Raw genomic sequence first — 144,179 nt, forward strand, 5'->3', positions numbered from 1 at the left:
GTTGTTCAGTTGCCCAGTCATGTCCAACTCTTTCAACCCCATGGACTGCAGCACAGCAGGTCCCTCACCATCTCCCAAAGTTTGCCCAAGTTCATGTCCATTGTTTCAGTGATGCCATCCAGCCACCTCATCATCTGACACCATCTTGTCCTTCTGCCCTCAATCTTTCCCAGCATCAGGGACTTTTTCAATGAGTCAGCTGTTCGCATCAGATAACCAAAATACTGGAATTTCAACTTCAGCATCAGTCTTTTCAACAAGTATTCAGGGTTGATTTCCCTTAAGATTGACTGGTTTGATCTCCTTGCCATTCAAGGGACTCTCAGGAGTCTTCTCCAGCACCATCGTTTGAAGGCATCAATTCTTCAGTGCTCCACCTTCTTGATGGTCCAGCTCTCACAACCATACATGACCACTGGGAAGACTATAGCCTTGACTGTGCCGACTTTTGTCGGCAGAGTAATGTCTCTGCTTTTCAACACACTAACTAGGTTTGCCATAGCTTTCTTGTGAAGAAGCAAACGTCTTCTAATTTTCTTGTTGCAGTCACCATCTGCAGTGATTTTAGAGCCCCCAAAGAGGAAATCTGTCACTGCTTCCACCTTTTCCCCCTCTATTTGCCATGAAGTAGTGGGGCCGGATGTGGAGAAGGCAATGGCAACCCACTCCAGTACTCTCGCCTGGAAAATCCCATGGGCAGAAGCCTGGTAGGCTGCAGTCCATGGGGTCGCTAAGAGTCAGACACGACTGAGTGACTTCACTTTCACTTTTCACTTTCATGATTGGAGAAGGAAATGGCAACCCATTCCAGTGCTCTTGTCTGGAGAATCCCAGGGACAGAGGAGCCTGTTGGGCTGCTGTCTATGGGGTCGCACAGAGTCGGACACAACTGATGCGACTTAGCAGCAGCAGCAGCAGCAGCAGCAGCAGCAGCAATGGGGCCGGATGACATGATTTTAGTTTCATTAATATTTAGTTTTAAACTAGCTCTTTCACCTTCCTCCTTCATCCTCATCAAGAGGCTCTTTAGCTTCTCTTTGCTTTCTGCCATTAGAGTGGTACATTGTGACCACACTGACATTCAAATACAAAACTTGCATCTTCTACCTGGGTCCAATATTTGTGGTAAAGATAATCATGCACCCCAGGCACGGCTGCACCCAATGCATCAGCAAATATGGCTTAGAGACTGTCAGCAAAAGTCTCAGCTCATTTCAGTCTCAGCTGAGTAAGCTTCAAGAGGTACATTTGGAAAAAATGCACCAAGAAATGCCAATGTACCAAAAATGCCCAGAAAGCAGACTATACCAAAGCCAGCACCTTGAATTGCACCTGGGAGTAAACTGTGGAACTAGAGGACAAAAACAATGTCCTCCCTGTGGTTTATCACGCCTCTCTCATTTTCTAAGTTGCATTTTCCAAAGCTGTTCCAGGTAGACACTGCAGCAATCTAAACTCAAGGAAGTCTGCCCAGAAAATATACGTTGCTATTGTTTAGTAAATGATCTATATAATTCCACATGGCTTCAGTCTACCTGACTTAAGCGAGAATACCCAAATTGTAAATTATTATCTGTCACTAAACTTGAGACCTTTTCTTCTTCTGTCAGCTGAAATGTATGCAGTTTCAAATAACAGATAAATCTTGATGAAATATTTAAAATAATAAATATTCCTGATACTAAACTATAAGCCAGCAGTGCTGATAAAGCAAACTGCTTAATACTATAAGAGCCTGAGAGCTCTTAGTCAAAACTGTGGAGTAAGTAACCTTCAGTGACCCATCTCTATTGGAGCTTCACTCCTGTAAGCACCCCATCATCCAAGACCTGCATCCTTCAAGTTCAGCACAATATTTCTACCTTACAAAATATATCCTTCCTGGATGTGTCTGTCCTCTCCCAGGTCCAGTCATTAGCAGAAGCAGTAAGATCATATTGTGGGAATAAGTAATACACGAGAATTATTTAAACAATGAAATATACAGAAGGAGAAAATGGATTATGTGTTTATGAACATTAGTATGTGACACGCTTAAGAACTAACAGAATACGAAAGAGCCTGCTGGGTCTTTAAGTGAATAGTAGTTCTGTAAATTTCTTTAGAGTCATAAACAGTGCCAGTGAAGAATGAGGAAGTGCTGGGGAGGGATATTCTGAAAAGCATAGTTCAGAGAAGAGGGATGCCCTCACTCCTATTTTCTAAAGAAAACTTATAACACATTAAAATTCTTACTAAAGTTTACACAGGTAAAAATCCAAAATTCATTTTCTAGTCCTAAAACTGCTTAGTTTCTACATCCTCCACATTTTTAAGAGTTAATCAAGCCTCTTAACTCTAAGTTATACATTGTTTCAATGTACTCTAAGATTAAATTCCCTCAACAAATTATATTGTTTCACTGAATGCTTCCAGCCACATGTATGATTATTTGTAAGTACAAAATATAATGAGTTCAGACTTTAACACTTTGGTTTAATCATGCAGTAACAGAGCATATAATAAAGGAAGGGGAAAATTTAGCTTTTTATAATACTGTGCTTACTCTGATGGGACCAACTGCCAAGTGACAAATGAATCATACAATTGACTGTGCACTACATTTGTATTGATTTGCTGAATGTGTTGCTGAATAGTTAATGGTATGTCAGCTATTCATTTACAAATACATATTTCTTGAGATGGCATGCCAAGATATAAAACATTTTCTATGAGCTAGTAGGAAACTTAGCTCAAGTCCTTATTCTTTAAAAAATAAATTTAAGTACACAATTGTTTTGATGAACTATATAAAGGAATCCACATTAATGCTATTAATACAGAAATGCATATTTAAACAGTAAGAATTTGTTTTGGTAAATTATATGCTTTACAATGCAACACAAGTTATCTGGGCTGGGCTTGTATGTGTAAAGTATTTGACAAAAGGACACCTAAATAGCTGCCATGTGGTAAGTCAATTATAAGTACACTGAACCAAACGGAACTATAAAGATGTACTAACCCAGAACAATACCATAAGTTATGGGTTCCCAGGAAACTAGGACTTTGGTTCACCATTCAGGAAGTCATCAGAAACCACAGAGCTTCTTTGAACCTATGACACTAGAGAGATTGAGACTAAAATGCCTAAATAAAAGAGCACCAGAAATTTGTGGTGATTAAAAAAGGAACCACTTCCACAGCTACACAGAGCTTGTAGTATGGAAAACTCTCCCACTCCAGCCAGGCAAGTATGGAGAAGCAGATGATCTCTAGGAGAAAGGTAAGGAGGGACAGAGATAGACATAGAGATAGCAATGGGCATGGACATTGTGCAAACCACTTAAATTTTTATAAATGGTCTTTTAAAAAGAGCCATTTTAGTCTAAGCTGCCAGGTATCTTAGATCTTGTGGTTGGTTGGACTTTTCCATGTTATAATTCTATACAACTCAGTGTGATCATATTCATTTATAAAGTCCTTAGATATAGACCCCTCAGTGTCTAAAATCAGGTGCTGTGGCACCAGAGTGTCTGTGTTCGAATCCTGCCTCTGTTACTTCCTGAGTAAATAAACAGAAATTAACCTTTCCATACTGCGCAAGAGGGACAATAATAGTAACCACCTTGTAGAGTTGTACAGCGGATTCATCTCTACTACCTAACAAGCATCTCAAACTCAAAATGTCCAAAACTGAATTTCTGACCTCCCCTTCCAAATCTATTCTTCCCACAGTCTTCACATATCCATCAAGAATTTCCTCTTTCAGACACATGTACCCCAATGTTCATCGCAGCACTGTTTATAATAGCCAGGACATGGAAACAACCTAGATGTCCATCAGCAGATGAATGGATAAGAAAGCTGTGGTACATATACACAATGGAGTATTACTTAGCCATTAAAAAGAATACATTTGAATCAGTTCTGATGAGATGGATGAAACTGGAGCCGATTATACAGAGTGAAGTAAGCCAGAAAGAAAAACACCAATACAGTATACTAACACATATATATGGAATTTAGAAAGATGGCAATGACGACCCTGTATGCAAGACAGCAAAAAAGACACACAGGTGTATAACGGACTTTTGGACTCGGAGGGAGAGGGAGAGGGTGGGATGATTCGGGAGAATGGCATTGAAACATGTATACTATCATGTAAGAATCGAATCACCATTCTATGTCCGACGCAGGATACAGCATGCTTGGGGCTGGTGCATGGAGATGACCCAGAGAGATGTTATGGGGAGGGAGGTGGGAGGGGGGTTCATGTTTGGGAACGCATGTACACCTGTGGTGGATTCATGTCAATGTATGGGAAAACCAATACAGTATTGTAAAGTAAAATAAAGTAAAAATAAAAATAAAAAAATTTCCTCTTTCCATCGTTCAGGGCAAAAGCTTTGAATCATATTAATTCTTCTCCTCCTCTACCTATTGGCTCTACCTTCCAAACACAAACCAAATCCAACCACTTCTCACTACACTCTACCAGTACACAACCCTGCTCCAAGAACCATAGTCTGTGCTTTGACCATTCCAACAGCTTCCCAATTGATCTCCTCTTCCAGTCCTTGCCCAGCACAGTCTATTCTCAGCACAGCAGTTCAAGGAATCCCATTAGAATGTAAGTCATATGGTGTCACTTCTCTACTCAAAATCTTCATTGGCTTTGCACCGTCCTTAGAATAAAAGCCTAGGTCTACATGATCAGATCCCTCATCTCCTTGACCTCATCTTCTCGCTGCTGCTGCTGCTGCTGCTGCTAAGTCGCTTCAGTTGTATCCAACTCTGTGCGACCCCACAGACAGCAGCCCATCAGGCTCCCCGTCCCTGGGATTCTCCAGACAAGAACACTGGAATGGGTTGCCATTTCCTTCTCCAATGCATGAAAGTGAAAAGTGAAAGTGAAGTCGCTCAGTTGTATCCAACTCTTTGCGACCCCATGGACTGCAGCCTACCAGGCTCCTCCGTCCCTGGGATTTTCCAGGCAGGAGTACTGGAGTGGGGTGCCATCACCTTCTCCTGCTACTCTCCTCCTAACTCACTGGATCCTGCTGCATGGGCTTCTCTGCTGCACCAGGAATGAATGTGTGAAATGTCTTCCACCTTGGGGCCTTGGCACGTATTGCTTCTTTCCGGGCCTTTCTTTTTCCAGATGTCCAGGTGTCTTTAAAACCTACTTCAGGTCTTTGCTCCAATGTCACAGTCTTCCCTCCCCACTCACCACACCAAGGGGCATGTGGGATATCTCAGTTCCCTGACCAGGGATCAAACCCACATCCCCTGCATAGGAAGCCTGGAGTCTTAACCATTGGATCCCCACATGCACTCACACACCCTTCCTCTCTTTACTCCTTTACTTCATCATAAAATTGACTACCATAAAACACACTATGTTTTGCTCATTAATATTGATTATTGTGGGTCTTCTCCACTGGAATATAAATTCCCTGAGGGCAAAGGTTTTTTTCTGTTTATTATTCAGTTATATAGACACATCAGTGAGGAGGTACACAGTAAGTATTTGTTAAGTAACTGAATTCAATAAGTTAATAAGTATAAAACATTTTTAAATGTGTCTGACACATACTAAGTGTACTATAAGAATTAGCTATTGCTTATTCAGGGTATTAGTTTATGTAATCATTTCTAGTTTTTTAAGTCTTCTCAATATATACTTTAATGATGGATTATATTAGCTTTAAAATAGTCCATTGTTTTGTAATGTTTTGCTTTTGTTTTGTGTTCAATATGCAATCAGACATTAAAAACTCAAGATCATAAAGCTCCAAAGACATTCTCAACAGGATGATCCATTACAAACTAGTTTTTAATAGCTTTTAAATACATACTTTTATAGTCTTTAAACAGTCCCTAAATACATTTTCCCTATGTGCATTTTAAGTGAGAATTGTAAAAATTTCTAGTGACATATAATTTGTATATATTTATTCATTTTCTACAGTTTCTTAAAGGTTGTAAGCTAAATGAGTTTAAACAATCAATAAAGACCATTTTAGTCAAGCTTGTAATTAATTGCTGAGATGGAAAAGAAAAACTCTAGCATACTATGAGGATCCTCTATCATTTTCTTCACCTCTTTTTAAATTCCATACATAATAGGTTCATAAGAATACAAACAGTACTCAGGTGGCTCCCTAAATCCGACATAACTAGGGCTCTCTTAATTAGCACTTCCCTAAATCTATGGCACAATGGTAACAAATGTTTATAGTAATTATTCTGACTCACTATTAAAAAGCTTTGATTATTTTACATGTTTTTAGTGTTACAAGCATTTTATTGTATTAAAATCTTTGCTAAATCATTTTTAATGTATATATGATAATCTTCAATTAACACAAATATTTTCTTTACCAAATGCTTCATTCTTCTACTGAGGCATATTATACCACACCTGTTTCTGTACAGTACTTTAGGTTTCCAAGATTAAAAAAAAAATCAGCCATGTTGCCAAATTTCAGCATTTAAAATATAAAAATATTAGCATACAAAATCTATCATATGAACTAAAATAGTACATATTATTATAAATATTCTAACTGATAAAAGTAATATTGATTAAAAACTTGGACCTTTGGGCTTAGAATGCTCATTTTAAACCAAAAAACTAAAATACACAGTTTAATTTCTTGAAGGCAGGGGTTTTGGTCAGGAAATGAAATGGACTCTGAATTATGATAATTAATATACCAGGAAAAAGAGTTGCTTGCAATCCGGAAAGTGTTACATTTAGATGACTACTGAAGACAAATCAGAGTAAAGTGAAAGCCTTCAATCATCATCTGGATTTGGCCAAATACATAAATTTAAGTTAGAGACTATAGAATAACAATAAATTCTAGGTCACTAAGCAAATGTTTTAAAAGACTCTCCTTCACTCTCTTCCCTACACTAATATATTCCTCTTCATTATGAATTCTAAATAGACACCCTTTTTTCATTGACCCAATGCATCTAAGAGATGTCATTTCTACTAATTATACTTCTTGGCAAGAGTCATGCAGAGGGTTAAGACCTAGGAATACTTTTGAAATCACAAGATAAAAATACTTTCTCAATAGATAGGGCTTGGAGAAGGCAGAATATATGAGAACAAATCTGAAATGACTCTATAGACTTTCCTTTAACAAAGAGAGAAGTTTTTGAAAAGCCCAAATTCAATTATCTACACACACACACACACACACACACACACAGAGTAGTCAACCTATCTCAATCTGCCAACGAAGAAGCAGGGGAATCGAGAGGAATTTAGGGAGATGACACAAAAGGCTAGCTTTTAAGATTTCAGGACAAGCTTTTGTATGTTTTAATATTTCACTTTGTAAGGAGGGAGTATAGCATGTATATTTTTGCATATTTGTCTTTTCTGGTTGACCTACAATGTAAAAGAATCTGAAAAAGAATATATATCTAAGAATAATATTCAATTATATATATATAACTGCATTACTTTGCTATACACCTGGAACAATGTAAATCAACTATACTTCAATTAAAAATAGAACATGAACAATACTCTAGCACTGAACATAGCCAGGTAAAGCATATTTCCCAAAATCTTTGCTTTTCTTATATTACCAGTGAATTTTAGAATAAACATTAAAAAATTTTAAATGCAAAAAAAAATTTTTATTGGTTGAAAATTGGAAACAGTCTAGTGAGAACATTTCTATGCCTGTACTCACATTATATAAGTTCACATTCTATTAGTAAAATAATAAAAGCAGGGACTCTCTTATTTAGACACTTCACAAAACAAAATCATCTATACCATAAAGTAAAAAGATAATAGTTCTAGGGTCAAAAAATGCAACTCTATGTCTCAGCTATAAGACTAGTATTAAAAGAAGCAAAAAATAAAATAAAAAGGCAAAATCCTAAGTTAAATTTTAAAGAATACTTATGGACAGTTATGGGCTCTCTGAACCTATGCAGTAAGAAGCAAAATTTGCAGCATCCTGAATAGTGAATTGCCACCCTCTAAAACAAAGAGGGTGAGCTTCTCTTATGACTAGCCCTCAAACTTGTGATTTCAGGGTCATATGCAAATATTTGTGTTTTCTTATCTTGTCTCAGCCACACAGTGCATAGTCCTTTGTTCATGAAAAAGAAATAGACTAAGTTCTAGATAAGCAGACTTATTATCCGGAGGGGCTATGACCCTCTAAAGTTAATTTCTGCTGAAGGGTTTGTAGGACTTAGAGAGAATAGTGAGTTAGGACCAGTACACTTGCACAGAGAATTTTGTTTAAAACCAAAACCTACTAGATAGGATTAGCGTCTGTGAAGAAGAAAGAATCTTTCTCAGATACCTACTATCCATGCTGTCCTGCTACGTGTATTGTGCGTGTGTGCCCACGCACTCAGTTGTGTTTGACTCTTTGTGACCCCATTTAGCCCACCAGGGTACTCTGCCCATGGGATTCTCCAGGCAAGAATACTGGGGTGGTCACTCCAGTTCAACCCATTGTTCCTCCTCCAAAGGATCTTCCCAACCTAGGGATCGAACCTGCATCTCTTGCGTCTCCCGCATTGGCAGGAGGATTCTTTACAACTGCGCCACCTGGGAAGTATTGATAATTGTCACAAAGTTGGAAATAGCCTAAGGCACTGAAAGTTTCTTCAACAAATGGCATTATTCAAATCTGCCCATTTAAAACTCATGAAAACAGCCAACTCCAGTGATATTTCTTTCATTACCTAAAAAGAGTCAAGGACCATTAGCATTAAATAGGCAAAGGCTTTTCCAAAAATGGTGAGAGGACCTAGATGGGCAGGATGAGGCGGCAGTGGAAGGAGAACTTAAGGAGGGAATATATGTATACTTATAGCTGATTCATGGTGTCGTATGGTAGAAACTAACAGCACTGTAAAGCAATTACATGCCATTTTTTGAAATTAGCTTTTAAAGATGGTGGGCGAAATCACTTTGCTGTACACCTGAAATTAACACAACATTGTAAATCAACTATACGCAAATATAAGATTTTTTTAATTAAATAAATAAACAGAAATGGCAGGAGATCTAGCATTTATATTATAATATATAATTGAGCTTTTAACAAAACCAAAGCTTTTGAAATTTGTGGTCTTAAAATTGTTCCAAGCTGTATCTTGGCTTTAAAGAAATGATGTAGCTAGCTAACTGAACTGGCCTACATTCAAAAGGCTTGGTCTATTGGCATAAAATAATAAAAATGCAGCAAGTTAATACCACTATTAGGACCAATGATTTAAAAGCTGCATTGTCAGCAGTGAAGAATGCAATTTCAGGATTATAATGAAACTCTTCTATAATAAACGTATAAAAATGATATATATGAGATACAGTAGTGTGGGAAAGGTAGACAGTATTCCAAAAATAATCTTTGAGCCCTAGTTATGCACAAAAGCATACTGAGAGCTGACAAATTATTCTCGTCCACAACTTACTAAAAGGTCACATACACACAAACACCCCAAAACGGTATAGATTTTTGAAGTTTGAAAGTATCATAAAAATTATCTAATTTAGCCTCTCAGTCAAAAAAGCATTGCTGTAGTTTTCTAAATTGTTTAAAATTCAGAAAGCAGAATCTGCTTCTATCTTTTTCTTTTCCCTACTATTTATCTGTTAAAGAAACAGTGGCCTTCATTATTCATTACCACATGAACTGGACTCAGTAACAATCAGGAAAGAGCCTCATTTTTCTCCTATCACTGCATGAAACATTCTGTCAGGTCTCCCCTCCTCTATCCTTGACAGTATCTCTTTCAGATTTCTTTTCACAACAGTTTTGCCATCAGGTATTGAAAAGTTAAGTCTCATCTAAATCGAAGCATTAATCTTACATTTGATTTAGAGCTTCTCCCCTCACGCCACCTCAGGAATGACTCCTGGTGTGTGGGAAGAAGAGAAGCAGTGAGAAGACAAGGAGGAAGGCTCCACTTTGTTCTTTTATGCTTCTTCCTTCCCTCCCCACCCCCATATTTGTCCTTTGCATTTCTGGATCCTAGGAAATGGCAGGGATCAAAATATATATATAAGTCTTGTTTATAATTCTTCCAAATACTAGATCTCACAAGACATCTCTGTGAGGAGATGGGAGGAGACCTTCAGTAAGGTCCTATCATCTGTATGTTTCCTACAATTGACAGAGAACTCTTCAAGCCACCATTATAATTATCACCATTGGCTCTCAGGTTTCCTCTAGTAGACAGCCCTCTTGGATAGGGTCCCCGTGGTTCCAAGGAATTACAATGAAAGCACAGTCTGACAAACTGCTGACCCCTCCCTTCCTTGCTCTGCAGTCAAAAGCACTTCTACTTAGCTGGTTTTTTTTTTTTTTTTTTTTTTTTTTCGGTCAGTTTCCCCCAGAGGAGCAGCAGAGATGGGTTATTATCACACTTTGCTCGAAATTAGGGGGGTGAGCCCATCAGGTTCTCTCAAGAAAATGCTCATATTGGGCTTGGGCAGAGGCATGGAAAAAGACCACTAGATTCTAAAAATTTTGCAAGCAACTGGCCATGGGCTGAGATGCCAATTTTCCATTTCATAGACAACTCTAACTTTTATAAGCAGTACTTGTGAGCTCCCCAAGACTTGATTTGAGGGAAAGGGGAGCACCTCTCTTCCCTTCCTGTAAAAGATAACAAAGAAAAGACACACTGTTTTCTACTCCTATGAACTTCCTTCAAAAAATCTTAATTGAATCTCTTCTAAATAGACGAAAAGCAGATGACAGCACTGGTGATCTGACCGACCTACAGTAAAAGAGTGGAGCTATGTCTAGCACCTCTCTTTGAAGCATGGACGTAATTGTCACCCAATGTCCTAAGCTTTGAGGTCTCAAGTTTTAAGACAAGACATCCTTGATTCCATATACTGTTATAGACGTAACATGACTTTTGAATTAAGCTATTTTAATGAGAATTTGTCTTTCTGAATTGTCATCCAACTACCCTAAAGGAGAAATCCAAAATAAAGAGCTGAAGCCCCTTACCCTAATGGCTCTGTCTCTTTAGAATGAAACTGTCATTTTATTGAGCTTTGCCTGTGGTCCAGCCTAGATGGAAAGGGCATAAGCAAAGGTAATTAAAAGGGTTATGACGGCCAGAGCAGCACATTATGCTAAGTGCATTCTTCCTGGTGCAAATAAATCCCTCTGCTTCAGTCGCCCATAACTAGTTGCTGGTTTAACTAGCAAACTAGTCCAGGTATAATATCACACCAGAATATAAATCCTGTATCATAATACTATTGGTCAATGTATTCTCAATTAGGAATGAATTAGGCAACTACCAGTATATTTATTACTTAATAGAAAAGCTAGAGTCCTCATTTCTATAAGACAGATCATTTGTTGACTCTTTAAGACTTAAGAAAATAAAATGCAACCATAGATACTATGAGAGTTTTATTTTTTCACAATTTCTAAATAAATTTAATTATTAGGAAGATAATTAATCCTGCTACCTTTATTATTCTAATTCTGTTCATAAATATACAGTTAACTGTAACTATACAGTTAATATAAGTCATGGGGAAAAGCTAAGACCAGAGTCAGAAAACCTAGATTCACACTCTTGGCCCTAGGTATCGCCGGCTAAGTAATTTTTGGCAAATCAGTTAATCTTACTTATCCCTGGTTTTCAAATTTGTAAAATAGCAATGATAATAACATAGCGAAGTTGTCGTTCTTTGTAAAGGGACTATAAATCACTTTGCAAATATTAGCTTTCTCTCACTTTAAAAAAGCATTTTTTTCTGATAGCTCCCATAAATAGAATTCACCTAAATGATTAGGAACACAGTCCTTGAAGTCAGACAGCCTCAGTAATCATTCAGTGTCAATAACTATTTGCCGAGCAAATAATGAAATATTTGTTCAGCCTCTTTCTATGTGAGAACTCCTAGTCATGTATGTAAAATATACAAATATCTACCTGAAGTGATTCTTGATCACAGTACATATTAGAAACACTGTGGTTTCTGATTCACTAGGTAATTAAGCTTCATTAAATGTTTTTTTTGCCTCAATCCTTAGAGTTGCACTTAAGCTTCACAGGTATTTGGAAGCTAACCCAGGACTGAGAACCACTAAGATACCTCTTAGGGATTAAATGAGATCATGTACACAGATAGTGAGAACATGCTTAATTCAAATAGGTATGTAGATTATCCAAAGCTATGGTATTTCCAGTAGTCATGTAAAGATGTGAGAGTTGGGCCACAAAGAAGGCTGAGTGGTGAAGAAATGATGTTTTCAAATTGTGGTGCTGGAGAAGACTCTTGAGAATCCCTTGGACTGCAAGGATATCAAACCAGTCAATCCTAAAGGAAATCAGTCCTGAATATTCACTGAAAGACTGATGCTGAAGCTGAAGCTCCAATACTTTGGCCACCTGATATGAAGAAGCCCACTCACTGGAAAAGACCCTGATGCTCGGAAAGATTGAGGACAAGAGGAGAAGGGGATAACAGAGGATGAGATGCTTGGATGGCATCACTGACCAGATTTGAGCAACTTTGGGGGATAGTTGAGGACAGAGAAGCCTGGTGTGCTACAGTCCATGGAGTCACAAAGAGTCAGACACGATCTAGCCACTGAATAACAAAATGCAGATTATATTCTCCTTTTTAAATATTATATATATTTATGAAAATTATTTCATAAGGACCATTTAAGAAATACTGTAATCAATTAATTATTAAAGTGGTGGTTCTCAAACTTCAGCATGATTTTAATGAGGGGTTGGAAAAATTGTAAAAACAAATTGCTGGGCCCTATCCCCAGGATTATAATTAGGCTGCATCATCGAAAGAGCAAGAGAATTCCAGAAAAACATCTATTTAAGCTTTATTGACTGTGCCAAAGCCTTTGACTGTGTGAATCTCAATAAACTGCGGAAAAATCTGAAAGAGATGGGAATACCAGACCCCTTGATCTGCCTCTTGAGAAACCTATATGCAGGTCAAAAAGCAACAGTTAGAGCTGGACATGGAACAACAGACTGGTTCCAAATAGGAAAAGGAGTACGTCAAGGCTGTATATTGTCACCCTGCTTATTAAACTTCTATGCAGAGTACATCATGAGAAACACTGGGCTGGAAGAGGCACAAGCTGGAATCAAGATTGCCACGAGAAATATCAATAACCTCAGATATGCAGATGACACCAACTTTATGGCAGAAAGTGAAGAGGAACTAAAAAGCCTCTTGAGGAAAGTGAAAGAGGAGAGTGAAAAAGTTGGCTTGAAGCTCAACATTCAGAAAACTAAGATTATGGCATCTGGTCCCATCACTTCATGGGAAATATATGAGGAAACAGTGGAAACAGTGTCAGACTTCATTTGGGAGGGGCTCCAAAATCACTGCAGATGGTGATTGCAGCCAGGAATTTAAAAGACCCTACTTCTTGGAGGAAAGTTATGACCAACCTAGATTGCACATTAAAAAGCAGAGACATTACTTTGCCAAAAAAGGTCTGTCTAGTCAAGGCTATGGTTTTTCCAGTGGTCATGTATGGATGTGAGAGTTGGACTGTGAAGGAAGCTGAGCACTGAAGAATTGATGCTTTTGAACTGTGGTGTTGAGAAGACTTTTGAGAGTCCCTTGGACTGCAAGGAGGTCCAACCAGTCCATACTAAAGGAGATCAGTCCTGGGTGTTCATTGGAAGGACTGATGCTGAAGCTGAAACTCCAGTACTTTGGCCACCTCATGCAGAGAGTTGACTCATTGGAAAAGACCCTGATGCTGGGAGGGTTTGGGGGCAGGAGGAGAAGGGCACGACAGAGGATGAGATGGCTGGATGGCATCACCGACTCAATGGACATGAGTTTGGGTAAACTCCGGGAGTTGGTGATGGACAGGGAGACCTGGTGTTCTGTGATTCATGGGGTTGCAAAGAGTTGGACACGACTGAGTGACTGAACTGAATTGAAGGTCTGAAATAGAGACTAAGAATTTGTATTTCTAACAAGTTCTCAGGTAATGCACTGCTGCTGCTCCAAGGATAAAACCACTGGATTAGAGAAATACTGTGTATGTTTGATAATCAGTCACTCAGTTGTATCCAACTGTTTATAACTCCAAGGACTGTAACCTGCCAAATTCCTCTGTCCATACAATTATCCAGGCAAGAATACTGGAGTGGGTCGCCATTTCCTTCTCCAGGGCATCTTCCGACCCAGGGATTAAACCCCCATCTCTTGTGTCTCCTGCACTGGCAAGTGAATACTAATGATATTTTTTTAATTATATATATATATATGAGCAAAAAATAGGCAGAAAATACAGTACTAAAATTTTAGAGTTTAGATATCAGTAAGATCAATATTGTTGGATGACTTTAAATACAGTTTCATATGGTACTCAATGAAGCCTTAACTGATAACGTTCCCCTGAGAGAAGCAGGGATGGGAATGTGTACTCCCATTATACCTTATATTGACTTGAGATGTATCACTGCACTTAACAGCCTTGTATGGAAATGAACTGTTAAGGCATTACTTCCTCCCTTTAATAGAAAGCAAGCACCGAGAACTTTCAGATGTTCAAGCTGGATTTCAAAAAGGCAGAGAAACCAGAGATCAAATTGCCAACATCTGTTGGATCATCAAAAGAGCAAGAAAGTTCCAGAAAAACATCTACTTCTGCTATATTGACTATGCCAAAGCCTTTGACTGTGTGGATCACAACAAAATGTGGAAAATTCTTCAAGAGAGAGGAATACCAGACCACCTGACCTGCTTCCTGAGAAATATGTATGCAGGTCAAGAAGCAACAGCAAGAACTGGAGCAACAGACTGGTTCCAAATAGGGAAAGGAGTACGTCAAGGCTGTATATTGTCACTCTGCCTATTTAACTTCTATGCAGAGTACATCATGAGAAATGCTGGACCGGAAGAAGCACAAGATGGAATCAAGATTGCAGGGAGAAATAGCCTCAGATATGCAGATGACACCACACTTATGGCAGAAACTGAAGAAGAACTAAAGTGCTTCTTGATGAAAGTGAAAGAGGAGAGTGAAAAAGTTGGCTTAAAGCTCAACATTCAGAAAACTAAGATCATGGCATCTGGTCCCGTCACTCAATGGGAAATAGATGGGAAAATAGTGGAAACAGTGACAGACTTTATTTTGGGGGGCTCCAAAATCACTGCAGATGGTGACTGCAGCCATGAAATTAAATGACGCTTGCTCCTTGGAAGAAAAGTTATGACCAACCTAGACAGCTTATTAAAAAGCAAAGACATTACTTTGCCAACAAACGTCCATTTAGTCAAAGTTATGGCTTTTCTGGTAGTCATGTATGGATGTGAGAGTTGGACTATAAAGATAGCTGAAGAATTGATGCTTTTGAACTGTGGTGTTGGAGAAGTCTCTTGAAAGTCCCTTGGACTGCAAGGAGATCCAACCAGTCCATCCTAAAGGAAATCAGTTCTGAATATTCATTGGAAGGACTGATGCTGAAACTGAAACTCCAATACATTGGCCACCTGATGCGAAGAACTGACTCATTGGAAAAGTCTCTGATGCTGGGAAAGATTGAAAGAGGGAGGAGAAGGGGACGACAGAGGATGGGAAAGCTGGATAGCATCACCAACTCAACATGTTTTGAGTAAACTCTGGGAGTTGGTGATGAACAGGGAGGCCTGGCATGCTGCAGTCCATGGGGTCAGAAAGAGTGGGACACAACTGAGCGACTGAACTGAATTAAACTGAAGCACCCTGAATGTAAGAGATCAAGTCATACTTATCTACATACCCACAGAGCCTAGCACAGTGCTGGTAAGCATTCAACAAAGCAATTAGTGAATGACTGAAACCTCAGTTTGGACAGAGTAAATTTTGTTATGTGCTTCCCTGATGGCTCAGTGTTAAAGAATACACCAGACAGTGCAGGAGAGGCAAGTTTGATCCCCAGGTGGGAAGATCCCCTAAAAAAGGAAATGGGCAACCCCCTCCACTATTCTTGCCTGGGAAATCTCATGGACAGAGGAGCCTCGCGGGCTATAGTCCATGAGGTTGCAAAGTGTTGGGCATGACTTCGCAACTAAACAACAGCGAAAAAAAAAAAAAAAAAAATACCACTTTTGTTATTTTCTCTGACTCTCATGGCAACTCCAGGGACTTTCATGGGAAAGTCTAAAGGTATAGAGACAACCATCTCCCTTTCATCTCTCCATCAGAACCGTGGTTCTCAAAAGCAGGGAGGAAGTATGTCCAGAAGACATCTGGCTATGTAGGAGACATTTTTGTCTGTCACAACTGGAGACGGTCCTACTAAGCATTTACTGGGGATGCTGCTAAACATCCTACAATGCCCAGGACAGTCTCCATAACAAAGAAATATCCAGTCCAAAATGTCAAGTGACTACGTTGAGAAACTCAGCATTAGAGGAACCCAAGTGAGCTAATCGAGTATGGGTCCTAAATTCATCCACCAGCCTCCTAAATAAAAGTTTGACCTAAAACCAAAGAAAAAATATCAACTGCCAACAATTTATAAGTATATAACTATTTTACAGATAGCATTCTGCAACCTGGGGCTGCGGGTCACATAGCTAGTTAGTTGAGAAATAAAATAGTCTCACTCTGAACCATTCTTGAAGACTTTCTTAATTCTGGGCCAGCTGATCCATTAATCTAATCTGAACCTGACCAGTAGCTATTCAACCACTAATTGCTCATGATAGCTCACTTTCTGTGCCTCAGCAGGACTGCTGTGGCAGGAGAACCCTTTCTTTCAGATGTTGTTTTGATAATGATTTAACTCATCTTTATCATTTCCCTTCATTCAGTTACATGGCTCAGCTCTTCTTTGTCAAACTAGGCCTGTTTAAATATTAATTTTAATCTTGGTTAGAAGCATTTTGCAACATAACCTGATGGGAAGATAATGAAACAGCATCCTTAACAGTCAGGAGCAAGAAAAATAAACAACCGTGACCTTCAGCCTTCTTTTTAAATAAGCCCTGAATGTCATTCCAAAGACTCTGCTCCTAGAACCCTCTGCAACCAGCACATTCTTGTTTTTACTACCTTGGGTACTTCCAGATTTCCCAGTGCACAACCACTCTTTTTTCCGCTGCCTTGTACAGAACACATGTTACCCATCAGGCATACCGCAGAAGAATAACTGGAGTTCAGGCAAGCCAATGGGGGAAACAGAAGGTAAACTTTGTCAACTATAGATATGAATGTGGCAGAGAAAAAGAAGTATGAGAAAACAGAGGCTGATCTGGAGGCAAGCTTGAGGGTGAGGATAATTTATGGGGTAGAGCACGTTTGCTATAATAAAAAGCTAGCTTCGACCATGCTTCTAATTGTCTATAGTTCTCATTTCCAGAAAAGACAAAGGAGGACAAAAGGAAGCAAGGAACGAGGGGACGAAGGAAGGGGAAAGTGAAGAAGGAAAAGAGAAAGGAGACTGAAATAAGCATTTATTCAATACCTACTACACACAGGATGCTATATATTGATACTTTGTCATTTGTTATGTTATTTAACCCTCACAATAGTCCTGCAAGGTACTCACTTTTATATGTATCATAAGATACTGTCTCTGATTCTCAGATAAGGAAAGTGAAGTTCAGAAAGGTTAAGTAACTTGCCCAGGATCACAGAGCTGGGATTCTCAAACCAAGCAGGACTCTGTGGGGCTCCCAGGTACAGAGGCCTTTCTGTTCCCCATTTCTGGTAGGCAAGACTCCAGCCTCCAAACCTTCCCCTGAGTTCCAGAAGGCAGATTCAAATAACTGCTAATCAAAGGAGAAGCAACCAAAACCTGAGGCAAGATTACAGGGACCAGAGAAACTCGTCAAGATTAGACCAACCACCTGAGTCAGATTAAGGGCTGCAAACCCTGCTCACACCTTAGTCTTGTTAGAGACCCCAACTCTCTGCTTCATTGTTATAAAACCCCTCATCAAATCCTCTGAGTTGGAACACTTAGTTTTTGGAAGCAGGAGCCAGCTGCATTCCCCCTTTCCCTGACAAAGTAATAAAACTATCCTTTTCTACTTCACCCAAAACTGTCTCTGAGATTTGATTCAGCATTGGTGTACAGAGAGGCAGAGTTCTCAGTAATAACTGAACACAGATATCTGGTCTCAAAGTCCAGGAATAAAAGGGGGTAGCCTCTGGAAAGATAACTTTAAAAATGTTAAGAAAATTCATTCTGTGAACATGTGATCAGGCATGATAGGAAACTGAACTGACATGTGAGGCTACATGTTCCACAATAAGATACCCAATCCCTATACCTACTCCATAATGTATTCCTTTCTGAAGTTATGTAATAATTATTCCTTTACTTTCTCAAGAGATAATTGTGGAACACTAAGTGTGAGTGAGGCACTGTGCTAATTGCCATCAAAGGTACACCTATGAACAACACATGCTATTTACAGTCTAGCAGGAAAGAAAGCAGCAGGGAAGAAAGGGGCTTCCCAGGTGGCTCAGTGGTAAAGAATTTGCTAGCCAATGCAGGAGACATGGGTTCGATTTCTGGGTCAGGAAGATCCCCTAGAGAAGGGAATGGCTATTCACTCCAGTATTCTTGCCTGTGAAGTCCCTCAAACAGAGCAGCCTGGAGGGCTACAGTCCATGGGGTTGCAAAAGAGTAAAACATGAGTTAATGGCTAAAAAACAACAGGGAAGAAAGACAAGTATAATGCAATTAAAGTACAATTTGACAAGTGCTATAGCAAGTAAAACCCCAAAGAGGTATAAGAACACGGAAGTATTGACAAGGAGGTCTGTCAGGCACAGTTTCAAGTTGAGACTTCAGGCATGAGTAAGAAAAGTCCATAACATCGTGCAGGAGGAAGTGATCAAGGCCATTCCCGAGAAAAAGAAATGCAAAAGGGCAAAATGGTTGTACGAGGAGGCCTTACAAACAGCTATGAAAAGAACAGCAGCAAAAGGCAAAGGAGAAAAGGAAAGATATACCCATCTGAATGCAGAGTCCCAAAGAATAGCAAGGAGAGAAAAGAAAGCCTTCATCAGTGATCAATGCAAAGAAACAGAGGAAAACAATAAAATGGGAAAGACTAGAGATCTCTTCAAGAAAATTAGAGATACGAAGGGAAATTTTCATGCAAAGATGGACTCAATAAAGGACAGAAATGGTATGGAACTAAAAGAAGCAGAAGATATTAAGAAGAGGTGGCAAGAATACACAGAACTATACAAAAAAGATCTTCATGACCCAGATAATCATGATGGTGGGATCACTCACCTAGAGCCAGACATCCAGGAATGCTAAGTCAAGTGGGCCTTAGGAAGCATCATTACAAACAAAGCTAGTGGAGGTGATGGAATTCCAGTTGAGCTACTTCAAATCCTAAAAGATGATGCTGTGAAAGTGCTGCACTCAATATATTAACAAATTTCTAAACTCAGCCATGGCCACAGGACTGGAAGAGGTCAGTTTTCGTTCCAATCCCAAAGAAAGGCAATGCCAAAGAATGCTCAAACTACAGCACAATGCACTCATCTCACACACTGGCAAAGAAATGCTTAAAATTCTCCAAGCCAGGCTTCAGCAATACGTGAGCCGTGAACTTGCAGATGTTCAAGCCGGTTTTAGAAAAGGCAGATAAACCAGAGATCAAATTGCCAACATCCGTTGGGTCACTGAAAAGGCAAGAGAGTTCCAGAAAAGCATCTATTTCTGCTTTATTGACTATGCCAAAGCCTTTGACTGTGTGGATCAAAACAAACTGTGGAAAATTCTTCAAGAGATGGGAATACCAGACCACCTGACCTGCCTCCTGAGAAATCTGTATACAGGTCAAGAAGCAACAGTTAGAACTGGACATGGAACAACAGACTGGTTCCAAATAGGAAAAGGAGTACGTCAAGGCTGTACATTGTCACCCTGCTTGTTTAACTTCTATGCAGAGTACATCATGAGAAACGCTGGACTGGAAGAAACACAAGCTGGAATCAAGATTGCTGGGAGAAATATCACTAACCTCAGATATGCAGATGACACCACACTTATGGCAGAAACTGAAGAAGAACTAAAGAGCTTCCTGATGAAAGTGAAAGAGGAGAGTGAAAAAGTTGGCTTAAAGCTCAACACTCAGAAAACTAAGATCATGGCATCTGGTCCCATCACTTCATGGCAAATAGATGGGGAAACAGTGACAGACTTTATTTGGGGGGACTCCAAAATCACTGCAGATGGCAATTGCAGCCTTGAAATTAAAAGATGCCTACTCCTTGGAAGAAAAGTTATGACCAACCTAGACAGCTTATTAAAAAGCAGAGACATTACCTTTCCAACAAAGGTCCATCTAGTAAAAGCTATTGTTTTTCCAGTAGTCATGTATGGATATATAGTTGGACTATAAAGAAAGCACAGAAGAATTGATGTTTTTGAATTGTGGTGTTGAAGAAGACTCTTGAGAGTCCCTTGGACTGCAAGGAGATCCAACCAGTCCATCCTAAAGAAGATCAATCCTAAATATTCATTGGAAGGACTGATGCTGAAGCTGAAACTCCAATACTTTGTCTACTTGATGCAAAGAACTGACTCATTAGAAAAGACCCTGATGTTGGGAGAGACTGAAGGCAGGAGGAGAAGGGGACAACATAGGATGAGACGGTTGGATAGCATCACTGACTCAATGGACATGAGTTTGAGTAAACTCCGGGAGTTGGTGATGGACAGGGAGGCCTGTCATGCTAAAGTCCATGGGGTCACAAAGAGTTGAACACCACTGAGCAACTGAACTAAACTGAATTGAAAATAAGTGAAAGCACCTTTCTTCTGTTAACACTGAGTTTGAAGGAATTGCACATGTGTGTGCATACTCTGACTCAAAATAATACTCTAATTCCAGGTCATAATTGGAAGACCTCTGTTGCTCCATCTGCCACATCATCCATTGAGAATACAGCCAATTTCAGAGCATGTAGTAAAAAGCCACATTGGACTGAGTTGGATCTGAATTTCAATCCAAGCTTGCCCAAGTTCTGACTGTGTAACTTTGGAAAAGTAATTTTAACCTCCCTGAGCCTAAATTTGCTGCTGCTGTTGCTGCTGCTATTTAGTCGCTAAGTCGTGTTCAACTCTTTGTAACAACATGGACGGTAGCCCACCAGGCCTCTGTCCATGGGGATTCTTCAGGCAAGAAACTGGAGTGGGTTGCCATTTCCTTCTCCAGGGGATCTTCCCGACCCAGGGATGGAACCCAATTCTCCTGTTTGGCAGGTGGATTCTTTACCTCTGAGCCTGGCAAGCCCAAGCCTAGGTTTACTCATCTTCAAAAAGAATTAAGTTAAATCATTTCTAAAATCTTCCCCACTTTTAGCATAGATAATCTAGGGTTTTAACTCATAGTTTTAACTCTAATGACTTCTAAATACATACCACCGCTTGCTACTCAGAAGTTGGTTGGAAACTATCCGTATTTTAGACTTTTATATTGATGATTATTTCAAGTTACACTAAAAAAAAAACTGAACTCATCACATGGTTTTTACAATCAATAGTAAAATAAAAATTGACATCATACATGGAAATAGATCAGCTTTGGAAAAATTGAAATGAAGAGGTAAAGTTCCAAAAGGAAAAAAAAAAAAAAAAAAGAACATGTTTAAACATAGCAGTAGAGTCTTCTAAGCCAGATCCAAAGGTCATTACAGTCTCCAAATGAAATGTTAAAAGATAGAAAATTTCCTGACCTTAGCATAATATCCAACTGCCTACAAAAATAATAATAAGACCAACAGAAAAGCTGAATTCCAATCTTAATAATATTTCATTATTATTGTAAAAGTTGTACAAAAGATTTTACATTATTATTGAAAAACCTGTATAAGTTGACAGGTCAACTTTTTTAAAGTGTTCATAAGGCAAATGTAAAATGACATTCAAAATTACAATGAAATCCAAATTCCCTGGTAGTCAAGTAGTTAGAATTTGGCGCTTTCACTGCCCTGGTCCAGGTTCAATCTCTGGACAGGGAACTGAAATCCCACAAGCTGCGCAGCACTGCCAAAAAGTTATAATGTAACGATAGAGTGATGCGTAATTTGACAGTAAGAAACAAAAACTCCATGCTGCCTTGATTTTAGAAATGGGAAAAATTACAGCTGCAGATCTTCCCTACCCCGTGAAGATTACTGAGTTAACAATTATAAAGGTGCTATACCTTGGAAGAAAATTAGCAATGTAACAGAAACAGGGAAAGAGGCTATGGTACCGTTTTCTTTTAAATTATTTTAGTAAAAAAGATTATTAAACTCACAATTTTAATAACAATATAAGAATCAACTTGGGTTTTCAACGTATAATATTGTGCCCCAAATTTCAAAGTGAGACATATAAAGTTAACACAAATATATAAATTCATTTGTCAACTCTTAAAATTAATTTGATATTACATATCTGCAGTTTTTAATGAAATAATTTTTAATAAATTCCTTTTTGTTCAACAAGACTGACCCAAAATTAGAAAATACTTATAACAAAAGAAGGGAGGGAGGTATCTGGAAAGGTATTTTCTCTTTCCTCCCTCCACTATTTTGAGGGAGATAGTTAGAAGCTCCAATACTTTGGCCACCTGACGTGAAGAATTGACTCACTGGAAAAGACGGTGATGCTGGGAAAGACTGAGGGCAGGAGGAGACAGGGATGACAAAGGATGAGATGGTTGGATGGTGTCACCAACTCAATGGACATGAGTTTGAGCAAGCTCTAGGATGGACAGGGAAGCCGGGCGTGCTACAGTCCATGGGGTCGCAAAGAGTCAAACGCAACTGAGTGACCAAGCTGAACTGAACTGGACTTGTAGCCTGCCAGGCTCCTCTGTCCATAGATTTCTGTACTATATCCAGGATTATACTAGACATTTTAGATTAAAGGAGAAGTGTCACACAATCAGGACTCTCAAAGTGTTCATAGTCTAGTAGTAGGTATTTACGAAGAAACCTACAGGAAAGAACAACAACAGGCACATGGCAACCCTTTGGTGCAATCCCATAAAACTCAAGACCAACTCCAGACAGGTGACAACTTACAGAGAGCCAGGTTTGATTCAGGAAAATTAATCCAAGACACAGGAAGATTGGAAGCAGCCCTAGGAAAGAACAGTTTCTAGCAGACTTACTTGGGCATCGGGCACTGTTCTCTCATGCCTGAAACACACACTTCCCTAATAATATTACCAGGATAATGGGAGGCGGGGTAAGCTACAGTGACACTTTGACCCTGGGATGTTAAGCCAGTGACAGATTTCCTGTCAGGCTTTTGGTTCCTTTTGCTTCAGGGCAAAGGTTAAGACTGAAGACCCCCTGGAGAACTGAGAAGGCAGATGGACAAATAAACTCTACACTTTACATCTTAAATCAATATAGGAGGACAAATAGACCTAAGTGGAAGATGTAATGGGGGAAGCAAAGACGAAAAGTTTAACTGTTTTTGTAGGGAGTGTCAAAGGGGAAGATGGGGATGAAAGTTTAACATAGTAGTGACATTGTGCTGAAGTTTGAAGGATAAATAGGAATTTTCAGCAGTATACACACACATATGCACACACATACAACATCACAAAGGCAGAGAAAGCAGAAAAGAATGTGTGTGGTCCCCAGTATTAGAACGGTGGGTCATTAAGTTTAGGATGGGTGTGGAAAAGATGAAACAGGAAAGGTTCTGATGGGTCAGATTCTAGAGAGTCTGATATACCTCGGTGTGGAATTTCGACTTTTGTCCTGGGTAGAGGTGATGGAGGGCCATTACTTTAGGACTGTGAAATGATCAAACATGCATGTTGGTAGTAGCATATCTGCAATACTGTGAAAAATTAGAGATGATTTAGGCCTTATGCAAAGAGACCTTTTAGTGTACAGGTAGCTCTAATCCTTACTAGAAATGAGGAGTGCTGAATGATATCTGTGACAGTGGAAGTAAAGGAAAGTAGATACTATCAGGATCAATAGTAATGACCAACTTCATTTGCTTGAGCAGAGGCCTGTGAAAGAGTGTCAAGGATGACTCCAGATTCTCTGCTTGTGCAGCCAAGTGGAGAAAGGTGATGATAAATAAAACCTCAACTATAGAAAATTATATATGAACAAAACTAGTGTAACCTGCAAATGAAATGTTGGATTAGGACAATGAGATCCTTGTTCTATTATATGCAAAAAAAAAAAAATTTTTGATTGAGGCTACATCTAGGTTTAAATGCACATTATTTACTAGTTAATAACTTTGGATAGATTATTTAATTTCTATAAACTTAGTCTTCAGTTCAGTTCAGTTGTCACTCAGTGGTGTCCAACTCTTTGCGACCCCATGAATCACAGCACGCCAGGCCTCCCTGTCCATCACCAACTCCCGGAGTTCACTCAGACTCTCGTCCATTGAGTCAGTGATGCCATCCAGCCATCTCATCTTCTGTCATCCCCTTCTCTTCCTAACCCCAATCCCTCCCAGCATCAGAATCTTTTCCAATGAGTCAACTCTTTTCATGAGGTGGCCAAAGTACTGGAGTTTCAGCTTTAGCATCATTCCTTCCAAAGAAATCCCAGGGCTGATCTCCTTCAGAATGGACTGGTTGGATCTCCTTGCAGTCCAAGGGACTCTCAGGAGTCTTCTCCAACACCACAGTTCAAAAGCATCAATTCTTCGGTGCTCAGCCTTCTTCACATCCATACATGACTACTGGAAAAACCATATCCTTGACTAGACGGACCTTAGGCGGCAAAGTAATGTCTCTGCTTTTGAATATGCTGTCTAGGTTGGTCATTACTTTTCTTCCAAGGAGTAAGCGTCTTTTAATTTCATGGCTGCAGTCATCATCTGCAGGGATTTTGGAGCCCCAAAAAATAAAGTCTGACACTGTTTCCACTTAGCCAACATTAATTTGTTTATAATTCTTCTTGTTTCAAAGAAGATTTAGTTTATAAAACTCTGTACATTTCAACAAAACAAAGTGTATATAGAAAGATGATGACAGGAAAGAAGAATAAAGATAAGAAAAACAAAATTAATTCACAAATGCATAATTTATGATTCCATAGTCTTATGTAAGAAGTGGGCTCATTCTTAGTTTTGAGCTTCCAAGCTACCCTACCCAGCTTAAAAAACTAAGATTATGGCATCCATTCCCTTTACTTCATGGCAAATAAAAGGGGAATAGGTGGAAGTAGTGACAGATTTCCTCTTCTTGGGCTCTACAGATGGTAACCATAGCCATGAGCTTAGAAAATGACAGCTTCTTGGTAGGAAAGCTGAGACAAAACTAGACTGTGCATTAAAAAGCAAAGACAGCACTTGGCCAACAAAGGTCCATATGGTCAAGGCTAAGGTCTTTCCAGGAATCATGTATGGATGTGAGAGCTGGACAGTAAAGAAAGCAGAACGCCGAAGAACTGATGTATTCAAACTGTGGTGCTGGAGAATACTCTTGCGGGTCCCTTGGAAAGCAAGGAAATCAAACCAGTCAATCTTAGAGGAAATCAACCCTGAAACACCAAGGTATATCAGAAGGACAGATACTGAAACTGAAGCGCCAATACTTTGGTCACCTGATGCAAACAGCTAACTCATTGGAAAAGACCCTGATGCAGGAAAGATTGAAGGAAGAAACAGAAGAGGCAACAGATGATGAGATGGTTGGATAGTATTACCGATTCAATGTACATGAACTTGGGCAAATTCCAGGAGATGGTGAGGGACAGGGAAGCCTGGAGTGCTTTAGTCTGTGGGGTCACAAAGAGTTAGTCATGAGTTGGTAACTGAACAATAACAAGCTATCTACCCATATGGGAAACTCAATGAGTTTCATGACTTACTATTGTTAGCTAGTGACTGTTGGGACCTGACCTGAGCCATGACAGGCTCGACGGGCCACACTGGGCCTAGGCCTCAGGTTCTTGTAAGCATGAGTCATAATTCTAGGAAGCCCCACCAAGGTCCCCAATGACACCAAGGTCCCCAATGACGCCAAGGTTAAGTCAATCACCACGATGACCCAAGGTTGAGTCAATCACCACACGCCAACTACACTATTGCTGAGACAAAAGACCACCTGTATATAACCAGCTGTGATTCAGAGCTCGAGGCTCTCGTCAAGACTCCACTGCGCTGGATGAGACTTGAGCCCTAGCTCGAGCTAGCAATAAACCCCTTTATGCTTTTGCTTTGCTGTGGACGTCTTATTCTCTCAGTTTTGGGGACTTGGACACTGGGCATAACATTTGGGGGCTAGTCCAGGATTCCTTTTAAATGAGGGGAATAACACCCTCCCGACAGAAGGGGTTCCTTAGCCTGAAAGAGGTCGACCTAGCCGGCATAAGGCCGAGGCCCGGCATCGTGCTGGGAAGGTGGCTGGCTCTGTAAGGGGATTAAACATAGCCGGCATAAGGCCGAGGCCCAGCATCATGCTGGGAAGGCAGCTGCTTCTGTAAGGGGATTAAACCTGGCTGGCTTAAGGCCAAGGCCCAGCATCTTGCTGGGAAGGCGGCTGGCTCTGTGGACACCTTGTTGGTAAGATAACCTCAAGGGAAAGGAAGTTTCGGGGCGAGGGGGTACAAGAAGACCTAGTGCTATGTCTCGGCCAATGTATATTTGTTATCTGTTTGTCGTGTCTGTGTGAGTGCCAGCATTGTCTCTGCTCTTTGTGTGTTCTTTTTGTCTCCTGTGTTCTTCTCTGTAATCATGGGGCAAGCAACTTCTACTCCTTTGTCCCTTATGACTGGCCACTTTTCTGATTTTAAGAAGAACAAACTAATGATTTCTTGTTCCGCCGAGTGGCCTGCCTTAATATCGGCTGGCCGCGAGAGGGAACCTTCAACCCGCCAATATTTAAGCACTTAGAGAGAAAGAGCTCACTCCTGGCCCGTCTGGACACCCAGACCAAACTCCCTATATTTTGGTCAGGCAGGATTTGGTAGAAAATCCACTGGCCTGGCTGAGACCTTTTATTCCCCAGCCCTTTACTTCCCCTTCCCCCACTTTGTCTATCCCACAGGTACTTGTTACGCAAACATCCAAAGAGGAAGAACACAAAGAGTGCAACGAGTATTCCAGGAATCCTCACTATATCCTAACCTAACTGACCTAGAAACCGACCTCTCCCCACCCCGCTATGCGCATCCACCTTTGCCCCCTCAGGTACCTCAGATTTCATTCGGAGGAACGCGAAGGGATACTGAACCTTCGGCCCCAACACAGGAAGGGGGCCCCGCCCAGGGAACTTGAGGAAGAACAAGGGGAATCCCCAATATGGCGGACGAAGATAACCTGGAAGCCCCCACCTCCACGGTCCGGGCACTTCCTGTTCTAGAGGGGCCAGCCCACTCGGACGGGGAACGAATGTACCAATATTGGCCCCTTTCCACTAGTGATTTATATAATTGGAAAACTCAGACCCCTTTGTTCTTGGAAAAGCCTCAGGGCCTCATTGACCTTTTAGAATCCATTCTTTTCACCCATAACCCCACTTGGGATGATTGTCAGCAGCTATTACAAGTGCTTTCCACCACAGAGGAACGAGAGCGGATATTGTCAGAGGCACAGAAAAATGTTCCAGGGGTAGATGGGAGACCTAGAACGTAACCCAATCTGATTGATGAGGGATACCCCCTGACGTGGCCCCGATGGGACTTCGAGCGTGCTGAAGGTAGGGAGCGTCTCTGAGTGTACCGCCAGACTCTTATGGCTGGTCTCCGAGCAGCCACCAGGAAACCAACAAATTTGGCTAAGGTAAATCTGGTTAGACAGGAGCCAAATGAGAGTCTGGCAGCCTTCCTTGAGAGATTAATGGAAGTTTTTAGGCAGTATACCCCCATGGACCCACAGGCCGATGAGTCACACGTGGCAGTTATGCTAGCATTTGTGAATCAGGCAGCCCCAGATATCAGGAGGAAACTGCAGAAAATAGAGAGGTTAGGGGAACAATCCATACAAGACCTGGTGAGGGCAGCAGAGAAGGTTTTTAACCATAGGGAAACTCCAGAAGAAAGAAAAGAACGTGTTAGACGGGAAGAGAGAGAATTCAGGGCCGAGGAAAACCGCAGGAATCAAAAAGAATTAGCCCAGATATTCTTTGCGGTGGTAAGACAGGGAGCTAATTCTCAGGGAACTAGTGAAGTCAGGCTGAGAGAAGGAAAGCAAGTTGGACAGAGACTAAGAAAGGACCAATGTGCATATTGTCAGGAGCAAAGACACTGGAGAAGAGAGTGCCCTAAAAGAAAACTGGGGGAAAAACCCACCAGGGAAGAAGCACCTTCCCCGGGGGCCCACGTCTTATATGCAGGAGATGATAGGGATTGGGGGGGTCAAGGCTCAACCCCCCTCCCCGAGTCCTGGGTAACTATACCTGTGGAGGGAAAACCAGTCGGCTTCATGGTGGACACGGGGGCCAAGTACTCAGTCATTACTCCTCATTAAGTGAGAGAATTTCTTGGGACTGTTGGGTATTGCAGGCTGTGGATCTTGGGGTTTGCTGAAAAGGCCCGGCCATTGTATGAAGGGAGCAAAGAAAGTAAAAACTGGACTTGGACTGAGCCAATGAGACAGGCATTTCAAGAACTTTGGCAGGCTCTGCTGAAAGCCCCGGCCCTTGCTCTCCCTAACCCATCTAAGCCCTTCCAACTGTTTGTGGATGAAAAACAGGGAGTAGGAAAGGGAGTCTTGATGCAGCAATGGGGGCCTTGGAAGCGACCTGTAGCCTACCTCTCTAAAAGACTGGACCCAGTGGCCGTGGGGTAGCCACCCTGCCTCCGAATCATCGCAGCCACTGCTCTCCTGGTCCATGATGCCGACAAGTTAACATATGGACAACAGCTCCTGGTCTACCCTCCCCATGCCATTGAAGGGATTCTCAAGCAGCCACCAGGTAAGTGGATCTCCAATGCCCACTTAACCCATTACCAGGCCTTGCTGCTGGATACCCCCCAGATACACTTTCAGACGCCCTGTTTCCTGAACCCGGCAACTCTCCTGCCCGCCCTGAAGAAAGACAGCCCCCTCCATGATTGTGGTGAGATGTTGGCCGACGTGATGGCCATATGGAAAGACCTAAAAGATGTGCCCTTAAAAGGCAGTGAACTGGTATGGTTTACAGATGGAAGTAGTTTTGTAAAAGATGGACAAAGAAAGGCAGGAGCAGCCATTGTAGATGACTCTGGAAGGGTCATCTGGGCTAAAGCTCTGCCCCCTGGGACGTCCGCCCAGAAAGCAGAATTAATAGCCTTGATACAGGCACTGGAAAGGGCAGAAGGAAAAAAGATCACCATTTATACCGACAGCTGGTATGCATTTGGAACAGTGCATATTCAAGGCCCAATATAAAGAGAGTGGGGGTTTACGACAGCAGAGGGAAAAGAAGTTAAAAATCTACTTGAGATCCGCAGACTCCTAGCAGCAGTCCACCAACCCTGAGCCATGTCCGTAGTACATGTCCCAGGACACCAAAAAGGAGAAGATATCAAGGCTTGGGGCAACCATGCTGCCGATGTGGTGGCCCGGGAAGCAGCCCTCGGAGACTACAAAACCCCCATATTGACTGTGGGATTGCCACCCCCGGGAATGGGAACCCTGCCCCCAACCCTCGAGTATTCCTCTTCCGATCTAAGTTGGATTCAAGAGAATGCCAACTGTCCGGAGGGCAAGGACGGATGGTATCGAGACCAAAATGACAACTTGTTGCTTCCGGCTAACTTGGGTCGACACCTTTGCACACACCTACATCAGACCACCCATCTGGGAGAGAAAAAGACTCTAGCACTCTTACAGACGGTGCGTCTGTGGTTTCCCCAACAAAAGGCAACTATACAGGACATAGTCCATGCCTATAAGGCATGCCAAATGATGAGACCAGGAAAGGACAGCACATGGGTATAAGGCACCGGGAAGAAAGGCCAGGACAACACTGGGAGATAGATTTTACAGAGGTAAGGCCAGGCAAGTATGGGTACCGTTATCTGTTAGTTCTGGTCGATACTTTCTCTGGGTGGATGGAAGCATATCCCACTAAGAGGGAAACAGCAACAATGGTAGCTAAAAAACTCCTAGAAGAGATAGTGCCTAGGTTTGGGCTGCCGGTAACCATTGGCTCTGATAATGGACCTGCTTTTGTGAGTCAAATTGTTCAGGGACTGGCCTTAGCTCTGGGGACCAAATGAAAACTACATTGCAAATACAATCCCCAGAGCTCAGGACAGGTAGAAAGAATGAATCGGACTCTAAAAGAAACTTTGGCAAAACTGGCAATAGAGACTGGTGGAGACTGGGTGACTCTCCTTCCCTTCGCTCTCTTCCGAGCACATAATACCCCCTACAAGTTGAACCTGACCCCCTTTAAAATTGTTTATGGGGGGGCCCCTCCAGTGTGTCCTATCTTCGAGGGAAGAATCCAGCCACCTCCTTCATTGCGGCAGTTCCAAAAAGCTCTATTGGCCTTAAGCAAGGTGCATGCACACATCTGGACTTTACTCAAAGAAATCCATAAAGGCCAAGAGAAGGGAACAATTCCTTCACACAACATTGGTCCGGGGGACTGGGTTTGAGTCAAACGGCATCAAGTCAAGACATTAGAGCCCAGATGGAAGGGCCCTTATGTTGTTCTTCTTACTACCCCTACTGCCCTGAAGGTCGACGGCATTGGACCTTGGGTGCACTGTAACCACGTGTGCTGTGCCATTCCGGAAGAACAAAAAAAGGCCCAGAGAAAATAAAAGGTGACACCACATCCCTCCAACCCTTTAAAGATGAAGCTCACCTGTCGACAGGACCCAGACGAATCACCCTGGACCCTCAGATAGAGAAAGATTCCTCTATATAATCAAAAGACAGGGGGGAATGTTGGGACCTGACCTGAGCCATGACAGGCTCGACGGGCCACACTGGGCCTAGGCCTCAGGTTCTTGTAAGCATGAGTCATAATTCTAGGAAGCCCCACCAAAGTCCCCGATGACACCAAGGTTAAGTCAATCACCACGATGACCCAAGGTTGAGTCAATCACCACACGCCAACTACACTATTACTGAGACAAAAGACCACCTGTATATAAGCAGCTGTGATTCAGAGCTTGAGGCTCTCGTCAAGACTCCACTGTGCTGGATGAGACTTGAGCCCTGGCTCGAGCTAGCAATAAACCCCTTTATGCTTTTGCATTGCTGTGGACGTCTTATTCTCTCAGTTTTGGGGACTCGGACACTGGGCATAACAGTGACACTCAGAAAAACTTCTTCAACAGGTACTCATAATGCAGATACTTCATAAAATAGTGATCAGCATGAGACATACATCTTTGAACCTCATACGACTTCATATGTCAAGTTTTTCAATGCCAGTCAGCACTACAATAACTAAACAGAAATCAGCAAAAGTACGTCTATGTGGGGTCAAAATAAAAAGCTGGACAAAGAGCTATCTCAGGGTCTGGGATGATTCCAAGAAAAACATTTTAGCATATCTATAGGAATGAAAAGACTGCATGCTAATTCCTCCCTACATGAGGAAATTTCTCATAAAGAGACCTAACCTCAAGTTATTCAAGGATACCATCGAGCCGACTTCCCATCCCAGAGGGATTCTTGATGGTTGACTGGACCTCTGGTCTGTCAGCAGCCATTCTCAAGGTTCTTCAACCTTCAGTTCAGTTCAGTTCAGTCGCTCAGTCGTGTCTGACTCTTTGTGACCCCACGAATTGCCAGGCCTCCCTGTCCATCACCAACTCCCGGAGTTCACTCAAACTCATGTTCATCGAGTCGGTGGTGCCATCCAACATCTCATCCTCTGTCGTCCCCTTCTCCTCCTGCCCCCAATCCCTCCCTGCATCAGGGTCTTAGTACATACAAATACCCAGTTTTCAGAAATACAAGATCAAAGATGCAGCATAAAACCACACTAAATAGGACCAACTGGAGGAAAGCCTAGACTCATGAAAGTTCTCAATATTCAAAAGATATTCCATTCCTTTAACATAACATAAACAGTTAGCTAAAACTATTACCATTCAGTTCAGTCACTCAGTTGTGTCCGACTCTTTGCGACCCCATGAATCGCAGCACGCCAGGCCTCCCTGTCCATCACCAACTCCCGGAGTTCACTCAGACTCATGTCCATCAAGTCAGTGATGCCATCCAGCCATCTCATCCTCTGTCGTCCCCTTTTCCTCCTGCCCCCAATCCCTTCCAGCATCAGAGTCTTTTCCAATGAGTCAACTCTTCGCATGAGGTGGCCAAAGTACTGGAGTTTCAGCTTTAGCATCATTCCTTCCAAAGAACTCCCAGGGCTGATCTTTAGAATGGACTGGTTGATCTCCTTGCAGTCCAAGGGACTCTCAAGAGTCTTTTCCAACACCACAGTTCAAAAGCATCAATTCTTCAGTGTTCAGCTTTCCTCACAGTCCAACTCTCACATCCATACATGACCACTGGAAAAACCATAGCCTTGACTAGACGGACCTTTGTTGGCAAAGTAATATCTCTGCTTTTCAATATGCTATCTAGGTTGGTCATAACTTTTCTTCCAAGGAGTAAGCATCTTATAATTTCATGGCTGCAGTCATGATCTGCACTGATATTACCATTAGAATTCTTCAAAGGTTTGTTTTAGTAAGTTATTTCTAATTAATATACTTTTCTACCATTTAATGCTGCCAAAACTTAAAAGTGGCTTTTTGCCAAATGGTTTAAATAAGTTATATGCCTCTCTTGATCCATATAAACTTATGTATAGTCAAATAATTTGCTTATCCATTCATACTTAAGGCATTGATTCAGAATCAGGTAAAGAGAATTTACAGAGATTAAAGCATAACCAGTCTTGACCTTAGAATTTGCCATGTGAACCACATGTCCTGTTGTCTTTGGGTTGTGTCTACAGATTACTAAATAAAGTTTGTGTGTCAGAAGTATGATAATATTTCAATGCAGAATTTCTATTGTATGTATTTTAATGTAAGTCTTTCTTAAGGACTAAGAAAGGCAAGAGAAGGGGTGAATTCCAGCGTTATTCGTTTTTTTATTTAAATTTATTTTTAATTGGAGGAAAATTACTTTACAATACTGTATTGGTTTCAGCCATATATCAACATGAATCAGCCATAGGCATATGCAACAATATTCTTTATAACTTCAAGTATGTCCTACCCTTACACAACTAAGATATCCCTGGACAGGTTTATTTATGAACAAAGATCTTTTTTAAATAACATAATGCTTCTTTTTTAGTCATAGATATTACTACAGTAAAGGTGTTAAATCAGCAGAATCAAAGTCATTATCTTGGAAAAAGAATGTGATAACATTTTTGTGCAGCCAAACAAAGTAAGTATGAATAAGCGTGCAAGAACAGTAGATAAAAAAAATGAACTTAATTCAAAGTGAAAAATACTGTTAATACCAGAACTTGTGAAGTATGAATGTTCATTAAGTAGCTTTTGTAGTTTTTTCTAATTTTATGATTTATGATATTCTCTAATGCTAACAAAATGTATATATAGGCTAACTTCAAAATGACTTTTGAATTTTTTGTAGGGCAAGCCTTGAGTGATAATACACTTTTAATAAACTTTTAATGTCAATTTAAAAACCTTACTTTTATCTCTGGATTTGGACACTCAAACACAATCCAATGAACTGCAAACTGTACATAAAAAGAACCTGTCCTTCAAATTTTTTAAATGCATAAATCTTAAGCTGCTTCTTATAAAACTGGATGTAAAATTTCTCATCACTCAACAAGCACTTAGGACAGTCCTGACTTAGTTCAGAGTCTTCCTTGTCAGAAAATGGACACATTGACAGTAGGACTATTAAGGGTGCAGCTTTCCCCCGAATTCCAAATGGCCAAAAGAGGCCACAGAAAAAATGGCTGAGAGGCCACCTAGCCTTTCTCATTAAAGAGCTAGAGCTTAACAGACCATCCTGTTCTTGATTATTTCTTTAAAAAAAAACTGTCAGACAGATGCAGAATAGGAATCAGCATATAAAATTGTGGTTCCTCAACTGAATAAAGGATTTTCTTTTACCATAATTTTAATGTCCCTCTAATGGTCATGTATGGATGTGAGAGTTGGAATGTGAAGAAAGCTGAACACCGAAGAATTGATGCTTTTGAACTGTGGTGTTGGAGAAGACTCTTGAGAGTCCCTTGGACTGCAAGGAGATCCAACCAGTCAATTCTGAAGGAGATCAGCCCTGGGAGTTCTTTGGAAGGAATGATGCTAAAGCTGAAACTCCAGTACTTTGGCCACCTCATGAGAAGAGCTGACTCATTGGAAAAGACTCTGATGCTGGGAGGGATTGGGGACAGGAGGAGAAGGGGATGACAGAGGATGAGATGGCTGGATGGCATCACTGACTCAATGGACGCGAGTCTGAGTGAACTCCGGGAGTTGGTGATGGACAGGGAGGCCTGGCGTGCTGCGATTCATGGGGTCAAAGAGTCGGATACGACTGAGCGACTGAACTGAACTGAATGTCATGGGCCCAGTGGGAAACAGCGCAAGTTTATAAAAATAGTAAAATACAAGAGGAACCAACAGAAAGCAGGACAAGGAGGTGGGGAGAGAAAGCAAAGACAAAAAGACAAAAACCTGTCTTTATTTGAATTTAATTTTTAAACAGCTGTGCCTCATCTAAACGTAGAACAATGGGATAGGTTAAACAGACTCTTTCAGAAGGAGCTTGCTAGCTCCTCTCTGAAAGAACGAAAACATGCTGAGGCTATCCCAGGATTTCTTGACCTCAGGACTGTTGACAATTTGAACCAGATAATTCTTTGTTGTGAGGGCTGTCCTGGGCATTACAGAATGTTTCACATCATCCCTGGTCTCTACCTACCAGAAACCAATAGCATCACCCCAGTAATGACAATCAAAAATGTCTTCAAGACACTCCAAATTTCCTCTGGTCAAGAATGACCAGGCTTGCCCCTACACAAAATATTTTTAAACTTGCCCTTAGTTCCTTCTGAGCTTTCCAGCTGACAGAATGGACTGCTACAGTCAGCAACATGAGGACTGGCACACTTTCCTCGCATGGCGACTTTCTCCTACCGTGGTATATTTTATTAAATATTTCACCAGAAAATCCATTTCTGTTTCTCTTCTCACACTATATTTAATATTTTTAAAGATAATCTGTTTACAGAAATAAAAGACAAAAAAGAAACATCCTTATAACTAAGTAATAGAAAACCATTGTACATTAATTCCCTCCTTATCTCCCCAAGAAACTGTCCTGGAAAGCAGCCAAAATTTAAAATAGTGAAAGAAAGGACATCCCTGGTGGTCCAGCGGTTAAGAATGTGCCTGCCAACGCAGGGGACACGGTTCGATCCCTGCTCCGGGAAGATCCCACATGCAATGGGGGAACTAAACTCACGCATCCTAAAGCGCATGCTCCGCAGCGAGAGGAGCCGCCGCGATGGGAAGCCTAAGCACCGCAACTAGGGAGCAGGCCCCTCGCCGCAGTTAGAGAAAAGCCCAAGCGCGACGGCGAAGACCCAGTGCAGCCAAAAATAAACAAATCCACTAAAAAAAAAAAATATATATATATATATATATATATATATATATATATATACAGTTCAATTGTTTAAAAAAACAGTGAAAGAGAAGTGAAAGACCACCTCACAAAGCAAATGGAACAAGCAAGGAATGAAACCTGCCATCATTTCTCCCATCTTAAAAAAGTTTTCTTTTTTCTTGATGATTACTACTCCCAGCCACAGCACCATTACTTTGCTCCCTTTGCCACAAAAGCCCTCAAAAGAGTTGGCTCTGATGTCTCCAATTCTTCTCCTCCAGTGCTCTCTCAACCTATTCCAACTGCCCTTGTCAAGGTCTTCAGTAACCCTCACAGCAATAAATGCCACGGTCACTTTTCAACCCTCATGTTACTTCATCAGCAGCATTTGACACAGTCAATTATTCTTTTCCACTCTGATACACTTCCTCCCTTGGCTCTGGGACCCCTCACACTCTTGACTTTCCCCTTACTCACCAGTTGCTCTTTCTGAATCTCCTTTACCAGTTTTCACTCCATCTCCCTTCCTAATAATGCAGTAACCTTGGGCTTAGATCATGTCTCTCAGCCTACACTCACTTGCCAGGAAGTTATTCAGCCTAAGGTTTTACCACCTAGGTGCCAATGTCTCCCAAACTCACATCATCAGCCCAGCCTCTCCCACAGACTCCAGATTCATGTGTTTGACCTCCTACTTGTCATCTCCACTTGATTATCAAATGAACACTTCAACTCATATGTGTCCAAAACTGATCTCCTAAAAAAACAAACAAACAAAAAAATAACTGAACTCCTTTCTCACTAAACTTGCCCCATCCACAATCTTCCAATACCAGCTGATAATGACTCCATCCTATTAGTAGTCACAAACTATGGAATCATCCATGACTCATATCTCTCTCACACAGCCTGTTATTTCCGGAAACCGTATTAGCTCCACCCTCAAAATATATTCCATGTCTTTCCATTTCTCAGGCCCTCCACTGCTACCGCACTGATAGTTGCCACCATCATTTCTCAACTGAAATATTGCAAGACTCTTTACTGGTCTTCTAGCTTCTCTCCTGCCCTGAGAAGATATTTTCAATGTGGTAGCCACAGCAATTCTTTTCAAATTCAGTCATAGCCTATTAGTCCTTTCAAAACCTTCAATGATGCCCCATTTCACTGAAGATTAAAGTCAAAGTCTTTAAAATTGCCTACAGGGCTGGATGTGATCTAGTCCTCCCTCACTGTTCTGCCCCCCTTTCCTATTTCTATTTTCTTTACTAATTTCATTTACTCTCCTTTCTGTTTATCAAACATGCCAGTATACTCTTACCAGGGGGTCTTTGCACTGGCTTTTCTCTCTTTCTGAAAGATACTTCCTCCTCCATAAAAACTACTTTGTCTCATTCAATATTATGTTTCCAATCAAGTCTACCTAACCATCCTATTCGGAGAAGGCAATGGCACCCCACTCCAGTACTCTTGCCTGGAAAATCCCATGGGTGGAGGAGCCTGGTAGGCTGCAGTCCATGGGGTCACGAAGAGTCAGACACGACTGAGCAACTTCACTTTCACTTTTCACTTTCATGCATTGGAGAAGGAAATGGCAACCCACTCCTTGCCTGGAGAATCCCAGGGACAGGGGAGCCTGGTGGGCTGCCGTCTATGGGGTCGCACAGAGTCGGACACGACTGAAGCGACTTAGCAGCAGCAGCAGCAGCAACCATCCTATTAATAGCTCACCCTCCCTCATCAGGCCATCACCAGCCCTCCAAATCCCCCAGATCATGCTCTATTTTTTTCTTCATAGTACATTTCCATTTTTAATCTCAACAGTTTATTCATGGTCTGTGTTCCCTACCTAAAGGCTCCATTTTGATTCCCAAATACACTTCTAGCACAGAGTAAGTCTTCAATTAATATTTGTCAAGTGAATGAAGAAATGAGTGAGGGGCTGAAATAAAGCAGACTACTATTCTACACTGAAGTAGAAGAATCACAGCCTTCTTCATGTTTACTTTATCCTCTTTCTCACTCTCCTTGTCATACATCAAGGGACTAGTTGGGCTGGGAGGGGGCAGGGACTCCCTGGTAGGGAGAAGTAGATAAATATAGCTGGAGAAGGGTTTATTGGGAGATTTTAGGTTTAGGGGACTTTTTGTCTTTTCGGTTTGGAGGTCTGTTGGGGCATTTGTTGTCCATCACTCTCATTTTTTCATTTGGTGGGGCTTTTATTTGGAAGGTATCTGCCAAACCAAGTGAATTATAGAGGGCAGAAATGAGGACCAATCAAAGAAGTGGAGGAGAAGGAATCAAGCTACTAAAAGGAACTCAAGGGAAACAGGGAAAAGAGGACTTCAGGTTTTCAGCCCAGCTCTCTGAAGTAATAAAGAGAACCAAGATTCATGGCCAATGCCAAGACTAGTAATGAAGATTGTGAATTCAGTGTTTTATTTATTCCCAGGAGCCTGGAAGTAGCAGCTAGCTTAGGGGAAATCCTGGAGTAATTATATAAATAAAATTAATCAGTTATATATAAAAGATATGTAAATTAAAGATTAATAATGATATATTAATCCTTTACATATAAAAATTATATAAATAAGTAAATTATTGTAGTGGAAGGTTTTAAAACTATATATGTTTTTTCACACATACACAGTCTCACCAACTATTTACACACCATAAGAGGGTCCCTACCTCCCAAGATAAAGGTACAAAAGTAATGAACCACAGATATATTCATTTTCCAATGTTGTGTAACAAACTTTAGTGGCTCAGCACAACAGTACCCGTTTATCATCTCTCACTGTTTCTGCAATATTGGAATCCAAAAATAGGCTGGTTGGGTAGACCTAGGTAAGGATTTCTCATGACGTTCAGTTAGATGTTGGCTAAGGCTATAGACACCAGAAGGCTTAACTGGGCTAGAGGGTCTGTTTCTAAGGTAGGTCGTGCACAAGGTGGGCAAGCTGAAGCTGGCTCTTACCAAGAGGCCTCAGTTCTTTCTCACGTGGGCGTCTCCACCAGAATGCCTGAGTGCCTTCACAACTTGGCAGCTGGTCTTCCCCAAAGTAAGCAATATAAGAGAGCACCAGATATACAAGAGCGAGACAGAAGCCGCCATGTCTTTATGTACAACATAGCCTTCCACCACACGCTACAGGCCACATATAGCCCCAGTTCAGTGTGGGACAGGAGTATGTAAAGGTGTGAACACCAGGAGGCAAAAAACACTGATGCCATCTTAAAGACTAGCTACCACAGCAGTTAAATGGCTTTCCACGTGAATGGCAAAATGACTGGAATCTACTTCAGAGGGGACACACATGCATCTTTTCCAACTTATATCACTTCAAAAAATGAGAATATTTGTTCACTTTGTCTGGCCTCCCTATCTCTAGAGAGGCCCTAAAACCTCTGTACAATATCACCTTAGCATTTGTGAGCAGTTAGCCTACTTTGTTAGCAATGTATTTTTAATTTTAAAAGTGGATCACAAACAATAAAGTTGTGATACTTCTGAGGAAAGTGTATCATCCTCTTGATTCAGCATGAAAAAGCAAAATTGATCTCCCTTTCTATGTTAGACTTGAGAGATCTTGAGGAAAGCGAACAGGTAGTAAAACAGTGATTATAACTCAGCTAAAAAGAATGCATTTGAATCAGTTCTAATGAGATGGATGAAACTGGAGCCTATTATACAGAGTGAAGTAAGTCAGAAAGGAAAACACCAAAACAGTATAATAACGTATATATATGAAATTAAGAAAGATGGTAATGATGACCCTATATGCAAGACAGCAAAAGAGACAGATAGAAAGAACAGACTTTTGGACTCTGTGGAAGAAGGCAAGGGTGGGATGATTTGGAAGAATAGCATTGAAATATGTGTATTATCATATGTGAAACAGATCACTAGTCCAAGTTTGATGTATGAGACAGGGCACTCAAAGCCGATGCACTGGGACACCCCTGAGGGATGATGGGATGGGGAAGGCTGTGGGAGGGGGGTTCAGGAGGAGGAACACATGTACACCCATGGCTGATTCATAGCAGTGTATGGCGAAAACCCCTACAACATTGTAAAGTAATTAGCCTCCAATTAAAATTAATTAATTAATTTTAAAAAACACTGAACATAGTCAAAGGAGAGTGTGTCATACGGCTTGGTTATGCTTTTATCCACAGTACAAAATTTATTCTTAGACCCCAAGAAAGTACCTAATATGTTTTTGTCTCAGCTTCCTTATACGTAAAATGCAGACATGATCACACTCGCATGTACAGAGTAAAATCTGAATTTACATTGGGAACTGAGCTCTAGTTTAAATACATATCAAGATATGCCTATATACATCTCTCTCTCTAGATATAGAGAGACATATCCTGACTTATACATAATATGCAATTACAAATAATACACTTGACCAAATTCCTTATATAGACTATTCATATTTGACAGCATTACTCACCTCTTACTATAGCATTCCTCCACTAACTATCAACACTGAGCCTTTCTTTTAACTCTAACCTACTATGACTCTCAATGCTATGAAAAAAATCTGATGTCATAAACACATTGTGTTACGGTACCAGTAAGGACCAAAACCATTCTTAGTTACATAATCCCTGAGTACTAGCAGCCCTGCGAGCCTCAAGAGTCCATCGGACCACAAAGAAAACAGGGAGAGGGGACTAAACAATGTCCTGAAGCTACAAAAATTCTTCACATAGTTTTCATTATTAATTGCTGGCAAAAAATGCAGACAGGTGAAGGTGGGAGAGGCAGTGGAGGGCTTTAAAATTATGATTTACACGTCTTCTAAATATCATGGCACCTTCTAGGAATAAATGCCTATGGGGCAGAAAATCATCCAACAGCCCCAATGTCCTGCCCCGTTCCCCACTGCCAACATCTCCACAGCAAGATAGAGACCCAGGAGTATGATTTCCTTGCTAATTAGATGTCAAGCAGATACCTCCAACAAATAGCAGTTTTTATCACTACTTTTTTTATGCTGTTTTCATCTGTGAGGTTTATAATCCATAAGAGCTACCTAATAATAAGTAAAATCAAAGAGCTTTTTTAAAAGCCTGTGTGCTTTTATTGTTATAAATGCTTCACAAGTAAAAAGCAGTCAAAAGCATAAAGATACCCTGATTTGAACTTCTTTTGTGCTTGAATTAGAGTGTTTCTCTTGGCACACTCTCACATCAGGCTTCTGCTTCTCTTGGCAAAATCATAAACTGGCTGATGTTGTCTCTGAGGCTTTCTCATGTCCCCTTTCCAAGCATCACTCTTCTTTCACGGACCCCTTTCCGTTACCTAGGAGCCTCTTGTCCTGCCTTCCACATTCCACCTACTGCACAATAATGTTCTAGGCGCTTTGTACTCCTCCCTTCTACCATTAAAATATGCTTTTCCTAAGATTTACTTGCTTTGAAAGAATTGTTGGGGGCTGGGGAATGGGGATGATGACTAACCTTTACCAAAATGTTGAATTATTAATAGTCCTCATTCTCTTTAGAATTGTTTCCTTAAGCAGAGATTCCTAGAAATGCTATCAACATCTCAGCCCCAAATATGGCAGGTAAGAGGGCTCTCAGCAGGAGGCCTCAGTTCCTTGATTATAACTAGACCTTTTAGAAAAGTGAAGTTCATTGGGTTGGGACTTGGCCTAGGGTGTTGACGTAGGAAAGCTGCTCTCCCTGAAACCATCCTCAAGGATGAGAATGAAGCCTTATATGTCCAGTGACCATCCAATAGGCTTCTCACTGCACTTAAACTAAAATCTAACTCTTATTTAGGGTCCAAAAAGTCTGGCCTCTCCCTACCAGTCTCTACCTAACATTCTGCACTCCAGCCAAACTGGCAGTTCTTCTGTATTTGAACGTCCCAAGCCACAATCTCATTCCTGCCTTAAGGCTTGCAGTGCCATGTTCCAGCTCTTGGCAGGTAAATTACTCATCATTTGGTTTCCAGCTCAAATGTCACAATCTAAAGTAACCTCACACACACACACACACAAATAAAGTAACCCCACAATCACTTTCCAGAATATGTCCTATTTTATTTTCATGATATTAATCATTGTAAAATTTTCTTATTCATGTATTTGTTTACCTAGTCTTTCCAAGCCTCCCTCTTAATATACCCTTCATTGGGTATCATGTTTATCAATGCATCCCTAATTGTGCACAGAACCTAGTACATATCCAGTAGTCAATAAAATTGCTGAATGAATGCATAAATAGATGAATCCAAGCATAACTTAACCTTTAAATGTGAATGAGAATCCTTGTTGTACTAATAATACTGGGGGAGGAGGGTTAGTATCACTATAATCGATATAACTAACCTATGCTTATAAGACTTTTATTGAAATGGACTACAGCATATCTTTTCATTGCTGCTAAGTTGCTTCAGTCGTGTCCGACTCTGTGCGACCCCATAGACGGCAGCCCACCAGGCTCCCCCATCCCTGGGATTCTCCAGGCAAGAACACTGGAGTGGGTTGCCATTTCCTTCTCCAATGCATGAAAGTGAAAAGTGAAAGTGAAGTTGCTCAGTCGTGTCTGACTTGTAGCGACCCCATGGACTGCAGCCCACCAGGCTCCTCTGTCGATGGGATTTTCCAGGCAAGAGTACTGGAGTGGGCTGCCATTGCCTTCTCTATCTTTTCATTAAAATATTATAAATATTGGATTGACAAATATTCTTTTATAAAAGTCATTTTCTAAATGTCTTTTAATGAGTGCCACAAATGAAAGCTAGTATCTTCTGTCAGTTTTAAAAGACTATTTCCCTTTGGCCAATTTCTAGCTTTCTAGGTGTGTAGTGTCTGTTGCAAGGACTACAGGAGCCAATGAGCAACTTGCCTGTCACATGCTCTAACAAATCATCTAAGCAGAGAAAACAGCTCTGGATAGAGGATAACCAACACAGGCAGGATGCTGCTAAATGTATAGTTTATTGTTCACAAAGTTTGCCCCAGCCTGCCAAAAAAACTAAACTGGCAAACAAAAATGCCCTCGCATTTAGCAGTTTGGTTTTCTACCAGGCAGTCCCAGTTTAAGTTGGTTGTAGCTTAGAAGCAGATGTCTGGGAGCAGTTCAGCAAGCCAGCAGTCAGATGCTTTTGTAAAGTGCTCCTCTTAAAAGGCAACATTGAGGCAAATAAATGGATTCCAACTCCCTGGGCTTGCCTTTGAACTATCGCAATTAACTGTGCTTTGCTAAAGGGAAACTCCAAGAATTTTCTCAAAGGTTTCTTTCCTTTTAAGAAAGAAATGGCAATCCGATTTAAAGAAAAAGAAACTCGGCATTAGTAGAGAGAGAAAAAAAACACACAAATCAGTAAGAGTTAAATAACATAACTTTTAAAGAAAACATGTAGCATGAGAAAATCTTATTTTTAAAGAACTACAATAAACTTTCTTGAGATATTTCCTAGGAAAGCCTAGTTATTAATTCCTCCAAAACAACAACAAAAAAACTCTTAACATTTAAATGACAAAACTCTATTAATTGCTGCTCTTCAATTAGTTCACTATCTAGTTAAATTTAAGAAAATACAATCCTATCTTGGCTTACAAATCAAAAACTTCTTTGTGTTTGGGGTGGGTAGTAATGAGATATGTTTCATCAAACTGTTATACTAGGTCACTTATTAATTTGGCCTCAATTGTATCTTTTTGCATGTCTACCAAGATTAATTTCAGGGTAAGATTGTCTCCAGCTAGCATGTATTGTAAAACTGGAAAAATTTTTCCACTCTTCATGGATCATTTACAATCTGCCAGGTTTGGGGTGGATATGAAATGTATTTCTGCCAATGGATAGCCGTTCAGCAGTGCTGAAAACCAATCCTCTGTTTCATTCATGGTGCGATATGGTTGCATAAAAAGGAGTGGACCAAAAGTACAGCTAATGCACCCTGTCAATCTGGGTTTATACTAATTCTTTGAGATTGTCATAAGAAAATTGTTTGTAGATGAATATATGAATATATTCTCTCATTCTTTCTTTAGTCGTCTACCACTGTAAACATGTACTAAGTCATTGCGAGAGAAAAAATCAAGGCTAAGGCCTTTTCTATTTTACAGGAGCTGTATTATTTTTAAGGAAATGCATTGCACTAAAATTATATATCTATTATAGTTTAGAGCAGAAAAGAGAAAATCCTCGGTATTTCGTAACAACATCTTCTAAAAGATTAAGAAGCATGGTTTGAAACCCTTTCCAATAAGTGATTTGAGTACTCAGCGGCAATTAAAAGGCAAGCTGAAGCACCAAGATAAAGTTGTGTCCCCCTAGTGACCTCTAGAGTAGAGCTAAGCTCCCACAAGCAAGACTTGGGGGAAAAAAAGGAAGCAGCAAGCCAAAGCCTGGCGCGCTGCTGCAAACCAAACCTATATTTTCAAGAGTACATCCCTTCGCATCTCAGTGTGGTCCCGTTTTATTAAACCCCAAAGTGCGATAAATGTCCGCCTCCCGGGCTATTAGGCCCATTGGGTTGAAATCCAACTTCAAACGCCACTGCTTCCTCCTTCCCACCAAGCTCCGGTGCAGTTCCCCGGCACAGGCTTCCTCACCGCGCATGGTGCCCAGCTGGTTTCCACCTCTCTGCAGTGCTGCAAGACCACCTCTCCGCCACCGCTAGCTCCCCAGCGCGAGAGTCGAAGCGCGAGTCCGCCGGCCAGCGGCCACCTCTGCTAGTCCGCGCTGCGGTCGCGGGCGGCGAGTGCACCCGCTCCCGGCGCGCAGCTCGGCGCCGGGCGAGTCCTGGATACCCAGCTCCTGCTGGACGCCGCCTACGAGGATTCCTCCAGAGTTCAGCTCTCGACCACGACGCGATGCCTGAAGTCACCCCGGCAACAAGCTCATCCTTATCGTCCCTGCCAGAGCTTCTCCCCCTCTGAACTTTCCAACTTTAGAAGCCCTGGTTCCAAAGGAGCAACAGGGGCCCGCCTCAACAAGGGGAGTCACTGCCCGCCTCAGCAGGTCGGGAAGACGGGAAAAGCCTGCAGGGACCCGACCCGTAGCAAATCCCCTTGACCATGGGGGGAAAAGAGAGCCAGACAGTTCCTATCTCCTCTTGAGGCTGGAGGGTGGGAAAATGGATGCAGAACTTGTCACCCTGGGATGAAGGGATGGAGGGAGGAGGGAGGTTGGGAGGAGAGAGTAGTAGAGAGACACCTCGAAAAACTCTGTCTGTCTGTCTGTCTGCCTGTCTCTCTCTCTCTCTCTCTCTCTCTCTCTCTCTCTCTCTCTCTCTCTCTCTCTCTCTCACACACACACACACACACACACACCCACACACACACACGCACGCACACACAGCCTGATTCCGAAAAGGTTAAGACCCGAGGAGCCGAGTCGCTTCTCTCCCCACTGCCCTGAGAGGGTAAGGCGCAACAGATACCCAAGCTCTTGGAGTGGGAAAGGAGTGGGGGTGAGAACAAGAGTCTCCAGGTTTCCCCGGGTTACAAAAAGGGGACAAACTCCTATCGGAGTCTCCTTGGAGGTAAAGGAAGGTGCAGCAGTTCTCCCCCACTCCCAGAGAAGGAAAACTCTTCCCCAGCAGGCAGCCTTCCACTTGGCCAAGCCCGGATGTAAACAGGCTAGCCACAGGGGCGGTCGGCGGATGGGAGGTGGGATGGAGCGAGGTGAGAATGGAGCGTTAACTCACCCTTGATGCTGGGGGGCTTTCTCTTCTTGGCCATCTCCTGTCCCCTCTCCTCCCCCAGACCCCCGGAGCGTTTCCTCCTGCTGTCACCCAGCTCCTGGAGCGGGCACCGTGGAGGGCTTCCAGGCGAGCTCTCGCCGCGGCTCTCAGCTCAGCGAGCTCTTTGTTGCTGTGATGGCATCTACGAGACGGCGGCGGCGGCGGCCCGGCTGCGCGCTCGGCTCCGCTCGGCTCGGCTGGGGCGGGCGCCGCCGCCCCTCTGCTCTCCGCCGGGCGGAGCTGGTGAAGCTCGCGCTCGCTCTGCTGCGGCCGCTCAGACTGCGGCGGCGGCTGTGGATGCTGCTGTGCTGCTGTTGCTGGAGGGGGCAGCGCCGGGTCCCCCGAGTGCCCGCCCAGCACTGACCTCCCCCTTTCGCACACCCTCCCTTCCCTACTCCCCCACCCCAGGGTGTCCCGTCTGAGCCGCCGACTCCAATCCGACCAGTGACGGCGCTGTCTTCCAGCCGCCGCTGCTGGGGAAGGCGATGGTGGCGGCGGCAGGGGACTGCTGGAGGAAGTGGGGGTCCCGCGGCCATCTGCGACTCGGGAGGAGAAAGCCAGACGGTCCAACTCTGATAGAGCTCGCATCCTGCCTGCCTCGGCGCCTCGGAAGCTAACAGCCCCACCCCAGGTGGCAGGGCGCGACGTCGGCGGCGGGGTAGGCCCGCGAAAGGCACCAGTCTCCGTACGCCAAGAACTCCGGCCAACTGCAGGAGTATTGGCACCTGCACTTGCGGCCGGGCCGCTCCGCAAAAAGCTGGTCTCGGGCACCGAGCCCGAATTCCGAGCGGGCGATGAGCCCCGGGACGCGCGGATGCCTCTGCCCCTGCGGAACAGAGAAGGGAAGAGAGCCACTGGATAGTGAGTGGTAGAGAGGCGAGAAATTAAGTTCCAGAGGCCGCCCAGGGACAGACGACTGGAAGAATGACCTAGTTCAGGCCCTAAACTTCTTATAGTGAAAACTCAGGACAGGTCCCTTAGGGCTGCGGAAAAAGAGGAAAGAAAGCACGCTCTCGGAAACTGGAGAAATTAGGAGGCGGAGGAGTGATTTCTTGACCTCCAGGAGAAACTGTTCCAGTGGTCGAGTTCTTCCTCGCTCTGATTGTGAATTTGAAGTTTTCATTACCCGGAAGGAGCTGTCCTCCTCTAGCGTGCTGATCAGAAAGGGAGTCTCACCAGTGTGTTGGGGCAGCAAGGTCATGCAAAAGTCTGACTGATGTGAGAATGTAAAGGTAACCAAGTTATTGTTGTTCAATTGCTCAATCGTGTCTGATCCTCTGCGACCCCTTGGCCTGCAGTACACCAGGCTTCCCTGTCCTTCACTGTCTTCCAGAGTTTGCTCAAACTTATGTCCATTGAGTCGCTGATGCTATCTAACTATCTCATCCTTTGCCTCCCTCTTTTCATTTTGCCTTCAATCCTGCCCAGCATCAGGGTCTTTTCCAATGAGTTGTCCAAAGTGTTGAAGGTGGCCAAAGTATCGGAGCTTCAGCATCAGCCCTTCCAATGAACATTCGGGGTTGATTTCCTTTAGGATTGGTAGCCTAGCTTTAAAGGAATGATGGCAGCAGTAGAGTAGGGAGGAGATTGCCATATGCAGGTGGGAAGATGCCAATTCCTTTCTTTCTTTGCAGGAACTGGGATTTCCTCAAAACCCACATTCTAATTCACAGAGATCTTATCAGCAGTTCCCTCTTACCTGTATCCCCAACCTAATCTGATTATCTAAACATCCAGTGATTCACTTCAGGACCACTAGTCAGAAGTTGCCCTGGCATTGATGTGTTGCCCCTGTATGAACACTGGAGTCCAATATACACACTGCTATATTTTAAATGGATAACCAACAAGTACCTACTGTAGAGCACATGGAACTCTGCTCATTGTCATGAGGCAGCCTGGATGGAAGAGGGGTTGGGAGAGAATGGATACATGTATATGGATGGCTGGTTTCCTCCACTGTTCACCTGAAAATATCAAAACATTGACAATTGGCTCTATCTCAATATAAAATAAAAAGTTTGAAGAAGAAGAAAAAAAAAAGAACACTGGAGTCCAAGTCTCTGGTCTTGAATTCTAACCCTGCAACATCATAGCTTTGAGAATTTGCACAAGTCATTTAATCCTGCTGTGCTGCTTCCTGATTTATAAAATATTATCTCAAAGATTCCTTCCAGTTCTAATAAATGTCCTGAGATTTTTTAGTTACAAAATAGTCAGATTTTTTTGCACTCTTTCTAAATTTAACTTTATACAATGTTTTATATTGAGGTAAGTAGTTTGAACAAAATATGAAATACCCAATTCTTCTCACAACAAAGATGTTCAATGGAATTAAAAAACAAAAAAGCAAGCTTATTTTAATTAGCAACATAGGCCCATTCTCTGTTGTATAGCTAGAAATGAGACTTAATCAAAACTTTCTCTTCCAAAAAGCCATCTTTGATTTAATTCTAAACTACTTTTCAGACTCTTAAAATGTGTAAATATTAGACGTGGAAACATTCTTTATGTGTTCATACTTTATCACTAAGTACTAATTATTGCCTATATTAAGACAATGTCTGACAGTTCATTCATTACTTTCACATACTTTATTTCATTTGATGCTGACCACAAACTTGGGAATTCAGAGGGCAGGCCCTGTCTTCCATGTTTTATACATGAGGACATGAGGTTCCTGGAGGTACAATTATTTGTTCACAGCTTCCAGGACTTCTGTGAAGCTCTTCTAACTTAACATCAGCCTCATGGCACCCCAATCCAGTACTCTTGCCTGGAAAATCCCATGGATGGAGGAGCCTGGTGGGCTGCAGTCCATGGGGTCGCTAAGGGTCAGACACGACTGAGCGACTTCACTTTCACTTTTCACTTTCATACACTGGAGAAGGAAATGGCAACCCACTCCAGTGTTCTTGCCTGGAGAATCCCAGGGACGAGGGAGCCTGGTGGGCTGCCGTCTATGGGGTCACATAGAGTCAGACACAACTGAAGTGGCGTAGCAGTAGCAGTAGCATTCCATGACACCAGCTGCCTATGAAATAGAATAGCTCTGTTTCAGGCCAGGAGTTGTTTCCTTCTATTTATTGCTTCCATGATGCCATTACTATTAGCAGAGGGAACTCAAGATTTTAGTTGACAAACTGTCTATTTTGTGTACATGGCTTCCCTGGTGGCTCAGATAGCAAGGAATTTGCCTGCAATGTAGGAGAGCTAGGTTCAATTCCTGATTCAGGAAGATCCTCTGGAGAAGGGAATGGCAACACACTTCAGTATTCTTGCCCCCAAAATTCCATAGATGGGCAGGCTACAGTCCATTGAGTCACAGAGTTGGACACCACTGAGAGACTCACAGTTTCACTTTCATGATTAACTTGTAGAACTTCAAAGTATTTTTGTGTGCATTTTCTTAATTGAAGGTCACAACTATCACAGAAGTCTATGAAAAGAGGTGTGTTGAGCCCAACCAAACAGATGAGTGAACAGACCCAGAGACATTACAGTCATAGCTACTCAGGCCCTGGGTAGCTCACAGTGCATGCTTTTGTTTAAGGATTATAAATAGAATATTTGTAGGGATCAAAAAACAAGAGAGATCCAGAAAAACATACTCCAGCTTTATTGACTATTACAAAGTCTTTGACTGTGTGGACTGCCAAGGTCCAGCCTCAGCAGAGTCCAGGGATATCCTCAGGATGGACAACATTGGTGAATGAAGATAGACAGATAAAGAGATAAAGAAAGAGACACGGGGTGACCAAGCTTCTTCAAGCGAGGCCCATTTACTTTATTCTTCTCAGGGCTTTTATACCCTGAGTTATACATACAGCAGGGTGAAAAATGCAGAGTCAACTCAACATTCCATCAGTAATAACTTGTATCGATATCAGGTTCCTTCCAAAAGTCTTATTTTCTGTACATCATCTTCTATTCTGGAGGCCTGTTGATATTCCATGATCTCTTTTTGATAAAGGTTGGTCAGCCAGAACACCAGAACAATGATTTTCCCTTGAAGTGTTTCCTCTTAAATTCTTAGCCTGCATCACTCTTAAAGTACAGAGTTACATTTTTATGGAGCAAAGATTCAGCGGGTTACAGCAAAGAAAGAACTTATTAACTCAAAGTCTAATGTTGCTAATGCTAAGGCCATTACTTGTTTCTTTTACATCCTGACCTTATGCACTCCTAGGAACACAATGGATAAGGGATGTGAGAACTTGGCAGTAAGCATAGGCTCAACAATGTTACAGGAGTCTGGATAAACCTGCCAAGTAAGCTAGAATGCTAACAGAGGGTTTGAAACACTCCTTTCATGCCCAGGAGACTTATCAACTAGAGCCCTAAGTTAACTCTTTTGGTCAGGGACAGGCCCTTGCTAATGTCAGAAGAGCTGGTGAAAGACATAAAATAATAAGACAGACAGATTCTGGTTTGGGGGTAGATGCTCGAGCAGGTCCAGGGGGTCTGTCGAGTCCTGAGGCTTTGCTCATCAGGACTCTTCCACATGACCTTGTCATGGGTCAGATGGCCCAGGGATTCCCTTGAGTCCTGCATGACCTTGTCATGGGTGGGATCTCCCATGCTGGCTCCTGGCATCTCCCCCTTTTTTATTTTTTAAGACAGCCAGAATGTAATTTAGTCGTGAGCTTTTGAGTGCTCTGTCGAAGAGTTTTAACAATATAAGGCAGAATAATTATGAGAAGCAGAATTAGAGTGGCCACAGCAGCATAGCTAAGAATAGTAGACAGAATGTTTTTTTCTGAAATAAAGTTAGAAAGTGTATGGAAGAAATCACTTGCTATTCCTGCAGCAGTAAAATCTAATCGGGAGTGCTCCATGGTCTTTATCTGACTATGAAGTTTTTCCAAATCCAAACCAATGTTGGAACTGTTCTATAACCCCAAAATGTGATTCCCAATTCCCTCCTAGCCACAATCCGTCTCATTTACCTTCAGGGATGCCACACAAATCCACCAGTAGTCAGCATGACAAGACAACGCCAACTCCACTTTCAAAGCCTACAATTTAGTCCCAATATGCATCATCACCTCCTCCAGGGCATCTACCCCCACCTCTCGCTTTCCATCTACAACTTCTTGTGTTGCCAACACCAAAGAAACATTTCCGGACATAGTATCAACATACTCGGTGGTATGCACTTTTGAGCCAAGGACATCGCTGCCACAGCAACAGTAACAGTAATAGTAACAGTAGTAATTGAAGTAACAGAAGTAATTGCTGTTACTAAAGCTGAATTTTTTAAGATTAGGGAGGATTACAGTCTTTTATGTAAAGCCATGACATCTGCTTAGTGGGTGGTCTTTTTTGGATCTCTGCTGCTGGTTGTCTTAGAGTCTGCTGGATTCTCCAGGTGGGCGGCAGAGGCAGGGGCAGAGGAGTGCCATTTTTCTTTTGTGGTCGAGGAGATGGGGGAACCGAGTGCTCTGGAGACTGTGACATGGTGAGTCAGTCTGTCTGGGATCCAAACAGGAGAAGTGGAATCCTGTAGAAATACACAAGCATACCCTCTCCCACAAGTTAGGAACACGCCTGGCCCTTTTTACTCTCTGGCAAGGAGGTCTTTTTACTTGATCAGGGGCCAATTCTGGTCTGCAAAAAAGGATTGTACTGCCTGTTGATAAGAACTTCCTTTTATGGCTGCAGCTATGCCAATGCCCTTCATCGTTGCTGGCCCTATATCTGCACACTGTTTGGTATAATCTCCTATCTCCCCTGAGGTTCTTATAGGGCGAAATATGGCCTGGCAGGTAGAGTTTGCATTTTCAAATTTTAGCTGTTTTATTAAGATCTCAGCTGCTCCTTCACTAGGAATGATTTTGTGGACTCCCTCAATGAGTCGTGACACAAAATCTTCATAGGGCTCTTTTGGTTTTTGTTTAATATTTGATAGAGAGGCAGTTGATTTTCTTCCCTGAGGTAATGATCGCCAAGCTTCAAGAGCACAAGCTGTTACCTGTTCTAAGGCTCTCCTGTCTAGATTCATCTGGTCTCTAACTGACTCAAGTTCGTTAATCCTTGCCAGCACATCTTGTACAATTTGTCTTGGACCACGTCTGCAGTTAGTATCAGCCTGCTTTTGAGCAACGTCCTCAACTTCAGTTCTCCAAAGTAAATATTGTCCTCCAGACAGACAAGCCTTTGCAACTGTCCTCCAGTCATGGGGCGTCATCCACCTTGTTGACAATGCTCCTAACAATGTCAAGGTATATGGAGCTGTAGCCCCATATAAAGAGCAGGCTTGTTTAAGTTCCTTAATCATTTTCATTGGGTGGGCTCCCATGTGGGGTTCAGGTCTTCACCCTCATATAACATGGGAAAACAAGCCTCAAGGTGGGGATCAAATTCATCCTCGGGGCTTTAAAAGACCCTTCTTTGAGCAAATCCTAACGGAGGCCCTTTATCCCCATGCTGAGGGGGAGACATGGTGGGGGGTGGGGTGGTGGAAGTGTCTCATGTTTTTCTTTTCTTGTTTTGAAGATTTAACGGTTTGATGTCTGGATCTTATGGGTAATCTGATTGGGGATGTTTTTCTTAAGCTCTTAGGAGCATTTTTAGCTAAAATAGAGCAATCTTCATCAGAATGGTATTGAGCTGCTGCCTCCTCTAAATCCTCTTCATCTTGGGGCGAAAGCTGTTCCTTCTTTTCAGATACTCTTTTAGATTTATGGACAGGATCTAAAGCATCTCTAATCATATTTCACAAAGAGAAAGCATCAGTGGGTACCCTTTTTGGACCATGTTGAGTGTAATAAGTTTTTAACTGTTTCCCTACCTTTTCCCAAGTTTTTAAGTTAACAGTGCCTTCTCCCGGGAACCAAGGACATTGCTCTTGTACAAATGTAAAAAAGGATTGAACACTAGCTTTCTTAACTTTAATTCCTCTTTTGTTTAACAGTTGCAAAATTACTTTTATGAAGAGTTGTCCTTCTTTAGACTTGCTGTTACCCATGTCAGAAAATTAAGATTTGTATAGATCAGGAATAAAATTCCCCCTTGTCAAGGTTTCTACCCTTGGCAAGGGGGGTCTCTTTCAACCCGTAAAAACGTCTGCCTTGTCAAGGTTTTTGCCCTTGACAAGGCGAGTTTTATTTAACCCGTAAGAAAGTCTGCCTTGCCAAGGTTTCTTCACTTGACAAGGGGGGTCTCTTTCGACCTGTCACTTCCCACCCATCTTTCCCTACCTGTCTTCTGTAGGTGGGTCTGCAGCACCCTGAGTGGGGTCCTAGTCTTCCCGAAAATGGGGCTTACCTTTGGGTCCCTGTTCGGGTGCCACTTGCCAATGTCCAGCCTCAGCAGAGTCCAGGGATATCCTCAGGATGGATGACGTCGGCAAGTGAAGAAAGATAGATAAAGAGATAAAGAAAGAGACACGGGGTGACCAAGCTTCTTCAAGCGAGGCCCATTTACTTTATTCTTCTCGGGGCTTTTATACCCTGAGTTATACATACAGCAGGGTGAAAAATGCAGAGTCAACTCAACATTCCATCAGTAATAACTTGTATCGATATCAGGTTCCTTCCTGCAAAAGTCTTATTTTCTGTACATCATCTTCTATTCCGGAGGCCTGTTGATATTCCATGATCTCTTTTTGATAAAGGTTGGTCAGCCAGAACACCAGAACAATGATTTTCCCTTGAAGTGTTTCCTCTTAAATTCTTAGCCTGCATCACTCTTAAAGTACAGAGTTACATTTTTATGGAGCAAAGATTCAGCGGGTTACAGCAAAGAAAGAACTTATTAACTCAAAGTCTAATGTTGCTAATGCTACAGCTATTACTTGTTTCTTTTACATCCTGACCTTATGCACTCCTAGGAACACAATGGATAAGGGATGTGAGAACTTGGCAGTAAGCATAGGCTCAACAATGTTGCAAGAGTCTGGATAAACCTGCCAAGTAAGCTAGAATGCTAACAGAGGGTTTGAAACACTCCTTTCATGCCCAGGAGACTTATCAACTAGAGCCCTAAGTTAACTCTTTTGGTCAGGGACAGGCCCTTGCTAATGTCAGAAGAGCTGGTGAAAGACATAAAATAATAAGACAGACAGATTCTGGTTTGGGGGTAGATGCTTGAGCAGGTCCAGGGGGTCCATCGAGTCCTGAGGCTTTTCTCATCAGGACTCTTCCGCATGACCTTGTCATGGGTCAGATGGCCCAGGGATTCCCTCGAGTCCTGCATGACCTTGTCATGGGTGGGATCTCCCATGCTGGCTCCTGGCAGTGTACCACAACAAACTCTGGAAATTGAAAGAGATGGGAATACCAGACCACCTGACCTGCCTCTTGAGAAATCTGTATGCAGGTCAAGAAGCAACCATTAGAACTGGACATGGAACAACAAACTGGTTCCAAATAGGGAAAGGAGTACATCAAGGCTGTATACTGTCACCCTGCTTATTTAATTCATATGCAGAGTATATTATGAGAAATGCTGGGCTGGATGAAGCACAAGCTGGAATCAAGATTGCCGGGAGAAATATCAATCACCTCAGATATGCAGATGACACCACCCTCATGGCAAAAAGTGAAGAGGAACTAAAAAGCCTCTTGATGAAAGCGAACGAGGTGAGTGAAAAAGTTGGCTTAAAGCTTAACATTCAGAAAACGAAGATCATGGCATCTGATCCAGTCACTCCATGGCAAATATATGAGGAAACAGTGAAAACAGTGTCAGACTTTATTTGTTGGGGCTCCAAAATCACTGCAGATGGTGACTGCAGCCATGAAATTAAAAGACGCTTGCTCCTTGAAAGAAAAGTTATGACCAACCTAGACAATATATTAAAAAGCAGAGACATTACTTTGCCAACAAAGGTCTGTCTAGTCAAAGCGATGGTTTTTCCAGTAGTCAGGTATGGATGTGAGAGTTGGGCTATAAAGAAAGCTGAGTGCCGAAGAATTGATGCTTTTGAACTGTGGTGTTGGAGAAGACTCTTGAGGGTCCCTTGGACTGCAAGGAGATCCAACCAGTCCATCCTAAAGGAAATCAGTTCTGAATATTCATTGGAAGGACTGATGCTGAAGCTGAATCTCTAATACATTGGCCACCTGATATGAAGAACTAACTCATTTGAAAGACCCTGAGCTGGGGAAGATTTAAGGCAGGAGAAGAAGAGGACAATAAAGGATGAGATGGTTGGATGGCATCACCTACTCAATGGACATGAGTCTGAATAAACTCAGGGAGTTGGTGATGGACAGGGAGGGCTGGTTGCTGCAGCCCATGGAGTCACAAAGAGTCAGACATGACTGAGTGACTGAACTGAACTGAGGGATCAGTAAAGCAAAGTACATGACACAAACAGTATACATATGTAAAAAAGTGTTAGTCACCAGAGGCCAGATTCTTTGAAGACCCCATGGACTGTAGCCCACTAGTCCTCTGTCCATGAAATTCTCCAGGCAGGAATACTAGAATGTGTTACCATTTCCTTCTCCAGGGGATCTTCCTGACCCAGGGGTCAAACCCAAGCCTGCACTTCAGGCAGGTTCTTTGCCATCTAAGCCACCAGGGAAGCCCCATACATATGCAGGCTACACTTAAGTGAGAGGTAACGACTTCAGAAAGTTGAGACACGTTTACCACTAAACAGCTGCAAGTTGGCTTGTGGGGATTGAAACCTTGGATATGAGGATTCTCATTTTTCAAGAGGATTCAGGAATCTGGATTCCCAGATAAAATATTCTTTTCATGTTGGTTAACATGAAACAAAGCAAAACAAGGCAGGCTAAACAGAACACAACTGTCAGTAATATACAGCTTATGGGCTGTGTATATCTGTATCCATTTTCACATCCCATCAAGTTTTGTTTTTTTTTGTTTTTTTTTGGCTGTACTGGGTCTTCATTGCTGTGTGTGATTTTCTCTATTTGTGACCAGTGTGGGCTACTCTCTAGTTGCTATACATGGGCTTCTCTTGTTGCCAAGGATGGGCTCTAGTGCGTGTGGGCTTCAGCAGTTGCAGCTCCCAGGCTCTAGGGCACAGGCTCAATAGTTGTGGTGCATGGGCTTAGATGCTCTGTGGCATGTGGGATCTTCCCCAACCTGGGATCCAGCCTGGGTCTCCTGCGCTGGTAAGTGGATTCTTTACTACTGAGCCACTAGGGAAGCCCTCAATTGAGTTTTATCACCAAAGAGTAAGTACTGAACCAAATCCTTGGAACTAATCTAATTCTGTTGGTGTCTCTATACCCTTAGAATTAGAGGTTATCAAGGCTTTAGGTCCATTTAATCATGATTTCTAAAGATAGATTGCAGAGATTGGCGTTTTTAAATTTCTGGCTGTTCTTAGAGCCATCAGTGAGAATGGCCACAGTAAATCAAAAATGTTAAGTCATATGTACTTCTGCTGGGCATGAGGAAATCTCTACATTTTCTTTGATGATGATAATGAAGTATTGATGGTGACAAGGACAAAACTGACCCAATATATATTTCCCTTTATAGGAAGGTTCTGAATGGACCCCTTCAAAGAGTAGTCACTGTGCTACAGTGGTAACTTTAGTTATATGTAGTGTAATAATTCTATTTAGATTATTCCAGCCCTGTCAAGACTACCTATCAAGTAAAATATAATCAGAATGGTGGAAAGGAATACATGTTCAACGTGTGGAAGTATCAAGTGAGCCCAACAGGGAAAATGAACATGTCATACAAATTATACTTAAGACCAAAGTTAAAATATCATTCATACGACAAAAAACATGATTGTCATTAATTGTATGTTACTGCCACTGCAGTAAAAAGGTTGAAAATATAACCTTCAGAAGATTATTTTTGGCTGAAATATTTTATACTGAATATCTATCCATAAATTGGACTTCCCAGGTGGCTCAGTAGTAAAGCATTTGCCTGTTAATACAGGAGACGCAGGTTGATCTCTGTGTAGTGCACTAAAAATAATTCCCTGGAGAAGGAAATGGCTACCCACTTCACTATTCTTGCCTGGATAATCCCAGGGACAGAGGAACTTGAGGGCTAAGCCCATAGGGTCGCACAGAGTCAGACACAACTGAAGCAACTTAGCACGCAATTTAGGGAAAGTGAAAAGGAGGAACAAAGCCCCAATGATTTTAATCATTTTAATACCAAAGACTATCAAAAGAATCCAAACTTGCCGCACTGGTATTTTTAAATTTTACATACAAAAAAAAAGCATAATACTCACTTCAGCTGAGGTTTTAAGGGAAACTGCAATTATGTGACTACAGGTAAAAAAGGTAAAAAGAGAAAAGATGGCAGGAAGAGAGAGAGAGAGTCCAACTAGTGCACTTAAAAGAATTCCCATAGCACTTATATACTCAAAATCATCCTATGAAGGAGTGGAGAAACGGAGGCTGGCTTCCTACCCCATCTCACACAACATTATGGATACGTGAGACCTTAAGTTATACATCTTCCCTTTCTCTCTGATCATTATAATAGATACACAGATATTCATTACAATAACATTTCACCTGAATTTAGTTGGAGGGTCCTGGAATGAGAGTTTATAGAATCTTACCTCATTCTAGTTCTTCCATTGATGACCCTGACCTTAAGAAATGTGATTTCACTTAAGCATGTCTGAATTGCACAGAAAGACATGAAATTCAGAGACAGCATTTAGGGACTTAAATGTCAGCTCTAGGTTTCTGAGGTGGAACCCTCTCAAGAAGATTCCTTAACACTTTACTACTTTCAGAGCAAAACTCTTCTGCAGAGATACCTGCCTAGCCGTGATACAGCCATCACTACTAGCAATTGAATCTATGAGAAAGAAAATTTAATTTTCCTAAGTTCAATTTCCCAGTTGTCATCTAACTCTAGGACTATGTCCTTCTAAAATGGAGTTAATTAACATGGAACCCTATTGTACCCACAATGATGTGCATGCTTAAGAGAGGTCAACTCCACAGAAACCCACAGGAAACAAGAGAGGGCATTTGGAAAGGCCAAGAAATCCTCAAACTAGGTCTCTGCTCAAATTATTCAGAAGTTCCTCTGGGGGAAATAGCACAGACCTGGCATGAGTAAAGTAGTGTATAGGTGGAAGGGTAGTCAGACATTATATAGAGATAGTCTGCTATGTATGATCTATAGGTAAACTCACAAGGTTTTATGGAATATATATATAAACAACTAAAGTTGTTTTCCTTAATACTCCAGCTGACCCGCTCAAGGACAGAATATTCAATCTGACCTCTGCTAGCTTCCAAGTAATCACTTTACCCTAAAAATGTTCTCGTGTCTGCAATAACCCCCTCCATTATAATTCTGTTCATAATTTTGTTCCTTTACTCAGTCTACCAATCAACCAACTGACCTCTCCATGTAAGAGTGAGCAATTTGCATGCAAAATAAAGAAACATTTTAGAGATTTTTTTGATAATGGACCAAATTGTAATTTCCATTCTTTTCTCTTTCTATTTATTCACTCTGACATGTGTATATGTATTGAGTAATACTATATGCCAGTCATGTTCTAGGTGATTGGGCATACAATGGAGAAATAAAACAACATGATCTGTGCATGCATGGTATTTACAGTTTCATAGAGGAGATAGAATTAACCTTAAATTCCTCATGAAAATAGCACATCCAAAGACTCCAGGAGGAAATTTAGGATTAGAACAGTGGTTTCCAAATTCCAAATTGATAGGCATCCCATCAATTAAAAAGAAAATTGCTAGCCCAACTCCAGCCATATTTATTTGGTTGTATTTACATGAGTGTACTATTGTACTAATATATGTATACATAATAAGAATGAAGTGAAGTGAAGTGAAGTCGCTCAGCCGTGTCCAACTCTTTGCGACCCCGTGGACTATAGCCTACCAGGCTCCTCCGTCTATGGGATTCTCCAGGCAAGAATCCTGGAGTGGGTTGCCATTTCCTTCTCCAGGGGATCTTCCTGACCCAGGGATCGAAACCAGGTCTTCTACGTTGCAGGCAGATGCTTTAACCTCTGAGCCACCAGTGATGGTCCATTTTCAAAAACCTTACCAGTTAAAAATGCAAATTTTTGTATTTTTAAAAGGTAAGGTTTTTGAAAATGGACCATCTTGGTCACCGCCAGACACTATTGCATTGGATGAACTAAAGAAAGATCAATGTGGCTGAAGTTTACTGTGCTATGCTGTGCTTAGTCTCTCAGTCATGTCCGATTCTTTGTGACCCTATGGACCGCAGCCTGCCAGGCTCCTCTGTCCATGGGGTTTCTCCAGGCAAGAATACTGGAGTGGGTTGCCATGCCCGCCTCCAGGGGATCTTCCCGACCCAGAGATCAAACCCAGGTCTCCTGCATTGCAGCCTGATTCTTTACCATCTGAGCCACCAGGGAAGCCTAAGAATACTGGTGTGGGTAACCCATCCCTTCTCCAGGGGATCTTCCTACACAGGAATCGAACCAGGGTCTCCTGCATTGCAGGCAAATTCTTTATCAGCTGAGCTATCAGGGAAGCCCTGAGGTTTACTACATGGGGATGATTTTGAGAAGAGGAAGACATGACTTGATTTACCTTTAATAATAAAACTCTGATTCCTTGACTCCTGTATGGGTAACTGGAATAAGTCTAATAAGCTAATTATATGGCTGTTGGGTTGGACGAGAGTTAAAGTTTCACACTAACACTCAGATGTGTTCTGGAGCCCCTTATTGGGCCTAGAAGCAGTGTTGCTCTATACTAATGAACACAACTGGCAGTCAAATCTTGGTTTCTAAATACCACTGTCCACAAGACACAGAGAGGGATCTTTGGAGAAATGACTCCAGGTCTGTAGCAGACGAAGTAGTAGGTGAACTAAGAACATCTTGATGTGCCAGAAAGCAAGGAAGTCCTCAAAGACCAATGAGCTCAGGACAAAAGGACAAATGAGCCAGCTTGAAGTAGTTGTCTACTGGTCAAAATTATGAAGACTTGAGTTTAAAAAGATATATATACAAAATAATGATAATGGATTATAATACATTGAATAAAATAAAATTCATGAATCCAGGGGCATGTGAAGTTTCTTCAGTCATGTCCGACTCTTTGCAACCCTGTAGACTGTAGCCCACCTGGCTCTTCTGTCCATGGGATTCTCTAAGTAAGAATCCTGGAGTCGATTGCCATGCCCTCCTCCAGGGATCTTCCTGACCCAGGGATCCAACACATGTCTAACATCTCCTGCATTGGCAGGTGGGTTCTTTACCACTAGCATCACCTGGGAAGCCCTATGAATCATAGAGGTATCCAAAAGAGAGAATTTTAGTTTTAGTTTTTTTTTTTTTTTAAGAAGAATTGAGCTAGTAAGTGTAGAAGATAAAATTAGAAAATCATCATTTGGCAAACTTCCCATATAACATCTAAGGATCATCAATGGATGCTAAAGCCTTTGGATAAAAGTTTGTTGAGAACATGATATTCTTATATATTATCCTGTATAGTAGTTGTTGACTGAAAAGGGAAGATTATATCTTTAATGGAGAGTTGGTGTGGTCACCACCTTAATCAATAATCAAACTTAGCATCATCAATAGCTGAACTAAGTGTCATGTGCCTCCTGATGGGAATCAATAATAAATACACATCACCTATGTAGTTTACTTATAAAAAATGTTTAACCTAAATCTAATCATGATGAAACGAGTCAGATAAAATCAAAATGTGCAATTCTATAAGACACTGTCCTGGATTTTTATTTGTTTAAATATAAAAGTCAGCATCATGAAAAAAACAGAGGGACTAAAGAGGAATAAATATTAAATGCAACTGGATCCTGGATCAGGGTGGAGAAAGTAGACCACATATAACAGACATTTTGGACAATTAAAAAGTTAAATATGGACTGTACGTTAGATATTATTCAATTAATGTAATTTTCTTACGTATGTTAGTAGTATTGGTATATAGGAGAATGTCCTTATCCTTAGGAGATGCATACTGTTATTGTTATATAGGAGATTGGCCTATATAGTATTGTTATATAGTGATAGCTTATGGTGGATGATGTCAAATTTGTGATCTCTGAAGGGACCAGGGACCAGGCTTGATAACTCAAGAGTTTTTGTGTATCAGAGTTTTATTAAAGTGAAAAAGGGACAGAGGAAGCTTCTGGCATAGACATCAGAAGGGGGGCGGAGAGTACCCCCCTCACTAGTCTTAGCAAGGGAGTTATATACTTTTTAAATTGGTTATTACAGTAAATCAAAAGCATGTCTCGATCGTGAAAGGTCTTACCAGACTCACTCCCATAATATACATATTAAGATGATAGGATTAGTCAGAAGTTTCGCAAGAAGGAGAAACATATCCTCGAGCAGGAAATATTATTGTTATATAGTCATTGGTACAGAGTTTAACGAAAAACTTGAGCAACTCATCCTTGAGCAAGCCTTTTGTTGTGCAAGCATCAGCTCTGGACTTAAAACGTTTGTCCTTTCCTCCTCCTTGAGAACTCCAGACCCCTATCTCCTCCTCAAGAGCCCCAGACCCCTTTGTCCTCTTCTGGGGCCCCGGACTTCTTATCAACTTGCCTAGGAATTGACTCTCTCAATAGGAGTATTGTTATATAGGAGAATGTCATTAGTATTTTTATAAAGGAGAATGCCCTTATTCTTAGGCGATGCATACTGAAGTATTAAGTTGAGAAAACAAAAATGACTATTTATTAGCAATTTCATAAGGTTAAACTTAATATTTAGAAGCAAATGCCATGATGTCTGCAACTTGCTTTCAAATGCTTCAGCAGAAACATTAATACATGATAGATAAGTAGGTAGGTAGGCAGACAGATCAACTGAGTAAGACAAAACATTAAAAACTGATGAATGCTGGTGAAGAAATAAGAATACCCACTGTAAAAAGTCTTTCAACCTTTGTTGGCTTGAGATTTTTCAAAATACAAAATAGAAAAATGAGGGAAGTGAAACATTCAGCTTTGCCCAGTTAATGGTAAAACAGTTTAAGATAAACCTCGTCTCTTGGGAGATTAATGCTTAGCTTTTCAAGGTTCTTCTCCTCTTACTCTTTCTCTTCCCCTCTCATCTGTTGAAATCTGAACACAGAAGTTCATTTCACATCTTAACAATAGCACAGTGGGCTGGCTTCTGGTCTACACATTGTGCTTCTTCCCTGGCATCCAAATATGTATGGGTGACGCATAGCTTGCCTCACTGAGCTCTGGGCACTGGTTCATATATGTTTGCTGCAATAACTGCTAAAGTGGGTGGGTTTTGTCAGATCTCCTGGCATAGGCAATGCAGGATGATGGCTCTCAAGAAGCTCAGCCATCTCCTCCTGCTGATCAGGCTACTTTCATTGATTTTCACTGATGCTGCAAATCCTCCGAGACTTGGCAAAATCCTCCATCTGGATCTCATCTTGGAGTTACCTACTCACAGCTACCACTATTATGTTCTTTGAACAGAGACCTCTACTGAGACCTCCTCTGCTGTGACTTCCTGGCAAGCATATTAATGTTTATTTCTAAACTGCCCTTTATTTAGGACTTCCCTGGTGGCTCAGAAGGTAAAGTGTCTGCCTACAATGCGGGAGACCTGGGTTCAATCCCTGGGTTGGGAAGGTCTCCTGGAGAAGCAAATGGCAACCCACTCCAGTATTCTTGCCTAGAAAATCCTATGGATTGAGGAGCCTGGTGGGCTACAGTCCATGGGGTCGCAAAGAGTCAGACACGACTGAGTTGACTTCACTTTCATGTCTCACTTTCACCCTTTATGTATCTTCAGAGTTTCCCAGGAACCTCTCTCTCTCCTGCCATATGCACCAGCTCCTATTCTGCCTAAAACACCATGACACAAATTTTATGCTTCTGTGGCCATCCTCTGTTGATACAGGGTTTTCTCAAAGGCTTTCAAACTTGGAGAAGCTTTCCAAGTTTCTCCAAAACTTTCAACCCTCACAATTGTACTATGAGCAAAGGAAACAGTCTCATCTCTGACGCACTTGTCTCTCACACACACCCCTTAACTCTTTCCCCAGCACTTCCTACTTTTCATACAATGGGACTTTTGTTGGATCATAGCCTCCATTCTTTCTCCATGATGATTCCTTTTTAAAAATAGAGTATTAGCTTTATTTTCAAATAACTAAAAATTTCCCTTGGTTAATAGAACACTTTCGAAATCTGGATGGCTTCTTTTCCTTTCAAAAGGCCTGAATTTCAAGACAAATGTCTGACGAGGGACTAGAGAAAGTTCACTATGAGATTTCAAACTTAGCAAAGGTCATTTTCTCCAGGCGGATTATGCCTTCCTGGAAGCAATGATTGCCACCAACTCAGTGTGCAAGGAGCCACAGGGAAATGGTTTATGAGGAATTAAATACTCACTGCCAGAGTAAGTACTCAGTGTGCAAGGAGCCACAGGGAAATGGTTTATGAGGAATTAAATACTCACTGGCCAGATGAGCCAGAAACATTATCCTCATTAAGGTTGTCTAAGCATATTAAATCAGGAAATCTGAGGACTAGTCACAACTTGTCTACTGACACTCTTTGTGACTTAGGACTAATTCCATGATAAGAAAAATACTGAATACTGAGTTCCTCTTATGCTGGCCAGTGATGCTTTAACTTTTTATACTCTGTTCCAGCCTCCCAGTTATTATACTTATTCCTTGTCAATACCCTCTAGTCTTTGGCCCCAAGCATTTTATGTGAGAAAATACAAATTCTTACATACAGATGGCCAAAAAAAGCATATGAAAAGATGCTCAGCATCAAGATGCTCTAATTAATATGCTTTGATGAGCATCAAAGATGCTCTAATTAATAGAGCAATGCAAATCAAAACTACAATGAGACATCACCTAACACCAGTCAGAATGGCCATCATCCAAAAATCTACAAATAATAAATGCTGGGGAGGGTGTGGAGAAATGGAAGCTTCCTACACTGTTGATGGGAACATAAATTGGTACAACCATTATGGAGAATAGTGTGGAGGTTCCTAAAAAACTAAAAATAGAGTTATCATATGATCCTGCAATACCACTCCTGCATACACCTAGAGGAAACCATAATTCAAAAAGATACATGCATCCCAATGTTCACTGCAGCACTGTTTACACCAACCAAGATATGGAAGCAATCTAAATGTCCATCGACAGAGAAATGGATAAAGAAGATGTGGTACAAGTATACAATGAAATATTACTCAGCCATTAAAAAGAACAAAATAAAGTCATTTGCAGCAACATGGATGGAGCTAGAGATTGAGTAAAGTAGTCAGAAAGAGAAAAAGAAATATCATATATTGCTTACATGTGGAATCTTTAAAAATGGAATAAATTGTATTTATTTACAAAATAGAAATAGTCACATATGTAGAAAACAGCTTATGATTACTAGTGGGAATGGAGAGGAGGGATAAATTAGTATTGAGTAGATAACGAATAAGGACCTGCTGTATAGCACAGGGAACCCTTTCCAGTGCTCTATAATAACCTAAATGGGAAAAGAATGTTTAAAAGAGTAGATATATGTATATGCATAACTGATTCACTTTGCTGTGCAGTAGAAAGTAACACAGAATTTTAAACCAACTTTAACATTTTTCTTTAAAAACTTTTAGAGAAACTTTACTTTTTTAAAATTTATTTAATTGGAGGCTAATTACTTTACAATATTATAGTGGTTTTCCCCATACATTGACATGAATCAGCCATGGGTGTACATGTGTTCCCCATCCTGAACCCCTCACCCACCTCCCTCCCCATCCCATCTCTCTGGGTCATCCCAGTGCACCAGCCCTGAGCACCCTGTCTCATGCAAGAAACTTTTCTTTAGAAAAAGAAATTTAAAAAGAAAGAAAACATAATCTCTTATAATTTAAACTGCTATTGTGCTTTTTGATATTTGCAGTCAACTTTTTTTTCTTCTTCTTTTTTTTTTTTTTTAGTTCTACAAGTTTATCGCTACCAACCCATCTCTCTCCACCTTCATGCATGCGTGTGCTCAGTCATAGAGCCCCATGGACTGCAGATCACCAGGCTCCTCTGTCCATGGACTTTCCCAGGCAAGAATACTTGAGTGAGTTGCCATTTCCTTCTCCAGGTGCAGTCACTTTTAAAACTGATACAAGTGGATGTAAGTGCAGGTAAGTTTGCAGATATTGGTGGCAGGATGTTGAGAAACTTTCTAACAGTGTCTACAGGAGATAAGATAAGGCTTAGTTTGAGGGAGTAAATTGTGGGGAAGAACATCTGAGAAAAATAGAACAATTTGACCTTCCTATTGTGGAGACTAAGGGAAAGAGACAACAAGAGATGCTGAAAGAATTCTGAGCATTGTTATGGCAAGACAGTGTTGAAGACAATGTATGTATAGGAGAATCGAGCTGGGAATTATTTTATTTTACTCAGTCAATGCATAAGACCAGAGAAGGCAGGCAATTAAATTGATCTTTAGTGTATGCTTTGTAGGAAGGATTTGTGAAGATAAGACGTTGAAGAGAAAATAATGTATTATGGATTCCAGCCAGAATAAGGATGGATAGGATGAAGGGAGGAAACCGATCAGCTCATTCTACTACTAAAAATCCTTGCGATGGGCTTCCACTTCTTATAGAACATCCAAATCCTCAACATGCCAACATGGGAATGATCTGACCCATGACTGTTTTTAGCCTCCTCTGGTGTCACTCTTCCTTTTGTGCTCTTCACTGAAGCCATGTACAAAGTGGGCCAGAAGAAAAGAAGCTAAGTATATAGATTTTGATAAATTTTATTTCATTCCTTTCCCATGTACATCCCCCCAGGCTGGCTTTATAGTCAAATCTTTTTGGCTTCTGCAAGGTCATTTTCCAGTAGCCTGGCCCCTTTTCTCTGTTATTAGCAACACCCAGTGTTAATTTTTTCATCTTTTCTTCTCCTTGAAGTTTAATCGGTCTCTCTGCCTCCATTCTCTTATCTCCTTAATTCATCTTCACATTCACAAATGCCTTGGTTATGTTACTGTTACACAAAGCAAAGCATATTATTCTTCTATTCTGAAAGCTTATTTAACAAAGTACAAGCTCTCCATGTCACGTAAAGTTGTCTACTGTCTGGCCTCAGTTTACCTTTCCAGCTCCCTCTCTCTCTACTCTGCCCTCAGCACTTAATGTTCTAATCAAACTGCGCTTTTCACAATTCCTTAAATACATCATATATGTTCATATTTGTTGTTCACATTGTTTTCTCTGTATTGAATACTCTACTTTCCATCTTCACCTTAAGGGATAGAGTCTTATTTATCCCTTAAGGCCTACCCTATATGGTATTCACTCCAATCTCCTGCTGACAAATAATTGCTCCTTTTTGTGCATTACATAGCATGACTTCTGTGCTTTATCATTAATATTTATTTTATTATTTATTAAATATTTTAATATTTAATTCATATCTTGGTAAACTGTGTGGATGTCTATATCCCTACTAAACTAGATGGTCCATTAGGGTGGAGACTTTGTTCTTAACCACTGTAATGAGAGTTTAGCTCATTGTTTGTTGATGAACAACTCCTTGGCTAGAGTGGTAAAGTGAAAAGTGAAAGTGTTAGTCACTCAGCTGTGTCCAACTCTTTTCGACCCTAGGGACTGTAGCCCACCAGGCTTCTCTGTCCATGGAATTCTCCAGGCAAAAGTACTGGAGTGGGTAGCTATTCCCTTCTGCAGAGCAGTAAAAGATAGGCCTGAGGCATGGGGCACCTTGGGATTAGGTTAGGGAGTCCCTGAAGTCTCTTGTAGGCAGCATATATTTGGGTCTTGAGCTTTTTTGGCATCCAGCTGCTCTGTGCTTTTTGATTATTGAGTTCAATCCATTTACTTTTAGGGTAATTATTGATATTTACCTGCCTCCTGAGAAATCTGTATGCAGGTCAAGAAACAACAGTAAGAACCAGACATGGAAAAATGGACTGGTTCCTAATTGGAAAAGGAGTACATCAGGGCTGTATAGTGTCACCTTGCTTGTTTAACTTATATTCAGAGTACATCATGTGAAATGCAGGGCTGGATGAAGCACAGTTGGAATCAAAATTGCAGGAAGAAGTATCAATAACTTCAGATATGCAGATGACACCACCCTTATGGCAGAAGGCGAAAAGGAACTTAAGATCCTCTTGATGAAACTGAAAGAGGAGAGTGGAAAAGCTGGCTTCAAACTCAACATTCAGAAAACTAAGATCATGGCTTCTGGTCCCATCACTTCATGGCAAATAGATGGGGAAATAATGGAAACAGTGGCAGACTTTATTTGGGAGGGCTCAAAAATGACTGCAGAGGTAAAAAAAAAAAAAAACACTGCAGAAATTAAAAGACCCTTGCACCTTGGAAGAAAAGTTATGACAAACCTAGACAGAATATTACAGAGCAGAGACATGACTTTACTGACAAAGGTCCGTATAGTCAAAGCTGTGGTTTTTCCAGTAGTCATGTATGGATGTGAGAATTGGACCATAAAGAAAGCTGAGCGCCAAAGAATTGATGTTTTTGAACTGTGGTGTTGGAGAAGACTCTTGAGAGTCCTTTGGACAGCAAGGAGATCCAATCAGTCAATCCTAAAGGAAATCATAGCTGAATATTCACTGGAAGGATTGATGCTGAAGCTGAAGCTATAATACTTTGGCCACCTGATGCGAAGAACTAACTCATTGGAAAAGACCCTGATGCTGGGAAAGATTGAATGTCAGAGGAGAAGGGGACAACAGAGGATGACATGGTTGGATGGCATCACTGACTTGATGGACATGAGTTTGAACATGTTGTTGATGGTCAGGGAAGCCTGGCGTGGTGCAGTCCATGGGGGTTGCAAAGAGTCGGACACGACTGAGTGACTGAACTGAAGTAAACTGATTAATGTTTAAGGACTCTATAATGATGTCTTACCAATTGCTTTCTGACTAGTTGGTATTTCCACTATTTTTTTTCTCCTTCCAACCTTTGCGAATTGGTGATTTTCCATGGTGGTATGTCTAATTTTTCTCTCTTTATGTTGTATAAATCTATTATAGGTTTTTGTGTTATGGTTACCATGTTATTACACGTGCATGCTTGTCTCTTCCTTTATTTCCCACTCTTTGCAACGCTATGGACTGTAGTCTGCCAGGCTCTTCTGTACATGGGATTCTCCAGGCAAGGATATTGAACTGGGTTGCCATACCCTCCTCCAGGGAACTTTCTCCACCCAGGGATCGAACATGAGTCTCCTGCATTGCAGGCAGATTCTTTACCACTGAGCCGCTGGGGAAGCCCGTGGTTACTATGAGACTTACCCAAAACATAGATAAAATAATCTATTTTATCCTGATAGAAACTTAACTTCAATTGCATATAAAAACTTCACTTTTTTCTTCCTTCCTTTTATGACTTTGATGTCACAATTTATCTCTTTTTATACTGTGTATTTGTTAAGTTACAGTGGCTATAGTTATTTTAAAACTTGTGTTTAACCTTTGTACTATAGTCAAATGGTTAACATACCCTCATGTTACAGAATTAGTCTTTTTTGAGTTTTTAAAAAAATGTTTACTTATTTATTTTTGGCTGTGCTAGATCTTCGTTGCTATGCAGGCTTTTCTCTAGTTGTGGAGAGCAGGGGCTACTCTCTAGTTGCAGTGCACGAGCTTCTCATTGCAGTGGCTTCTCTTGTTGTGGAGCATGGACTATAGGGCACATGGGCTTCAGTAGTTGCAGTTCCCAGGCTCTGAAGCACAGGCTCAATAGTTGTGGCCCATGGGCTTAGCTGCTTTGCAGCATGCAGGATCAAACCCATGTCTTCTGCATTGGCAGACGGCTTCTTTACTACTAAGCCACGAAGAAGCCCAGAATTAGCCTTCTAAATCTGACTATATATTTATCTTTACCAGTATGCTATGCATTTTCATATGTTTTCATGTCTAATTAGAATCTTTTCATTTCTGCTTGAAGAATTCCTTTCAGCATTTCTTGCAAGGTAGGATAAACTCTCTCAGAAAGTTTTTGTCTGGAAAAGTCCTTTTTCTCCTTCATATCTGAAGGATATTCTTGTTGGATAAAGTATTCCTGACTGGTATGTTTTTCTTTTAAAACTTTGACTGTATCAGTCCACTTTCTCCTGGCCTATAGGGTTTCTGCTGAGAAATTTACTGATAGCCTAATGGAGGTTCTTTTGGAGTTTACAACCTTTTTTCTTTTGCTGGTTTTAAGATTATACTTGTCTTTGATTTTTGACAGTTTCATTATAATGTACCTTGGAGAAGGTCTTTTTGCACTGAGATAATGGAGTAATCTATTCGCTGTGAACTTGTATGTCTAAGTCTCTCCCCAGGCTTGGGAAATTCTCAACAACTTTTTTTTTCTTTAAATAGCCTTTCTGCCCCTTTCTCCCCTCTTCTCCATCTGGAACTTCAATTATTCTAATATTTGTCCATGACGTCCCATAGATTATGCAGGCTTTCTTCTCTCTTTTTCATTCGTTTTACTTTGTTCTCCTTTGGCTGGATTATTTCAAAGTTTCCATCCTTAAAGATCCTTGATTCATTCTATCTTTAGTCTGTTCTGCTGTGGACACCCTCTATTGCATTTTTCATTACCTTCATTGGCTTCTTTAGCTCTGGACTTTCTGTTTGGTTCTTTTCAATTATTTCCATTTTCACTAAAAGTCTCATTTTGTTCAGGTATTGTTTTTCAGATTTCATTGAATCGTACTTTTTGGTCACTCATTGAGTTTCCTCAAACAGCCACCTTGAATTCTTTATCAGATATATGGCAAAATTCCATTTCTTTGAATTTGCATGCTGGAGGATTATTGTGATCTTTTGATAATAACGAGTTTCCTTGATTGTTCATGTTCCTGGGTGGGGGGTTGCCTTTCTGTTCTTGCCTTTGAGGTGGCAGATACCTCCTCAAAACTTTACTTACTGACTTCCGGTGGCAGGTTTTTCTGTTGGTCCAGCTTATGTGAGCTGCTTTTTCCAGCCATGTATGGACATACCTGCTTCACTCTTCTTGCTCCCTCTTGTGGCAGAATTCTTAAATTTTATGTCTTTTCTGGTTCTTACAACTCACTAGTTGGCTGTTGACAACCTTCCTTTTGTTTTCCAGAAGGTGACACTAAAACTCAAGTTTGTGGGTTCTCTCTTGCCCACAGACCCTGGCCAGTTTTCTGAAGGGACTCCCTGTTCAGGTGAGCTTGCTTTCTCTACTGCACTGAGGAACAGGCACCAAGAGTCAGCTGCAGAGTGTGAGGAAGTGCTGGTTTAGCTCTCAGGGCCTTGAGGGTGCCCATGGGCCAGGTTGGGTTAGCCTTGGATGAGGTTTTTCTAGCGTCTCACAAGTAAGCTTCCTGCTGGAGTCCTGATAGTAGTCAGCAGGAATCTCACTCCTTTAATTAGTCCTTTGATATTCCCTTCTGCCTCCTTCTTGATCTTCTCCCTCCCTCAAGTCATGGGGGTCCAACCTCAATGCTCTGGGTGCCACAGAACAGTAACCAGCTTTTCCAGCAGTGTTCCACATAGCTGAGGTAGCCAGGCACTCACCCACCATTCTCCTATTTCCTCCATGGGATAGGTCACCACTGGCTAGTTCAGCTTCACAGCTGTGCTGCTTTGGAGGCCAGGCAAAGCTCTTCTTCTCTGTGATACATCAAAACTTATATTCTTTTTTGTTCAAATGAAGAGCTGTAATCTCTCTTTGGGAAGGCTGGATTTTTATTAAGTCTATCTTGGTGTTCCTCCACCAGAATCATGACGGACTATGGCTACTTCATAAGCTCCTGTTCCACTGCTGGCACCAAGGTATGTCTGCCTATTACCCAATGCACAGACTCCTCCTCAGCCCCTTGAAGTATTGTGTTGAATCCCACAGAGGTACTTTTGTTCATAGATAGATGCCTAATTAAATTGTTTAAAAGGAAGGGGAAAAAAGTGGGTTGTCTTACGATGCTGAGATCATTCTCTTGCTTCTGTCTACTATGAACTGGAAGGGAAATTATAGTCCATCTAATTAAACTTCTCCAGTTTAAACATAAGGAAACTGAAACATAATAACTTGAAACAGTTTGGTGTATATGCAGGTGAAAGTGAATTGCTCAGTTCAGTTCAGTTCAGTCACTGAGTCGTGTCTGACTCTTCACGACCCCATGAATCGCAGCACGCCAGGCCTCGCTGTCCATCACTAACTCCTGGAGTTCACTCAGACTCATGTCCATCGAGTCAGTGATGCCATCCAGCCACCTCATCCTCTGTCGTCCCCTTCTCCTACTGCCCCCAATCCCTCCCAGCATCAGAGTCTTTTCCAGAGTCAACTCTTCACATGAGGTGGCCAAAGTACTGGAGTTTCAGCTTTAGCATCAGTCCTTCCAAAGAACACCCAGGACTGATCTCCTTCAGAATGGACTGGTTGGATCTCCTTGCACTCCAAGGGACTCTCAACAGTCTTCTCCAACACCACAGTTCAAAAGCATCAATTCTTCAGCGCTCAGCTTTCTTCACAGTCCCACTCTCACATCCATACATGACTACTGGAAAAACCATAGCCTTGACTAGATGGACCTTTGTTGGCAAAGTAATGTCTCTGCTTTTGAATATGCTATCTAGGTTGGTCATAACTTTTCTTTCAAGGAGTAAGCATCTTTTAATTTCATGGCTGCAGTCACCATCTGCAATGATTTTGGAGCCCCCCCAAAATAAAGTCTGACATTGTTTCCACTATTTCCCCATCTATTTGCCATGAAGTGATGGGACCGGATGCCATGATCTTCGTTTTCTGAATATCGAGCTTTAAGCCAACTTTTTCGCTCTCCTCTTTTACTTTCATCAAGAGGCTTTTTAGTTCCTCTTCACTTTCTGCCACAAGGGTGGTGTCATCTGCATATCTGAGGTGATTGATATTTCTCCCGGCAGTCTTGATTCCAACTTATTCTTCTTCCAGCTCAGTGTTTCTCATGATGTACTCTGCATATAAGTTAAATAAGGAGGGTGACAATATACACCCTTGATGTACTCCTTTTCCTATTTGAAACCAGTCTGTTGTTCCATATCCAGTTCTAACTTCTGGTCTAACTTCCTGACCTGCATATAGGTTTCTCAAGAGGCAGGTCAGGTGGTCTGGTATTCCCATCTCTTGAAGAATTTTCCAGTTTATTGTGATCCACACAGTCAAAGGCTTTGGCATAGTCAATAAAGTAGAAATAGATGTTTTTTCTGGAACTCTCTTGCTTTTTCCATGATCTAGCGGATGTTGGCAATTTGATCTCTGGTTCCTCTGCCTTTTCTAAAACCAGCTTGAACATCAGGGAGTTCATGGTTCATGTATTGCTGAAACCTGGCTTGCAGAATTTTGAGCATTACTTTACTAGCATGTGAGATGAGTGCAACTGTGCAGTAGTTTGAGCATTCTTTGGCATTGCCTTTCTTTGGGATTGGAATGAAAACTCAGCCATGTCCAGTTCTTTTCCACTCGGTGGACTGTAACCCATTAGGCTCCTCTGTCCATGGGATTCTCCAGGCAAGAACACTGGAGTGGGTTGCCATTTTCTTCTCCAGGAAATCTTCCTGACCCAGGGATCAAACTCAGGTCTCCCGCATTGCAGGCAAATTCTTTACTGAGTCACCAGGAAATCCCAGGTAAGTAGTTTAAAAAAAAAAAAAAAAAAGCCTACAAGAGATTCCTTCCATTGCTACCTAATCCAAAGTTTCCCAAGTTTAATACAAAATTTTTACACATTTGAGTGTGTGAGACAAAATTGATGGCATTCTGGAACCTATAAGGAGCAATACCCTGATGACCAAAATCAAAACTCTAAAATATGAAGGAATTCCTTTGCAGCCCAGTGACTGGGACTCTGAGCTTTCACTGCCAATGGTTCAATCCCTGGTTGGGGATCTGAGGCCCCACAGGCTGTGAGACAAAAAAAAAAAAAAGGTTCCCCTTCAATTCAGGCCTTCATTGCTTTATATCTGATTTTATAAAAACCTTCTTTCCTAGCTTGTTTCCTTGCTTTCATAGTTTCCTCTCTATAAATTCATCTCATAGATCTCTAAGATCATGTGCCATCTCCCTAACCTAAAATGAATGTCTCATTTCATCCGTCACTTAATTTAAAACTCCTGACTATCCTTCATTGGCTTCCAGAATAGAATAATGATTAAAGGATAAGAGACAGGTCTAGATTCAAATCATGGCTCTTCCCTGTCATTTTCTTTGATATTGCAAGCTGTGTTTCAAGTAACTCACTTAAACACTATGGTCTTTGATTTATATAACTGATGAATGGGGATGAGAATTTAAGATTTAGATTCTAGAGTTCAGTTAAATTTAAAAATCTCCCTTCCACATAGCTTAATTACTTGAATAGTTAATGGGAAAGAGCAACTTTTTAAAGCAGCAAAAACATATCAACAGCCACCAAACAAGGGGAAAGGTCATGTCATAACCTTCAAAAATTGGGGACTATCAAAGAAAAATACACAAGTTTCCAAAAATGTACAGAACAAAGCTCAGAGCAGTATGGCAAGCCTTTTAACATCAACCTCCAAACTATGTAGGGAAGATAAATGAACAAGATCCTGAAAACTTTAAACCACCCTCCCAACCTGCCCTGAAACCTGGGAAAGAGAGATTCAGATGAGACATGAAGACAAAGAACTTTGCAAAGGTGCCAAAGTTTTACCCTAACTACCTTTTTGTCCTGCCAGAAAAGGGAACCTTTTGACTCTCTTTCAGCTGGGGAAAAATGGAGAGGATAGCAGAACAATCATAAACAGCCAGAGTTGATTATTTCCAACAATAAATGGGGATTTAGCAGAAAGGAAGGAAAAAAAAGGGGGGAATAATTAGGACAAGAGTCTCTGAGGGAGGCAAAGTAGAGAAGAGGCATTCTTAATGCCTGAAGGGAAGTAACCTACACATGTGTTACTGATACAAGACAAAACTCTCCTTTTCGACTCATGTTTTCCTCGGAGGAAGACAGAGTGGGGGTTGGGAGGAAGAGAAATTGCTGATTGGAAGAAATGGGTGCTTGTGGAAAGGAAAAATTGATAGCATTGAAGTAGACTCCAGTAAAAAAAAAAAAACCCTAAACTAAACAAAGCAAAATTTTAGATTACCTTTACTAAAGGAAACAAAGAAGTCAGGGCTCCAAGATGACCAGAAGGAATAATCCAAAGCCCATTGATATTCTTAGAGTGATAGAAATAAACCCCAGTGGCCGGACAGAGTTTAGCATAGGAAATATTTTACGAAATCCCAGGAGGGCAGAGTGCAGGTATCCCAACAAAGGCTGTACACAGCCACAGCTGAGCTCTTCCCTCCTCTCTGAACCTAAGGTAATAGGTGCTGCTGCTGCTAAGTCGCTTCAGTCATGTCCGACTCTGTGTGACCCCATAGACGGCAGCCCACCAGGCTCCCCCGTCCCTGGGATTCTCCAGGCAAGAACACTGGAGTGGGTTGCCATTTCCTTCTCCAAAGCATGAAAGTGCAAAGTGAAAGTGAAGTCACTCAGTCGTGTCCAACCCTCAGCGACCCCATGAACTGCAGCCTTTCAGGCTCCTCAGTCCATGGGATTTGCCAGGCAAGAGTACTGGAGTGGGTTGCCATTGCCTTCTCCAAAGGTAATAGTTAAACAAGTGGAATTCATCTGCACTATAGCAAAGCAAATAGAAGCTGTTCATATGCCATATAAAAAAGATGAAAAGAAAGGGCACAATAACTTTGCAAACACATATTGGCAAAAATAAATAAATATGGGAAAGGAGAACACAGATGAAGAAAGCATTCTGGAAGTTAGCAGAGCCCCAAAAAGAAAATATTCTTCCTCATACAGACATTAATGAGAACATAAAATTAATTTTTAAACGTAAGGGGTAAAGCAGTATTAAAGATTAAAAGGGAGAATGCAAATCTCAGAAAAACTGAGAACCATGTAATACTGTATTAGCACTACAAAAGCTAGAAATCACAGAGATAGCTCTATTGAGTGTAATTTCAAACTCCAAACCCATTCTAATTTAAATTTCTTCTAGCCACTAAGCCACAGAGAAAAATCCACCCACCAAGCAGAAGATGCAGGTTCAATCCCTGGGTCAGGAAGATTCCTTGAAGAAGGAAATGGCAACACACTCCAGTATTCTTCCCTGGGAAATCTCCTGGACAGAGGAGCCTGGCAGGCTACAGTCTATGGAGGTGCAAGAGTCAGACACTCAGCGACTAAACAACAACATCCTCTAACCCATGTGGAATAGCAGGTCAAAATTAGCTTGTCTTCTGGCTCCATCTCATCAATTTTCTAGTCGCTGTTTCTAATATCTGGTGGGTGGGAGGGTAAGTAATGGGTGTGTGTGTGTGTGTGTGTGTGTGTGTGTGTGTGTGTGTGTGTTAGTTGCTCAGTGGTGTCCAACACTGGGACCCCGTGGACTGTAGCCCGCCAGGCTGCTCTGTCCATGGAGTTCTCCAGGCAAGAATACTGGAGTCGGTAGCCGTTTCATTCTCCAGGGGATCTTCCCGACCCAAAGATCAAACCAGGGTCTCCTTCATTGGAAACAGATTCTTTCCTGTCTGAGTTACTAGGGAAGCCCCGCTGGGGTCATGGGGCACAGTTTTTGTGGAGGTGTGGTTGTAATCTACCGACAGGACCCTCTAGGTGGCAGTAGTCAATTGCTTACTATGGGGTACTTTTGTCAGTTCTTTATCAATTCCATGGTTGCCTGGTCTGCCCTTCTTTCTCTCTGGCTCCTGGATTTCTGGAACCTATTCTCCGTTCCTGCTCCTCAGGTAGCACACATGGTTAGTATCATTTCCACAGAGTCCTTACCAAACCTCAAAAACATATACCTTTATCCCGCTTTGGGAGGAAGGACAGTCCAGTCTCAACATAACCACCTGTGTGTTCAGCTACCAGGTGGGGCCATTCCAGCCACAGCATCTCACCTTTAGAATAATCATTGATAAGACCCTTACATTCCTAGAGATGTGCATAAAACTCACCAAGTAGACTCCTAAAAAAAAAAAATTCTCCTTGACTTGAAAAGAGGAGGCATCTATCATATTCTGTACCTTTTAGTAACGGTATTAGCAGTAGCAATCATACAGGGCGGTTTGTCAGGTCTAACTTTGAGAATAGGTAAAAGGACAGCTTGGCTTCCGTTCAAGTTTTCTTTGTTTTTGTTATTCAAGGTTTCTTTTACTTCTGTTTACTCCCAAAGCAGTAAATACATTGCTGTTGATAAAAACAAAATAAAAAAGAGGTCAGAGAATGCAGCTCCCCATGCTTTAAATGCATTCCACAGAAGTTCATTCAAAGTTCATTGGAACTGGCAGCCTGCCAGTTTTCCAGGTTGGAAAAGAATGTGGACCTCATAACAGCCAGATCAAAAACCAGAAACAACCTAGAACACCAATGTGAAGGGTACTAAGTCGCTTCAGTCATGTCTGACTCTGTCTGACCCCACGGACTAGCTTGCCAGGCTCCTCGGTCCATGGGTTCTCCAGGCAAGAATACTGGAGTGGGTTGCAATGCCCTCCTCTAAGGGATCATCCTGACGCAGGGAATAAACCAGTATCTCTTATGTCTCCTATTTTGGCAGGTGGGTTCTATACCACTAGTGCTACCTCAGAATCCCAACAGAAGGCAATAATTCTGTTATGCAGAGAGCCACATTCTCCAAGGCTCTGAAATTCTTGTCATACTGGCACCTAGCAAATGCCTCTTCTCTGAGCAAGTTCTGAGTGCATAGAAGTTTCTATTTGTGTCTGTTGATAGCATATTGAAAAGCAGAGACATTACTTTGCCACCTAAGGTCCATCTAGTCAAGGCTATGGTTTTTCCAGTAGTCATGTATGGATGTGAGAGTTGGACTGTGAAGAAGGCTGAGTGCTGAAGAATTGATGCTTTTGAAGTGTGGTGTTAGAGACGGCTCTTGAGAGTCCCTTGGACTGCAAGGAGATCCAACCAGTCCATTCTGAAGGTGATCAGTCCTGGGTGTTCTTTGGAAGGACTGATGCTAAAGCTGAAACTCCAGTACTTTGGCCACCTCATGCAAAGAGTTGACTCATTGGAAAAGACTCTGATGCTGGGAGGGATTGGGGGCAGGAGGAGAAGGGGACGACAGAGGATGAGATGGCTGGATGGCATCACTGACTCGATGGACTTGAGTCTGAGTGAACTCCGGGAGCTTGTGATGGACAGGGAGGCCTGGTGTGCTGTGATTCATGGGGTGGCAGAGTTGGACATGACTGAATGACTGAACTGAACTGAAGTTATAAAGAAAAACAAGAGAGAGGGGATGGAAGAGAGGAAGGTACAAGAAAATGAAAACACTGAGAAAAGCAAGAGCTGCTATTGGTAGTTTTCTGCACAATAAGGAATAAAGGAAGGGATAGAGAGACATTTAGATGTGGTTTCAGAATGGAAGATAATAAATCAATAGAAGAGAAGGGGATTTAAGAGATCATAACCATGGATTATAAAGAATGTCTACAATTTCCTTGGAGAGATATAAGTAAAAGAGTACAATTCCTCTTATTTAATACTTTCATTTTTATACTATGCGCACATAACTCTGTAGAGACTGGGCTATGTGAGGCCTAACCCTTTATTAACATTATAAAAGAGGTTTGTACAAGGCTGGTATATTTAAAATGGATAACAAACACAGACCTATTACATAGCACTTAGACCTTTGCTCAATGTTATATGGCAGCCTGCATGGGAGTGGGGTTTGGGGTAGAATGGATACATGTCTATGTATGGCTGAATCCCTTTGCCATTCACTTGAAACTATCACAACATTGTTAATCGGTTATACCCCAATACAAAGTTAAAAGTTAAAAAAAAACAAGGTTTGTACAAAGAGCATACAGGAGAAATTATTTTATTTGATAGATAGCTCTGGGAATTTCACCAAAGGTGACATTTGAGCTGCCTTTCCTTAGGATAAATAAACATCAGACGGAGATCCAAGAGGCAGGGTATTATGTACAGAGGGATTAGTTCATGCAAAAACATGTTAGAGAAGAAGGAGAAATAGGAGGTGCAGCAATCAGATGGGCTAGAAATTAAAAGTTCTTTCCTGTTAGACAATTAGGTTTCAACTCTATCCTACAAATAACAAGACAGGGAAGATGATAAAATTAGCAACCATCAGATTGTGATTTTAGAAAGATAAACAAAGCCTTTATGATGCCTAGATAATTCTCTTTGTACCTAGTTTTTTGAGAGATTTTATTTTAAAAAACGTGTTTATTTACTTAGGCTGTATTGGGTCTTCAAAATTTAGGGGTGAGTGATGAGGGCCTAAATTAGGATGAAAGTTGAAAGTGTTGAAAATGTTAATCCTTCAGCCATGTCCTACTTCTGGAGACCCCATTGACTGTAGCCATGTCAGGCTCCTCTGTCCACAGAATTCTCCAGGCAAGACTACCAGAGTGGGGAGCCATTCCCTTCTCCAGAGGATCTTTCCAATCCAGGGATCCAACCCTAGGGCTCTTCCACTGCAGGCAGACTCTTTACCATCTAAGCCATCAGGGAAGCCCCCTCAATTAGGATGGGGCCAACAAAAATGAAAAGTACTAGGAACCCTGGGAAGCATTCATACCCTCGACTCGCACTGGGCTTTTATTAGCTTTCACAAATACACAGCTTTACAAATTGCCGGGCATTGTAACACCATGGTTCTCTCAGTGAAAGTGAAGTCGCTCAGTTGTATCTGACTCTTTGCGACCCCATAGACTGAGTCAGACACGACTGAAGTGACTTAGCAGCAGCAGCAGCTGCTGACTGGAGCCTAAGGCTCCTCTGTCCATGGGATTTTCCAGGCAATAATACTGGAATGGATTGCCATTTCCTTCTCCAGGGGATCTTCCCAACCCAGGGATCCAACCCAGGGCTAGCGCATTTGTAGACAGACGCTTAACGTCTGAGGCACCAGGGAAGTCATAGTAATAAATAGCCTTGGGAAGATTCAGAAATATTGTGATCTCTCAAGTAATTACATTCCTCTTTGATTTAAATCACAAACACCCTTCTGCTTTGGGTCCCGTGTTTCAGAGAAAAGTACCCTTTGACCCCTCGAAGCAGAAACGATTTGAGTCTGATAGGTGTCTCCGGATAAAAGTCAAGATCGAAAACCAACAGACGCCTTTCTGCCAAACTCCTCGCCAAGCCCTCTCACCTAGATGCTCAGCCTGCTATGTGACCCTTGAATCTCGGGGCTGGGCGTCTGCAGTCCGCCCAGTCCCCGCCTCCGCCACCGTTCGCCCTCCGGGTGGTCTCCGCACGGCTGTCAGCCCCGGTCTTCACCCAACAGGGCTCGTCGACTGAATTCAAAGGATTGACGGGAAGATTTGCTTTTTCAGGGAAACTCATTGCGTCCCCTCAGGCACCTAGAGCACATTAAACCTCCCTCCAAGATGGCGGCGGCCGCAGAGAGGGGCCGTTGCCGGTTGAGCATGCGTTCAACTAAGCCCCGCAGGCTGCCGCCTCCTCCGTCTTTCGTTTTCCTTTCTGTTCCTTCCAACTGAGGCCCCGCCCACAACTTTTGAGGGTGGGCGGGGACATAATATAGGCAGGGACAGATGAGTGCCTAGCCAGGCGCGTCCGTGGAGTTGTCACAACCGGGTTAGAGACTGCATAACCGGACCGGCAGACACCATGATCACGCTGTTTAGGCGAAGCTGCGGGGTGAGAGGAAGAGCAGGGCTCGGCGCGGGTGGGAAGTGGAGGCTGTGGTGTTCGGGAGGAGGCCGGGCGGGGTGGGGAGTTGCTGTGAGGAAGGAGCCCAATCATTAGGCGCCTTGGCACCCGCTTACCCCGCTCCTGGTAGGAACCAGGATTCCGGACCCTCGCCTGGCTTTCGCGCCCACCCATTCCTCGCACTGTGGGACGGAACGCTGTCTGGGTTTTCAGTTTCCTGTATCTCCTTGGCAATTGCCCCGTATATAGATTGCGTGCCCTTTTCAGAATATCTCTTTTCTATCTCTGGCCCGAGAACCTTCCAAAGATTTCCCGGAGGAGTCTTGTTTTATCCTGAAGTAAACCCGTCTTTTAATTGTCCAGGGCCTAAAAATTACAACCGTGTCTTTGCTGAACTAGTTTATTTTCTCTTGGAGGACACTCTCTTGGCTCTCAGTCCCTACACTAAGAAGGAAGTCTTCTGTGATGAATATACTACAAAGTGCAGAATTCAGATAGTCTTTCCCTTGGGTGCCTGCCAAGTAACGAGGAAAAGGAAAATGGAGCAGGTACTCCTTAGGATAGTTAATATATTTTAATACCCAGTTGGTTTTACAGTATGGAGGGAGGTGCCTCCAGGTTGTGTACGTAAATGAGAAAAGAAAATCCCAGAGCAGAATTTTCTGTGAAGCTCGTGTGTTTATTCTAGTCTCTCACAGATTTTAAATTGTCTCAGCTACTAGATACAGTTGGCTATCTTAAATATTATTGCCATTTATATGTTATTTATAATTGAGAAAGTTATGTCTTGTACCAAAATAGTGTTGGGTTTAGAGTAATTCTAATGGATTCTTGCCCAGTATTTGTCATTGCTATACAAGTTAATGGGTGCTGAAGGCAGAAATTGAGGGATTTTGAAAATGATTTTAAATGCTGATACCAGGAAAAAAGACCTGGATTTCTCAATCTCGGGGCGGGGGCGGGGGCGGGGGCGGGGGCGGGGGGCGGAGGGTTGTTGCGGGGACGAAATAGATACAGAAAAACCTGATCCAGAAAATTTACGCCACTTTGACACTCCCATAAAACTCAGACTGTTAATTCCTAAGAAATATGCAAAAGTTTTCAGTTATAGCTGTGCTGTTATTGAAAAGTTAATGCTTGATTAAAGTTGCTACCCTTGGAGGTTTTGAATTCCGTATTTCTGGCGGAGAACCCAGAGTTAATAACATTTATAGACGGTTTTGCTTCCAAGACATTAATCTACTTTGATCATCTCGACAGTTACCCAGTAAGGTTAACCTCATTTTCCAGGTTTGGAAAGAAGTTAATAAACAAGTTTGTGGACATTGTTCCCTGGCTGTAACTACCTTTATACTTTGTTTTATGTAACAGATTTTCCTGTAGGGTCATATGTAAACTCTTTGTAAATTATTTTAAATACACTGATAATTCCCTATTTAAAATCTCAACAAACCATTTACCTATATTGAGAGGTCTGATTTTATACCATGCTGTCTAAACACACATTTAGAAGAGGTTTTTAGTTTGATTTTCGTACAATTTTTTTTCTTTATAGAATCTAATAGCAAATTAGGATACTTGAATTGAAAGAGCAGTATAGCAAGGTGATTGATGGCACGAATTCTTCATCATAAATGTTAAGGTAATAATCCTGGTTCCTAATAGAGTGACCTTGGCCAATTTTACTCGACCTTTCTGAGCCCCAGTTTCTTCATATACAAAATAGGAATAAAAATAATTCCTTAGTCTCAGGATTGACTCAGATTCAGGTGCATTAATACATGGAATGTGACTGAACAAGAATAGGTTTGGTGGAGAATGAGTACCTGAGAAACCATGTTTTAACTCCGAAATAAAATTAATGAAAATTACAAAGAAAATGTGAATTTTTCTATTCTGTAATTAAAAAAGTGTAGTATAAAATGTATTATTGAAAGGGTTATTTAATACATTTGATAGTCTGTGTTGTCACTTTACATGCAGGTAATTCTGTTTACAAGTTGAAGTTGTTATCTACAAAGTGGACAGTTTCTTTTCACAGATGTTGAAAAACATAAGCAAGTTCAGTCCTTCATCTTTTAGTAGATTGTTAAATTTCTCTTTTCTTTCAGTGTCTAGCTTAGTAAAATTTAGTTCTGTCAAATTCCTTGAACTGTAAATTGTGTAATTTTGGCTCTCCTTAAACATTTACTCAAGAGTTCCAGTATGGTTTCCAGTTTGATAACTTTAATAAATGCAAGTGGTTACTTATTGTGTATACTGAACTGTTATGAGTATAAAAATAGATTGCAAAGGAACAATATCTGATTATATCCTTTCTTTCTATGAATATAAAAATAGGTTGCAAAATAACATCTGATTATATTTTTATATATCTTTTTGAAGAAATATGAGTAGATTTCAGAAATTAAGACAAATAGTTGAGTAATGGTTTAAAATAGGGTTAGGAAACTTTTTTGTAAAGAGACAGTAAATATTTTTGGCTTTGTGGACCATGTGGTTTCCCAGCTCTGCTGTGATAGCAGCAATAGACAATGTGATCTGACTGTGTTCCAACAGAATTTTATTTACAAAACTGGGGGGTACCATAGTGTGCTGACCCTTGGCTCAGAACATTCTAAGAATACTTACAGACAACAGCAGAAAATATATAACATGCTTTCAGGCTAATTTGTTTTGTTCAAGTGAGATGTCTTAGAAAATGGAGTTCTTCAAGGGGAAGATTCCCAGAGACATTCTTGGGAGTCTACCAGGGACAGGGAACCAAAGTTGATAAATGAGGCAACTCTTGAATGTAGAGTGATACTATTTCATTTTTGCCCCCCCCCATTGCAATTCCCCAGTTACAAGGTGTTCTGGTGCTGGAAGGTGAGATTTCTGGAACAGTGGTTCTAAGTCTACTACTATCCCCGACTCTTACTTGTCTTGGAAATATTCCATTTTAGTAGTACAAAGCTACTGATTAGTTTTATTTGCATTGCATTTTTTACAAAAAAAATTTCCTTTATGATAGGTCTTAAAACGTCTGATAATTGACTTAATACAAAAACCAATTATGGTTGAAGGCATTTAAGTAATGAGTTAAACTGTGTTCCTGAATATGGTCAAACAAGTTGCCCTGTTTACTTGTAAATACTTATCAGTATTCTACTTGACTGATGTTTAAATTCCCAAATTTGTTGTAATAAAATTATTCTTTACAGGTACTGAGAAGTCTTTCTCGTTTTGACTGGAGATCACAACATACAAAAACTGTCGTACAACGTGAGCCAGGATCAGGATTTAGTTTTGGTATATATTTTGTTTTGTGTTTTGACTTTAAACTTGTATTTGTTATATATATATGAAACTTTTTAAAAAAGACTTTCTATTTCATTATTTATTTATTATTGGCTGCCACATGGCATATGGGACCTTAGTTCCCTTACCAAGGATTACACCTGTATTCCCTGCAGTAGAAGCTGGAGTCTTAACTATTGGATCAACAGAGAAGTCCATATATGCGACTTTTTATATGTAATTATCTGGAATATGTTTGTAAACAAACTTACTTATGTCTGTCATCATCTGGAGATTGTTCACTGTTAGTCACACCCATCCTTTCTGATCTTGTTTTCTTCTTCAGCTGTAGTACCCTATACATACATCTGTCTTAGCAGCGTGTATATATATTCCTGCCATTTTTAAGTATATCAGTTCAGTTCAGTCGCGTCCAACTCTTTGCGACCTCATGAATCGCAGTACGCCAGGCCTCCCTGTCCATCACCAACTCCTGGAATTCACTCAAACTCATGTCCATCGAGTCGGTGATGCCATCCAGCCATCTCTTCCTATGCCATCCCCTTCTCCTCCTGCCCCCAATCCCTCCCAGGATCAGGGTCTTTTCCAGTGAGTCAACTCTTCGCATGAGGTGGTCAAAGTATCAGAGTTTCAGCTTCAGTATCAGTCCTTCCAATGAACACCCAGGACTGATCTCCTTCAGAATGGACTGGTTGGATCTCCTTGCAATCCAAGGGACTTTCAACAGTCTTCTCCAACACCACAGTTCAAAAGCATCAATTCTTCGGCGCTCAGCTTTCTTCACAGTCCAACTCTCATATCCACACATGATCACTGGAAAAACCATAGCCTTGACTAGACAGACCTTTGTTGGCAAAGCAATATCTCTGCTTTTCAATATGCTATCTAGGTTGGTTATAACCTTCCTTCCAAGGAGTGTCTTTTAATTTCATGGCTGCAATCACCATCTGCAGTGAATTTGGAGCCCCCCAAAATTAAGTCTGACACTGTTTCCACTGTTTCCCCATCTATCTGCTATGAAGTGATGGGGCCAAATGCCATGATCTTAGTTTTCTGAATGTTGAGCTTTAAGCCAACATTTTCAGTCTCTTTCACTTTCATCAAGAGGCTTTTTAGTTCCTCTTCACTTTCTGCCATTAGGGTGGTGTCATCTGCATATCTGAGGTTATTGATATTTCTCCCGGCATTCTTGCTTCCAGCTTGTGCTTCTTCCAGCCTAGCGTTGCCCAGCGTTTCTCATGATGTACTCTGCATATAAGTTAAATAAGCAGAGTGACAATATACAGCCTTGACGTACTCCTTTTCCTATTTGAAACCAGTCTGTTGTTCGATGTCCAGTTCTAACTGTTGCTTCCTGACCTGTATATAGGTTTCTCAAGATGCAGATATGGGGTCTGGTATTCCCATCTCTTTCAGAATTTTCCACAGTTTATTGTGATCCACACAGTCACAGGCTTTGGCATAGTCAATAAAGCAGAAATAGATGCTTTTCTGAAACTCTCTTGCTTTTTCAATGATCCAGCGGATGTTGGCAATTTGATCTCTCGTTCCTCTGTCTTTTCTAAAACCAGTGTGAACATGTGGAAGTTCACGGTTCACGTACTGCTGAAGCCTGGCTTGCAGAATTTTGAGCATTACTTTACTGGTGTGTGAGATGAGTGCAATTGTGCAGTAGTTTGAGCATTCTTTGGCATTGCCTTTCTTTGGGGTTGGAATGAAAACTGACCTTTTCCAGTCCTGTGGCCACTGCTGAGTTTTCCCAATTTGCTGGCATATTGAGTGCACCACTTTCACAGCATCATCTTTCAGGATTTGAAATAGCTCGACTGAAATTCCATCATCTCCACTAGCTTTGTTCGTAGTGATGCTTTCCAAGGCCCACTTGACTTCACATTCCAGGCTGTCTGGCTCTAGGTGAGTGATCATACCATGGTGATTATCTTGGTCGTGAAGATCTTTTTTGTACAGTTCTTCGGTGTATTCTTGCCACCTCTTCTTAATATCTTCATAAATAACAAATCAACTGTTTCATGGGAATAGTTTCATGTTTCATCTTCAACTTAGAAAAGAATGCAACAAGTACTTCTTAAACACTATTAGATACACATTGCTAAGTTTCTACTAATAAGCCAGAGTCTAGTTTGGCCATCATATATGGAACAGCAGTTTGGTGCTAAATGTGGTTCTTAGTCTTGGGATTGGGGAGCCATGTGCTGTTGGGGGAAAACAGAATAACATTTGCCTTCCCCTTTTCTTTCGAAAATGAAGACCAGGCAAAGAATTTGAAATAATAACACCTTTATTCAGCATCCTTTGCCCCCTACAGTGCTTATTGCTTCAGAAATATTACTGTTTTTCTAGTTTAAAAACCCATTTTCTCAATTCACTTGGTTTCAGAAAAAAGTTAAAAGGCAGCTGAGATAATGAAGTCATACCCTGAAAGAAATAACAAACTCAAAACTCCCTAGGGTTAACATTTTCAGTTTTTATTTTTTAAGATTGTCAGCATCCATATAAAGTTTTTTGAACAGATTTAAGTGAAAATTTCACATCAGTGTGAGGATAGCAGTTTGGGACACTGTATCTTCTTATTTTCTTATTGAGATATTAACATAGGTTTGGTATCATTGCTATTTAGTTTCAGTTTGTCACATACAGATTCATACCCAATAGTAAGAGACTAGTAGTAGAAATCTGTGGCGATTTGGTGGGTGACAGAGGAGGAGATAGATATAAGTGTTTCAGAGGGAGATTGTGGAGATCAAGTAAAGGAATAGTGATAACACCTGTGACCAGTTGCACCTATCTGTAAGACAAGGTTTATTTGAAGATTAAATTATATGACATAGGTGAAATCCTAGCATATAGTGATGGGATCAAAGTACGTTCTCAAACAATACATAATAGATCCTAGCCTTCCCTACCCCTTTGCCACTCACAATTTTGATATGTTGTTGTTGTGCAGTCGCTAAGTTGTGTCTGACTGTTTTTGACCCTATGGACTGCAGGACGCCAGGCTTCCCTGTCCTTCACTGTCTCCCAGAGTTTGCTCAAATTCCTGTGCATTGAGTTGGTAATGCTATCTAACCATTTCATCCTCTGCTGTACTCTCTTTTGCCTTCAATCTCTCCCAACATCCAGGTCTTTCCCAATGAGTCAGCTCTTTGTATCAAGTGGCCAAAGTACTGAATCTTCAGCATCAGTACATCCATGAACATTCAGGGCTGATTTCCTTTAGGACTGACTGGCTTGATCTCCTTGCTCTCCAAGGGACTCTTCAAGAATTTTCTCCAGGACGATTCAAAAGCACCAATTCTCCAGCACTCAGCCTTCTGTATGGTCCAACTCTCACATCAATACATGACTACTGGAAAAACCATAGCTTTGACTAGATGGACCTTTGTTGGGCAAAGTAGTGTCTTTGCTTTTTAATATGCTGCCTAGGTTTGTCATAGCTTTCCTTCCAAGGAGCAGAAAGAAAGAAAGTTAAGTCGCGCAGTCGTGTCTTTGCGACCCCATAGACTGTAGCCTGCCAGACTCCTCCACCCATGGGATTTTCCAGGCAAGAGTACTGGAATGGGTTGCCATTTCTTTCTCCAGAGGATCTTCCTGACCCAGGGATCAAACCTGGGTCTCCCACATTGTAGGCAGAGGCTTTACCATCTGAGCCACCAGGGAAGCCTTGCTCCAAGGAGCAAGCATCTTTTAATTTCTTGGCTATAGTCACCATCAGCAGTGGAATCCAAGGGAAAAAAAAAATCTCTTACTGCTTCTACTTTTCATCCTTCTATTTGCCACTAAGTGATGGGACTGGATGCCATGATCTTCATTTTTTGAATTCTGAATTTTAAACTAGCTTTTTCACTGTCCTCTTTCACCCTCATCAAGAGACTGTTTAGTTCCTCTTCACTTTCTGCCATTAGAGTGGTATCATTTACATATCTGTGGTTGTTGATATTTCTCCCGGTGATCTTGATTACAATTTAGGATTCATCCAGCCAGTATTTCAGTCCAGTATTCCACATGATGTACCCTGCATATAAGTGAAATAAACACAGTGACAATATATAGCCTTGATGTACTTACTCCTTTCTCAATTTGGAACCAGTTCATTGTTCCATGTAAGGTTTTAACTATTGCTTCTTGACCTGCATACAGGTTTCTCAGGAGACAGGTAAGGTAGTCTGGTATTCCTGTCTCTTTAAGAATTTTCCACAGTGTGTTGTGATCTACACAGTCAAAGATGTTTGTGTAGTCAATGAAGCAGAAGTAGATATTTTTTGGCATTCCCTTGCTTTCTCTATGATCCAACAAATGTTGGCACTTTGATCTCTGGTTCCTCTGCTTTTTCTAAATCCAGCTTGAATATCTGGAAGTTTTCAGTTCTTGTACTGCTGAAGCCTAGCTTGAAGGATTTTGAGCATAACCTTACTAGGATGCAGAATGAATGCAATTGTACGGTAGTTTGAACATTGCCCTTCTTTGGGATTGGAATGAAAACTGACCTTTTCCAGTCCTGTGGCCACTGCTGAATTTTCCAAATGTTGTTGACACACTGAGTGCAGCACTTTAACAGCATCATTTTTTAGAATTTGAATTAGCTCAGCTGGAATTCCATCACCTCAACTAGCTTTGTTGGTGGTAATGCTTCCTAAGGCCTGCTTGACTTCACACTCCAGGATATCTGACTCTAGGTAAGTGACCACCCCATTGTGGTTATATGGGTCATTAAGACCTTTTTGGTATAGTTCTTCCGTGTATTCTCACCTTCTGTTAGGTCTTTACCATTTTTGTCCTTTATCATGCTCATCCTTGCATGAGATGTTCCCTTGATATATCCAGTTTTCTTGAAGAGATCTCTAGTCTTTCCTATTTTATTGTTTTTCTCTACTTTTCATTATTCATTTAAGAAGGCTTTCTTTTCTCTTCTTGATATTCTCTGGAACTCTGGATTTTATCTGTAAAATGAGAGATTTGATTTTAGGCTATTGAATACCAAATTTCTAATGTCTTTTATATTTTATTTCACACATCCCTATACAAATTATTGCTATAGTCCTAAACATTCTTATTTTTCATTCTTACCTTTCTGTCTTTTCTTTCATTCTTCTTGCCCAAAACATCATATATCGCTCTTAAATTTTACCTATCCTTTAATATTGGATGCAACTATAATAAAACTGCATGTTAGTGCGGAATTGAAAAAAATCAGTAGTAATTGGCTTCTGTGCTTGGTCCAGCCACCCTATTTCTTTTATTAATTTAAGAAGCCTTTCCACCACTTTTGTCATTTGCTTTGGGCTCCTTTGTAAACTTAAGTTATCTGAGTTTAAAGGAGGAGTAAAATTGAAGTTATGGTATTCTTATGATATTTTGTACAAGTTTAATTGGTGTATGGTCACTTGTCATGTCTTACCTCCCTAATAGATTGATTCTTGAGGTCAGGATATGTCTTACATATTAGTTTCATTTCAGTATTAGTAAACATATGATGATTCTGCTTCAGAGTTAAGAATAAGAAAAATTGTTTTTACTTTAATACTGGGAAGAGAAAAACTTGTTTGTATCTGTTACTCATTTGTAAAAGCGAGAAATCTTACCTACCTTTTTGGTATTAATATTGACATAGATTTAATTATATGGTACAGTGAAATCTTGAGTAGTCTGAAAGCACATTGCACTGTAACTTTCTGGCTATCAAAGGTGAATGTCTCCATTATAACTATCTACATACTGACTCAGAGAAGGCAATGGCACCCCACTCCTATACTCTTGCCTGGAAAATCCCATGGATGGAGGAGCCTGGTAGGCTGCAGTCCATGGGGTCGCTAAGGGTCGGACAGGACTGAGCGACTTCACTTTCACTTTGTACTTTCATGCATTGGAGAAGGAAATGGCAACCCACTCCAGTGTTCTTGCTTGGAGAATCCCAGGGACGGGGGAGCCTGGTGGGCTGCCATCTATGGGGTTGCACAGAGTCGGACACCATTGAAGTGACTTAGCAGCAGCAGCACATACTGACTTCATATTCTCAACTCATTGTCCTATTTAAATATTTTAAAAATAACTTTCCCTTAGAATTCACTGAACAACAGAAAGAATTTCAAGCTACTGCTCGTAAATTTGCCAGGGAGGAAATAATTCCAGTTGCTGCAGAATATGATAAAACCGGCGAGGTAGGTATATGCACTTTTAGGAGTGAAAGTCTTTGACAAATTTTACAAGATTTTAAATATAAGTAGATTTTAAATATAACTTTTTTTCTCTATTATTATTATATTTCTTTCAGTACCCTGTCCCATTAATTAAAAGAGCCTGGGAGCTTGGTTTAATGAATACACACATTCCAGAAAGTTGTGGTAAGCTTTCTTTTCATTTTTAATCGTAGCATGCATATGAATAAGAAAACTCTAAAACTCTATTCAGTCATTCTTTCAAATATTTGTCACCATTAAATGGTTTTGTACCTATGTGCCCCTGTATAGTGGAGAAGGCAATGGTGACCCACTCCAGTACTCTTGCCTGGAAAATCCTGTGGACAGAGGAGCCAGATAGGCTGCAGTCCATGGGGTTGCGAAGAGTTGGACACGACTGAGCAACTTCACTTTCACTTTTCACTTTCATGCATTGGAGAAGGAAATGGCAACCCATTCCAGTGTTGTTGCCTGGAGAACCCAGGGACGGGGGAGCCTGGTGGGCTGCCTTCTACGGGGTCACACAGAGTCGGACATGACTGAAGCGACTTAGCAGCAGCAGCCCCTGTATAGACTTCAATGTTTGCCAGCTTTTAGAAGCTTTGTTCTCAACAATCAGAGGCATTCTTCCTTCTTTATAACTGGTTCCAAAGTGGGGTTTCCCTGGTAGCTCAGATGGTGAAGAATCTGCCTGCAATGCTGGAGACTCAGGTTCAATCCCTGGGTCAGGAACATCCCTGGAGAAGGAAATGCAACCCACTCGAATATTCTTGCCTGGAAAATGCCATGGACAGAGGAACCTGGCAGGCTACACCCCATGGGGTTGTAAGAATCCCAGTGGACCTAGTGATTAAATCACAATGTTAACTTAATCCTTGTTAATTCTCTGTCTAGGTTGGTTGAGTTGTTGCTTTTAAATTCTACTTTCAATTTTACATTTAATTGAGACTTCCTTTCACTCCTTTCCTCAAAGGGTCAATCTTTTAGCAAAGTTGAATCAAATTTTTACAAAATCAAGGTGAAGCAGGAAGACAGGTCCACATTACAAATAGTAAGAGAGCTTTTTGAAATTTTAAAACTAATTTTAGCTTTATATAACAAAGTATACTTTGTTACTGTACTGGCCCAAAATATTTTAATTTCTTGTGTTATAGATATTATATTTGTAAATTTGCTTTTAAGATTAAGTTAACCTAATTGTTATATTGCAAGCTATTTAAATAATTTGCCTTTATTTCTGTTGAGATATGCTATGTATTACAATGGGCTCTTAAAACATTTTGATATTGTAGGAGGTCTTGGACTTGGAACTTTTGATAGCTGTTTAATTAGTGAAGAATTGGCTTATGGATGTACAGGGGTTCAGACTGCTATTGAAGCAAATTCTCTAGGGGTAAGTTATTTAGAAAATTAATTGGGTAACCGAGCTGTGGTTAATGAAAACATTCTGCTGGTTAGATTAATAGGCAGAATACAGTTTTCTTCTTAAAAAAAAAAAAAAAAAAACAAGGTTCTGCAGTGAAGCCTGGATTTTTACTCCATGAGTTGATTGTTCTGACCCTTTTGTGGTTAGTACTTGGAGTCCTGCCTGTCCTTGTGGGTAAACTGTACACTTGGCTGTGGCTTCAGTGGCAATTCTTAGATAAGGTCACTCAGGAGAAGGATTGGGATGACTTGCTGCCACTGCTGGCAATGCTGAAGTTTAGTGAATAAGTCTTAGGAGACCTGATCATATGTACCATGTCATTTATTATAAATTTAATTATTTATCTGTGCATTTTACTACAGTAGAGGTTTACATATTACATTACGAACAAGTCCTATATAACTTAGTTGTATGTGCATACTTGGATTAACAGATTTATATCCTTTATTTATAACCCTTGTGGTGTTAGCTCTCTGACTTAGAGGCAGAATAAAGGCCATTTCTTTGGGCTTACACTTGGGGAAAAATATTGTCTTGTTTTGAATTATAGTGTTATATTTGAATTTACTAGGAATTCCCTGGAAGTCCAGTGGTTTCAACTCTGAGTTTTCACTGCTCCGAGGGCCTGGGTTCAGTCCCTAGTTGGGAAACTAAAACCCCACAAGCTGTGCAGCGAGGCCAGAAATAAAGAAAGAATTGACATACCTAATTTTAAAATATCTTGATTTTTAATGTCACTTCCCTTTGATTGACAGCAAATGCCTGTTATTATTGCTGGAAATGATCAACAAAAAAAGAAATATTTGGGGAGAATGACTGAGGAGCCATTAATGTGTGTGAGTATATGCAGCAGCTACCTTATTTCACATTTAAGAAAGGAATAAAAATAGAAGAAGAAAGGAATAAGCGTGCTCTTTTTCCTTTTCAGTCTGTATATATACATTGGGCTATATAACATGTTAAACAAAAGCAACATATTTAGGTACAGTAGTGTTTCTGGGATGCCAAAAAGTTTCATAAAATTATTCTCTTGCCTGTTTCCAGAAAAAGAAACCTACTTATGATGTTTCTAGGATGCCAGAAAAGTATCATAAGAATCCTCTAACTTATTTCCAGGCAAGAAGTATCTACTTAATGGAGCCCTCTGGAGCTCTCGAACTGAGTAGTTGTGTGTCAGGAAGTTCAGATCAAATATATAATTCTAGATGTTTGAACTAATAGTTTATTGAACTAATAAGAAATTAATATGACTGACAAGATAACTGTTGAATGACTGAGTGACTTCAGGAGGAGAGTTATAGATTTTATTTAATTTTCTGAGAGTTACTCAACTAATTTTTAAATTGGATTTTTAAAAAAAAAGATATTTTCATACATTTTACACACATGCATACTGAGTTTTTATTTTGAAAGTGACTTTAATAAGGATTTTTTCTTTCTTTTGGGTATTAGTCAAACAGATTTCAGTCTAGGGTCTGATTGTGATACTGAAACATAGTAAATGGTTATTAGTTTTGAGCTACTTGTGAGAATCAGTCTGAAAGAATAGAAAGTAATATTTGAAAACATTTTAAGTTTATTTCAGGACCTAAATTTCAGGCAAACTAATAAAAGACATTTATATGTATTTCCTACTTAATTGTCAATTTGTTTCAACAAATGAAAGTTTCTAAGAAAGCTAAATTTCAGTATTATCTAAGAATTGTGTGAAACATCCAGGTTCTTTTCTTGTAATGTATAAAATGTTAGAAACAAGCTAAAAAATTGTAGCATAGAGAGATGGTTAGAAGAACTTAATATAAGAGTATTTGTAATTATCTTATTAGTTATAAATAGGTATTTCTAAAATAGTAAAGTCTTATAAAAGTAGTTTAAATATTTTAAACATTCCTTTGACAGTTTTGTTATTCATATCTTTAATATATGTAAAAATATATTCATTCTAGTCCCTAAAGTATTCTGATCTCTGAATTAATAACGATTTGCTGTACATTTTCCCTCTTGTAGCTCATAATACATACTCACATATGTATCTACTGCAATTGATATACTCAAATATGAAGCCAGTGGTGAAAATGAAAATAATCAATAGGTATATTAATTCAAAGTATTGCTTAATTTATCCTGTTTCAGTTAATGCCCAATAATATTTATAAAATTATAGTACTATTATATTTTTTAAAACTTTCTAGAAATTAGTATTTAAAAATTTTTTCTGATTATAAAAATGACATAGAAGATTTAGAAAGATATGAAAAGAACAAAAATGTCTGTAATCCCTCAGATATGAAGTTAACTGGTATAACTGTCTTACTGTATTACTGTATATTCTACTTGATTTTTTAATACATACAGATGTATTTTTCATGGTTATGGTCATATGTGCAGTTTTATATCCTTTTTAATATAATAAGCATTTTATGCTCTACTTTTTAAATACTGTGATATTTTTTACTACATAATATGCTATCTCATTGATGTACTATAAATTATTTCACTAGTCCATATTATTGAATATTTAAATTCCTTAGATTGTTGCTTTTAAAAATAATGTCATGGTAAAAATTTATACAGAAAAAGATAAGTCTTTGGGCTTAACTTTACAGGGTTAGTACATATTTGTAAGACTTAATCTCTTGCCAGATCGTGTGATCAGTTATACTCTTTTTGAGGATATGAGAACAGAAATAAATAAGGGTAACACTGTAATTATTTTTTTTATTGGAGTATAATTGCTTTAGAGTATTGAGTTAGCTTCTGCTGTATAATGAAGTGTATCAGCTATATGTACTCAACACATATATCCCCTCCTCTTAGACCTTCCTCCTACTCCCTCCATCCCACCCCTCTAGGTTATCACAGAGCAAAGAGCTGTATAATTATTTTTCAATACCACTTAGTACAGAAAAATTTTCCAAAAATCAAAACTAATTGTATTATTGTATATGTGTATATATATATATATTAAAATAATAAGAAACCTATTTCTTTTTTAAAAATTGGGTGAAATTTTTTAAACAGCATATACCTAAAATATATACAGTATTAGATGACTAGAAACAAGTATTAGACTGTTGGAACAAGCTTGTCATAGGCAAGACCTTCAGTAAACTTATTTGTCCAAACATGGTCTAAGAACTTTGAAGTGTCTGAAAAAACCTAACAGTGGTAAAGAAAACTCTTGTCATAAAAGCATGCATTTCCAGTGGAACTGGGAAGTATTAATAGCTGAAATGTAACTGAAACAATGCTAAAGTTGAGGTCCCAAGACCTATCTTCAAGCAATGTAGTAGCAGTAGGATCTTATATAGTTACTTAGCTTCAAAATCTCTTCTGAAAATAGGGCATATAGCAGCTTAGAAGCATACAGTAAAATAAAGTACTTATGTTTTTATAAGAATATCTTCACATAGTGTCCCTTTTGCAATATAATAGAGAAATTTCTTTCATAGCTAATACCAGGGGAAACTTTGTTTCTCTTTAACTGCCATTCATTCATCCATCCATTCACTTAATATCTGAATTCCTTGCTATATGCCAGTTTACACTTACAGGTAGAATTTTTTTGTTTTGGTAAGTAGGAAGCATAGAGCCAGTTTTATAGTCCTCTGTTAGTAATTATCTGAACCTCAAAGCATGTGTTATAGTATATTATTCTTCTAGTTTACTTTTACTTCACTGTGATTTAAAAAAAAAAAAAAAAAACATGTAATATATAAACTGCCTCCAGTCCCTTTACAGTGTAAGATCAAACAAGTTAGTAATTTAATAGAGAACAATGCAAAATTCCTTAGTAAAATCTACAAAAATAAGGTGGTAGCATCATCACTAATAAGTTTATAATGTTATTCTCATTCTTCTAAATTTATGAATACTGTGTACCAGGTGGACTTAGAATAAAACAGCGAATAAAACTAGGCTCCTGCTACTAAAGACTGGTAGACCCTCAGATCCTTACCCAAATTGTATTATTATATTTGTATTATTGTATCATAGGATTTATACAATTATGCAAAATAAATTCTTCATAAATAAATAATTATGAATAAAAGAATATTATCATAATACATTCTCTTACTATTTAAGAATATTAATATCTTTAAGAATACTAAATTAATATCTTTAAAGACAATCTTTTAATATTATTATTTTAAGAATGTTATTTAAATATATTTATATAAAAATAAATACTAATTTTCTTGAAATACAGTGTGGTAATGAAGATATTTTCTTGGCAAAACTCTATTAGTCTTTGCCCTGCTTCATTCGGCATTTCAAGTCCAAATCTGTCTGTTACTCCAGGTGTTTCTTGACTTCCTACTTTTGCATTCCAGTCCCCTATAATGAAAAGGACATCTTTTTGGGGTGTTAGTTATAAAAGGTCTTGTAGCTCCTCATAGGACCGTTCAACTTCAGCTTCTTCAGCATTACTAGTTGGGGCATAGACTTGGATTACTGTTATATTGAATGGTTTGCCTTGGAAATGAACAGAGATCATTCTGTTGTTTTTGAGACTGCATCCAAGTACTGCATTTTGGACTCTCTTTGTTGACCATGATGTCTACTCCATTTGTTCTGAGGGATTCCTGCCTGCAGTAGTAGATATAATGGTCATCTGAGTTAAATTCACCCATTCCAGTCCATTTTAGTTCACTGATTCCTAGAATGTCACTGTTCACTCTTGCTGTCTCTTGTTTGACCACTTCCAATTTGCCTTGATTCATGGACTTGACATTCCAGGTTCCTATGCAATATTGCTCTTTACAGCATCGGACCTTGCTTCTATCACCAGTCACATCCACAACTGGGTATTGATTTTGCTTTGGCTCCAAACACCCTCTTCCAACAACACAAGAGAAGACTCTACACATGGACATCACCAGATGGTCAACACCAAAATCAGATTGATGATATTATTTGCAGCCAAAGATGGAGAAGCTCTATATAATCAACAAAAACAAGACCAGGAGCTGACTGTGGCTCAGATCATGAACTCCTTATTACCAAATTCAGACTAAATTGAAGAAAGTAGGGTAAACCTCTAGACCATTCAGGTATGACCTAAATCAAATCCCTTATAATTATACAGTGGCAGTGAGAAATAGGTTTAAGGGCCTAGATCTCATAGATAGAGTGCCTGATGAACTATGGAATGAGGTTTGTGACACTGTACAAGAGACAGGGATCAAGACCATCCCCATGGAAAAGAAAAGCAAAAAAGCAAAATGGCTGTCTGAGGAGGCCTTACAAGTAGCTGTGAAAAGAAGAGAGGCAAAAAGCAAAGGAGAAAAGGAAAGATATAAGCATCTGAATGCAGAGTTCCAAAGAATAGCAATAAGAGATAAGAAAGCCTTCTTTAGCGATCAATGCAAAGAAATAGATGAAAACAACAGAATGAGAAAGACTAGAGATCTCTTCAAGAAAATTAGAGATACCAAGGGAACGTTTCATGCAAAGATGGACTTGATAAAGGACAGAAATGGTCTGGACTTAACAGAAGCAGAAGATATTAAGAAGAGGTGGCAAGAATACACAGAAGAACTGTACAAAAAAGATCTTCACGACCCAGATAATCACGATGGTGTGATCACTCATCTAGAACCAGATATCCTGGAATGTGAAGTCAAGTGGGCCTTAACGCATCACTACAAACAAAGCTAGTGGAGGTGATGGAATTCCTATTGAGCTATTTCAAATCCTGAAAGATGATGCTGTGAAAGTGCTGCACTCAATATGCCAGCAAATTTGGATAACTCAGCAGTGGCCACAGGACTGGAAAAGGTCAGTTTTCATTCCAATCTCAAAGAAAGGCAATGCTCAAACTACCTCACAGTTGCACTCATCTCACATGCTAGTAAAGTAATGCTCAAAACTCTCCAAGCCAGGCTTCAGCAATACATGAACCGTGAAATTCCAGATGTTCACGCTGGTTTTCGAAAAGGCAGAGGAACCAGAGATCAAATTGCCAACATCCGCTGGATCATGGAAAAAGCAAGAGAGTTCCAGAAAAACATGTATGTCTGCTTTATTGACTATGCCAAAGCCTTTGACTGTGTGGATCACCATAAACTGTGGAAAATTCTGAAAGAAATGGGAATACCAGACCACCTGACCTGCCTCTTGAGAAATCTGTATGCAGGTCAGGAAGCAACAGTTAGAACTGGACATCGAACAACAAACTGGTTTCAAATAGGAGAAGGAGTGCATCAAGGCTGTATATTGTCACCCTGGTTATTTAACTTCTATGCAGAGTACATCATGAGAAACGCTGGACTGGAAGAAACACAAGCCGGAATCAAGATTGCCAGGAGAAATATCAGTCAGCTCATGTTTTCCTGTCTGGGAGTCACAGGCTCCTGAAGCAGCTGCATTTGGGAGTATCTCTGACCATTAGAACGCTTTCCTAGATTATGTGCTCCTGAGGAAAAGGATTGTGTCATTTCTTTTTATCATTTCACCGCCTGATACCATAATAGGTGTTCAGTAAGTTTGAATAATTTCATAGTAGTTTTCTTCTATCAAGTCAAATTCTTTCCCTTGCCTATATAACCCTTCAGCTATTTCATTATGGCTATCATATGAATCTTATCTTTTCTAAGCTAATTAGAGCCAGTTTTCCTCATCTTTTTTTCACAATAAAGTCCCATCACCTTTTTAAAGTTGACCCAAAATATCATAGAGTTAAATATAGTACTCTAACATGGTATGATAAGTACAGAGTAGAATGGTTTCGTCACTCTCATTTTAGATACCATGGTCAGTCACATCTGACTTTTTGTGACCCCATACATTATAGCCTCGGAAAAGGCAATGGCATCCCACTCCAGTACTCTTGCCTGGACGATCCCATGGACGGAGGAGCCTGGTAGGCTGCAGTCCATGGGGTCACTAAGAGTCGGACACGACTGTGCGACTTCACTTTCACTTTTCACTTTCATGCATTGGAGAAGGAAATGGCAACCCAATCCAGTGTTCTTGCCTGGAGAATCCTAGGGACGGGGGAGCCTGGTGGGCTTCCGTCTATGGGGTCACACAGAGTTGGACACAACTGAAGCAGCTTAGCAGCAGCAGCAGATTATGGCCTCCAGGCTCCTCTGTCCATGGGATTTTCCAAGCAAGAATACTGGAGTGAGTTGCCATTCCCTACTCCAGGGGATCTTCCCAACCCAGGGATTGAACCCACATCTTTAGCATCTCTTGCATTGGCCAGTGAATTCTTTACCACTAGTGCCACTTTTAGGTAATCTAGACGAGAAGTAGTTCTGAAGAATGGACAGAAAATAATTTTGTTTGGGATGCATTTTGCTTAAGGTATTTATTACCAAGAAGAATGTCTAATAGATAAATCCATGTAAGAGGGTAAAGGTCAGGGGAGAGGTAAAGCCCAGAACTGGAGACTTAATAGGCTATTCAGTGAGTATACCAAACCTTAACACCAGTGGGGAGACTGATTTGGCAATTTAAGTCAAGAGTAAGTTTTATATAAATCAACAGTGCTAATGCTATGATCTGTATGATTTATGTACCAAACCTTAACACCAATGGGGAGACTGATTTGGCAGTTTAAGTCAAGAGTAAGTTTTATATAAATCAACAGTGCTAATGCTATGATCTGTATGATTTATGTTTAAATCTGATCTTTTCCTTCCTACATGGATTTATCTCTTAGACATTATTTTTGGCTAGACATATAATTGATAAAAAAAAAATCCATTGATACCTTTGAATTTTGGTGCTAGAGAAGACTCTTGGGAGTCCTTTGGACTACAGGGAGATCAAACCAGTCAGTCCTAAAGGAAATCAGCCTTGAATATTCATTGGAAAGTCTGATGCTTAAGCTGGAGATCCAATACTTTGGCTTCCTGATTCCAAAAGCTGACTAATTGGAAAAGACCCAGATCCTGGGAAAGATTGAAGCAAAAGGAGAAGGGAGTGATGGAGGATGAGATGGTTAGATATAGTGTCACCTACTTAATGGACATCCGGTCCCATCACTTCATGGGAAATAGATGGGGAAACAGTGGAAACAGTGCCAGACTTTATTTTTTTGAGCTCCAAAATCACTGCAGATGGTGATTGCAGCCACGAAATTAAAAGATGCTTACTCCTTGAAAGAAAAGTTATGACCAACGTAGATAGCATATTCAAAAGCAGAGACATTACTTTGCTGACTAAGGTCCATCTAGTCAAGGCTATGGTTTTCCCAGTAGTCATGTATGGATGTGAGAGTTGGAATGTGAAGAAGGCTGAGTGCCGAAGAATTGATGCTTTTGAACTGTGGTGTTGGAGACGACTCTTGAGAGGCCCCTGTCTGCAAGGAGATCCAACCAATCCATTCTGAAGGAGATCAGCCCTGGGATTTCCTTGGAAGGAATTATGCTGAAGCTGAAACTCCAGTACTTTGGCCACCTCATGGGAAGAGTTGACTCAATGGAAAAGACTCTGATGCTGGAAGGGATTGGGGGCAGGAGGAGAAGGGGACAGCAGAGGATGAGATGGCTGGATGGCATCACCGACTCGATGGTTGTGAGTCTGAGTGAACTCTGGGAGTTGGTGATGGACAGGGAGGCCTGGCATGCTGCAATTCATGGGGTCCCAAAGAGTCAGACACAACTGAGTGACTGAACTGAACTGAACTTAATGGACATGAATTTGAGCAAACTCTGGGAGATATTGAAGGACAGGGAAGCCCGGTGTGCGCAATACATGGGGTTGCAAAGAATCGTACATGACTTACTGCCTGAACGACACCTGAACTGCTAGTACTTTGCCCTGCACAATGCTATTTCATTCTTCTGTGCCTAGATCTGCTTGCCTCATTTATTTGTCCTTCAAGACTTATCTCCTCCAATGAGTATTCATTGTATCTTCTCCAAACGTATTCTTATTACCCTCCTTATCACTCACCTCCCACCCTTCCTTAGACCTAAGTAGTCATTTCTGATGTCCTTATGGTCCCTTACTACTTTGAATTAAAATGAACTGTTAAGATTTCTCTCTTTGGACTAAGTACCTTAAGGGTGAGGAACTTCACCCAGTAAAGTGAATGAACTTCAGCAACCCATTGTTCGCCCTTCCACCTTCCCTTTATCGTCTTGGGAAATCTGTATGCCTTCCACCATCCCTGCCTCTTGAGAAATCTGTATGCACATCAGGAAGCAACAGTTAGAACTGGACGTGGAACAACAGACTGGTTCCAAATAGGAAAAGGAGTATGTCAATGCTATATCTTGTCACCCTGCTTGTTTAACTTATACGCAGAGTACATCATGAGAAACACCGGGCTGGATGAAGCACAAGCTGGAATCAAGACTGCCAGGAGAAATATCAATAACCTCAGATATGCAGATTACACCACTCTTATGGCAGAAAGTGAAGAAAAACTAAAGAACCTCTTGATGAAAGTGAAAGAGGAGAGTGAAAAAGTTGACTTAAAGCTCAAAATTTAGAAAACTAAGATCATGGCATCTATTCCTGTCAGTTCATGGCAAATAGATGGGGAAACAGTGGAAACAGTGTCAGAGTTTATTTTTGGGGGCTCCAAAATCACTGCAGATGGTGACTGCAGCCATGAAATTAAAATATGGTTGCTCCTTGGAAGAAAAATTATGACCAACCTAGATAGCATATTAAAAAGCAAAAACATTCCTTTGCCAACAAAGGTCTGTCTAATCAAGGCTATGGTTTTTCCACTAGTCCATACATCCATGTATGAATGTGAGTTGGAGTATAAAGAAAGCTGAGTGCTGAAGAATTGATGCTTTTGAACTGTGGTGTTGGAGAAGACTCTTGAGAGTCCCTTGGACTGCAAGGAGATCCAACCAGTCCATCCTAGAGGAGATCAGTCCTGAATATTCATTGGAAGGACTGATGCTGAAGCTGAAACTCCAATACTTTGGCCATCTGATACGAAGAGCTGACTTATTTGAAAAGACCCTGATGCTGGGAAAGATTGAAGGTAGGAGGAGAAGGGGATGACAGACGATGAGATGGTTGGATGGCATCACTGACTCAATGGACATGGGTTTGAGTAGACTCCAGGAGTTGGTGATGGATGGTGAGGCCTGGTGTGCTGCAGTCCATGGAGTGGCAAAGAGTGGGACACAACTGTGTGACTGAAATGAACTGAACTTATCCCTTTATCCATTACTGTTTACATCTTGTCACACCTCTGTTGAAGAGCCTTAAGAGGCTCCTGTTCTTTCTACCAGATAAAAATTTAACTTAGTATAATAAAAGTGTTTTTTGTCATCTGTTCCCTTCCATTCTTCCCAGATTAATTTTCTACCATTCCTTTACATGCTATAGAATCTGTATACATGTTATAGAATCTGATTATCTTTTAAGTATTCCTTTTCATTTTTTGAGACTTAACTTAAGCATCACCTCTGGAAGCTTTCTGGACACCCTAAAACTAAACCTAGTTTTTTAAGCCCTGTATGTATCACTATAATACTTAGATATGTCATTACAGTATAGTATTCTATAGTATTCATCTGTACTGTTACATCTAGCTTCCCTAGTGGCTCAGAGGGTAAAGTGTTTGCCTGCAATGCAGGTAGACCTGGGTTCGATCCCTGGGTCAGGAAGATCCTCTGGAGAAGGAAATGGCAATCCACTCCAGTACCTTTGCCCGGAAAATCCCATGGATGGAGAAGCCGGTAGGCTACAGTCCATGGGGTCACAAAAAGTCAGACATGACTGAGCAATTTCACTTCACTGTTACATTGTACAAATTTTAAAGATAAGATATTTTCATCTCCTCTTTTATAATCTGGTAAATAGTAGATATTACTCAGTACATGTTTGAATGAATGAGTTCATGTGAAATTGAATTTAACTTGGTTGAAGATACCTAACATTTTAATTTTTGACATAGATTATTTGTATTCTTCATAGTGAAGGACAGGGAAACCTAATGTGCTGCAGTTCATGGGGTTGCAAAGAGTTGGACATGACTTAGCAACTGAACAACAATAATTGGTATCCTATATCTTGTTTTAAATTACATACTAAATGTTTTGACATTTAAAGAGTTTGATTCTGTGAGAACATTTTATTTTTATGTATTTTAAAATATTTAAAATTATCGACAGAAAATAAGATACCTTTCTGGTTCTAAATGTTCATAATTTGATAAATAACATTTATTTATTTCCTTTTCTCCATATATTCAAGGCCTATTGTGTAACAGAACCTGTAGCAGGCTCTGATGTAGCTGGTATAAAAACCAAAGCAGAAAAGAAAGGAGATGAGTATATTATTAATGGTCAGAAGATGTGGATAACCAATGGAGGAAAAGCTAATTGGTATGTTGTTTAAAACATCTCTATACATTGTTTCTTCATTATTGCATATTCAGAATCTCCCCCTCTCTCCTTTCCTTTGTTATTAAACCACCACAATTAAGATAAGTTTTATTCAGGGAACTGGATGGTCCATAAAAGATTATAAATAATTGAGTAATTTTCAAAAGTTCTAAGTCCTGAGCTATTTGTTCAAATTGTCTCAGAAGTTTAATTTTAAAATAAAATAAAACAAAAACACCTGCTCTAGTTGAATCTAACTAGGAAAGCTAGAGCTCCATCTACTTGGCTCACTATACCTACTCTCCATTCTCTGCACCAGAACCTCCTTGGAGCCATTCCCCTAAGACTCTGAGGGAAAAAGGAAAGTCACTGGCATAGCACATTTCTCTAATCCTGAGCAATAAGCATTATCTTTTAGAGTGGACAGAATTTTACTTAAAAAAATCTAAAAGGCCCAAGTATGTAAGTTCAAAAATAGTGACATGAATTTCAACAGAATGTCATAAAATCACTTGTATAAATATAAAATGTTGAAGGAAAACATATTTGATAGCACTATTTGTGAAAAAAAAAAAAATGAAAAAAGGGTCAATAGGAATCAACCGTCCAATGTATCTGCCTTTAAGAAGTGAATGTAGTTTCTTGCTGAAGTATAGCGTGAAACAAACAGGAAAAAATGGCAGCAGTCCTAGGAAACACTTTTTAAGACAGGCATTGACAAAATGGAATAAATTCAAAAGCAAGTAAATGTTCTTGATTAGGGTGAAGGCGGAAAACGTGTCCTGTAAAGAATAAAGGAATTAGATTTGTATTGGAAGAATTAAAAAATTTTTGAAATAATGTCTCATACAAAGAAGACTAGGTTCATACATTTGCTTCAGAAAGCCAGTTTAGAATAAATGGGTGAAAGTGAGACAAATGTAGACTATAGCTCAGCATTAAGGACAAGCATTTCAATAGTGGTTCTAATATGTAAGTTGTCATGGGAAAAATGTATTTACTCATCATTACAAGTATGTAAATAGAAACTTACAGAGGAAGTTCTCTGTTGATTGGAATAATGAACTAAAATGGACTATCTTGTCTGCAAAAATTCTGATTCAATATATATATGTGTGCTCTTTCAGCATTATTTTTTGGCAAGAAAAGCATTATTCCTGAGAGTGAGTTTACTGTCTGTGTTAAATATGTCCACCACTTTATGAGTGTTCAGTATTATGGAGTGCTAGATATTGTTGGAGAAGGCAATGGCATCCCAGTCCAGTACTCTTGCCTGGAAAATCCCATGGACGGAAAAGCCTGGTAGGCTACAGTCCATGGGGTCGCTAGGAGTCGGACACGACTGAGCGACCTCACTTTCAATTTTCACTTTCATGCATTGGAGAAGGAAATGGCAACCCACTCCAGTGTTCTTGCCTGGAGAATCCCAGAGACGGGGGAGCCTGGTGGGCTTCCGTCTATGGGGTCGCACAGAGTCGGACACGACTGAAGCAACTTAGCAGCAGCAGCAGATATTGTTATTTTTGAGTTATCATAACATCACCAAGTAATAAAAAAGTGAAGAAATGATTACAATGTAACAAGTGAGAGAAATCCAATAATGGGACTAGAAACTTTCACAACTGTAAGAATTCATTAAGTACAACTCATTATGTAATAAGACAAATTAGGTAAAATGTGAAACTGGAAAAGGAGTTTTTACTATTTTTTTTAAACTATTAAGGAAAACTGTAGAATGAGTGATAGTTTGTTAGTTTTAAGCACAAAAAATAAATTTGTTGTTTAAGGAATTTTAAAAAAATTCTCCTTTTCCAGGCTATTTAGAACATGGGTTACATGGATATTTGGATGTTTTTGCCTTTTCTCCTCATGTTGCATTTTAAAATCTTTCTGGGAAAGAAGTAGATGTGGGTTGAAATACTAGCTCTGCCACATCATAAGATTATGACCTGGGCAAGCTTTTAAATCTTTCTGATGCTTCATTTCTTCTATAAAATGGGAGTAATAATAATTGGGATTGTTGGGAGGATTAACTGAGATGGGAGTCATCATATGTTGTATGTTGTTATCTGCTGATACCATTATCTTTATCATCATGTTTATTAGGTATTTTTTATTGGCTCGTTCTGATCCGGATCCTAAGGCTCCTGCTAGTAAAGGCTTTACTGGCTTTATTGTGGAGGCAGACACCCCAGGAATACAGATTGGAAGAAAGGTAAGTGTGTACTTATAGTGATCAAGGCCTCCAATATTGTTTTAACTATAAATTTAAAAATTACTAATTTCAGTTTCCTTTATTGAAAACATTTTGTTTGTATTAAGTTGCAATAAAAATAAAGCTGCATTTGATGTTATCAGGTAAAATAATCCTTCCTGAAGATTTTTAAGTTGAGAATAGTCGTTTCAAGTCTTTTGAAAGAGTGGCCAAGTTGTATACAATTTGTATACATATACAATTCTTTATGTTTACAGTTTGTCTATATTCTCATTGCTCCTGCTTCTCATGCTGCTTATTAAAAACCAGATTATATTTTTCTCTTAAGAAGGGTCATGGTATCTACAAATTCCTCTCAAATAATTCAACAAATAATGCTAATAGCTAATAGTTATACACACACACAAAACACAGAAATAAAGCAAATGTGCCATAATTGGTGAATCTAGGCAAAGGTATATAGGTATTCATTTTACTCCTTGCAGTTCTTCTGTTGGTTTGAAAATTTTAAAAACAAAACATTGAGGGGAAATAATTTCTTAGCAATTTCTTTTTTCATATATATATATCATTGAAGTATAGTTGATTTATAATGTTGGGTTAATTTCTGCTGTACAGAAGGGTGATTCAGTTATATATATATTTTTCATATTCTTTTCCATTATGGTTTATCACAGGATATTGAATACAGTTCCCTGTGCTATATAGTAGGACCTTGTTGTTTATCCTTTCTGGATATATTAGTTTACATCTGCTAATCCCAAACTCTCAATCCTTCCTCCCTCACCACCCACCTTGGTAACCACAAGTCTGTTCTGTGTGTCTGGGAGTCTGTTTCTGTCTTGTAGATATGTTCATTTGTCTTGTATTTTAGATTGCACATATGTGCTCAGTCACGTCCAACTCTTGTGACCTCCATGGACTATAGCCTGCCAGGCTCCTTAGTCCATAAGATTTTCCAGGCAAGGATACTGGAGTGAGTTGTTATTTCCTACTCCAAGATTCCACATGTAGGGTGATATCATATTGTATTTGCCTTTCTTTTTCTAACTTACTTCACTTAGTAGGATAATCTCTAGGACCATCTAAGTTACTGCAAACAGCATTATTTCATTCTTTTTATGGCTGAGGAACATTCAGTTGTATATATATACTACATCTTCTTTACCCTTTCCTCTGTTGATGGACATTTAGGTTGGGTTCATGTCTCAGCTATTGTATATAGTGCCACTAGAAACTAGGGGTACATGTATCTTTCGAAATTAAAGTTTTGTCTGGGTATATGCCCAGGAGTGGAATTGTTGGATCATATGGTAACCCTATTTTTGTTTTTTTGAAGAACATCCATACTGTTTTCTGGGCTTCCCTGGTGGCTTAGATAATAAAGAATCTGCCTGCAATGCAGGAGACCCAAGTTCAATATCTGGGTCTGGAAGATCTCCTGGAGAAGGGAATGGCTACCCACTCCAGTATTCTTGCCTGGAGAATTCCATGGACAGAGGAGCCTGGTGGGCTATGGGTTGCAAAGAGTTGGACACAACTGAATGACTACCATTTTTGCTTTCATACTGCTTTCCATAGTGGTAGCACCAATTTATATTCCCACCAACAGTGTAAAAGGGTTCCTTTTCTCCACACCCTCTCCAGCATTATTTGTAGACTTTTATTTATTTATTTTTAATTGAAGTATAATTGCTTTACCAAATTTTGTTGTTTTCTGTCAAACCTCAACATGAATCAACCATAGGTATACATATATCCCCTCCCTTTTGAACCTCCTGCCCATCTTCCTCCCCATCCCCCCACCCCTCTAGGGTTGATACAGAGCCCCTGTTTGAGTTTCCTGAGACATACAGCAAATTCCCCTTGGCTATCCATTTTTCATATGGTAATGTAAGTTTCCATGTTACTCTCTGCATACATCTCACCCTCTCCTTCCCTCTCCTCATGTCCATAAGTCTGTTCTCTATGTCTGTTTCTCCACTGCTGCCCTGCAAATGAATTCTTCAGTACCATTTTTCTAGATTCCGTATATATGCATTAGAATATAGTATTTATGTTTCTCTTTCTGACTTATTTCACTCTGTATGATAGGCTGTAGGTTCATCCACCTCATTAGACCTGACTCAAATGCGTTTCTTTTTATGGCTAAATAATGTTCCATTGTGTATATATGTACCACAACTTCTTTATTCATTCATCTGTTGATGGACATCTAGGTTGCTTCCATGTTCTAGCTATTGTGAATAGTGCTGCAATGAACAATGGAATATATGTGTCTTTTTCAGTTCTGGTTTTCTCAGAGTATATGCCTAGGAGTGGGATTGCTGGGTCGTATAGTGGTTTTATTCCTAGTTTTTTAAGGAATCTCCATACCGTTTTCCATAGTAGCTGTGTCAGTTTATTTGTAGACTTTTTAATGATGGCCATTCTGGCCAGTGTGAGGTACCCATTGTAGTTTACATTGCCATTTCTGTAATAATTAGTGATGAAAAGTATCTTTTCATGTCCCTGGCAATTTCTTACCAAGTTAAACATGCACTTACCACATACCCAGCACTCCTAGATATTTATCCAAGAGAAATAAAAACAAGGACCTATGTTTATAGCAGCTTTATTTATAATTACTGAAAACTTGGGAGTGGCAGGGCAGTGAGGGATGCCCATCAGCTGGTGAGCAGATAAAGGATATATGGTACATCCATTTAGGGGAATGCTACTCTGAAATACTGATCAGCAGCAACATGGATGAATCTTAAAAGCACTTTGCTAAGTGAAAAGTCAGACACAGAAGGATCACCTTATTCCATTTATATGACATTCTGGAAAAGGAAAAACTTATGGATGAAATCAGATTGGTGATTTCTTGGGATTGGGAGTAGAGTAAGGGAACTGACTAAGAGAGTACAAAGGAACTTTTAGGCGTGCTATAATATCTTCATTGTGGTGATAGTTAGTACATATACATCTGTCAAAACTATTAGAAATGTGTATGTTAAAAGAGTTAATTTTTCTATATGTAAATTCTATCTCAGAACCCCTAATTCTCAGAGGTGGAGGTAAATATTAATAGAAGTTCAACTTTTACTCAGTACATTCTAGCTCTATTAGTTAAGCTAAAATTAAATGTTCCAAAGCAAATTATGTTAAATGCTTTTACTGACATTTGTGGCAAAAAGATAGTCTTCAAACATACAATGAAATTTGTCTTTGTGGGTAATACGTGCATGTAAACTTTAGACTACTGTTGGTTTTGTTGACGAAAAAAGATGAACAACTTGAGAGCTGTGAGTTAAGTTTTATTTGGGGCAAAATGAGGACTGCAGCCTGTGAGACAGGACCTCAGACAGTTCTGAGAGACAGCTCCAAAGAGGCAGTCAGGGAACGTCAATATATAAGATCTTGGTGAAGGGGGAGTTCAGTGCAATCAAGTGCTTACTTTACAGAGGTTTTCTGCTAGTCCCAAGGAGCTAATGTCACCGTGAAGGGATTTAGTGATTTTTCTAGCCATTCCCTTCTCCATGAGATCTTGACTCAGGGATTAAACCCAGGTCTTCTGTATTGTAGGCAGATTCTTTAATATCTGAGCCACTAGAGGGAAATGGGAAGGAGGAGTGTCTTAAGAGGACTGTTAAGTTTCCCAGGAGACTCTGTGGGATCATGAAATCAGTTCCTGAAAATATCCAACTATCAAAAGAACTGGTAGGTCTTTACCAGGGTTTCCCTGGTAGCTCAGCTGGTAAAGAATCCACCTGCAGTGCAGGAGACCTGGGTTCAATTCCTGGGTCAGGAAGATACCCTGGCAAAGGGATAGGCTACCCAATCCTGTATTCTTGCCTGGAGAGTCCCCATGGGCAGAGGAGCCTGGCGGGCTATAGTCCAGTCCATTCGGTCGTAAAGAGTCGGACATGACTGAATAACTTAGCACACAGCATAAAGACCTGTTCTGCCAGATTCCCTGGAGCACAGAGTGCCTCATTCCACCCTGAACTCCCTGGGGAGGTAAAGTCAGCAGCTGCAGCCCCACAGGGTTCAATCTCTGCAGAGGCAAATGGCGACTGCCCTTGTTGTTCAGTCACTGGCAGATGCTCTCAGCAAGTGCCATTTGTCATTGACAGGTAAGTGACAATTTGTAGTCAACAGTTTCAGAGTTTGTGAAACATTGTTTTAGATGAGAGTTTCACAAACTTTTTTTTTTTCAAAGATATAGCATACACAAGTATTTTAGATTTTGAGGGCCAATTGGTCTCTGTCACAAATACTCAGTTCTACCATTGGAGCAAGAAAGTAGCCACAGAGAATATGTAAATGAATAGGTGTGCCTGTAGTCCTGTAAAGCTATATTTAGAAAATAGGCATTGCAGACCATAGTTTGTCCACCTCCATATAAATAGGCAATTGCAGAAAATCTCAAAGTCTTTAACAGTACTTAAAGCAAGAATTCATGCTAGCTCAAAATATGTTTCATGCTACATATTGTTTTCCTTATTAGGAATTAAATATGGGCCAGCGATGTTCAGATACAAGAGGAATTGTCTTTGAAGATGTGAGAGTGCCTAAGGAAAATGTTTTAATTGGTGAGGGAGCTGGTTTCAAAATTGCAATGGGAGCATTTGATAAAACCAGACCACCAGTAAGTGAGATGGCTTAATAACCTTTATGGGAGTTTTCATTTATTATGTTGAATAGTTTTGTTTTAACATTGTTGCTTGGTCTGTATTTCTTTTTAAATATCTGCTTTTATTAAAGATGGAGGGATTTTTTTCCCTAAGAATTCTTCCACATTCTTGCTGTTACAGAAATTATTTTAGTAAGAGCAAAATTACTATAGTTGTTAGATTTACAAAGAAGCATTTCATATTTAATTTAATCATTCCTGCTGATGTGTACTCATTCCTCTTGCCTCACTCATTAGGAATATTTCCCCTGAGAAGCTTTCCCCTGTTAAACAGAAAGAATGATTTATCTCTAGGCTATGATCCTGTGCCTTGCAAATGCCTTCCATTAACCTTTAATTCACATAAAATATAAATTTAAATGTTTGTCATTTCCCCTGCCCTTTATTGCCTTAAGGTATAAGTCAGCTTCTCTTTGTGCAAACTTTAACTTAGATTTTAGGCAAGTAGCCATTATATGTGTGTTTTAAAGACAACATGAACTTCTGCTTTGTAAAATGTAATGCTAGGTTGCAGCTGCTGCTGTGGGGCTAGCACAGAGAGCTTTGGATGAAGCTACCAAGTATGCCCTGGACAGAAAAACTTTTGGAAAGCTGCTTATAGAGGTAATTATAATACTATACTTGTTCAAATGTAAAACCATTCATTTTCACTTAATATTTGAAAACTATCTTTTAAATAAAAAATAGTTTATTTCTGCTTTGGTAACAAGAAGATAATGTGAAGTAAAAGTGTCAGGGTGGGTTTTAAGAATAGATTTGCATATGTGTGTGTGTGTGTGTGTGTGTGTGTGTGTGTGTGTGTGTAAAAATTTATTTGGCTGCACTAGGTCTTAGTTGCAGCATGTAGGATCTAATTATCTGACCAGGGGTTGAACTCCAGCCCCTTGCACTGGGAACGTGGAGTCTTAGCCACTGGACCACCAGGGAAGTCCCAAGAGTAGATCTTCTGTAGACTCTGCTACTATTAATATCTGTTGTCTGCTTTGGGATTTATGTTAATTAAGAAGAAAAAGAACACCTAATATTTAAGTGCCTGTATTATCTAATTCCACCAGTACACTCTTTTTTGTTTGTACTACAATTTCCATTGGTGAAGTCATTCTGTCATGTCTGACTCTTTGCGACCCCATGGACTGTATCCTACCAGGCTCCTCCGTCCATGGAATTTTCCAGGCAAGAGTACCGGAGTGGGTTGCCATTTCCTTCTCCAGGGGATCTTCCCGACCCAGGGATTGAACCCGGGTCTCCCGCACTGCAGGCAGACGTTTTTACCCTCTGAGCCACCATATTTTATACAGTTTCCATTAAAGACCAGGAAGCTTCAGCTTAGAATAAATAATTTGTCCAAGAACACACAATTTAGAAATCATAGATCCAGGGTTCTACTTCATGCTCTTAATCCGTGTTACTTCTCATGTCTTCTTGTTTATCAAACAATTTTAGTACTATTTATTATTGTTGTTTGTTTTTTGGCCAGGCAGCATGTATCGTGGGATCTTAATTCCCCAACCAGGGATTGAACCTGGGCCCTTGGAGCAATGAAAACTCAGAGTCCTAACCACTGGATTGTCAGGCAGTTCTCAAGAACTTTTTAATCTTACCTTTTCAAACATTTATGCTTCCCCATTGTCTGTATTCTCTTCTATAACTCCTGTAACTATTGATTGCACAGTGGACAGCCCCTATTTCTATCCCTATGTGTCAGTGGTTCTCAAATTATCTGGTATACAATAGGTTTTAATTTCCAGTCAACTGTGTACCATTATTTTTATAAAATAAGAATGTCACAATACTATCAAATTGTTACAAATGCTTACTCTCACTTTGTGTATCATGAACCAGTCCAGTAACAATTTGTGGTCTATAGATGAAACTCGGATTAGTATACTTCTGTATCTCAACCTCAGTTATGTAATTTATTTTTGCTATAATCTAGATAACTTTCTCAGATTTGCTTTTCAGTTTTTTTTTTAACCCTACATATAATCTCCTCTTCAGTCCATTTAATGACTTCTTTCATTTATAGAATTTATGTTTGGTTCTTTTTCATTTCTACCCTTTCTTTTATGGTGGCCTGGTTTTTCAACATAGCTTTTCTTTCTCCTTTTTTTTATCTCTTTAATTATATAAAACTTCAGTTATAGTCACTTTCTGATTTTTTTCTCTGTTATTTCAAGTTCTTAGGGTGGCTAATATTTTGGCCTGCTGCATCTGATCTCTCTGTTATGACCAGTTTTTTCCTGTCTTGATTTTTGCTTATAAGCTTATCTGCAGCAGCATTCATTAGTTTCCTTCAATGCATTGTGGAAGTATTCAAGAGACCAGTTTTCGTACTTTTTTATACTTTTTATCAGGTAGCCCAGAGGTTTCAGCATTGTTAGAGCTGTTTTTTTCACATGAATTTCTCCACTTGTGAAATCCTATACCACAGCTGTATACATTGACTACATGCTTAAAAGAGATTCCTTTTTTAAATCTCCCAGACAGAATCTTGGGCAAGAAATAAGCTTCTTTATGGCCTTCTTGCCTTGATGAGCTGAGACTTTTAGTTCTTCCTTAGGAAAGAGAAGTTCTTATAGGCAGAGAATCTCAATTTCAGCCCCTCATCTTTTTCATCCTCACATGTCTCCTGTTCTGTGTTCATTAAAACTTCAACTCCTATCACATTAGACTCAAATCTCAGTCTGATTTTTTTTCCTTCCCCATGTCATTGCTTCTCAATCAGGATTAAATTTTTGGAGGCCCTTGGAGATTAGTTTCTTTCCTTTAAGTTGTTTTATTTTGCTTTTATTTTTTAAATAACTTTATTTTTGACTGTGTTAGGTCTTTGTTGCCATACTTGCGAGCTTTTCTCTAGTTGCAGTGAGCAACTCTCTTAGTTGTGGTGAGCGGGCTTCTCATTGGAGTGACTTCTCTTGTTGCGTGGCACAGGTTCTGGAATGGAGAGGTTTCAACAGTTGGCACGTGGGCTCAGTAGTTGCAGCTCCTGGGCTCGAAAGCACAGGCCCAATATTTGTGGCACACTTGCTTAGTTGTTCCATGGCATGTGGACTCTACCTGGACCAGGGATTAAACCTATGTCTCCTGCATTAGCAGGCAGATTCTTTACCACTGAGCCACAAGGGAAGCCCCCTTGTTTTGTTTTTAAGTCAAACATTTCTTTGTGTTTAGGGACAAAAAGCGAGTTTATATTAGCTCATTTATGTCACCAGAGCTATATGTATACAGATTAGTGAAATGTGTGTTTATTATTAAGTATTAGTTTAGTTTAATCATAAACAGATAACATCATTTTCAGGTCCTTCTCACCAACTATCTGATATTCTTCTGGCTATTTTCAAGTCAAAATAGAATATTTTATGTTCCTTTTCTTACAGACTCTAAAGATTCTGTTTTGTATTCTTACTATCTGCACAATGATATTTTTGCCTCCATGGGCTCTTACTGTTAAGTATAGAAAGTGTGTTTTTGCTTACTACTTTTCTAAGCTAAACAAAGGAGATATTAAGCTACTGATTTATACATAGCTTTGGTCTGTTACTTCAAAAAAAAAAGATTTTTTTTTTTAGTTTTGTTTTAAGGGACATTATTGAGTGTAGTATTCTAATCATAGCTCTCCTGTTCACTCTCATGTTTATCATTGTTGTCTCTCTTCAAGAGAACACTGTGTCACTATCCTCTAGTGCTTAACTTGCTGTGGGTAAAGAAAACTGACAAAAACAGAGGATGGTACTTTTTCTTATCAAAAAGTAAAACTAGGAACACCGATAACAAATTACAGAATGATAAAATCTCCTAATAGTAGGCAATAACTGCCTACTCCTTTGTCTAGTCAAAATCCTCCATCCAGGTTAAAGTTGGAATAGTTTGGGATGATATGAAAGAATCCCTTATGAGTAACTGTCATTTGCATTGATTATTATTGCTAGCAGGCAATACCTCTTCCCCATGATTTCCATGTCTTGGTGGGAAAATGAATGAGGAGAAATACTATTTGGGACTTGAGACTGAAATAAGATATACTTAGAAAGAAAACTTATATCTCCTTTTTTAACCACTTTATGCTCAAAATTCTTTCAATGTCTTCTCATCACACTCAGATCAAAATCCAGAGTACTTGCAGTGGTCTTCTGTCATCCACAGTGACCTTTTGTTGTTGTTTTTATGTTTATTCCTCCAGTCAGATATCCACTTCCTCATTCATTTCACTAAAGAATGTACCCTTGACTCAGTTCAGTTCAGTTCAGTTGCTCAATCGTGTCTGACTCTTTGCGACCCCATGAATCGCAGCACGCCAGGCCTCCCTGTCCATCACCAACTCCTGGAGTTCACTTAGACTCACATCCATCGAGTCAGTGATGCCATCCAGACATCTCATCCTCTGTTGTCCCCTTCTCCACCTGCCCCGAGTCCCTCCCAGCATCAGAGTCGTTTCCAGTGAGTCAACTCTTCTCATGAGGTGGCCAGAGTACTGGAGCTTCAGCTTTAGCATCATTCCTTCCAAAGAACACCCAGGGCTGATCTCCTTTAGAATGGACTGGTTGGATCTCCTTGCAGTCGAAGGAACTCTCAAGAGTCTTCTCCAACACCACAGTTCAAAAGCATCAATTCTTCGGCGCTCAGCTTTCTTCACAGTCCAACTGTCACATCCATACATGACCACTGGAAAAACCATAGCCTTGACTAGATGGACATTTGTTGGCAAAGTAATGTCTCTGCTTTTGAATATGCTATCTAGGTTGGTCATTACTTTTCTTCCAAAGAGTAAGCGTCTTTTAATTTCATGGCTGCAGTCACCATCTGCAGTGATTTTATAGCCCAAAGAAGTAACGTCTATTTCCACTGTTTCCCCATCTATTTCCCATGAAATGATGGGACCAGGTGCCATGATCTTCGTTTTCTGAATGTTGAGCTTTAAGCCAACTTTTTCACTCTCCTCTTTCATTTTCATCAAGAGGCTTTTTAGTTCCTCTTCTTTTTTTGACATAATGGTGGTGTCATCTGCATATCTGAGGTTATTGATATTTCTCCCTGCAATCTTGATTCCAGCTTTTGCTTCATCCAGCCCAGCGTTTCTCATGATGTACTCTGCATATGAGTTAAATAAGCAGGGTGACAATATACAGCCTTGATGTATTCCTTTTCCTATTTGGAACCAGTCTGTTGTTCCACGTCCAGTTCTAACTGTTGCTTCCTGACCTGCATACAGGTTTCTCAAGAGGCAGGTCAGGTGGTCTGGTTGATTACCTTGTGTAGAGTAACACCTGAAACATTTGATATAATGATGACTGTGACTGATGCATGTGTGCTTAGTCGTGTCTGACTCTTTGTGATGCCATGGATGGTAGCCTGCCAGGCTCTTCTGTCCATGGGATTTTCCAGGCAAGAATACTGGAGTGGGTTGCCATTTCCTACTCCAGGGCATCTTCCCAACCCAGAGATCGAACCTGTATCTCTTGTGTCTGCCGCATTGGCAGGCTGATTCTTTACCACTTAGTGCCACCTGGGAAGATCGCCCTTTTTTTCTTCATAGCTCTTAGCACTGCCCAACATTATACCATGGACGCGTTTATCTGCTACCTTTCTTACTGCCTCACTAGAATGTAAGCTCCGCACAAGTAGTAAATTTCTGTTTTGGAAACCTTTATACTTCTAGCACTTATGATATGTTTTGCACTGTGAACTTCTCAACAAATAGTACTGCATGCATTAATTCATTCAATCCTTGAGGAAGGCCTGAATTGCCATAAACTTCCATCTTACAACTGCCTTTGTTATGTCCCATAGATTTTGGAACATTATGTTTCTGTTTTCATTTGTCTCCAGGTATTTTTTTAAATTTCCTCTTTGATTTCTTAAGAGATCCATTGTTTTTCTTTTATAAATAGCATGTTGTTTACATTCCACATTTTTCATGTGTTTTGCAGGATTGTTTCTGTTGTTGATATATAGTTTCTACCACTGTGGTCAGAAAAGACATTTGACATGATTTCAACCTTATTACCTTTATTAAGACTTTTTTTTGTGGTCTGACATGTTATCTATCATGTAGAATGTTTCATTAACTCTTTAAATAGAATGTGTACTCTGCTATTTTGGGGTCATGAATATATTTTTCCAAAGTTGTAAGCATACTTCATATTTGAAACTTTCACATATCAAGGTATGGTGGACATAGTTCCATCCTATAACATATCTTGGCCATATGACTCACAGGTAACTTACTGTCTCCTATTGAAAATATTTACATAAGTCTCCTATTTGATTAGGCCTCCCTGGTGGCTCAGATGGTAAAGAAACTGCCTGCAATGCAAGAGACCTATGTTTGATTCCTTGGTTGGCAACGTTCTCTGGAGAAGGACATGGCATCCCACTCCAGTATTCTTGCCTGGAGAATGCCATGGACCGACGAGCCTGGTGGGCTACAGTGCATGCGGTCACAAAGAGTCAGACACAACTGAGTGACTAACACTTTCCCTGTTTGATTATGAACCTCTAGAGGATAAAAAACATCTTTTATTTGTCCTTATCATTTTCCCATCAGCACCTGATAACAGTGCCACATTATTTTTCACTGTCTATTGCAATTTTCTTTTAAAAATCCCAGGAGCTCTCAGAAGGATCCATATAATTTTTGTGGTTTTTTTTTTTTTTATCAAAAATGTATAACCTCATTCCAATCCTGAGAAAACATCATGCAAACCCAATCTACGGGACATTCTACAAAATATAACCAATTAGTATTCTTCACAAGTGCACAATGGTCATGAAAGAGAAGGAAACACTGAGGAATCTTAACAGCTTTGGAAAGACTAGGAATAAATAACAATTAAATTCAGTTGGAATCCTGGATGCAATCTTACAACAGAGAAAGGACATTGGTGGAAAACTTGGCCAAATTTCAATAAAGTATATAGTTTCAGTTCAGTTCAGTTCAGTCGCTCAGTCGTGTCCAACTCTTTGGGACCCCATGAATTGCAGCACGCCAGGCCTCCCTATCCATCACCAACTCAGGAGTTCACTCCAACCCGGAGTTCACTCAGACTTGCGTCCATCGAGTCCGTGATGCCATCCAGCCATCTTATCCATCCCCTGTCGTCCCCTTCTTCTCCTGCTCCCAATCCCTCCCAGCATCAGAGTCTTTTCCAATGAGTTAACTCTTCACATCAGGTGGCCAAAGTACTGGAGTTTCAGCTTTAGCATCATTCCTTCCAAAGAAATCCCAGGGTTGATCTCCTTCAGAATGGACTGGTTGGATCTCCTTGCTGTCCAAGGGACTCTCAAGAGTCTTCGCCTGCACCACAGTTCAAAAGCATCAATTCTTCGGCGCTCAGCTTTCTTCACAGTCCAGCTCTCACATCCATACATGACTACCGGAAAAACCATAGCCTTAACTAGGCAGACCTTAGTTGGCAAAGTAATGTCTCTGCTTTTGAACATGCTATCTAGGTTGGTCATAACTTTTCTTCCAAGGAGTAAGCGTCTTTTAATTTCATGGCTTCAGTCACCATCTGCAGTGATTTTGGAGCCCAAAAAATAAAGTCTGACACTGTTTCCACTGTTTGTCCATCTATTTCCCATGAAGTGATGGGACCAGATGCCATGATCTTCATTTTCTGAATGTTGAGCTTTAAGCCAAATTTTTCACTCTCCTCTTTCACTTTCATCAAAAGGCTTTTTAGTTCCTCTTCACTTTCTGCCATAAGGGTATATAGTTTAGATGATAATATTTTACCAATGTTAATTATACTACGGTTTTGTAATATGTTACCACTGGAGGAAGCAGAGTGTAACTTTTTAAGTCTAAAATTAGTTTTTAAAGTTAAAAAAAGTTTCAGGGGAAATAATTTTAAATTATTCAATAAATACCTTAAACTTTTTTCTGTTTAATTCTAGCACCAAGGAATATCATTTTTGCTGGCTGAAATGGCAATGAAAGTTGAACTAGCTAGATTGAGTTACCAGAGAGCAGCTTGGGAAGTTGATTCTGGTCACCGAAATACCTATTATGCCTCTATTGCAAAGGCATTTGCTGGAGATATCGCAAATCAGTTAGCTTCTGATGCTGTTCAGATTTTTGGAGGCAATGGATTTAATACCGAATATCCTGTAGAAAAATTAATGAGGGATGCCAAGATCTATCAGGTAATGTTAAAAATGATTATGGTTGATTTTTAAGAAACATAATATTCATAAATCAGATCTCTGATTATTTAAAGATTTTATGTCACAGGTAATAATAAATCATCATAATAAGTGTGGCTGTGAGCCTAAATTTTTAGAACTAATTAACACAAAGAAGAATGTTACTTTGAAGTAAATGCCTTGAGTGAGCAAGATAACTTAACAAAGCAAATTACTTTTGCAAAGTAATTACAAAGTAATTACTTAACAAAGCAAATAGTGTAGACATGTAGATTTATCTGAATAACCCTTCTTTGATTCTTAACATCCTAGCTAATTGTAACCCACTCTTTGCTCTCCTAAAAGTTTACATATCATGTAAATTAATTAAATTATTTTATTTTGAATCTTACAACTCTTGAGGTCATATTTGGGAGGTAAAAAAACATGAAGAGAATGTGATATGACTCTGTCTTCTAAATTAAATTGATGGTTAAGGAAACTTAGTGATAGTAGTGAAGAGATAGTAGTGATTTAGTAAATAAGATATAAATGCTCATGCCACATGTATCTTAAGTATTTATAAGCCATGCTTCTCAATATCTCCTCCATTACTTCCCTCAACCCCCAGGAAATTATTTGACAAATCTAGTCATTTAAAATCCAGAGGTAGAATCATAGAATGTTAAAGAAAGAAATTTAGACAACAGCCCCTCAATTCAGAGAAGGTGATGGCACCCTACTCCAGTACTCTTGCCTGGAAAATCCCATGGACAGAGGAGCCTGGTAGGCTGTGGTCGGTCCACGGGGTCACGAAGAATTGGACACGACTGAGCGACTTCCCTTTCACTTTTCACTTTCATGCATTGGAGAAGGAATTGGCAACCCACTCCAGTGTTCTTGCCTGGAGAATCCCAGGGATGAGGGAGCCTGGTGGGCTGCCGTCTATGGGGTCACACAGAGTCGGACATGACTGAGGTGACTTAGCAGCAGCAGAAGCCCCTCAATTTAGATTTGAAAAAACTGAGGACCATAATTTGTGCCTTATCTAAAGTTCCAAGTTTATTTGATAATGCTCTCCCTTCCCTGGAGCCTATAATTATTACCTTTTTACTTTTCTCTGGCATCTGAACAAATAGTTAGAAGTTTAAACTGGAAGTGAGGGCTGTCTTCTAGGAATACTTAACTGAACAAAACAAATCCTTCCAGGATCTTTTTTCATTAGCAACTCAGTTCCTTAGGAACAAAAGTAAAAATCAGGTTTGAGAGTAAGAATAGGAAATGACTGAAGGTGACAACTAGCTAAAACAGCTCAAAAAAGTTGGTTAAATATTTCAGCAACATTAAACATTAGATTTCCCAAATACTTTTTGAAAGTCAATATCCTTTTAAGACTGTCCTCCAAAATTTTGGTAGAGTTCTTATAACAATTTTAACTAATCTTTAGAGAATTATGTATTTTCATGGTTTTCAGAAAATCAGGTTTCAGAATCACTGTAGATTTTAGACCATATGTGTGGTTTGATTCAGTTTAGTATTGGAATGGAGTTTAGAGTACTGCCTAAAGTTCTGAGGACTTACACATGAACTATATTTAACCTACTTTTTTTTTCTTCCAGATTTATGAAGGTACAGCACAAATTCAAAGGCTTATTATAGCCCGTGAACACATTGGCAAGTATAAAAAGTAACCAGATCACCGTGTTAATAATTCTTGAGTAATTAAAATAAGATCTACTATTTAAACTCCAGGAAAGAGGAAGGGCTTTAAGGTTTTTTCTTTTTTCCAGTGAAAATTTTAACATGAATTCTCTTGTACTAAACCTGTATAACTGATTCTAATAGTATTCAGTTGGCCAAAAAGTTTGTTTGGGTTTTTCTGTAATGTTATGAAAAAACCGAGTGAACTTTTGGGCCAACCCAAGTTTTCTACTTTTGTTTAACTTTATGACTTGCCTTTTCTATAATGCATTTGATTTTATTAAAGTTATGTGTTTTCCTTTAGTTCCATTGTACCTGAATTACATTAACCTAGAAAAATACATTTAGTTTGTTGTTTGAACCTCTGAAAATTAGAGCAACAGAAATTTCTTGGAATTTCAGTGGTTTTCCAAAGACAGAAAAGAAGGTTTATAAAGTATTCAGAATGTTCCAAAATTTACATTGAGAAAATATTCTAGGATTTAAATAACTTGTCAGTGACTTTGTAGACTTAATGGTCTTATATTAGAGGAATTAATTTTACTGCAATTTGGAAAGCATTTGGTTTCTCTTTTGTATAGTAATAATCAAAAATTTGATGTTCATATTCTCCTTTTAAACAGTGACCAGAAGTTACATAGAAGTTTTTAATTTTGAACCCACATAATTCTGAGCCCACATTTCACTTGCCTTATTTTTAAAAAATCAATACAGTTTCCCTTAAATTATTTTTATATGACTCTGTTGGTCTATGGTTAACCTTTGGTGTGTTGTGTACAATCTGATTTCATGCACATACATTCTAAAAATAAACTTAAATTTGTTCTGTGTTATGTATCTGTTCAATTTGTGTATGTGTGTATTCTTTTCAAAAAGTCTTATTATTTCATGTAATAGTGTATACTTGACTTATTTACTATGATGGGAAGAAAATTCATGTTTTGATTTTGAATTATATAAAGTTAGCTGTCCATATTTTCATTAGATTGCATTATTAGATACCACAGAAAATATCAAGATGGACTAATGAAAGGACCAAATGTGAATTTACTATTTGTTTGTAATTCTAAATGTTGAATACCGCTAAAATATGTTATACCAGATGATATTTCTTATGTCACTTATTTTCCAGTTCTGATACCAACTGGGCATCCACAGTTCAATCTTATTCTGACAATAATGCAGAACAGTTAGCATCAGACTCCACAGGTTTAAGAACTCTGGCCCACTCTGCCTGAAGTGGTAGCTCACTTTCAACACCACTTGTAAATCCTGGATCCCCAGGCTACCCACACTTCTGTCCACTTTGGTTACAAATTTGTGTATTCCATGTCCCTGCCCTCAGGTTTGATAATTTTCAAGAATGACTCAGAACTCAGATAAAACACACTTACTGGTTTATTACAGAGGAGGAAATGCAAAGAGCAAGGTATAAGGAGAGACCCCGGGGTTTCATAACTTCTCCCAATGCACCACCCCTCCAGTACTTCAGTGTGTTCCTTGGAAGCAAAGTTCAGTGTGTAATCTGGAAACTCCTGAATCTCATCATTCAAGTTTTTATGGAGAATCTTCAGCCTTCCTCTCCTCCCCAGATGTCAGGTGGGGCTGAAATTCCCACCTGCATTAGTCAGCTAAGGTCGCTGTAACAAAATGCCACAGACTGGGTGGCTTAAACAACAGAAAATTTTTTTCTCACACTTCTGGAGGCTAGAAGTCTAAGACCAAGGTACCATCTCGGTTGGTTTCTGGTGAGGCCTCTCATCCTGGTTTGTGTAATACGCTGCTACCTTCTCATTGTGTTCTCACTGGCCTCATGTCTGTGCGCAGCTGTAGGGAGACAGCAGCCACTGGTGTCTCTTCTTCTTAAAGAACACCAGCTTTATTAGATTAAAACCATACCTTTATGACCTCATTTAACTTTCATTACTTCTCTGAAGTCCAAAGCTTCAAATATGCTCACATGAGAATGGTTAAGGGCTTCAGCATATGTTGGATGGCAGGGGGGAGGTGTGCTGTGGGCAGCATTCTAGACCACAACAGTACCCTCTAATTACTTGGTCTTTTTGGTGATCAGCCCCATCCTGAGCATCTTTAGGGGTCCCACACTGTCACCTCATTAGCATAACTCTACTTTGATCTTTTGAAAGAAGCTCATTAGGAATAATATAACATACTTCTGTTGCTTAGGAAATTCCAAGCAATTGATGAACTTAGAGCAGGCATGACCAAATATTGGGGAAAAAAACAGAAAGGGAAGCAGGACCTTATGGTCCTTACCCACCACCACCCCCACTTCCCCATGTCTTTTGCCTGCCTGTTGTCTGTGGGAAACTTTAGCCGAAGAAAAAGTTTATTTAATCAGAGAAGTGAGAAAACGCAGAAGCAAAGACAAGCAGTCAAACAGGACAGAACAGTAACTGTTTAATCAGTGAGCAAAGTCAAGAACATTTAGTTCCTCCTCCAAAGCTATGGAAAGTATTCTGAGCCATATCCTGTGAACTGTAATATAGAGTCTGAAAGCCCCACCAGGTGAAAGAACTTAACTACAAAATGACCAGACTGTAGCCATGACTTAAGCTGCCACAATTCTGAGAATTTGTCTCAAGGAAATAGAAATAAAGTGACCCTGGAACTGAAGATTAACTGTATTTAAAGCAATCAAGATGACACTGGTCAGATCACCACATGACCAATTTCAAGATGACTGTCAGAGCTAACTGCTGTTTCTACATGTGGCCCTCTCTGTCTAGAAAATCTCTTTCTCCCTGATTGTCAGGTTGTGGTGAGTCGGGCTTTATATGTGTCTCCCTCCTCCTTGCCCCCACCCGCAGCCATTTCCAGCATCCAAAATAAAGCAAACATTCCACAAAACTTGCTTCTTTTTTTTTCTTGTTTTTAGATGATTAAAAAAAAACTTTTTAATTTTGTACTGGGGTATAGTTGATTAACAATGTTGTGATAGTTTCAGGTGAACAGTGAAGGGACTCAGCCATATATATACATGTATCCATTCTCCCCCAAACTCCTCTCCCATCCAGGCTGCCACATAACATAGAGCAGAGTTCCATGTGCTATACCCTAGGTCTTTATTTGTTATCCACTTTAAATACAGCATTGTGTGCATGTCCATCCCTAACTCCCTAACGGTCCCTTCCTCCTGGCACCTGTAAGTTCATTCTTGAAGTCTGAGTCTGTTTTACAAGTAAGTTCATCTGTATCATTTCTTTTAGATTCTGCATAGAAGGATGTCATACACTATATTTTTCCTTCTCTGTATTACTTACTTCCCTTAGTATGACATTCTCTAGGTCCATCTATGTCGCTACAAATGGCATTATTTCATTCTTTTTAATGGCTGAGTAAAATTCCATTGTATATGTATATATCACACCTTATCCATTCCTCTGTTGATGGACATTTAGGTTGCTTCCACGTGTTGGCTATTGTAAACAGTGCTGCAGTGAACATTGGGGTGCGTGGTCTTTTCGGATCATGTTTTCTCTGGATATATGCCCCAGAATGGGAATACAGGGTCATATGGTTAGCTTTATTTTTAGTTTTATAAAGAACCTCCATACTGTTCTCCATAGTGGCTGTACCAATTTACATTCCCAACAGTATAGGAGGGGTCTCTTCTCTCCACACCCTCTCCAGCATTTATTGTTTTCTATCCAACTTTCTTCTTTATTGGCTTTTGAGTGGCAAGAGGCACACCACAATTTTGGTTACAAGCTCACCCAGGACTGAGGACAAAGACCAAATACATTTCCTCTTCAGTTCAGTTCAGTTCAGTTCAGTTGCTCAGTCGTGTCTGACTCTTTGCGACCCCATGAACCACAGCACGCCAGGCCTCCCTGTCCATCACCAACTCCCAGAGTTCACTCAGACTCACGTCCATCGAGTCTGTGATGCCATCCAGCCATCTCATCCTCTGTCGTCCCCTTTTCCTCCTGCCCCCAATCCCTCCCAGAATGAGTCAGCTCTTCTCATGAGGTGGCCAAAGTCCTGGAGTTTCAGCTTTAGCATCAGTCCTTCCAAAGAACACCCAGGGCTGATCTCCTTTAGAATGGACTTGTTGGATCTCCTTGCAGTCCAAGGGACTCTCAAGAGTCTTGTCCAACACCACAGTTCAAAAGCATCAATTCTTCGGCGCTCAGCTTTCTTCACAGTCCAACTCTCACATCCATACATGACCAGTGGAAAAACCATAGCCTTGACTAGACAGACATTTATTGGCAAAGTAATATCTCTGCTTTTCAATATGCTATCTAGGTTGGTCATAACTGTCCTTCCAAGGAGTTAGCGTCTTTTAATTTCATGGCTGTAGTCACCATCTGCAGTGATTTTTGAGCCCCAAAAAATAAAGTCTGACACTGTTTCCACTGTTTCCCCATCTATTTCCCATGAAGTGATGGAACCAGATGCCATGATCTTCGTTTTCTGAATGCTGAGCTTTAAGCCAACTTTTTCACTCCTCTTTCACTTTCATCAAGAGGCTTTTTAGTTCCTCTTGGTTTTTCCAGTGGCCATGTATGGATGTGAGAATTCGACTATAAAGAAAGCTGAGTGCCAAAGAATTGATACTTTTGAACTGTGGTGTTGGAGAAGACTCTTGAGAGTCTCTTGGACTGCAAGGAGATCCAAACAGTCCATCCTAAATCAGATCAGTCCTGGGTGTTCATTGGAAGGACTGATGTTGAAGCTGAAACTCCAATACTTTGGCCACCTGATGCAAAGAACTGACTCATTAGAAAAGACCCTGATACTGGGAAAGATTGAGGGCAGGAGGAGAAGGGGACGACAGAGGATGACATGGTTGGATAGCATCACCCACTCAATGGACATGGGTTTGGGTGGACTCCGGGAGTTGGTGATGGACAGGGAGACCTGGCGTGCTGTGGTTCATGGGGTGGCAGAGAGTCGGACACCTGCTGAGCAACTGAACTGAACATTGAAATTATGTTACATGTAATATGTATGTTCCAAATGTAAATTTGCATTTACCTAAGTTAAAAAATTCACCTACATAAAGCTTCTAGACATTTAATTGTATTCTAAAGCCATATAATGAAAATATTAAAGTACCTTTGATGATGTGTTGAGCGATTATATAATTATCAATTAAGAGATTTTAGTCACAAGTAACCAGAATGAACTTGTTACATAAGTGAAATACGGACAAATGTAAGTATATTGAAGTGCCTCATGGATCTGCAGGCTGGAATGGAGTCAGTAGAAAGAGAAGAAGGCAAGGTAGGAAACATTTCTTTGCAATTTGAAATACTGTGGATTGTTTTACTATTAGAGATTACCTGATGACTGATATTTTAAGAAAGAGATCACAGGTCTGATTATAGATGTGTGATAAGATTTGCTTTCATTCCATATTAAAAAGATACAATACAATTTTTAGAAATCAAGTGTTTTATGTAATTTCATTGCTAATATCATGCTTATGTCATTTGCCACAGAAAGTTCTCACCCTTAAATAGAGTAGTGTGCTTTCTTATATGTAACATTTGAAACCTAATTCCTTCAAAAGTGTGGACAAGAAATTTTTGTTTTACTAAAATGTGTGTGACTATAGTGTTTGTTTTTTTTTAATGAAATTTAGAGAAAAATGGAAAAAGGCTTAGGCTTAAATTTTAATAGTATATAGAAATGATTCATGGATAGGTTTCCATTTCTTAATGTAGCAAATTTAATTTTGAGAAAATATGAAAACAATGTGGAAATATTTTTTTGTTTTGAAGAAAAGCTTCTGGGAAACATCTTAAAATTTTTATGTAGGAAGTTTTATATCAAAGATATGAAAAGTGTAGGTAGAGATGTTTAAGTTGAGAGCCCTATTAAAATCTAAGTTAAATGAACTATGTGCTTTTGATGAAATGTTAATGAATAGTGTCTTGGATTGGTTCATCTTTTAATGTAGAAATTGACTTCTTGAAATAAAATATTTAAAGAAAAATGTTTTTTACCTCATTTTGTACTCAGTCTTTCTCCTGTTTCCTTTGTAGCATGTTTCTATACTTGTTTTTATTAACTTGCTAAAATTCTTTTCTAAGTGTCATTCTGAATAGTATAACCTATCACTTTATTTGTGAAACATGAGGAACATCTAAATATTCCTTTGAGCAACTTTAGAGATTTCTGTATTGGGCTGTATTATAAAAAGGATTTTCATATCATGTATATATACAATGAAGAGTTGTGGTTTTTTTCTTTTTAATTTTATGAAATAAAGTGTGATCTTTTGTGAGTTACAAACCAACTAATATTTTGATGGGGAGGGGGAAAATAGATTACAGAATTTTAAAATGCGTAATAAGTTTGAAGTTTGCTTTTTTATGTATTAGACTTGTTTGCTTGGAAGATCAAAAGCAAATGTTCCAGGTTTTACTACTTGGTAATTAGTATATAAAGGAGAAATTGGAAAGTAATGACTGTATGATTATTGCTTTTATGCCTGTTTGGTATATGAATGTGTGAATGTTGTTTTCCTTGTTCCAAACACTTCCTTAAACTTTAACTTGTTAACTCAGATACTAAAAACATAAATCAAAAAATTTCTTTCCTCTCAACATTTATGCTAAACTCTTTTAGGATTTCATGACTGACATCTCAATGTTACTAAAATCTTCTAGTATTTAATAACTAGTAAATGGGTATTAATTCTACTAGAATATGTTTGCTTGAATTAATGATCTGTTTAGTAGATTGAAGACCATATTTTCCTTGGACTTAAGCCGTTGAGATGTTTTTAGTTATATGATCAACAAGAACAAAAACCTTAGATAGCTTGTTCTAGAATTTAGAGAATGTGTTTTCAAATATATCAAGAAAAATGATAGAACTGATGCAAGAAATCCAGATACTTATATTTTATTAATATTTGTTTTGTGATTTTCTTCTGTAAAGTGCCAGAGTTGGAGAAGGCAATGGCACCCCACTCCAGGACTCCTGCCTGGAAAATCCCATGGACGGAGGAGCCCGGTGTGCTGCAGTCCATGGGGTCGCTAGGAGTTGGACATGGTTGAGCGACTTCACTTTCACTTTTCACTTTCATGCATTGGAGAAGGAAATGGCCACCCACTCCAGTGTTCTTGCCTGGAGAATCCCAGGGACGGCGGAGCCTGGTGGGCTGCATAGTCCAGTCTGTGGGGTCGCACAGAGTCGGACACGACTGAAGCGACTTAGCAGCAGCAGCAGCCAAGTGCCAGAGTAAATATTTTCAGTTTTGCAGGCATATGATCTCTGTTGCAGCTTCCCAAGCTCGCTGTTATGGTGTGAAGGGAGCCATAGACAATGTGTAAACAAATGAACGTGGCTGTGTTCCAAGGATGGTAACACTGGCGGAAATCTGTATCTTTCCCTCAGATTTAAATTGGTAAATGTTTGTGTATAGATGATATACTTCTCATATATAATTTTACCAATACTTTATACACCAGTAGAATCTAGGAAAAAGAAAGCATTTTAATGAAAAACAACAACAACAACATTAAGGGGAAAAAAACAAAACCCTGCTAGTATTTCACTGTTTACCACTGGGATAAGTATAGCAATGAATTTAGAGGAAAGATACTAACCCATGTTTTCTCATCCATAGAGCTCAGGCTGTAGGGTCTCTTATTTCTCTTCTGATAACCATTAGCGTTTATTTCTGTCCCCATAGGACTTGAAGCAAAGCGAATTGAAGCAGTTTCCCTAAATGTTAATTAGTTGGCTCTGCTCCTTATACTAAATCCAAAATCAGTGTCTCTTCTTCCACGTACTTTCAACCTAGTTAGGTCCTAAAGCAACTTAGTTCTCTTCCCATTCAAACCCAGCTTTGAGAAATTGAGCCTTTAGAGTTACATATAAATTGAGGTTAAGTCCTGGCTTCATATACTGCTTCATTTATTCTGTAACTTTGGACAAGTTATTAAATCTTTGTGGTCCTCAATAAAAAGAGGTTAATGCATGTGTCCCAGGGTGGCCCTAGTGATTAAATAAAATAGTGTATATAAAGTGCTTAGCTCAGTAACTGGCAGAGTTATTCAAAAATTCATTCATTCAGAAGATCTTTGTTTAACACCTATTATGTAATTTAGTGAGCACTGTTCTAGGCGCTTGATATATGATCATTGAAAATAAGCCTGGATTTTATTCTGTGAATTTAGAGAACAGAATAACAGACAATAAAAATTCAGGTGTTTGAGGAAAAGAGGGGTCAGAGAGCTTTAGTAGCCTGAAAGTAAAGATTCTCAAGATTTCTGCTTCATAACTCTTGCCTTACTAAAATGTGTTGGAAACACAAAACACAAAACAGTTGGAATGAAAAGAGAAACAGCCAGCCAGCAACCAGATACTCTGTCATCATTTGTACAAACTATAAGACCATAAACTAGAAAATACAAGATCTACAGCTATGTTATTTGTTTGTTTGTCCTAAAGTCTGGGCTTCTTCAGGCTCAAGCCCCTGAAATATCAGAATCAGACAGCATTTTTGTTGTTCAGTTGCTAAGTTGTGTCTGACTCTTTGCAATCCCATGGAATCCAGCACGTCAGGTTTCACTGCCCTTCACTATCTCCTGGAGATTGCTCAAATTAATGTAGATGAGATGATAACTGCCCACTTCTCCTCTTACCCTTAATCTTTCCCAGCACTAGGGTCTTTTCTACTGAGTCAACTCTTTGCATCAGGTGGCCAAAGTACTAGAGCTTCAGCTTCACCATCAGTCCTTCCAGTGAATATTCAGGGTTGATTTTCTTTAGGATGGACTGGTGTGATCTTGCAGTCCAAGGGACTCTCCGAGAGTCTTCTCTAGCACCACAGCTTGAAAGCATCAATTCTCAGTTCTCAGCCTTCTTTTACAGTCCAACTCTCACATCCATATATGACTACTGGAAAAACCATAGCTTTGACTATATGGACCTTTGTTGGCAAAGTGATGTGTCTGCTTTTTAATATGATGTCTAGGTTGGTCATAGCTTTTCTTCCAAGGAGTAAACGTCTTTTAATTTCATGACTGCAGTCACCATCTGCAATGATTTATTTTGGCAAGTAGAAGCTAGCTTCAAACTGAATGGTTTATCTCTTGTTAGTAGTCTTGATCACACCTTTTGTAATGTAGTGAGTGAATGAATAAATGGAACACAGTGGCAAGTGAAGAAATCTAAAGATAACAGAAAATAATTTGTCAAAGAAGCTAACATAAAATAAGTAGATTTTAATATTCAAGGAAAGATATTTAGAAACCAATAACTTAAGTTTCCCAATTTTCTAGCAGTAGATTTACTTTTAATAAGCAAAACAAATCACTTGTGACTTCTAAGAAGAAATTATTAATTCTTTACTTAGCTTCATGACGCACTAGCCCATATGAAAAGTTAAGTACAAGAGGCCACATAAATTATTATGTGCTAAACTTCCACTTAGTGTATTGATATATCTAGTAAAGATATTGATATTCACACTCATTATACCCTCGACTTCACGTGAAGACATTAAATTGTAAACAAACAAAAAAAGGAACAATAAAGAAACTTAATAAACCATCAGGAAAAATAAACAGTGAAGCAACAATGCCTCCATTTAACATTCACCTATTATCTTAATGAATAATCTATTTTTCCTGTAAGTCACTACATAAAAACTAGTCCCTCTGATTTTTCCCATGTAGCAGCCAAAGGAGAAATGAATAATGTATTGAATATCTAAGAATATGAGGAATCATTATCACTGATACTAATTAATGCCTTGAAAGTGAAAGTGAAGTCACTCAGTCATGTCAGACTCTTTGCAACCCCATGGAAACCAGGCTTCTCCGTCCATGAGATTTTCTAGGCAAGAGTACTGGGGTGGGGTGCCTTTTCCTTCTCCAGGAAACTTCCCCACCCAGGGATCGAACCCAGGTCTCCCACAGTGTAGACAGACGCTTTACCATCTGAGCCACCAGGGAAGTCCCAATTAATGCCTTAAGTAAACACAATGTTAACATGTAATCACTGATATTAATGTGTTTGTTCATTTTCTTTAATGAAGGCACTTGGGGTATCTTTGTGAATTACACAATTCCTTCTATTCTTCGTCTACAAAGTAGGCATTTTCTTTTTCCATCAATAGGACTGGTCTCTTTAAAGAAGTAATGTTTCAGTTCAGTTCAGTTCAGTTGTTCAGTCGTGTTGGATTCTTTACGACCCCATGAATCGCAGCATGCCAGGCCTCCTGGTCCATCACCAACTCCTGGAGTTCACCCAAACTCATGTCCATCGAGTCAGTGATGCCATCCAGCCATCTCATCCTCTGTCGTCCCCTTCTCCTCCTGCCCCCAATCCCTCCCAGCATCAGAGTCTTTTCCAATGAGTCAACTCTTCTCATGAGGTAGCCAAAGTATTGGAGTTTCAGCTTTAGCATCATTCCTTCCAAAGAACACTCAGGACTGATCTCCTTTAGGATGGACTGGTTGGATCTCCTTGCAGTCCAAGGGACTCTCAAGAGTCTCTTCCAACACCACAGTTCAAAAGCATTAATTCTTCGGTGCTCAGCTTTCTTCACAGTCCAACTTTCACATCCATACATGACCACTGGAAAAACCATAGCCTTGACTAGACGGACCTTTGTTGGCAAAGTAATGTCTCTGCTTTTTAATATGCTATCTAGGTTGGTCATAACTTTCCTTCCAAGGAGTAAGCATCTTTTAATTTTTACTACCTATTGAAAAGAGCATTTTTCTTCAAATTGCTTCATGTCATATTGCAGGTCAACATCTGAAGGGAAATAATTAAGACTAGTTACTCAAATCCTACTTCATTCACACAGTCTTTATCCATCTAATCTTGCCACTGTTGCTCACTGAAAAGAGAATTATTTGTAAGAGATGCTTTAAAATGTGGTGGATTCATGTCAATGTATGGCAAAACCAATAGAGTATTGTAAAGTAAAATAAAGTAAAAATAAAAATTTAAAAAAAAGACTAAGAAAAAACAAAATGTTAGGGGTTTGGTCTTTCTCAAAACTAAGCCATTCCCACATATTAGACACAATATTTTCTCCTTCTCAGTCCCCATTATTTTCTACCTGCCCTTCCACACTCATGAGCAAGTCCACTCCATTACTGTAGTGTGTGTTCACAACAAGTAGACGCAAAGGTCAGAGAGACAGGATGGAATAGATATCAACACGCCAGGCTCCTCTGTCCTTCACCATCTCCCAGAGTTTGCTCAAATTCACACCATTGAGTCGATGATGCCATCCAGCCATCTCATCCTCTGTCATCCCCTCCCTTCTCCTCAATCTTTCCCAGCATCAGGGTCTTTTCCAGTGAGTCAACTCTTTGGATCAGGTGGCCAAAATACTGGAGCTTCAGCTTCAGCATCAGTCCTTCCAATGAATATTCAGGACTGATTTCCTTTAGGATTGACTGGTTTGAACTTCTAGCTGTCCAAGGACTCATAAGAGTCTTCTCCAGAACCACAGCTTGAAAGCATCAATTTTTCAAAACACAGCCTTCTTTATGGCCCAACTCTCATATCCACACATGACTACTGGAAAAATAATAGTTTTGACTATACAGACCTTTGTCAGCAAAGTAATGTCTCTGCTTTTTATTATGCTTTCTAGGATTGTCATAGCTTTTCTTCCAAGGAGCAAGCACCTTTTAATTTTATGGCTGCAGTCACCATCCACAGTGATTTTGGAGCCCAACAAAATAGAATCCATCCCTCTTCTACCTTTTCCTCTTCTATTTGCCATGAAGTGACGGGACTTGATGCTTTATTATCCTCCAAATCATACACAGCCATCCTTAGAATATGTGTACAGTTTAGGATGTGTCAGGGAGTTTAATAAATTCATATGCATGTGCAAACACACCCACATACAGTATTATTTCAGTTTTTGGTAGCATCGTAGGGTCTGCAGAAAATAAGTTATGCAGAAATATCAGTTGCTTATTCTTTAAAAAGTGATTTGTCTTAGAAATTGAAACAGCTTGGATATGTTTTTTATGATTATAACAAATAGTAGAACGTGAGTGGGTTTTTTTTTTCTTCTTTTTCCCATATCTTCCATTTTATTCTATCCTTTATTTGGTGCTACCCTGAGAAACACTGAAATTTATTTCAGTACTTCACAGTGTTTAAAAGAATTTGAAATAGCCTATAGCCGACTAAACACATGGGTATGTTACCATTTTAATGAAAACAGGAATACATCAGGCCCTACGGTTCATCTCTTCATGAAGGAGGTTTTGGCCTTCTTTGCCTCCTCCCTGAGGTACTACATTTCAAAACACAGTGAGGAGGTTGGTGTGCCAAGCCAAAATTTTCCCCTTGAAATCCCCATCATGTGTAACCTTTCAAAGGTCATTCTCTAGAATGTCTAGGCTTTTAAATTACAATAACAGGAAAATGAAAGAATCTAGCCTGTCAAAACCTTAGTAACAAAACAAATATTTTCTCAGAATGTACAGGGAAGCTTTATTCCCAGGCATTACTGAGTGTCCACTATTTTCCCAGGGTCTGTCACAATATTTGGCACAAAGGCACTCAATAAATAATAGTTTGAATGAATGAATACATGAAGACTGTAAAAAATGCAAAGGAAACTCTCACGAAAAAGAACTTACAGGCTAATAAGGGAGACAAACAGAGATATAGCTATAAGGCCATGCGATAAACTTAAGAAAGCATATAAACAAGCTATTACATGCACATAGCTAAGGCTAAGGAAGGCTTGGTCATAAAGACAATAACAGAGGTATTGTTAGAATAGGATTAGAATTAAGAAAGGATCATGTTCTCTAATCTGGGCTTTGCTGGTAGCTCAGTTGGTAAAGAATCCGCCTGCAAGGAAGGAGACCCCGGTTCAATTCCTGGGCTGGGGAGATCTGCTGGAGAAGGCATAGGCTTCCCACTCTCCCGGTGGCTCAGCTGGTAAAGAATCTGCGTGCAATGCAGGAGACCTAGGTTTGATCCCTGGGTTGGGCAGATCCCCTGGAAAAGGTAATGGCTACCCACCCTGGTATTCTTGCCTGGAGAATCCCATGGACTGTATAGTCCATGAGGTCATGAAGAGTGGAACATGATTGAGCAATTTTCACTCACTCCCTAATCTGGGAAAGTAATGGGGAAAAGGTTCACTTTAACTACTGTTTTTATCTACACAGCTCCTCTTCCTCCTTCTTTTGGTCACAAACCCCACCTCCATCCTGCCTGACCACAATGTCAGCATATTAAACAGACTGACTCAGTCATGCCATTCATCCATTTGGCACAATGAACTCGACAATGGATGGGTGAATGATCAAAGTTGGGAAGACCAAAATCCTTCCTTAGGACTTCACCTGGATCTGGCAAAAAACAAAAACAAAAAAGTGTTAGTCACTCAGTCACGTCCGGGTCTTTGCAACCCATGGACTGTAGTCCACCAGGGTCCTCTGTTCATGGAATTCTCCAGGCAAGAATACTGGAGCAAGTAGCCATTCCCTTCTCCAAGGGATCTTCCCAAACCAGGGATCAAACCCAGGTCTCCTGCATTGCAGGTGGATTCCTTACCATCTGAGCCACTAGGGAAGCCCAGATCTGGCAGAGTAGTACTCTTTACTTAATGGCTGCAATGTTCTTCATTTAAGCTCTAAAGTGCCAAAAATCATGACCCTATCATATGACTGAGCATCTAAAGATGACATTTATTTTTTACTATTGCTATATTTGATTAAGACTACCAAAAGCGTAACTTATTTTATATGTTTAAAAATATAAAACTAAAATTCTAGACAACAAAATAAGAGAGAAACATGAGAGAAAGTATGTTAATGGATATTTAAAGCAGATAAGGTTCTTGCCACTTTGTGCAGTTTGGATATGAATACAATATAAACTTTTAAATTGTTAGGAAAAAAACACGATTATGTATAAATGTATTCCTGGCTCCTTGGCTTAGACATGTGGAAGAGGGAAAGTCTACACTGACTAAGCATGTGCAATGTACATGATTGATGATATCTGACCAGCTGCCAACATGAGCCAAAAAGTAGGTTTTAAGATATATTTTTTAGAGGGGACAGTCCTAAGATGGCGGAGGAATGGGACAGGAAGACCACTTTCTCCCTCACAAATTCCTCAAAAGAACATTTCAACACTTAGCAAACTCCACAAAACAACTTCTGCAGGCTGGCAGAGGACATCAGGCAACTAGAAAAGCAGACCATTGTCTTCAAAAACAGGTAGAAAAAAATATAAAAGATAAAAAAGTAGACAAAGGAGGTGGGGAGGGAGCTCCGTCCTGGGAAGGGAAGCCCGTCCGGGGAAGGGAATTTTAAGAAGAGAGGTTTCCAAACACCAGGAAACACTCTCCCTGCCGAGTCTGTGGCGAGCCTTGGAAACACAGAGGGCAACATAACAGGAAGGGAAAAATAAATAAATAATTAAAACCAAGAGATTACAAGCCCAACAGTAACTCCCCCAGTGGAAAAGCAGCACAGACGCCTGCATCCACCACTGGGAAGTGGGGGCAGGGCAGGGAAGCGCGGGAGGCGCGGGCTGCAGTGCTTTGTAAGAATCGGGCAGGAACACCCCACGCGCAACCAGAACGATCTAACTTGGGCTAGCAAACCAGACTGTGGGATAGCTACCACGCGAAAAGCTCGATCATAAGACACTGCCAGGACCGAGCACAGAACAAAGGACGGAACGGAAAAAGCCGGCTGCAGACCATCCCCCGCCGGGGACAGGCAGCCAGAGCCGTAAGGGCTGGAAAGGGGCAATTGCAGACCTGGAGAGACTTTACTTACCAAACTGCAAACAGGCTTCTTTGCTAAGACTTCTGGGGGTGCTGGACAGTCACCATCTGCCTCACAAGGGGTGCCAGCGGTCCACCCAGAAAACTGAGCAGCAGTCGCAGCGATCGCGCTCGCCAAACTCCTGAGCTACTCGGACCCAGGAAGGGCACAAAACGCAGTCCCAACCGAATCTGAGCCTCTGAGGGCTACCTGAGTGCCGAACCTGAGCGGCTTAGACCGGGGAAGTGCACGCAGCCTAGGGCTGGCCTCAGATGGTTCCCGGCTGAGTATCGTACAGCCGGAGCGGTTTGTGCGCCTCGAGAAGGGACAGGTCCAGCGGGGCTGAGACACTGTGTGCACATGACAGTGCTATTTGTTTGCAGCATCCCCCCCTCCCCACAGCTCAACTGAACTAGTGAGCCTAAAAAACCAGCATAAAGAAGAAGTTAAACAGAGGGAACCACCTTGGAAGTGACCCCACACTGCCCACAACATCAGAGAAGGGCTAGTAATATTTTTACTATTTTTAAAATCATTCCTTTTCTTTTTTCTTTTTTTTCTAACTTTTTTTAAAAAAATAGTTAAGTCTTCTATTTCTCCTCTAATTTTTATTTCTATAACCTATTATTACTATTCAAAAAACAAAAAAAGACTCTTTTTTTTTTTTTAAGGCAAACACCATATATAGTCTTTGGGTGGTTATTGGTGGTTTTTTTTTTTTTTTTTTTAAATAATTCTTGTGGCTTTTTTCTTTTCTTTTCCTTTTTTTTTATTTTTTCCTTTTTCCTTCTGCTTCTCTTCTTTAATATTGTAGTTTTGAAAATCCAACCTCTACTCTAGATTTTTAATCATTGCTCTTTGGTTTTTGTTGTCAATTTTGTACATTTAAAAACCCAAACTTCACTACCCAATTTTACCTGAGAGCGAGATTACTGGCTTGACCACTCTCTTCTCCTTTGGACTCTCCTTTTTCTCCACCAGGTGGCCTCTGTCTCTTTTCTCCCCCATCTCTTCTCTATCCAACTCTGTGAATCTCTGTGTGTTCCAGATGGTAGAGAACACCAAAGGAACTGGTTACTGGCAGGATTTGTCTCTCTCTTTCTCATTCCTCTCTCTTATCCTCCTGGCCACCTCTGACTACTTCCTCCCTCTCTTCTTCCCTGTATAACTCCGAAATAACCTCTGAGCGGTCCAGACTATGGAACGCACATAAGGAAGTGACTACTGGCTAGCTTGCTCTCTCCTCTTTTGATCTCACCGCATCTCATTCCAGTTACCTCTAACTACCCCCTCCCTCTTCTCTTCTCCTTGTAACTCAGTGAACCTCTCTGAGTGTCCCTCAATGTGGAGAAACTTTTCATCTTTAACCTAGATGTTTTATCATCGGTGCTGTATAGATGGAGAAGTCTAGAGGCTACTGTAAAAATAAAACTGAAAACCAGAAGCAGGAGGTTTAAGCCCAAAGCCTGAAAACATCAGAGAACTCCTGAATTCAGGGAACATTAAGCAATAGGAGCTCATCAAACGCCTCCATACCTACACTGAACCCAAGCTCCACCCAAGGACCAACAAGTTCCAGAACAAGACATACCATGCACATTCTCCAGCAACACAGGAACACACCCCTGAGCTTCAATATACAGGCAGCTCAAAGCTACTCCAAAACCTTTGACGTCTCATAACGCATTACTGGTCACTCCACTGCACTCCAGATAGAAGAAACCCAGCTCCACCCACTAGAACTCCAACACAAGCATCCCTAACCAGGAAACCTAGACAAGCCACTGATACAACCCAACCCACAGTGAAGAAGCTCCATAATAAAGAGAACTCCACAAATTACCAGAATATAAAAAGGCCACCCCAAACGCAGCAATATAACCAAGATGAAGAGACAGAGGAATACTCAGCAGGTAAAGGAACAGGAGAGTTGCCCACCAAACCAAACAAAAGGGGAAGAGATAGGGAATCTACCTGAGAAAGAATTCCGAATATTGATAGTGAAAATGATCCTAAATCTTCAAATCAAAATGGAATCACAGATAAATAGCCTAGAGACAAGGATTGAGAAGATGCAAGAAAGGCTTAACAAGGACCTAGAAGAAATAAAAAAGAGTCAAAATATAATGAATAATGCAATAAATGAGATCAGAAACACTCTGGAGGCAACAAATAGCAGAATAATGGAGGCAGAAGATAGGATTAGTGAAATAGAAGATAGAATGGTAGAAATAAATGAATCAGAGAGGAAACAAGAAAAACGAATTAAAATAAATGAGGACAATCTCAGAGACCTCCAAGACGATATGAAACGCTCCAACATTCAAATTATAGGAGTCCCAGAAGAAGAAGACAAAAAGAAAGACCATGAGAAAATCCTTGAGGAGATAATAGTTGAAAACTTCCCTAAAATGGGGAAGGAAATAATCACCCAAGTCCAAGAAACACAGAGTTCCAAATAGGATAAACCCAAGGCGAAACACCCCAAGACACATATTAATCAATTAACAAAGATCAAACACAAAGAACAAATATTAAAAGCAGCAAGGGAAAACCAACAAATAACACACAAGGGGATTCCCATACGGATAACAGCTGATCTTTCAATAGAAACTCTTCAGGTCAGGAGGGAATGGCAAGACATACTTAAAGTGATGAAAGAAGATAACCTACAGCCCAGATTACTGTACCCAGCAAGGATCTCATTCAAATACGAAGGAGAAATCAAAAGCTTTACAGACAAGCAAAAGCTGAGAGAATTCAGCAGCACCAAACCAGCTCTCCAACAAATTCTAAAGGATATTCTCTAGACAGGAAACACAAAAAAGGTGTATAAACCCGAACCCAAAACAATAAAGTAAATGGTAACAGGATCATACTTATCAATAATTACCTTAAACGTAAATGGGTTGAATGCCCCAACCAAAAGGCAAAGACTGGCCGAATGGATACAAAAACAAGACCCCTCTATGTGCTGCTTACAAGAGACCCACCTCAAAACAAGGGATACATACCGACTGAAAGTGAAGGGCTGGAGAAAGATATTCCACACAAATAGAGACCAAAAGAAAGCAGGAGTGGCAATACTCATATCCGATAAAATAGACTTTAAAACAAAGGCTGTGAAAAGTGACAAAGAAGGCCACTACATAATGATCAAAGGATCAATCCAAGAAGAAGATATAACAATTATAAATATATATGCACCCAATATAGGAGCACCGCAATATGTAAGAAATGCTAACAAGTATGAAATGGGAAATTAACAATAACACAATAATAGTGGGAGACTTTAATACCCCACTCACACCTATGGACAGATCAACTAAACAGAAAATCAACAAAGAAACGCAAACTTTAAATGATACATTAGACCAGTTAGACCTAATTGATATCTATAGGGCATTTCACCCTGAAACAATGAATTTCAACTTTTTCTCAAGTGCTCTTGGAACATTCTCCAGGATAGATCACATCCTGGGCCATAAATCTAAACTTGATAAATTCAAAAAAATCGAAATCATTCTAAGCATCTTTTCTGACCATAATGCATTAAGACTAGATCTCAATTGCAGGAGAAAAACTATTAAATATTCCAACATATGGAGGTTGAACAACACACTTCTGAATAACCAAAAAATCACAGAAGAAATCAAAAAAGAAATCAAAATATGCATAGAAACTAATGAAAATGAAAACACAACAACCCAAAACCTGTGGGTCACTATAAAAGCAGTGCTAAGAGGAAAATACATAGCAATACAGGCATACCTCAAGAAACAAGAAAAAAGTCAAATAAATAACCTAACTCTACACCTAAAGCAACTAGAAAAGGAAGAATTGGAGAACCCCAGAGTTAGAAGAAGGAAAGAAATCTTAAAAATTAGGGCAGAAATAAATGCAAAAGAAACAAAAGAGACCATAGCAAAAATCAACAAAGCCAAAAGCTGGTTCTTTGAAAGGATAAATAAAATTGACAAACCATTAGCCAGACTCATCAAGAAGCAAAGAGAGAAAAATAAATCAATAAAATTCGAAATGAAAATGGAGAGATCACAACAGACAACACAGAAATACAAAGGATCATAAGAGACTACTATCAGCAGTTATATGCCAATAAAATGGACAACGTGGAAGAAATGGACAAATTCTTAGAAAAGTACAATTTTCCAAAACTGAACCAGGAAGAAATAGAAAATCTTAACAGACCCATCACAAGCACGGAAATTGAAACTGTAATCAGAAATCTTCCAGCAAACGAAAGCCCAGGTCCAGAAGGCTTCACACCTGAATTCTACCAAATATTTCGAGAAGAGCTAACACCTATCCTACTCAAACTCTTCCAGAAAATTGCAGAGGAAGGTAAACTTCCAAACTCATTCTATGAGGCCACCATCACCCTAATACCACAACCTGACAAAGATACTACAAAAAAAGAAAACTACAGGCCAATATCACTGATGAACATAGATGCAAAAATCCTCAACAAAATTCTAGCAATCAGAATCCAACAACACATTAAAAAGATCATACACCATGACCAAGTGGGCTTTATCCCAGGGATGCAAGGATTCTTCAGATATCTGCAAATGCAATTCAACTGTAATTCACCACATTAACAAATTGAAAAATAAAAGCCATATGATTATCTCAACAGATGCAGAGAAGGCCTTTGACAAAATTCAACATCCGTTTATGATAAAAACTCTCCAGAAAGCAGGAATAGAAGGAACATACCTCAACATATTAAAAGCTATATATGACAAACCCACAGCAAACATTATCCTCAATGGTGAAAAATTGAAAGCATTTCCCCTAAAGTCAGGAACAAGACAAGGGTGCCCACTTTCACCGCTAATATTCAACATAGTTCTGGAAGTTTGGGCCACAGCAATCAGAGCAGAAAAAGAAATAAAAGGAATCCAAATTGGAAAAGAAGAAATAAAACTTTCACTGTTTGAAAACGACATGATGCTCTACATAGAAAACCCTAAAGACTCCACCAGAAAATTACTAGAGCTAATCAATGATTATAGTAAAGTTGCAGGATATAAAATCAACACACAGAAATCCCTTGCATTCCTATACACTAATAATGAGAAAGTAGAAAACGAAATTAAGGAAACAATTCCATTCACCATTGCAACGAAAAGAATAAAATACTTAGGAATATATCTACCTAAAGAAACTAAAGACCTATATATAGAAAACTATAAAACACTGATGAAAGAAATCAGAGGACACTAATAGATGGAGAAATAGACCATGTTCATGGATCGGAAGAATCAATATAGTGAAAATGAGTATACTACCCAAAGCAATTTACAAATTCAATGCAATACCTATCAAGCTACCAATGGTATTTTTCACAGAACTAGAACAAATAATTTCAAGATTTGTATGGAAATACAAAAAACCTCGAATAGCCAAAGCAATCTTGAGAAAGAAGAATGGAACTGGAGGAATCAACTTGCCTGACTTCAGGCTCTACTACAAAGCCACAGTCATCAAGACAGGATGGTACTGGCACAAAGACAGAAATATAGATCAATGGAACAAAATAGAAAGCCCAGAGATAAATCCACATACATATGGACACCTTATCTTTGACAAAGGAGGCAAGAATATACAATGGACTAAAGACAATCTCTTTAACAAGTGGTGCTGGGAAAACTGGTCAACCACTTGTAAAAGAATGAAACTAGATCACTTTCTAACACCAAACACAAAAATAAACTCAAAGTGGATTAAAGATCTAAATGTAAGACCAGAAACTAGTAAAACTCCTAGAGGAGAACATAGGCAAAACACTCTCTGACATAAATCACAGCAGGATCCTCTATGATCCACCTCCCAGAATACTGGAAATAAAAGCAAAAATAAACGAATGGGATCTAATTAAAATTAAAAGCTTCTGCACAACAGAGGAAAATAAAAGCAAGGTGAAAAGACAGCCTTCTGAATGGGAGAAAATAATAGTAAATGAAGCAACTGACAAACAACTAATCTCAGAAATATACAAGCAACTTATGCAGCTCAATTCCAGAAAAATAAACAACCCAATCAAAAAATGGGCCAAAGAACTAGATAGACATTTCTCCAAAGAAGACATATGGATGGCTAACAAACACATGAAAAGATGCTCAACATCACTCATCATTAGAGAAATGCAAATCAAAACCACAATGAGGTACCACTTCACACCAGTCAGAATGTCTGCGATCCAAAATTCTGGAAGGAATAAATGCTGGAGAGGGTGTGGAGAAAAGGGAAGCCTCCTACACTGTTGGTGGGAATGCAAACTAGTACAGCCACTTTGGAGAACAGTGTGGAGATTCCTTAAAAAATTGCAAATAGAACTACCTTATGACCCAGCAATCCCACTGCTGGGCATACCCAGCAAGGAAACTAGAATTGAAAGAGACACATGTACCCCAATGTTCATCGCAGCACTGTTTATAATAGCCAGGACATGGAAACAACCTAGATGTCCATCAGCAGATGAATGGATAAGAAAGCTGTGGTACATATATACAATGGAGTATTACTCAGCCGTTAAAAAGAATTCATTTGAATCAGTTCTGATGAGATGGATGAAACTGGAGTCTATTATACAGAGTGAAGTAAGCCAGAAAGAAAAACACCAATACAGTATACTAACACATATATATGGAATTTAGAAAGATGGCAATGACGACCCTGTATGCAAGACAGCAAAAAAGACACAGATGTGTATAACGGACTGTTGGACTCAGAGGGAGAGGGAGAGGGTGGGATGATTTGGGAGAATGGCATTGTAACATGTATACTATCATGTAAGAATCGAATCTCCAGTCTATGTCTGATGCAGGATACAGCTTGCTTGGGGCTGGTGCACGGTGATGACCAGAATGATGTTATGGGGAGGGAGGTGGGAGGGGGGTTCATGTTTGGGAACGCATGTACACCTGCGGTGGATTCATGTCAATGTATGGCAAAACCAATACAGTATTGTGAAGTAAAATAAAGTAAAAATAAAAATTAAAGAAAAAAGAAATATTTTTTAGATGAATAGATGGCATATTTTTGGGTTACTCAGTCCAGTATATTGTCCGTCTCAGTGTGGACTTTCCCTTTTCCATATGTCTAGACCAAGGAGCCAACAATAAATTCTCATAATAAAATCATTAAAATATCAGCACTATTTCCCTAAAATTTGATGTTGTTTCAGTTAATTTAATCATAATTTCTTCTTTTAAATTTGAACCTTGGTGCATTTTTAAGATATACATAAGAAAATATAGCATTCAGTCTATTCTTTTAACTCTATTTTCCTTAAAATAATAGCAATTTTCAGGTTTGATGCTAACATTTGCATGCCAATGCAGTTATTTTTACTTTAGTCTTCAAAAATATTTGAATACTTTATTTTAGTTTTATAACACAACAAAAGCTGTGTATTCAGTCTATGGTTTTCCATACAAAGCAATTAAAGTCAGACATGCTGTGATAGGAAGTACATATTATCAAAACCACACTTTTTAACTCAGCAGGAATATAAATTCTCCATAAAATGAATGTAATCTAGTTACAAATATAGATTATTTTCAAGATGAGTGATGTCTGTCACTGAGAGAACCCATTCATAGTTCTACAAATATACTTCCTCTCCAAATGACAAAGTTGTACTCAGTACACTGAAAGTCAGATTTTAACTATTAGTAAATATAATCAAAAAAGGTTTGCCTAGTGCTTTGCATATATGTCAGTATATTTTATACACTCAAATGAGAAACAGTAGTTTCCAGCTACAGCTAGGTAGCTTTTTGCTGTTTCACCTCTTTTTCTGCTTATATAATGACTAGAAGATTTTAAATACTTTTTCAGTTCATGTGAACACACAGTTTTTTGTCAAATGTATAGAGGTAGCCAATGTAAATATGCTTAGAAAGTCATTATTTTTTTATGGAACCGAATAGCAAGCTATTTACCAAAGTATCGCCCCTTTTTTCTGAGCACATAGCTATACTACACATTCCACTTAGATGCGGCCATATGGCTTAGTCATGACTAATGGAATATGAGCAGAAGTGACAGACATCACTGTTGGACCCACCTATAAAATACTCCCATCCACTGTCAAGATGTCAGTGCTCATGTGATCATGGAAGGCATCTGTTAAAGGTGACAAAGTGGATGTCAAGATGTCCCACCCCCAACACACAAATACACCATTGTGGTCCCACGTTGCTAGTATGTGAGTAAGAAATAAACTTCTAATGTGCTGCTGCTGCTGCTGCTGTTAAGTCACTTCATCGTGTCTGACTCTGCGACCCTATAGACGACAGCCCACCAGGCTCTGCCATCCCTGGGATTCCTTAGTCTAATGTGCTAAACCATGACAATTCTAAAGTTTATTTGGCACAGCAATTAGTCTGTTGCAATCAACACCAAAAAAAAAATTATTCCTTAAAATGAGGTACTGCTGTTAAAAAAAAAAAAAACAACAACAACTAAAATATATGTGATTGGCTTTGTGGTCAGGCAGCGGATAATACGGAATTAATGTCAGAGGCTAGAAAGCTGGAGGATCCTGGTATGCAGTGGCAATACATCTGGTGAAACTATAACCTGCGAAAACTCAGAAAACTGGTCATGTGCCTGCTGAACCTTCAGCACTGCCCTGCCAGAGACTACACCTGCCAGTGTGAAGTGAAAGCGTTAGTCCTTCAGTCATGTCCAACTCTTTCCGAGCCTATGGACTGTAGCCTGCCAGCCTCCTCTGTCCATGGAACTCTCCAGGTAAGAATACCAGAGTGGGTAGCCATTCCTTTCTCAAGGCAATCTTCCCAACCCAGGGTCTCCCACATTGCAGGCAGATTCTAAGCAGTCACAGCCACCAGGGAAACCCAACACTTCCCACTCTTCCTGCAGTTAAATAGGGTCATATGGTAGCTGGCTATCCTCAGAACCAGAACAGACATGATCTTTGTCATCACATTCTCCTTCTTCGTGTTCTTTCTACCAGTTCAATCTTGGAAACCGTATGTTTAAGATGAAGAAACCACCAAATGGATGGCAACCAGGTGCCTCAGAGTTACCGTTTGGAAAACAGTCAACTCCACCAATTATAAATATGAAGGTTTTTTTCTTCTTTTTACTTTACATGGAAGAGAAACAGAACATTAAACACTTTTAGACTTTCTGTTAGAGCAGAAGATACCTTAACTGACAAAACACTCTGAAGCTCATTTGTAAAAATGAAGCAAATCATTTCAGCTCATCAACACAATTCTCAGTAAAATCAGAGAAAATTACCTTCATGAAAGAACCTTGAAAATGTCAAATGCATAAACATTTAATTTTAAAGTCAGTTTGCTGTGTACAAGATTAAAAGCCCTGGTAAGGGGCTCTGAGAAACCTAGTCTTGAACACCAGTTCTACCATTTACTGGTTGTATAACCTTGAACATATAGATTTATCATCTTGCAGCCTCCTTGTTCTAGTGTATAAAACAGGGAAAACTGACTCTTCTTTGTACAGTTATTATGACAACATTATAGCATATAAAACATGCTTTGGGCAAAGTCAGACATTAAGTAAAGTGCCAAATTGATTCTTTCTCCTTATTCTATAATAATTTCAGGCTATTAAGGAAACCTTAGAAAACGAGCAGTTTGTATTGCTATACAAAAAAACTTAATTTTAGTGAAAGTCTTCAATCAGTGACTCTAATGAAAACTAAAAAACACAAGTACAGACTAATAGGATGACGGAGAAACAAAGAGCCAGTCTTCCCACCACATCTTAGTGAAAGTCTCTTGAGAAATTATTTCCTTCTTATCTCTCTATTCCTCTGCCCCTCCTCAATCTCATCCCTCTTTGCCAAGCACTGAAAGCCTATAAAGCAGTAACAAAATAGATAATGGATCAGATATTTCTTTGTTAGCTGAGATTTTTGTTACTACATTCCCTCAACTTACAAAAAACTAAAGATAGCAGATCTTGCTCCCTTTTCAAGCTAATCTCATTTTATTAAGGTGAGCATTCTGGTAAGCATAACTGATGAAAATAGCAATACTTCCATGTTTGCTAAGCATTCAATAAAGTTCAAAGCACTTTCACACCCATCTTCTCATAATAATTGAAGTAACATGATCAAGCAATACCTACAAGAAGGAAAAGCTTCCAGTCCTGAATTTCATGGGCCAAGGAGAGATTATGGTGGTATTGATAGTCATCAGTAAGCTGCCACATCACCCCAAAAGACAGCTGAAATAGTTTACACTCCAGGTTCTTATACAGAGGATTCTTGTTGAATAATTGTGCTCCTCTGATGAATTGTTATCTGAGTTAAAAAGCTTCAGGCACAGAGAAATGACAGATGCCAATGAATAATGCCAAAACCAAATGCTTAATAAAACGGCATTATACAGCAAAATAATTAACTTCCGTTGTTCTCTTTAAAAAAAAAAAAAAAACACCTTTTTCCCTAGGCACACATGTTCTAAAACTGGATATAATAAGCTCAAATCACACATATAAAGCTGATCATTCAGATACAATGAGAATGAAATTGCTAAATTTATTTGTGATAAAACAATGCATAAGATAGATTCAAGTACTAAAAGCAAGTGTGAAAATCAGCACATGGTACCCAGTGAAGTGCCAACAATAGTTTTTATTAACAAAAGCAACAGAAAAAAGGCAGCAATTTTGATGCACCAAATAAAAGAACAAATTCCATGTCACATCACACCAGATAAACAACACACACACACACACACACACACACACACACAACCTTCCCATCCATAGCTCAGTAAGACTAAACAACACTGATCAAAGGACAAAATAATATTTTTGCCTATATATCTGCTAGTATGCTTTTAACCAGCAGCATTTTGCTGTAATCATTGTCTCATGGGAAGTCTGAACTCCCATGAAATTAGTCAATTACAGTGTCAACCACCCTGTGGATCCTCAGTTAATATTCATGCATGAAGATAAGGATAAATGTTAAGATTCCTGCTTTTTAAAACAAAATTTTAATTTGTTTTGGTCTGTATACTGACATTGAAAGAATTATTATTTCAAAAGTGGTTCAAATGGCACTTTAGCATATTCTTTAACCAAGTACAAGTACTGTGATGGAACAAGCCTGGTACTGGGATCTCAGGAAGGGAGCTCCAATCTTGGCTTGGTTGATCCTCAAATCACTCAACCTCTCCTGAGCCCTAATTTCCTTATCTGCTTCCTGCTCTTCTTGACTATCTCACATGGTTATTCTGAGAATTAAATGAGACTAAAGAACTATGCTAAAGTTATAACAGTAATGTGTTAGGTATCATTGCCAATATGTTTGATTCTCAACAACACTCACAGCCACAGGAAGGGTTACAAAAACACATGGACATCTCAACATCTCTCAAGTGATGTCAATTAATTCTTCTCCTTAATAATGTTAATACATATTAATAATTTATATCTGTCAAAATCTCATTCTTAAATCACATTCTTTTCAAAAATGCATTAACCTCTAAAGTAATAAATGTTCTGCTGAAACTTCATTTGTAAAAACAAGTTCTCACATGTTGACACAATCATTGGCTTGCCAT

The 144,179-nt window shown here is 39.9% G+C and overlaps 1 protein-coding gene across 2 annotated transcripts; it reads left to right on the forward strand.

Moving 5' to 3' along the window:
• LOC102179380 (medium-chain specific acyl-CoA dehydrogenase, mitochondrial) lies at nt 78,712-118,663 on the forward strand. 2 transcript variants are annotated; one of them, XM_018045545.1, is made up of 12 exons: nt 78,712-78,858; nt 82,074-82,161; nt 88,249-88,346; nt 88,460-88,529; nt 89,657-89,757; nt 90,546-90,626; nt 100,969-101,099; nt 103,206-103,314; nt 107,807-107,947; nt 108,500-108,595; nt 115,889-116,137; nt 117,736-118,663. In XM_018045545.1, the coding sequence occupies exons 1-12, from the start codon at nt 78,829-78,831 to the stop codon at nt 117,805-117,807; spliced, it is 1,266 nt and encodes a 421-aa protein (XP_017901034.1). In that variant the 5' UTR covers nt 78,712-78,828; the 3' UTR covers nt 117,808-118,663. The 2 variants fall into 2 exon arrangements, with proteins under 2 accessions (XP_017901034.1, XP_017901037.1); XM_018045548.1 differs by lacking the exons at nt 107,807-107,947; nt 108,500-108,595.

The sequence above is a fragment of the Capra hircus genome, chromosome 3, assembly GCF_001704415.2.
Source record: "Capra hircus breed San Clemente chromosome 3, ASM170441v1, whole genome shotgun sequence".
NCBI lineage: Eukaryota > Metazoa > Chordata > Mammalia > Artiodactyla > Bovidae > Capra > Capra hircus.

What these genes read in the sequence shown, in the direction of transcription:
- LOC102179380 (XM_018045545.1), top strand. Translation starts at nt 78,829, where the DNA reads ATGATCACGCTGTTTAGGCGAAGCTGCGGG. An exon ending in ACACATTCCAGAAAGTTGTG is followed by an intron (nt 88,530 to 89,656) that starts GTAAGCTTTCTT and finishes TTGATATTGTAG; the next exon opens with GAGGTCTTGGACTTGGAACT. An exon ending in AATGGAGGAAAAGCTAATTG is followed by an intron (nt 101,100 to 103,205) that starts GTATGTTGTTTA and finishes CATGTTTATTAG; the next exon opens with GTATTTTTTATTGGCTCGTT.